Below are 144,179 nucleotides of genomic sequence, written 5' to 3'. Positions count from 1 at the left end.
TTCACCGGCAGCCTGAGTAGAATATTCCTATCTAAATCTTCGGGGAAAGGCCGATGACCATTATCGCTTGTGGCCATAATAGAGAACACAAAGAAGGGAATCAATGGAGATAAAGGTGTGTTGTTAACAAAGAAAAATTACTCTACCAGTAAGTACCCTGAAACTAGTACAAGGAAAAACAAAAACGTAAAGGAAAATATAATGCTGTACAAAAGAAGTGATGGAGAAAGGCTAGATCTCCATTAGAGATAGCTATGTCTTAGAAATTCAGAAGATTTTGGTGATGAGTGAATTATTGATCTTTCTCCGTATATTAATAGAAGAACTTGGTGTGATTCATTTACCATTTTGAGACTGGTCATTTTATTTAATTGCTACCCTTATTGGATTTACCATACTAATCTAACTGCCTTTTTTACGTGAATTTAATTTGGAAGACTAAAAAAAATATTGGCAATACCTAAATAAGAATATAAATAACTAATATATATATATATATAGAATGCTGCCAGTTTTAGGCCGTGGTCATTTTATTTAATTGGTACCTAGCTATGTTGAATTTACCATATTAATCTTACTACTTTTACGAGTATTAAATTATACATTTAGAGCCCGTTTGGATTAGCTGGAAAAAAAATGGCTTTTAAACATAAGTGATTAAAATACTTTTTAAGAGTCTGTTTGGATGGACTTATGCCTATAAGCTGCAAATAGCTTATAAACTAAAAAAAAAAAGTTGGGTAGTTAACTTATTTTTTTTGGCTTATAAGTTGTTTTCAGCTTATAAGCTGCTTTAGATAAGCTAAGTCAAATGGGCCCAATTATTTTTTTGAGCTTATTTTAAGCACAAAATGACTTTAAGCTGGCCAACCAAACACTCAAAAAAACTGAAAACAGCTTATAAGCAACTTATAAGTCAATCCAAACGGGCTCTACGTGCAGAAAGTTATTTTATAAATAACAGTTACATGTTTGGATAAAAGTGCTTAATGGATTTTTAGAGATAAGGGTAGTATTGGAATTAACAGAAAATATAAGGGATAAAAGGTTAAAGTTATTGGTCAAACCAAAATGACTTTTAAGCAAAAAAAAAAAAAAAAAAAAAAAAAAAATTAGGGTTGAGCAACTTCTTGGTTTTGGCTTATTTTAAGCACATTTTAACTTAATTTAAGCTGCTTTCTATTTTACCAAACACCCAAATAAGTTAAAAAAATGGCTTATAAGCTTGGTTTGACCAACATATAAGCCAATCCAAACGGGCTCTTACCACTGTTCAGGTAAGTAACTAATATAATGCTTGTACAAATACATATATATTTATATTAGTAATAGATGAATGTAGCCATTTTGAGCCTTCGCTATTTTATTTAATAGCTATCCATATTTGATTTACCATATTCATATAACTACTTTTATATTGCCTTTTTTATGTGACTTCAATTTGGAATAATAATAAATATTGGCAATGCCTAAAATAAGAATGTAACTAATTTTAATCAATATCTATATTAAAGATAAGAATAGACAAGGTGATGTGGCACGTTCCATCACCAGTATTCCTTGTATACTCCCCCCGTTTCAATTTATGTGAACACATTTGACTGGACACGACATTTAAGAAAGAGTGAAGACTTTTGAAATTTGTGGTTCAAAATAAGTCTTGAATATTTGTGTGGCTGTAAATCACTTCATAAAGTAAATTTGTTTCCAAATTAGAAAATAGGTCATTTATTTTAACACGGACTAAAAATGAAATAGGTTCACGTAAATTGAAACAGATGGATATGTTTTTCCCCAATATTTCACTTCTCATTTAATTACCCAGAAATAAGTAACTGCCAGGAGAAAATAACGTTGTTTAATTGCAGTAGCTCTTTAATAGTAATTAATAAAGAAAATGTTAGGATTTGAATCCCAAATCCGACCTTTGTAAGCAGGTTCCCAGGAAAGATTGGAGGGTCACAGCTGGACCACTTAAATACCAACCTCCTTAGACAGAACCTACTTACGCCGTGATGTAAGCGAAGAATAAATAGCACACACAGATTTATAGTGGTTCACCCTCAATGTGAGAGCTACGTCCACGTTGCTGCTGCAGATCTTATTAAAGAAGAAATATTACAAGTGTTTACAACACTCAACCTCACAACCCCAATCCCAATTACACTCAAGAATTTTACTACAGAAAATTCTCTCAAAGACCTTCTCTTACTTAGGCCTTTCACTAAGAGTATTTCTCTTAGATTTTTCTCTCTCTTTGGGATGTGTTGTCTTCTTCAATTTGGTGTGTTTTACAAATGAACCATAAGCTACCTATTTATAGGAATGAATTTCCTATGATGAGGTAAGCGCTTACATCACGACTATCATGAGGTAAGCGCTTACATCACGACTATGTGAACAAAAGAATTGACTTGTTTGGCCAATTCCACACCCAACAAATCTCCCACTTGAAGACTAATTTTAATTTGTCTTCACACTTTGATCGATGCAGCAGCTCTTTCCTAGTTTCATACTTCGTTCAGGCCAACTGAAGCTGAGCATAGCTTCAGTTTGTCTATCGTCACTGCCTTTGTCAGCATGTCTGCTGGATTCTGACTCCCTGCGATCTTCTCAAGCACTAGCGCTCCATCTTCCAAAGCTGATCTAATGAAATGGTACCGGAGTTGTATGTGCTTCGTTCGAGCATGGTAGACCGGGTTCTTTTCCAAATGAATGGCACTTTGGCTATCACAATATAGCACACTTCCCTCGTGGTCCTGATCCAATTCCCGCAGAAAAGATTGTAGCCACATCATTTCCTTTGTGGCCTCCGTCACAGCAACGTACTCAGCCTCACAACTAGAGAGAGCTACTATCTTTTGCAACTTGGAAACCCAAGAGATTGCAGTACCTCCGAAGGTGTAAACATACCCGAATATGCTCTTTCTGCTATCAATATCACCACCGTTGTCAGCATCAACATACCCTTGCAATCCTGTTTTTGATTTTCGGAAATACAGAGCTGAACTCGAGCTGCCTTTCAGATATCTGAATATCCACTTCACAGCCTCCCAGTGTTGCTTTCCCGGATTGCTCATAAATCGGCTGACAACTCCCACTGCATGTGCAATGTCTGTCCTTGTACATATCATTGCATACATAAGACTACCGATTGCAGATGCATAAGGTATCGTTTCCATCTGCTTCTTCTCATCCTCGGTTGTCGGCGACTGATCCTTTGACAACCGAAAGTGTCCAGCCAAGGGAGTGCTGACTGGCTTGGCATCATGCATGTTAAACCTTTTGATAACGTTCCTCACATATTCTTCTTGTGAGAGTTTGATGCCCTCCTTGCTTCGGTCGATTCTCATCCCAAGGATTTGCTTTGCAGCTCCCAAATCCTTCATTGCAAACTCTTCCGATAACCCTTTTTTCAACCGATTAATCTCTTGTAGGTTTGCTCCTACGATTAGCATGTCGTTGACATAGAGTAGCAGTATCATGTACGAGTCTTCAAATTTTTTGAAGTAACAGCAGTGATCTGCCTCGCACCTTGAAAAATCAGCTTTCTTCATAAAGCTGTCAAACTTTAAATACCACTGTCTTGGAGCCTGTTTTAGTCCGTACAGACTCTTTTGAAGTTTGCACACCAGATTCTCCTTTCCTTTGACTTTGAATCCCTCCGGCTGTCGCATGTAGATTTCCTCGTCTAGATCACCGTGAAGAAATGCAGTTTTCACGTCCATCTGTTTCAGATGTAGATTTTCCTTTGCTACCAGTCCAAGAACAGTTCTGATAGTCACCATCTTGACTACGGGAGAGAAGATCTCCGTATAGTCGATGCCTTCTTTCTGTTGAAATCCCTTTGCAACCAGCCTTGCTTTATAACGCTTGCTTCCATTGGGTTCTTCCTTTATTCGATAAACCCATTTGTTTTGCAATGCCTTCTTATCCTTTGGCAACTCGTCTAACTCCCATGTATGATTTGCTGATAGTGAATCCATCTCATCCTTCATTGCCAGCTCCCACTTAGTCGATTCATCGACTTGAATTGCTTCTTCATAACATTCCGGCTCCCCTCTGTCAGTGAGTAGAATGTAGTTGAGGGATGGAGAGTACCTGTGAAGCGGCTTCCTGATCCTGGATGATCTACGCAGTTCTGTGATTGGCGTCTGTTCATTTGTTTCAGAATCAGCATTTTCATCAGCACCTTCTCGGATTGTTTGTTCCTCTGCCTCGGTTGTACCTGGCTGCGGCTCAGGTGTCGGAAAGTCCCTCAAATCGACTATTTCCGATTCCTTGTCCTGACATTCTGAATTCTTTTGCAGCTTGTCTTGGTACAGTACCTCTTCGTTGAAGACAACATTCCTGCTTCGGATGATCTTCCGATTTTGTTCATCCCAAAATCGGTACCCAAGCTCGGTGTCACCATAGCCAATAAAGTAACACTTCTTTGATTTTGGATCAAGCTTGCTTCTAGCCGTATCATCATTATGAACATATGATAAGCAACCGAACACTTTCAGAAATGAAAGATTTACCTTCTTGCCACTCCAGACTTCTTCTGGAATTCTGAAATCCAAGGGAACTGACGGTCCTCGGTTAATTAAGAAGGCCGCGGTATTGACTGCATCTGCCCAGAATGTCTTGGGCAGTCCAGAGTGTATTCTCATACTCCGAGCATGCTCGTTCAACGTTCGGTTCATTCTTTCGGCTATTCCATTTTGTTGCGGCGTTCCAGGAATAGTCTTCATCATCTTGATCCCATTATCGGCACAGTACCGTTTGAAATCACCATCGGTGTATTCTCCGCCGTTGTCGGACCTCAAACACTTCAACTTGAGGTTTGTTTCATTCTCGACCATGGCTTTCCATCTTTTGAATACACTAAACACATCAGATTTATTTTTCATAAAATAAACCCATACCTTCCTGGTTGAATCATCAATGAAGGTCACGTAGTAGTGTGATCCTCCAAGGGAGGGTACAGTGGTAGGTCCCCACACGTCTGTGTGCACCAATTCCAGCTTCTCGACCTTCAACTCCCTGCCTGTATTTGAGAAGCTTACTCGCTTTTGTTTTCCGAGAATGCAGCTCTCACTCGTATGAAGGTCCACCGTCTTCAGCTCCGGAATTAAGCCATTTGTCACCAACAGCTTCATCCCCTTCTGGCTGATATGTCCCAGCCGACAATGCCACAAATCTGTCTTCTTTGTGTTGTCAACCACATCAACAGTATCACGACAGCTAGTCGTCATGTAGAGAGTGCCAATCTTCTTTCCTCGGCCAACTACCATAGCACCTTTCGCCACCTTCCAAGACCCATTACCAAAGTTGAGATCATATCCCTCATCATCAAGCTGACCTACTGAGATCAGGTTTCGCATCAGCTTTGGAACATGTCTAACTTTTGTAATCTTCCACGAGGATCCATTTGACATCTTCAAATTAATGTCTCCCGTGCCAACAACATCTAGCGGCTCTCCATCGGCTAAATAAACTTTGCCGAGATTCCCAGCCACGTAGTTTGTCATTATATCATGATGTGGGGTGGTATGAAAGGACGCTCCTGAGTCAAGCACCCAAGAGTCTATCGGGCTGTCAACCGATAGCAACAACGCATCGCCAATGTCTTCCGTAGCAGCGTTGATTCCAGCCCCCTTGTTGTCCTCCTTCTTTGGCCCCCTGCAGTTCTTCTTGAAGTGACCTGGTTTTCCATAGTTCCAACACTCAAATGTTCGTCCTGGTCTGGATTGACCCCTGCCATTCCTTGACTTCGATCTGCCCCTATTTCGGTTGTAGTTTCTGTCATTTCTGCTTCTGTTTTCAACATTAAAAGTAGTACTCGTCGATGCCTCTCCAGAATCTGTCCTGCGCACTTCCTCAGCAAGGATACGATCCCTAACATCGTTGAACTTTAGTTTGTCACTACCGACAGAATTACTAACCGCTGCTCTCATTGGCTCCCAGCTATTTGGTAGGGATGCCAACAAAATTAGAGCTTGCACTTCATCATCGAAGTCAATTTTTACCGATGAAAATTGATTTACAATGGTATTGAATTCATTTACGTGTGCAGCAACATGAGCATTTTCCATCATTTTTAGATGAAATAGTTTCTTCATGAGAAATACCTTATTATTTGCCGAAGGTTTCTCATACATGTCAGACAATACCTTCATCATATCTGCGGTGGTCTTCTCCTTTGCCACGTTGTGAGCAACGTTCTTCGACAGCGTCAGCCGAATGACTCCCAGAACTTGTCTGTCGAGGAGATCCCAATCTGCTTGCTTCATCTCCTCTGGTTTCGGACTCAGAGGTTCATGAAGCTTTCTGCCATATAAATAATCTTCAATTTGCATTCTCCAGAACGCAAAATCTGTACCATCGAATTTACAGATGTCGTGCGTCGTACCATCTTCGCCTCCCATCGTTTCTAAATCACAACACAACCTGTTGCTCTGATACCGGTTGTTAGGATTTGAATCCCAAATTCGACCTTTGTAAGCAGGTTCCCAGGAAAGATTGGAGGGTCACAGCTGGACCACTTAAATACCAACCTCCTTAGACAGAACCTACTTACGCCGTGATGTAAGCGAAGAATAAATAGCACACACAGATTTATAGTGGTTCACCCTCAATGTGAGAGCTACGTCCACGTTGCTGCTGCAGATCTTATTAAAGAAGAAATATTACAAGTGTTTACAACACTCAACCTCACAACCCCAATCCCAATTACACTCAAGAATTTTACTACAGAAAATTCTCTCAAAGACCTTCTCTTACTTAGGCCTTTCACTAAGAGTATTTCTCTTAGATTTTTCTCTCTTTGGGATGTGTTGTCTTCTTCAATTTGGTGTGTTTTACAAATGAACCACAAGCTACCTATTTATAGGAATGAATTTCCTATGATGAGGTAAGCGCTTACATCACGACTATCATGAGGTAAGCGCTTACATCACGACTATGTGAACAAAAGAATTGACTTGTTTGGCCAATTCCACACCCAACAGAAAGAACGAGATCCAGTAACGTCTCAAATTCCTTTGAATTAATCTGATAACGTTCTACCAAATAATCCTTTGAAAGACACAAAGTGCCGTTTCTCTTCCTCTTCCTTTTGTCTTTGTTGGGTAAATTTCTTACTTCTACTGCTACTACTGAGGAGATATCTCACGCAGTATCAAGTATCTATGTATGGATTGATTTGGTTTAACAACAAAATGGTTGGTGGGGCAATTTTTTTTTTTTAAAATACATATATATATATATATATATATATATATATATTAAACATTTAAGTACATACTACGGTATAATACTTCTACAACCTTAGTATGTTGCCATAAATCATAAATTTTTTATCTTTTTCATTTTAAAGTAGTAGTAGTTCATTTTGGAATAGTAATTTTGTAAAGATTTCGTTGTTATTATCTGAACTGCCAGAGCTTATATTTTCCGTATGTTGTATTAGGTGTGTCTCGCTTATTTTCTCTTTTACCAGAGATATCACAATGATGAGGTATAATACTATTTATCTCAATATTCTTTCAATAACTAATATGTAGACCTTATTAATTAAGTTGCATCTTTTGGCAGAGCTAGGTTTGGCCCAGGAGGTTCATCCGAACTCTCCTTCTATGAAAAAATTACACTGCATATACAAAGTTAAAATTATTTTAAATGTATATATATATAGATGTTGAACCCCCTTGATCTCCTCGTGTGTTTACATCTTTATATATTTGAACTCCCTTAGTAAAATGGCTGGCTCCGTCACCGTCTTTGATCATAAGAAAACAAGAACAAATGTGAACAATTTGTGCTTAGAAATTATGTACTAAGGAAAAGCTCTTAGAAGACAGAAGAAGAAGCAGCTGCTGCTAACACCGCATATTTACAATACAAGATTTTGAAGTTGCCATTTTTCCTCTTTCTCCTTATGTTTTAATTTTAATATCTTTTATTTCAAGTACATATACTAATCTAAGTGTGCTATTTCATATTTAGCTATGAAATATTCCCCTGTCAACTTATTTTAGTATATGTAATGTAAAAAAGGATCACGAAAAATATTTTTATAACTAGTAAAGATTGTTTTTTATATGAACTAGGACATTAAAATCCAATTATGTTTTGATTTTTTTAATTACGGCGCAAAGCACGGGTAAGTACACTAGTATATTAATAGAAGAATGCCGCCATTTTGAGGGCCTGGTCATTTTATTTAAGTAAATTTTACATGGCATAGCTAACTCTAAGAGGTACTTATGGTTAATATCGGAGTACTATTTAGTTTAATTACTTTTAGTAGTTACAGTGAATTTTCAATTTGGTGTTCATAGGTATATTGTATTCACCTGCTCAAATTCTCTTTCTCTCTCTTCTCCCTCTACTATTTCCATTCACGTCAAACAGGTTCCCTTCGAACAACAATCAATCGTTTGAGATCGAGTTCTTCTCCCACATGACACTCTGATGAGTTTCTCAACCACTTGTTTTCATCTAGAAGCTCTGGCGTCATCGTACACGTGGTGGTCCTTAGCACTGAGGCGGTAGTCGTAGCCACCGTTGATGAATTGGACGATAACACTTGCTCGTCACCGGATCTGTACGGAGATACCTTCCTCACCGTCGGGCTACCACTACAGCCACTATTTGTATTGCTCGTCACCGGATTTGGGCGGAGATGCAATCTGCATCGCCTGCGCTACCACTATCGTCACCGTTTGTATTCGTCCATTTAAGTGTATTTGCTCAATTTTAAGAGGAATTTTTACATCTTTGGCTAGAATCTATGGCTACTTGATCTTCTTCTTGTATCTCAGATATGAGTGTATTCGTCTGGCCGGAATCCATGGCTTCTTATCCTTCTTGTATCTCAGATCTGAGTGTATTCATCATTTTTTTAGTGTAAATATAATTATTTGTATTTGGCTAATTGTAGCTTTCGGAAAATTAGATGTATTTAACTGTATGTGTTGTTTGAATCAATTTTTTAAAGATGTTTTTGGGGCGAGGCATACCAAAAATGCACCGAGGCGTAGAGGCAGGACATAAGTAACGTGGAGTGTAAGCCCCAACATGATGGGCATTCATTTGGGGCATAAGCTTCGTGAACTTTTCAAAATTTGAGCCAAAACTGATTAATAAATCTTTTTTTAAAAGTGAAATATCCAAAAGTTATCTCATAGTAAATTCTCAAACTAAAATCTCAAAAATTCAAAAGTTTTTCCTAATTTTTTATCCTAATTTCATAATCTTTTCTCTTTGTTATTTACGGAGTAACAGATACACTTTACACCTTTGTATGCAAAGTACAAACTACAAACCTAAAAGTTTTGTCCTCCAACTCTTACTATGCTTGCATGCTTGCATTTTCCTTCTTTATGCTTTATTTTCTTCAAGATATTTTTAGCATTCATCAATTTATCTTTCCAAAATAGTTTTTTCTTTTGGTAACGCTCTAGTTTAGATAATATTTTGAAGACTCTATTTTGGCTATTTTTATTATAATGAGTATTAATTTGTTATCTATTTTTAGGTTTTAAACAATAACTTTATATTATTGTAATTTTTATCTTTGAATTATTAGGATAGAGTATCATTTTTACAACTCTAATTATGTTTCATCATAGTGAGGTTATAGGTGTAATGTATCTTTACATCATTCACTTTTTCAGTAAAACAAACTAGTGGTTCGTGCACATGTTAGCATGTTACTTAATGATATATACATTTTCCTACCAATTTTTTTTTTTTTTTTGTTTTCTCATAATTTTAATGAATTTTTTGTTTATATGTTTATTTATGATAAGATACTAAAAATAAATACTCACGGGGCTTACACCTCGTGCCTCGGGGTTTATGCCTAGCCTAGGCATATGTAAAATGCCTTGCCTTATGCCCGCGCCTTTTAAAGCACTTGTTTGAATGATCTATATACATATGTTTGTAACAATTTGGGATAAAGCAAATGATAGACTAGACACAGAAAAATGATGGACATAGCTATTAAACAAGTAGGGTGAACCAGGTCTGGGGACATGATCTACTCAAGAGAGTTACAGACAAAAAAAACACATAGACACATGAATCAGGTATGTAAACGTGTTCCAATACAGAGACAAGTGCAGTGAATAGATCAGAGATATATACAGATGTAACGACCCGTCTGGTCGTTATAGTCTTTCCGACACTTTTGACCCTTTCCCTAGCTTGGTTAACTCACTTTTGACCCAAGGGGACAATTGACACGCTTCTCGAGGTGTTTAGATTTGATTCGAGCGATTTTTTGTGAAATTTGAGCTTAAAGCGACAAAGAGTTGACTCAAAGTTGACTTTTGAGTAAACGGACCTTTTTCAAAAATTCATCGATTTCGAGAGGTCCGGATGGTCTTTTTGAACATGTGTGTATATCTAGTTCGGTTCCCAATGCACTCAAATGCATTTTGGGACTTGGGTTGACAAGCTGGAATTGAGGTATTGTGGGTTGACTCGGTCAGCGAGACCTCCGTTGGGAATTCTGAGGCCACGAGTGCGTTCATAGTGTGTGTTTTATGTGTGCCTGTGTATGTGGTTTGTGAGCAGATGGCCTCGGCAGTTAGCCGTGATTTCGGTTGAGACTTGGAAAATTTTTGGGGATTTCTGGTACTGGTGTCTGCCAGGGAGGCACCAGTACCGTCCCAGCAGCACCGCCATAGCAGTGAGATTGCCGCTGGTGCGGCCAAGCTATTTGGTGGACTGATCGTTCTGACGTTCTGAGTGGACGTTGGGGCGGTGCCGTCGTAGCGGTCCCGATGCCACTGTATCGGTATCGGGCCTGTTATATTCATTAAGCCTATATTAAAAGCCCTTAGTCTATAATTTATTATCATTTCGAAAATTGAGCTCTTGGGAACTATTTTAGAGGATTCTTGGAGAAGACTCTTGGTGGTAAGTCCTTCTAATCTCCTTGCTTATTCATTATTCATTATTCCTAATCATCTTAGAATCCCTCTTTCCGTATTAGTTTATTAGTAATGGAAGTGTAAAAGTTGGTTTGATGGATATTCTATCTAGGCTTCTAAATGATGAAATTGATTGGGTTTATGCTAGATTTTGATGTATCTAAGGTTGTTAATCATATATCTTCCATTATTAGTGTTGAATTCTTGAATCTAAGAGTTAGAGTTTATACCCAAAATTGGGGGTTTTGCTTGGAATTCGAAATTGGAGGAATCTTTGAGTTAATTTAGCAATCAGTTGATGGATTTTGATTACCTAGTGTTTAGTTGGATATTTTACCCCCGAATTTCCCAGTTTGACCTTGTGGGCCCCGTTTTCCCAAATTCTAAGAGTGGTTTTGACTTAATTCTAATGATAGCAATATGGGTATCGATCTTTATGATTTCTAATCTAGATTTCGAATATGCCTAGACTTTCTTGATCTTGAGGCTCAACGGAAGGGGAAGGCTAAAGAGTGACTGTTGGTGTTACTGTTGTGCGGTCATCCAGGCAGGTTATGGCTTACCCTTGGTGAGACTTCGTGTACCGAAGCATATATTTGGATGATATTATCGAAAGCATGTAAACCTTCGGGTATGAAGTTGGGTTGGATATTGTCTTAGGTTGGGCCCTGTTGTGTGACTGGGGCTAGCCACCCCTTGTGTTGTGACTTGATTTGTTCTATTGTTGTTGGCTTGATGTTACGTGGTAATAGTAGATATTGGAGACTATTGATATATCTTGTTCATGATATTATGGTTCCTCACTTGTTGATGTTTTATGAGTATAGTATTCTATATCACTTGTGTGGTCTTTCATCATATGGTTGGCGTACCTATGCTTGGTACTTGTGATATTGATCTGATTATTTATGTTGACTCATACATTACAAGTATTCTTATCCTTCATGATATACTATTGATACATTGATAATACTTGAGAAAACACTGTGATGAGCTGGCTCAGTCTGCATGAGAGTGATGTGAAAGTCTGATATCCGATGGTTGTCCCGGAATCGTTATGATACCTACCACTACTGTGGTTTTGTACTGACCTGCACTTGCTGCATTCTTTTATGAATGCAGAGTTCCAAGCACTACTAAAAAAACGGAAAAAACCGTTGACAAAAACCGACGTCCAGTGTCGGTTTTTTGAATGAAACCGATGGGAAACCGACCTTTTAAGGTCCGTCGGTTTTCATAGCCTCGCTTTTGGAAAACAGACGGACCACGTCGGTTACGTAGTCCGTCGGGTTTTATTCAAAAAAATTTAAAAATTAAAAAAACCGACGGACAGAGTCGGTTTTATTAATTTCTGATTTTTTATCTGATATATAAATAATATATATTTTATGAAAAAAACGATGCACTGCGTCGGTTTTTCATATGAATTTTTTATTTTAATTAAAAAACCGACACAGTGCGTCGGTGTTTTTATAAAATTTAAGAATTAATTTCCAGAAAACCGACGGACAGAGTCGGTTTTCCGTTGATTTTCTGGAAAATCTGCAAAATTAATTTCCAGAAAACCGACGGACTGAGTCGGTTTTCCGTCGGTTTTCTGAAAAATTTCCAGCATGCAAATCATGCATTTTCTGCAACCACACCTGCACAGAAACCAGTACCAAAAGCTGCTCAGAAACCAGTAACAAAAGCTGCTCAAAACTAGCATTAAAATACTCCAAATCAATTCTAAAAGAGCTACAACACATAAAATCATCCTAAGTAATAATAAAACACATCAAACACTATCTAAACACATCAAATACGATCTAAATAGACCTTCAAAGTTCAGAAATATTTAAATGTCCAACCAATTCTAACTTTGAATTCTCAATAACAATTCTAACTTTAATAACTTATGGATTCTAACTTTAATTCTAAAAATTGAAAAGTAAATCTAGTCAAATAAAGTCTACATTTTAGTTTTGAGGTTATAGAAATATTATAACTTAATAATTCTAACATAACTTAATAATTCTAAGTTTGGAAAGCACAATTCTAACCAATTCTAAAAATTGAAAAGTAAATCTAGAGAAATAAAATCTACATTTTAGTATTGAGGTTATAGAAATACTATAACTTAACAATTCTAACTTTGAAAAGCACAATCTCAACCAATTCTAACTTTGAATTCTCAATAGCAATTCTAACTTTAATAACTTATGGATTCTAACTTTAATTCTAAAAATTGAAAAGTAAATCTAGTCAAATAAAGTCTACATTTTAGTTTTGAGGTTATAGAAATATTATAACTTAATAATTCTGACATAACTTAATAATTCTAAGTTTGAAAAGCACAATTCCAACCAATTCTAAAAATTGAAAAGTAAATCTAGAGAAATAAAATCTACATTTTAGTATTGAGGTTATAGAAATACTATAACTTAACAATTCTAACTTTGAAAAACACAATCTCAACCAATTCTAACTTTGAATTCTCAATAAAAATTCTAACTTTAATAACTTATGGATTCTAACTTTAATTCTAAAAATTGAAAAGTAAATCTAGTCAAATAAAGTCTACATTTTAGTTTTGAGGTTATAGAAATATTATAACTTAATAATTCTAACTTTGAAAAGCACAATCCCAACCAATTCTAACTTTGAATTCTCAATAACAATTCTAACTTTAATAACTTATGGATTATAACTTTAATTCTAAAAATTGAAAAGTAAATCTAGTCAAATAAAATCTACATTTTAGTTTTGAGGTTATAGAAATATTATAACTTAATAATTCTAACATAACTTAATAATTCTAACTTTGAAAAGCACAATTCCAACCAATTCTAAAAATTGAAAAGTAAATCTAGAGAAATAAAATCTACATTTTAGTATTGAGGTTATAGAAATACTATAACTTAACAATTCTAACTTTGAAAAGCACAATCTCAACCAATTTTAATTTGGAATGATCAATAACAATTCTAATAACTTATGCAATTCTAACAAAAAACACAATCCAACAAAAAAAAAATTAAAGTATACATTTTTGCACATATTCAACATCAATAATATTACAGAGAATGATAACTAAGCTAACACAAATACATTGACAAAGAACATGAAATATAGCACAATCTCAAGCCAAAAAAAAAAAAAATGACAACTAAACTAGTCAAATAAAGTTTACATTTTTTTCACAAATTCATCATTAATAACATTGCAAATGATGTTTAACAAAGCTAAATAGATTAGCATTAGGCCTAAAATCCACAAATAAAACTAAAATTGAAAGAATTTTAAAAGCCCTAATTTAAGAGAAACTAACCTCAATTAATTAACTTCAAAACGGGTCTGGGGTTGGTGGGGACGGGCTGCGCAAGCAGCGGCGCTGGGTGGCGGGGCTGGGCGGAGGGGAGGGGGGCGGCGGGTAGCTAGGGTTTGAGGGGAATGGGAGTTTAATTGGGAAGAGGAGAAGAAATGGGTATGAAAACCCGTCTGGAATGTTTTTAAAGAAAAACCGACGGACAAAACCGACCCTGTCCGTCGGTTTTTCCCGCACGTTTGACCAGATTTGACCCAAAAATAAAAAAAAAATAGGAAACCGACCCTGTCCATCGGTTTCCTAAAAAAAAATTGTTTATTATTTTTTTAAAAAACAAATTGAATTGCATATTATTTAAAATATTTTTAAAAATAAAACCGACGTCGTCCGTCAGTTTTATATTAATTGTTTTTTTAATAAAACTGACGTGGGACGTCGGTTTTTTTTTGGCGGATATATAATTTCAAAATTTTGCGGAAAAAACCGACGTTGTCCGTCGGTTTTTTAATTAAAAAAATAAAATAAAAAATTAGAAATACACAAAACCGACGCACTGAGTCGGTTTTCCGTCGGTTTTTCAAAGAGACGCAGTCCGTCGGTTTTTTGTCCGTCGAATTTTGCCAATTTTTTAGTAGTGAAGTTGGATCTGCTTCCGTTTCCCGTGGCTGATAGTTGCTATCGGTACAACTTAGAGTTTACAGGGTGAGCACGAGACGTTCGCCGCCTTGAAGACTCTTCTTATCTATATCTTATTTTCCATTCCGAGACATATTCAGACTTGATGTATATTTATATTTCTAAACTTTTAATTTCGATCTAGATGCTCTTGTATGGATTAGATCAGACTCTGGGGTATATTTTCTTATTTCCGCACTTGATTTATATTATTATCATCATACTTACGTGAATTATTCTCTTCCGCTTATTTTGTTAATTATTTACGTTTTTATTATCGTTGGGTTGAGGGTTCGCTTACCGAAGTGGAAAAAGTAAGTTCCCAAACGACTTAGCTAAATTGGGTTGTCACAAGTTGGTATCATAGCCCTAGGTTACCGGGTCTATAATACAAGAGTGTGTCTAGTAAAGTCTCATGGATCGGTACTGTTACACCTCGAAAAATTTTCCGTTGATGCACAGTGAATGGACTAATGAAGAGCACGAGTATACGGTATTTCAATAAGTAAGAAATGATATTTGATGACCCTAATTAAGATTTCAAAGACATTCGTAGTAAGAGGATGAAGTTTTCCAAGAGAAGGCAAGGCATACGAAAGGTATCGAAAAGGAATTACGAGTAATAAGTTAACGATGATTTAATGATGCTTTGGAGAAGAATTATAACGTCCCTTAGATTGTTAATGAGCTGATAAACAAGTGCCAAGAAGGTTCCATAAGGATTGGAGATCACACCAAGTGACGAGAACAAGATCAGTGAAAAGATGAGTTATACGGTCGATTATACGGTCCGTATAATGTTATACAGTCCGTATAATGTTATACGGTCCGTATAATGGTCCGCAGAATTGTCACAGTGAAGTTCCTCATTGGTGAGATTATACGGTCACTTATACGGACCGTATAAAGTTATACGGCCAGTATAATGTGTCGTATAATGGTCACAGAGGCAAGGTGTTGAAGAGGAGATTTTACGGTCGCTTATACAGACCGTATAAAATTATACAGGCCCGCATAATGTGCCGTATAATGAGCACAGAATCGAGTGGAAAAAGGGGCGATTTCACGGTCACTTATACGGACCGTATAAGTTTATACGGACCGTATAAGTGTCCGTATAATTTCCCGACAGATCAGATTTTCACGCTATTAAAAAGGGACCAAGTCATTATTTCATTTCATTTTTCATCCAACACTTTGAGAACTCTGTAGAAACCCTCTCCACTCTTCATCAACAAGAACACAAGAGAAATTTATGATCAACTTCATCAAACTAAGCAAACCAAGTGTAAGAAACTCATTAAATATCATCCAAGCCAAGAAATTTCATGGGAGATGAACTAGGGTTTTGGCTCAAGTGAAGTATTTCCACCCAAAGCTTATTCCTACAACATCAAAGGTAAGTTTTATGGTATTTCCATGTTGTTTAAGGTATTGAGAAGTTGAAACACTTGGATTGTAAAAGGATATAGAAAATGGGTCTTGAATGTGAGAATAGTGATGTTTGTGAGTTGTAGCTTGGGTTGAGTAATGATTCTTGATATGCTATGATTATAATCATATTATAAATGATATTGGGAATATGGGATAAACATTGTATATGAGTAAATGTAATAGTGTGCTATGACCATGGATATGGGTGACTTGAAGTGAATTGAAGAATATGGATAATGTAGGAGAATAAAGACTATTATTATGATGTTGTGAATGATATTATTGATGTTTTGGGAGTTGATATACGAGATAGACGAAGTCGTATAAATAAGGGAGATGCTGTCCAATTTTCTCTAAGTTTTAGTCTTGTATGCTAAGCTATCGATTTTCTAATGGTAGTATAACTCTAATGAAGGTAGAAACGTGAGCATTGAAGGAGAACGTGCAAGTGATAGAATAGTTGAACGGAAAGGTATGTAAGGCTAACCTTCTTTCATAAGGTATGGTTCTTTGGCCAAATATCTATTCTTATATGAGCCTATGATGTCCTTCAAATAATTCTATCTTCAAAGCTACTAAGCTCATGATTCCCGATATGTTACGACTGTACTAGATTCCTCATATGACGAGTAAGCCTATAAAGATAGATGTAATGAACGACGATAATTGTGATAATAATGATGACGATGATAATAGTAATGATGCTAAAGATGCTTATGGGCTATTATGTATATGTATCTATGTATGACTATTATGGAATCCCGAGGTTATAAGGCCGCGTAGAATATATATTTATGTAATGCGCACGCACCTCTGCAGTTGGGCACGGATAACACTGAAGCCTTGGTAGGGCCAGACATGTGTAACCCTGAAGCTTTGGTTGGCCAGGTATGTATGATAACCGAGCCTAGCCATGGTCAGGTACGTGAAACACCGCACCTTCGTGGTCAGGTATGCTATGTAAATGATATGTCTATGATAGGGATATGTATATGATATAGATATGAGTATGAATACGAATATGATACGAATACGAGTAGGAATATGTATATGAATACGACTATGGATATGAAATGTAAATGAGTACGGATATGAGTACAGATACGGACATGGATGTATGTACGCAATTACGCGTTAGAAATGGAAAGTCCCTATAAGATGAAAGTAAGTGCTTATGACGATGATACTACTATCTCTCATCCCGTGCTATTTCTATGTTGTCTATTATGCTTTCATAATGATGTTGATCCTGCTTTGCATACTCAATACATTCTTCATACTGACGTCCTTTTGTTTGTGGACGCTGCGTCATGCCCGCATGTGGCCAGGGAGACAGACTTGATCCATAGCTACATTACTCAGGGACTACATAGCGGAGCTCCATTTCATTCGGAGCTATAGCCTTTGGTATTGATTCTTTTGTGTACATAATTATAGGCATAGCGGGGTCCTGTCCCGCCTATATGATATGGCATAATCTCCTTAGAGGCTCGTAGACATGTGTATATAGTTAGATGTGTTTGGCCCTGTCGGCCTATATTTTGGATAACATTTTGCTAGCCTCATCGGCTTATGTATATTGCTATGGGCATTGCTATTAATGGTGATATGTATATATGTATTGTTTCCCAATGGAAATTGTATGATTTAATATGTGGCTCACCTAGATGTAAACGTAAAAGTATGTTAAGAGGTGCCTGGGTGGGTTAGCACCGGGTGCCCGTCGCGGCCCTCCGGTTAGGTCGTGACAAAAGTGGTATCAGAGCAGTTCTGTCCTAGGGTGTGTCTACGAGCCGTGTCCAGTAGAGTCTTGGTTATGGGTGTGTTGTGCGCCACACTTATAAACAAGAGGTTACGGGCATTTTAGGAATGATTGACCTTCTTTCTTCATAAGATCGTGCGATAGAGCTATGACATAAGAAATACTTTTTCCTTAACCAAGTGTTATGTATTTCAGAGATGCCTGTAAAGAGAAAGGCTACGGCAGCCCAAAAGGGCAAGACAGTGGCAAAAAAAACAGGCTGAAAGAGCACCGCCAACAGTTGTAGAGGAAAGTGAGTCCCAGAATGCAGCTCAATCTCAGTCCTTCCAGTCAGTGCCTGTTTCTGAAAAGCGTGAGGGAGCCTCAGCCCAAGCTCCAGCACCTTCGGCTCCTCCACCGGATGCTTCTGGCCAAGATATAAAATAGGCCATTCATTTGCTTACTCAATTGGTTACTGCCCAGACTCAACGACAAAGTACAGGGCAAGGTGATAGGGTTTTTAGTGCAAGGGCTCGGGATTTCATTAGCTTGATCCCTCCGAAATTCTTTGGATCAAAGCCGGATGAGGACCCTCAGAATTTTATTGATGGAATGTTGAGGATGCTTCGGTTGATACATGCTTCGGACACCGAATCGGTGGAGTTAGCGTCCTATAGATTGAGGGATGTTGCGGATCATTGGTACATGGTTTGGATGGTTTCACGGGGAGCCAATGCGCCTCCCTCGGTATGGCAAGAATTTGTAAATTCTTTTCTCCGACATTATTTGCCTCTAGAGGTTCGGCGAGCTAGAGCCGATAAGTTCTTAAATTTGAGGCAAGGTAGCATGAGTGCTTTAGAGTATAGTCTCCGCTTCAATTCTTTGGCTAGGTATGCTTCGGCCATGGTAGCGGATATGGGTGACCGAGTGCACCGATTTGTGAAAGGCCTAGGGCCACATTTGATGGATAGGTGCTTGACTGCGTCCCTTCAGGACAATATGGATATTTCACGCATTCAGGCCCATGCTCAAAATTTAGAAAAAAATCCTACAACAACAAAAGAGTGAGTGTGAGCATGATAGGGGACATAGCAAGAGGGCTAGATCTTCGGGTCCGATGAGTGAGTTGAGAGGCGGGCACAGACAACAGTTTTCGAGGCATTCAGGCCCTTCTATGACTAGTGCGCCTCCATGGTTTACAGGCCAGAAATTGATAGATCTATTCGTTCCGGGCCGAGTCAGAGCTTTTCGGGATCTCAGTTCAGAGGTGATTCGGGTCAGGCAAGGCCACCCGTGCCACGATGTTCCCAGTGTGGGAAGTTACATTGGGGTCCATGCCGATTAGGTTAAGAGGTTTGTTATTCATGTGGTCGGCCAGGCCATATTATGCATGATTGCCCCTCAGTTGGTGGTAGAGGTAGGACCCAGCCTTCAGGGTCGGTAGCCGGATCTTCATCATCTATACGCCCTAGGGGGCCAGGTTCACATGCGCCAGTCGGCCATGGTAGAGGCAGAGGGAGATTCCTCAGTTCTAGCGGTCCTTAGCACAGTATTTATGCTTTGGCTGGACGCCAAGATCTTGAGTCTTCCCCTGATGTGGTCACAGGTATATTATCGGTATTTTCTTATAATGTATATGCTTTGTTAGATCCGGGCTCCACACTGTCATATGTTACTCCGTATATTGCGGGTCGGTTTAGAGTCAAACCGGAGTCGATCAAACCTTTTGTCACGACCCAGCCCCGTGGGCCGCGATTGGTGCCCTACTTGGGCACCCAAACGGACATACAAACTAAATCATCATTTTTAAACAGAGTTGAGAATGAATATTATCTTGCGCGATTGCGCGTACAAAACATTATATTAGAATCAGAAGAGGCGGCGGAATATACATCGCCAAACATATGCACATATATCAAAAAGCCGGCAAGGCTATCAAATATGTCAAAAGCCGACAAGGCTGTCAAATGGCACAATGGCCCAAAACGCATATACAAATGCACGCCGACAAGGCTGCCACAAACATATACAAAATGCACGCCGACGAGGATGTCATAACGAATAGAGTCATGCAAACACATCCGTACAGAAGTAGGCACACACACCCACAAATACGTCTACAGACCTCTAAACAGACAAACTGAATCATATGGCGGGACAGGGCCCCGCCGTGCCCCTGAACAAATACATATATACATAGCGAACGAATATATACCAAAATGTGTGCTCTGAAATGAGAGGAGCACTCCAAACAGCAGAAGAGGGTGTCCTAAATGGGTAGATCACCAAACTGTGCGTCTGTACCTGCGGGCATGAAACGCAGCCCCCCGAAGAAAGGGGGTCAGTACGAAATATGTACTGAGTATGCAAAGCAGAATATACAGAAAGCAAATCTGAGACATAAACGAAATGGAAGTACCAAACATAAGTGCAAATCCAACATATCAAAATTTGCTTACTTTCAAAAATATGTAAGTAATGCATAGGGTACAGAAGAATATGGTCGCCCACCCGTCGATGGCGCCATAACACAGCATAACACCAGAAAGTTTCAAATCTCCGTATCCCCGTCACATATCACATCACAACATAACGCCATACACAGCATAACACCAAATATAGGTGGAACCCGACCCTCTTTTGCGAGTAGCTCGGTGAACCATAAACACAGCATAACTCCGGAGTATATCAAAGTGCGCACGATAACATAACCGGCCCGGGAACCGGCGAAAGATATAACAGAACGCACGAGCAGAGTCATGAGTAACCATATGCATAAAATCATTATCATAGACTCAAATATAAGTAAATGACCATACTTGAAATTCGAAATGATAATCATACCAAATTCTTTCAAAAGTCGTCCGAATTACATAAAGGAAAGTCGCGGGACCCACGGACGGGTATTGACCCGAGTCGGGCCCGCCTATGGAAAATATACTCATTATATGCCATATAAACTTCTACAAAAATATTGAAGCAATCCGAGCCTTTCGGTGAAAGATATGACGTTCACAAATTACGAAATTCTTTAAAGTGAAACTTTTTTATGCAAAGTTCGGAAAGCGATTATTTCAAAGACATAATGGTTCATATTTCATCAAATCATACATAAGAGTGCCAAGGAATATTTATAAGGCTCATAACATGCTCGGATTTCGAATCTTAGAATTTTCCTCAAGGCTTATAATCTAGTCTATTGAAAATTAAGGCATGCCAAAAGAAAGAAGGGTTGCGCTTTACATACCTTTTGCGTTTAGTCGTATTATACTTGTACTTGCTGCCCAATGGTACTTATCCTATATCAAGATATCAAGAGTTACAATTAGTCTACAACGGAATTTCATACGTATTTTGACGCTCACAATCCCTTTCTAACATTTAAACGACGTTTCGTTCGCATTCAAACCAACTAGTGCTACAAGCTAACATTGCTAATCATTCTTTCATATATCAATCCAAACTTGTTTAACATGACTTAGGGGACATAACAAAATCAGCCCCATATGCACTACCTACACCATTGTTATCATTCTTTCTCTTTACATCCATGGAGTACAACAACCACAACAACAAAGTGATTAATACACTAATTCCTTATGTTTATCCAGCCCCTTTTTCAATGTTAGACCAGCCATCATGAACAGCCCATACTCCAGCAAATACACTACATATATTGTACATAATCATAACTACAATCCCTGCATTTCGACTCAATAAGAGCAGCCACGAAAATTACAACAAACAGCCCCCCAAATGTCACCACAAAACAGCCACGAAATTTATAACAAGCAGCCCCAAAACAGCCACAAAATTCATCACAAAACAGCCATGAAATTCATCACAAAACAGCCACGAAATTCATTACAAAACAGCCCCAAAACAGCCCTTATTTACCACATAACAATGACCGATAATCTCACGAACATCTAAGAATATACCAAGCAGATCGACACACTTCGCATACGATATTTTCTACGCTTCTTTCCTCCAAGTTTGATGATTCACATCAACAACAACATCAACCTCTATATGCAAGAAAACTATCGAACATTACAACAAGTTCTAAAACAGCCCATCCATTATAACACCACAATACAAGTCTTAACTATCCTTAGTTCTCCAATTCCTCAAGAACAGCCCCTAACTACAATTTAACCATAACAATGACAACCTCAAATAGCCATATAATCACATGAGATTTTCCACCAAAAACCTTATCAAAACAGCCCACAACAACAACAACATCAACTATTATATGCAAGGAAACTGCTCTAATTTCACAACAAGTTCTAACATGATTTAAACTTTCCTTTCACCTTTTACACATAATCCATAACATTAATAACAACAACCATCCATGTACAAGAAATTACTTCAATTTCATTTCAATAGCAAACCCAAAACAGTCCATCAACACTACAACATCGAAATACAATTTTCGACCTTTATTCCACAAAATTACAAACACATGGAATCAAGTGTAATTTTTACCATTGACAACAGCCCCTATACATGTCAATAACCATATTTCCAGCCCTTCAACATAAAAAAATTATCTACAAATATCATACCATAATTATGACAACACTAATCAAACTCAACCCAATTAAAACAACTCCAAATCTGCCCACTTTTAATGCCAACTTTAATCAAACAATTTTTCTTACTTCCAACTTCACATAATACAACTTAATAGATCCATTACAACATCATTAACTCCAATCTTATAACAAAAGAAAAAGAAATCTTACCTTAACAAGTTGGCTTCTTAATTTGGCTAGAAGTTGTGAAATGAACTAATACTTGTTCTTGTTGCTCCAAATGACTAATCCACGTTATTATAGCCTTCCTAACTGGTTGGAATACTTTGAAAAATCTGATTTTGGATCAACAAATTTGAGCTCCAATTTGCTAGCCATGGCCTAATGCCATGGCTTTTGTTTTCTCTCTCTCTCTCTCTAGCTTATAGTGGAAGATGAAAATGAGGGTTTGGGCACAGACTTTTCACTATATTTTCAGCCCCTAGGATTGACAAGTGTCCCACTCAAGGCTTGAGCCAATTAAATTTGGCCACATGTCTTGGTGGGGCCCACTTAGTGCACTAGTGACTTGTTTAATGAATAATTAAATGTTTAATCCCCACTTAATAATCTAATCATGGTAAATTAATCCCAACTTTCCATTAATATTTTTACACTAAGTAAAATTCATAAACAATTCATTTTCTAATAGAGACCGAAAATTAAAGATTTTCTGTTTCGTGCCCGAAAATGATCCCGTCTTTAACTTGAGTCTATTCTCTTGCGAATAACTCGACGTATAAAAATACGGGATATAACACCTTTTGAGGTGTCTACACCCGTTAGCGAATCGGTAATAGCTAGTCGAGTATATAGAAACTGTTAGTTATGATTTGTGACCGTCATACTATGATTGACTTGCATGAGTTAAAAATGGTGGATTTTGATGTTATTATGGGCATAGATTGGTTGGCTTCTTGCTATGCCAATGTTGATTGTAGAATGAAAATGGTTTGCTTCCAATTTCCGAGAGAACCAGTTTTAGAATGGAAAGGGAATACTGCGTCACCAAAAGGTAGGTTTATTTCCTATCTAAAGGCAAGGAAAATGATCACAAAAGGATGCATTTATCATCTAGTTCGGGTTCAAGATGTAGAAGCTGAACTGACGACTCTTCAGTCAGTCCCCGTGGTGAATGAATTTCCGGATATGTTTCCGGAAGAGCTTCCAGGCCTCCCTCCTGAGCGGGAGGTTGATTTTGCTATTGATGTGTTGCCAGACACTAAGCCTATATCTATTCCTCCTTATAGAATGGCTCCCGCAGAATTGAAAGAGTTGAAGGAGCAATTGAAGACTTGCTTGAGAAAGGCTTTATTAGGCCTAGTTCATCCCCGTGGGGAGCACCCGTATTGTTTGTCCGAAAGAAAGATGGCTCCTTGAGAATGTTCATTGACTATCGGCAATTGAATAAGGTGACGATTAAGAATAAATATCCTCTTCCGAGGATTGATGACTTATTTGATCAATTACAAGGTGCCAAATGGTTTTCCAAGATAGATTTGAGGTCCGGGTATCATCAAGTGAGAGTTAGGGAGAAAGATATCCCTAAGACAGCCTTCAGAACAAGATATGACCATTTTGAGTTCCGGGTGATGTCATTTGGACTAACTAATGCACCAGCAGTATTTATGGATTTGATGAACAATGTGTTCAAGCCCTTCCTAGATCTATTTGTGATTGTATTCATCGACGACATCTTGGTGTATTCTAGATCTGAGGCAGAACATGCGGATCATTTGCGTACGGTGCTTAGAATTCTTCAAACTCGAGAGTTGTTTGCAAAATTTTCTAAGTGTGAGTTTTGGTTGAACTCGGTGACATTTTTGGGGCACATTGTTACAGCCGATGGTATTCGGGTAGATAGCCAAAAGGTTGAGGCCGTGAAGACTTGGCCAAGGCCCACAACTCCTATGAAGGTTCGTAGCTTTCTAGGCTTAGCAAGTTACTACAGGAGATTTTTTGAAGGTTTTTCTTCTATTTCTGCACCACTTACAAAGCTGACCCAGAAATCAGCTAAGTTTCAATGGACAGATGCTTGTGAACGTAGTTTCCAAGAGCTGAAAGATAGGTTGATTTCTACCCCAGTCCTGACACTTCCAGAGGGATTGGAAGGATATGTTGTTTATTGCGATGCTTCAGGAATTGGGCTAGGTTGTGTGTTGATGCAACATGGTAAGGTGATTGCGTATGCTTCAAGGCAATTACGGAAACATGAGAAAAATTATCCAACCCATGATCTAGAATTGTCTGCAGTGATTCATGCATTAAAGATGTGGAGACATTATTTATATGGTGTCCATGTGGATATTTACACAGATCATAAGAGCCTTCAGTATATCTTCAAGCAGAAAGAGTTGAATTTTCGGCAACGACGATGGTTGGAATTGCTAAAAGATTATGATGTTGATATCCTATATCACCCTGGAAAGGCAAATGTTGTGGTTGATGCTCTTAGCCATAGATCCATGGGAAGTTTGTGTGATGTACGACTAGAGAAAAAAGAAATGGCTCGCGAGCTCCAGCAGTTAGCTAGTTTGGGAGTTCGAGTATTGGACTCAGGTAGCTGGGGAACTACCATTCAGAATTCAACAGTCTCTTCACTAATAGTGGAAGTGAAGGAGCGACAATACGAGGATCCCATGCTAATGCATTACAGAGATACACTCCCTCAGAAAGAGAAGTCATCATTTGAGATTGCAAGAGACGGAGTTCTCCAACGCCGAGGGCAGGTTTATGCCACCAAATACTGAGAGAAGCCCATTGCTCCCGTTATTCTGTCCACCCCGGAGCAACGAAAATGTACCATGATCTTAAATCTATATATTGGTGGAATGGGATGAAGAAAGATGTAGCGGAATTCGTAGCTCAATGTCCCAACTGTCAACAAGTGAAAATCGAGCACCAAAAGCCGGGCGGATTGTTGCAAGCTATAGAAATTCCAACTTGGAAGTGGGAAGTAATTAACATGGACTTCATTACAGGCTTACCCCGTTCTCGACGTAAGTATGATTCTATATGGGTGATTGTGGATAGACTCACGAAGTCAGCTCATTTCTTACCAGTCAGAACGACATATGTTGTGGAAGATTATGCAAAGCTTTATGTTAAAGAAATAGTGCGACTCCATGGTGTCCCAACATCTATTATCTCAGATAGAGGAACTCGGTTTACAGCTAATTTTTGGAAGTCCTTCCAAGAGGGTTTAGGGACTCAAGTGAACCTTAGCACGACATTTCATCCGCAGACTGATGGACAAGCTGAACGTACCTTTCAGACTCTTGAGGATATGTTACGGTCATGTATGATAGATTTTGGAGGTAATTAGGATCATCACTTACCACTCATTGAATTTGCTTATAATAATAGTTATCATTCTAGCATTCAAATGGCACTGTATGAGGCCTTATATGGGCGAAAGTGTAGATCCCCAATTGGGTGGTTTGAGGTAGGAGAGACTAAATTGATAGGGCCAGACTTGGTCCAGCAAGCCATAGAGAAAGTTAAGCTCATACAAGATCGGTTATTAGCAGCCCAAAGTTGTCAAAAGTCCTATGCAGATAATCGTCGAAGGGACTTAGAGTTCCAAGTGAAATATTGGGTATTCTTAAAAGTATCACCAATGAAGGGTGTAATGAGATTTGGCAAAAAGGGAAAGTTAAGTCCCCGATACATTGGGCCTTATGAGATTATGCGCAAGGTAGGAAAGGTGGCCTACGAGTTAGATCTACCTCCTGATTTGGAGTCAGTTCACCCAGTTTTCCATGTCTCGGTGCTTCGTAAATGTGTTGGAGATCCTACTAGGATTGTGCCAGTAAATGATGTACAAGTGACAGAAAAGTTAACTTATGAAGAGGTACTCATTGCCATATTAGATGGGCAAGTATGGAGGCTTAGAAACAAAGAAGTGGCCTCAGTTAAGGTTTTGTGGAGAAACAATAACCGAGAAGAGATGACATGGGAACCGGAAGAAAATATGAAATCCAAGTACCCACACTTATTTCAGCCCCTAGAAGAAATCCAAGATGAGACATCAAGATCATAAGGTATGTATGTTTTCTTTTTATGCATTTGGGTCGTGTGTGGCCAAACTCTATTGCTATTATGTTGTGGCCCTGTGAGGCGTTGTTATTATAGGCTGTTGTGACAGGATGGTAGTGCCATATTACAGGGGAAACTCTGGCGAAATTTTTATAAAATCCCCGAGAACCTAACATTCGCGGACGAATGTTCTTAAAGGGGGAAGAATGTTACACCTCAAAAAAGTTTTCGTTGATGCACAGTGAATGGACTAATGAAGAGCATGAGTATACGGTATTTTAATAAGTAAGAAATGACATTTGATGACCCTAATTAAGATTTCAAAGACATTCGTAGTAAGAGGAGGAAGTTTGCTAAGAGAAGGCAAGGCATACGATAGGTATCGAAATGGAATTACGAGTAACAAGTTAACGATGATTTAATGATACTTTGGAGAATAATTATAACGTTCTTTAGATTGTTAGTGAGGTCATAAACAAGTGCCAAGAAGGTTCCATAAGGATTGGAGATCACACCAAGTGACGAGAACAAGATCAGTGAAAAGATGAGTTATACGGTCCGTATAATGGTCCGCAGAATTGTCACAGTGAATTTCCTCATTAGTGAGATTATACGGACCGTATAAAGTTATACGACCCGTATAATGTGCCGTATAATGGTCACAGAGGCAAGGTGTTGAAAAGGAGATTTTACGGTCACTTATACGGACCGTATAAAATTATCCCATATAATGTGCCGTTTAATGAGCACATAATCGAGTGGAAAAGGGGTGATTTCACGGTCACTTATACGGACCGTATAAGTGTCCGTATAATTTCCCGACAGATCAGATTTTCACGCTATTAAAAAGGAACCAAGTCATTATTTCATTTCATTTTTCATCCAACACTTTGAGAACTCTCTAGAAACCCTCTCCACTCTTCATCTACAATAACACAAGAGAAATTTATGATCAACTTCATCAAACTAAGCAAAACAAGTGTAAGAAACTCATTAAAGATCATCCAAGCCAAGAAATTTCATGGGAGATGAACTAGGGTTTTGGATCAAGTGAATTATTTCCACCCAAAGCTTATTCCTACAACATCTAAGGTAAGTTTTATGGTATTTCCATGTTGTTTAAGGTATTGAGAAGTTGAAACACTTGGATTGTAAAAGGATATAGAAAATGGGTCTTGAATGTGAGAATGTTGATGTTTGTGAGTAGTAGCTTAGGTTGAGTAATGATTCTTGATATGCTATAATTATAATCATGTTATAAATGATATTGGGAATATGGGATAAACATTGTATACGAGTAAATGTAATAGTGTGCTATGACCATGGATATGGGTGACTTGAAGAATATGGATAATGTAAGAGAATAAAGACTATTATTATGATGTTGTGAATGATATTATTGATGTTTGGGAGTTGATATACGAGATGGAGGAAGTCGTATAAATAAGGGAGATGCTGTCCAATTTTCTCTAAGTTTTAGTCTTATATGCTAAGCTATCGATTTTCTAATGGTAGTATAACTCTAATGAAGGTAGAAACGTGAGCATTGAAGAATAACGTGCAAGTGATAGAATAGTTGAACGGAAAGGTATGTAAGGCTAACCCTTCTTTCATAAGGCATGGTTCTTTGGCCAAATATCTATTCTTCTATGAGCCTATGATGTCCTTCAAATGATTTTATCTTCAAAAGCTACTAAGCTCATGATTCCCGATATGTTACGATTGTATTAGATTCCTCATATGACGAGTAAGCCTATAAAGATAGATGTAATGAACGACGATAATAGTGATAATAATGATGACGATGATAATAGTAATGATGCTAAAGATGCTTATGGGCTATTATGTATATGTGTCTATGTATGACTATTATGGAACCCCGAGCTTATAAGGCCGGGTAGAATATATATTTATGTAACGCGCCCGCACCTCTGCAGTTGGGTACGGATAAACCTGAAGCCTTGGTAGGGCCAGGTATGTGTAACCCTGAAGCCTTTGTTGGCCAGGTATGTATGATCACCGAGCCTAGCCATGGTCCGGTACGTGAACTACCGCACCTTCATGGTCGGGTATGCTATGTAAATGATATGTATATGATAGGGATATGTATATGATTTAGATATGAATATGAATACGAATATGATACGAATACGAGTAAGAATATGTATATGAATACGACTATGGATACGAAATGTAAATGAGTACGGATATGAGTACGGATACGGACATGGATGTATGTACGCAATTACGCGTTAGAAATGGAAAGTCCCTATGAGAAGCAAGTAAGTGCTTATGACGATGATACTACTATCTCTCATCCCATGCTATTTCTATGTTGTCTATTATGCTTTCATAATGATGTTGATCCTGCTTTGCATACTCAGTACATTCTTCGTATTGACGTCCTTTTGTTTATGGACGCTGCTTCATGCCCGCAGGTGGCCAAGGAGATAGACTTGATCCATAGCTACATTACTCAGGGACTACATAGCGGAGCTCCATTTCATTCAGAGCTATAGCCTTTGGTATTGATTCTTTTGTGTACATAATTATGGGCATAGCGGGGTCCTGTCCCGCCTTTATGATATGACATACTCTCCTTAGAGGCTTGTAGACATGTTTATATAGTTAGATGTGTTTGGCCCGGTCGGCCTAGATTTTGGATAACATTTTGCTAGCCTCGTCGGCTTATGCACATTGCTATGGGTATTGCTATTAATGGTGATATGTATATATGTATTGTTGCCCAATGGAAATAGTATGATTTAATATATAGCTCACCTAGATGTAAACGAAAAAGTATGTTAAGAGGTGCCTGGGTGGGTTAGCACGGGGTGCCCGTCGCGGCCCTCCGGTTGGGTCGTGACAGGTACGATGAGCTTTGTACTTATCTGCGAGAGGCTATAGGACATTTAGGAAATCTCACTTTCTTTCATTCTTTCGTGCTACTTTATTATAATTGGTATCGGTAACAATCAAATTGTTATCTGACTCTTATCTCTTCTCTCACAGATGGTGAGGACTCGAACTATTATATCCCGAGGTCAGGTGCAGAGCCCTCAGATGCGGCTGGCACCAGAGGGAGAGCGACAGCCAGAGGGCGTGGCAGAACTAGAAGTCGCGGGGATACCCCAGCTAGGGTCAGGGCCTACGGTAGGAGAGCAGCGTGAGAGATCTCCGTCTCCAGAGCCTGAGGATCAGCGGGACTGAGACCAGGTGTTACATCTTGGAGATTTCGAATTGTTGCATTATGAGTAGACTAATGCGAGCTTAAGGTGAATAAGAAGTCCTTACGATATAAAGGAAAGTATTATATAGCTTAAAGGTTGTACCATAGGATTTTGAAGTCATATGAATATGTGGAACTAAGTTCGTTGAAGGAAGTGAGATGTAAGTTATGTTTGGAAAGGTTTTGGCTATAATTAAGCTCATATTTATTTAGTAATGTCTTGAGAAGGGGATATAGGGCCTCTAGTATGGTTAATGAAGTTTTATGCAAGTGTCAAGAAGGTTCCATAAGGATTGGGAGTCAAACGAATTGAAAGGAGCAACTTATCGGAAGATGGCACTTTGACGGATCATTTGACGGACTGTATAACATTTGACGGTCCGTCAAAAGGTGGAGCACCACCGTATAATGGTCACAGTAAGCCATGTTGGGCTGGACACTTTGACGGACCGTAGGAATTTCGATGGTCCATCAAAGTGGGCGCAGGATTGCCCGACGGGATTTTAAGTCACGCTTTATATATTTTGTTTTATATCATTCGGGCTCATTATTTCCCCAAATCATATCCTTGAGCTCTCCAAAACCCTCTCTCTAAGTCTATAAACTAATCCAAGAAAATCTAAGAGAATTTAGAGATTCAAGTTCTAAGAAGCTTGCTAAGGTTTGTGGAGCTCAAATTTTCCTTTGGTGTTGATGTTAGAGACTTCATTTTAGTGGAGTAAGTTGATCCAAGACTTGTTCTTATATGATTAAGGAAAGATTTTACATCTTTTACTATGACTAAGGTTGTTTGATTGTTATACCATGTGGGCGAGGGAAGAAAATTGAAAAGAGAGTCCAAGTATGAACTTGAGAATATTATAAGATATAAGTTAACTTGAATTATGATTCTTGGCATGTTATGAGTATAATCTTGATATGGGTGACACTAATGATGTTGGGGGAGTGTTGTATGTAAGTATATATGGTGTTGTGTTGTGGCTATTGTTACGCATGATCATGAAACGGAGTTTTGGGGATTCAATGATGCTTAACTTGAATGAAGCCCCTTAATTATGGTATTTTTGATAATGTCGTTGTTGTTTGGGAGTAGCTTTGGAAATTAGTAAAAGTAGATGAAATAAGGAAAATGCTGCCCAATTTTCACTAGCTTACGAATTATATTAGTTTGCACATAAGAGTGTCGTTAAGACTTAACCTTGGAATGAATCCTTTTAAATGTAGATTTCTCAAGCTTTGGAGGTGAACGTTAAGTAGTTAAGAAGACGTAAAGGTATGTAAGGCTAACCCTTCTTTCTTAAGGCATGATTCCATTGTTAAATACCTTCACGCGAAATCTATAATGTCCTTTATGATGACTCTATTTCTAGAAGTGCTAAAGCTCACAAGTCTTGATACTCTTATAATATTGTTGATCTCATCCTACGATAGTTGGTCCTTTAAGGAAAGATATAGTGATGATGATGTTGATGATGATGTTGATGATACTTATGCACCCCTATGTATGGCTATTTGGTAATACCGAGCTTATGCGGTCGGGTATGATATCTACTGCGCGCACACCACTACAGTTGGGTACGTATAAGACTGAGCCTTTTTATGGCCAGGTATGTATAACACCGAACCTACATGTTCGGGTATAGTACTACTATATACATATGTATGGAAGTTTTCATTTGAAAAAGGGTAAGTAAATATGATGAACGTCTCCAGAGGTATAACTGGCTCTACTATCCCATGACTCTTTTATCTTATGTTATCCTTTATGCTTCTACTATGTTATTGATTATGCCTTACATACTTAGAGCCTATTTGGATGGGCTTATGCTTATAAGCTGCAAACAGCTTATAAGCTAAAAAAAATAAGTTGGGGTAGTCTAACTTTTTTTTTTTTGGCTTATAAGGTGGTTTAGATAAGCTAAGTTAAATGGGCCCAATTATTTTTTTGAGCTTATTTTAAGCACAAAATGACTTTAAGCTAGCCAGCAAAACACTCAAAAAAGCTGAAAACAGCTTATAAGCAACTTATAAGTCAATCCAAACGGGCTCTTAGTACATTGTTTGTACTGACGTCCTTTTATTTGTGGACGTTATGCCCACAGGTGGACAGAGAGATAGACTTGATCCTTACGCTGCCTATCCAGAGACTGCTTTGAGGAGCTCCATTCGATCCGGAGCTGCAGCTGTTGGTACTATTCTTTTGTGTATGTACATATGGGCATAGCGGGGCCCTGTACCGTCTTTATGATGTTACATACTCTTTCTAGAGGCTCGTAGACAGTTGTGTATAGCTAGATGTCTTTAAGCTTTATCGGCTCATATTTTGTATATCATTTGACAGCCTTGTTAACATGCGTATACATATGGGCATAGTTGTTAATGATTTTATAAAAGTGCCATAGCCCGATGGAAAGTGTATTATTGATGCATAGAAATTATGAGTAGGCCATGTGGCTCACCTAGATATGATTTTGGAAGTATGACGAGAGGTGCCCGGTGGGTTAGCTCCGGGTGCCCGTCGCGGTCCTCCGATTGGGTCGTGACACCAGGCAGCCGAGGCAGATGTGGCTCCAGCACGGACACAGCCCGAGGTTACTTCTGACCAGGCTCTGCAGGATACTATGACTAGAGTCTTACTCCATCTAGATGCCCAACAGGCTGCCCCTAGTGTTACTACTTCTGGTGGATGTTCACAAACCAGAGTTGGGTCAGACACCCCTAAGCAGAGACCTACTCGGGTAGCACACCCCACTGCAGCTATGGATCCCCATATTGATGCAGTACCAGCCCCAACTGATGATGTTAGGCTCATAGAGGGCGCTATTATGACCGTGTCTGATCAGGATCTTATTGGGAGGTTTAGAAAGTCAGAGCAGTCGAGGTTTTTGGGTACTTCTGCAGAGGACGCTTATGAGTTCATCCTGGAAATGCATGAGTTGCTACATAGGATGGGGAACCTGAAGAGCCATGGATTTGACTATGTGTCCTACCAGTTTCGCGGCAACGTGAAGATTTGGTAAAGGTATTTTGTTGCTTGCAGACCTGAGGGTTCTCCTCCCCTGACTTTTACTCAGTTCGACCGGGCCTTCTTTGAGAAGTGTGTGCCCCGATCTTTGAGAGAGGCGTGTAGGGAGGAGTTTCTATATCTTCAGTAGAGGGGTATGTCTATGGAGGCCTATGTGATTCGCTATCTGTATCTGGCCCGTTATTCCACTCGTTTGATCCCTACTGAGCCTGACAGGATTAGGCGTTTTGTTGGTGGGTAAATCGGTTCTCTTCAGATTCCTTGCCTTCAGATGGAGGCTATGGGGGCTTCGTTCTAGTCTATCGTCGAGCATGCTTCTTTGACTGAGGCCGCTAAGGCCCGTGCATTATGGGGGGAGGGGTGGTGAGAAGAGGCAGTGTCAGATTGGGAGTTATGACTGTTCTAGTTTGAGGGGATCCGATCAGTCTTCTAGGCCGTATCAGCCATATTTTGGCCGCCCTGTGCATTCAGCTTTGCAGGCTTTCTCCAGTGAGCCGCCCAGGCAGAGAGCTCCCGAGAGTTCGTTTTCTCGATCGGTAGACAGGGTTGTTTCATCAGGGTCCTCATCTTCAGTATCAGCCCCCGACTGCTCTGATCTGTTTTTCATGTAGAGAGATTGGACATGTTTCTAGGAGATGTCCCCGACCTAGGCAGGATTATTAGCCGCCGAGGACTCCGACATCATCTGGTGGTCGAGGTGGTGCTTCTCAGAGGGGCGGTGCTTAGTCAGGCCGCGGTAGTTCTCAGGGTTCTAGAGGTGGATCTCAGGCAGTTAGAGGTGGGTCCCAGAGTGCAAGAGGGGGATCTCAGACTGGGCGTGGTGATGCCCATTATTACTCATTTTCGAGTAGGCCCAAGGCAGAGGCCTCAGATGCTCTGATTTCAGGTACAATTTCTATCTGTCATGGAGTAGCATCTGTGTTATTTGATCATGGATCCACTTATTCGTATGTGTCTGCATATCATGCCATTGATTGGGATTTTCCTTGTGATAGCATAGATATATCTGTTTATGTCTCTACTCCGGTGGGAGATTCTGTTGTCGTGGATCGAGTTTATCGATCATGTTTGTTCACTTTTATGGGGCATGACACTTGGGTAGATTTGATGATTCTTGATATGGTGGATTTTGCTATTATCTTGGGTATATCCTAGCTTTCTCCTTATCACGCGATTTTGGACTGTCACGCCAAGACAGTTACCTTGTCATGCCGGGTATTCCTAGGCTTGAGTGGAGGGGTACTCCTAGCCTCGCTCCGAAGAAGATCATTTCCCTCCTTCAGGTGAAGAAGTTACTCAATAAAGGTGTTTAGCTTATCTGGCTCATGTGTGTGACACGACTGTTGCATCTTTATCCCTTGAGTCTATTCCTATTGTGAGTGAGTTCACGAAGGTATTCTCGTCGGATCTGCTGGGTATGCCACACGATCGCGACATTGACTTCTGCATTGACTTGGATTCGGGCACTCGCCCTATTTCTATTCCGCCATAGCGGATTGAACCTATCGAGTTGAGAGAGCTTAAGGAGCAGTTACAGGATTTATTAAGCAAAGGTTTCATTAGATCGAGTGTCTCCATTTAGGGTGCTCCTGTGTTATTTGTGATGAAGAAAGATGGAACAATGAGGATGTGCATTGATTATCACCAGCTGAACAAGGTTACTATTCGAAACAAGTGCCCTATGCCTCATATTGATAACTTATTTGACCAGCTTCAAGGTGCTTCAGTGTTTTTGAAGATTGACTTGTGTTCAGGATACCACCAGTTGAGAATCAGGGCTGAGGATATTCCTAAGAAAACCTTTCGGATGAGATATGGGCACTATGAGTTTCTGGTGATGTCTTTTGGGCTTACCAATGCCCCAGCTGCATTTACGACTTTGATGAATGGTATCTTTAGGCCATTCCTTGACTCATTTGTGATTGTGTTTATTGATGGTATCTTGATATATTCCAAAAGTAGAGAGGAGCATGAGAGCCATCTTCGTACTGTTCCTGGGCTATTGAAGAGGCATAGCTTGTTTGCTAAGTTTTCGAAGTGTGAGTTTTGGTTAGAGTCTGTGGCATTTTGGGCCATGTTGTGTCTAAAGATGGGATTATGGTTGACCAACAGAAGATTCAGGCTGTGAGGGGTTGGGCGAGGCCCACTACTATTACCAAGGTTTATAGTTTCGTGGGTTTAGCCAGCTACTATCGTCGCCTTGTGAAAGATTTTGCTGCTATTACTTCGTCCTTGACCAAATTAACTCAGAAAGATATTCCCTTCCATTGGTCCGATGATTGTGCGGAGAGCTTTCAAAAGCTCAAGCTTCTTTTGACTTCAGCCCCGGTCTTAGCATTACCTGTGGAGGGTGAGGATTTCGCGATCTATTGTGATGCATCTCGTATGGCTTTGGGTGTTGTGTTGATGCAGGAGGGTAGAGTGATATCTTATGCTTCCCGTCAGTTGAAGATTAATGAGAAGAATTACCTTAGCCATGTTTTGGAGTTGTTGGCCGTGGTCTTTGCTTTGAAGCTTTAGAGGCATTATTTGTACGGTGTCCATTGTGAGGTTTTCATCGATCACCGTAGCTTTTAGCATGTGTTTACCCAGAGAGATCTTAATTCCGAGCTGCGCCAATGGATGGAGCTCCTGAAGGACTATAACATCTCTATTCTTTATCATCCCGGGAAAGCCAATGCTGTGGCTGATGACTTGTGTCGCAAGGTAGTGAGTATGGGCAGTTTAGCTCGTTTGATTGTTTCCGAGCGTCCGTTGGCCAAGGAGGTTCAGACTCTGGCCAACAGTGATTGTTTCCGAGCGTCCATTGGCCAAGGATGTTCAGACTCTGGCCAACAGTTTTGTTCGCCTTGATATTTCAACCCAGGCAGGGTTTTGGCTTGTCTAGAGGCGAGGTCATCTTTATTGGACCAGATCAGGACTCATCAGTTTAAGGATGCTCAGTTTAGCAAGATTCGAGCCAGAGGCTTGAGGGGCGAGGCCTAGGAGGTCGTGATTGATTCTGAGGGCATTTTGAGGATTTAAGGGACGCGTGTGTGTTTCTCGTGTTGGTGATTTGATTCAGTTGATATGTCCGAGGCTCATAGCTCTCGATATTCCATTCATTCGGGGCTGACCAAGATGTATCGTGATTTGAGGCAGCACTATTGGCGGCGGCAGATGAAGAGAGATATAGCAGTTTTCGAGGCTAAGTGTGGAAATTGTCAGCAAGTTAAGTATGAGCACCAGCGACCCGGCGGTGTACTTTAGAGGATGCCCAATTCCAAGTGGAAGCGGGAGAGGATTGCCATGGATTTTGTTGTGGGTCTTCCGAAGACCCTGGGCAATTTTGATTCTATTTGAATGATAATTGATCGATTGACTAAGTCCACTTATTTTGTTCTGGTTCAGATTTTTTATACCGCAGAGAAGCTAGCCAAGTTGTACATTCGGGATATTATGAGGTTGCATGGGGTTCCTATTTCTATTGTATCTGATCGGGGTATTATCTTCACTTCTCGATTTGGGGGGTTTTTTCATGAGGAGTTGGGTACCCGATTGGATCTCAGTACAACTTTTCATGCCTAAACGGATGGCTAGTCCGAGCGGACCATTCAGGTGCTCGAGGACATGTTGAGAGCTTGTGTTATTGATTTTGGCGGTCATTGGGATCAACACTTACCATTGGCAGAGTTTGCGTACAACAACAGTTATCATTCGAGTATTGGCATGGCGCCTTTTGAGGCTTGATATGGTAGGAGATATAGATCTCCAGTTGGCTAGTTTGATGGGTTCGAGGATCGACCTTGGGTTATGGATCTGTTGAGAGAGTCCCTTGATAGAGTGAGAGTTATTAAGGCCAAGCTTTTGGCAGCTCAGAGTCAGCAGAAGACGCATGCAGACTGGAAGGTCTGAGATCTAGAGTTTGTTGTCGGTGACCAAGTTCTACTAAAGATTTCACCCATGAAGGGTATTATGAGGTTTGGGAAGAGAGGCAAATTGAGCCCCAGGTATATTGGCTCATTTGAGATTATTGACCGTGTGGACGATGTTGCTTATGAGTTAGCCTTGCCGCCAGGTTTTTTGGGAGTTCATCTAGTCTTTCATGTTTCTATGCTTAAGAAATACCATGCCGACGGTATATACATTGTTTTTTGGGATTCGATATTACTTGATGATAATTTGACCTCTGAGGAGGAGCCCATTGCGATCTTGGATAGACAGGTTCGAAAGTTGAGGTCGAAGGAGTTGCTTCTGTGAAGGTGCAATGGAAGCATCGTCCTATTGAGGAAGCTACTTGGGAGACTGACTCCGACATGCGCAGCTGATATCCCTAGTTGTTTGCTGATTCAGGTAGTTTCCCGCACTTTTCCCTTCTTCGCTCGACGACGAGCGATGGTTTAATTGGTATTTGATGTAACAACCCGTTTGGTCCTTCCCGAGACTTTTGACCCTTTCCCGACCTTTGTTAGCTCACTTTTGACCCGAGGGGACCGTTGACACGCTTCTCGAGGTGTTTAGATTAGATTCGAGTGACTTTTTGTGAAATTTGAGCTTAACTCAAAGTTACCTTTTGGGTAACCGGACCTTTTTCGATAATTTATCCATTCCGAGAGGTCTGGATGGTCTTTTAGAAATTTTGTGTATATATGGTTCAGTTCCCAATACACTCGGATACAGTTTGGGACTTGGGTTGACAAGTTAGAATTGAGGTATCGGGAGTTGACTCGGTCAGCGAGACCTCCGTTAGGAATTCTGAGCCCACGAGTGCATTCGTGAGTGTTTTTATGTGTGCCTGTGTATGTAGTTTGTGAGCAGATGGCCTCGAGAGTTAGTCGGGATTTCGGTTAAGACTTGGAAAATTTTTGGGGATTTCGAGTACCGGTGTCCGCCAGGGCGGCACCAGTACCATCCCAACGGCACCGCCATAGCAGTGAGATGGCCGCTGGGGCAGCCAAGCTATTTGGTGGACTGACCGTCCTGACGGTCTGAGTGGACGTTGGGGCGGTGCCGTCGTAGCGGTCCCGATGCCACTGTATCGGTATCGGGCCTGTTATATTCATTAAGCCTATATTAAAAGCCCTTAGTCTATAATTTATTACCATTCCGAAAATTGAGCTCTTGGGACCTATTCTAGAGGATTCTTGGAGAAGACTCTTGGCGGTAAGTCCTTCTAATCTCCTTGCTTATTCATTATTCCTAATCATCTTAGAATCCCTTTTTCTTTGTTAGTTCATTAGTAATGGAAGTTTAAATGATGAAATTGATTGGGTTTATGCTAGATTTTGATGTATCTAAGGTTGTTAATCATATATCTTTCATTATTAGTGTTGAATTCTTGAATATAAGAGTTAGGGTTTATACCTAAAATTGGGGGTTTTGCTTGGAATTTGAAATTGGAGGAATCTTTGAGTTAATTTAGCAATTAGTTGATGGATTTTGATCACCTAGTGTTTAATTGGATATTTTACCCCCGAATTTCCCATTTTGACCTTGTGGGCCCCGTTTCCCCAAATTCTAGGATTGGTTTTGATCTAATTCAAATGATAACAATATAGGTATCGATCTTCATGATTTCTAATCTAGATTTTGAATATGGCTAGACTTTCTTGATCTTGAGGATCAGCGAATGGGGAAGGCTAAGAAGTGATTGTTGGCGTTATTGTTGTTCGACAATCCAGGTAGGTTATGGCTTACCCTTGGTGAGACTTCGTGTAGCGAAGCATATAATTAGATGATATTGTCGGAGAAAGCATGTAAACATTCGGGTATGAAGTTGGGTTGGATATTGTCTTAGGTTGGGCCCTATTATGTGATTGGGGCAAGCCACCCTGTTGTGTTGTGTCTTGATTTGTTCTATTGTTGTTGGCTTGATGCCACGTGGTAATAGTAGATATTGGAGACTATTAATATATCTTGTTCATAATATTGTGGTGCCTCACTTGTTGATGTTGATACGAGGATAGTATTCTATATGACTTGTGTGGTCTTTCATCATATGGTTGGTGTACCTATGCTTGGTACTTGTGATATTGATCTGATTATCAATGTTGACTCATACATTGCATGCCTTTTTATCCTTCATGATATGCTGTTTATACATTGATAATACTTGAGAAAACACTGTGATGAGCTGGGCTCAGTCTGCATGAGAGTAATGTGAGAGTCTGATATCCGATGGTCATCCCGGAATCGTGGATTGAGTGTAGTGACGTGAGAGTCTAATATCCAATAGTTTTCTCGGAATCGTGGATTGAGTGAGGTACATGGACTCAGCGGGTCCCCCATGGGTTGTGCTATCGAGACGTCAACACTTCCGTCCGGAGTACAGGTGTACACAGCGCTGCATTGCATTGCATTCATACATTTTTGCATTGCTTTGCATTATGACTTATATTGTGATGATCTGGTGATTTAATTGTGTTGTTGGTTTCGGATTTGGTATATTGAGACTTAGCACACTTGGGTTTAGATGCTTCCACCTTGGTGATGACATGTACTTGGTTGTAATTGTGTTTGACTTGTTGATTTATCTACCTATCTTGCTTTATTGTCTGATTTATGTTAGCTATACTTAGTCAGCCTATGATACCTACCAGTACTGTAGTTTTGTACTGACTGCACTTTTTGCATTCTTTGATGAATGTAGAGTTTCAGGTTGGATCTGCTTCCGTCTCCCGTGGCTGATAGTCGTTATCAGTATAGCTTAGAGTTTATAGGGTGAACACGAGACGTTGGCTGCCTTGAAGACTCTTCTTATCTATGTCTTATTTTCCGTTCTGAGACATATTCAGACTTGATGTATATTTATATTTCCAGACTTGTATATTTCGATCTAGATGCTCTTGTATGGATTAGATCAGACTTTGGGGTGTATTTTTTTATTTCCGCACTTGATTTATATTATTATCGTCAGACTTATGTGAATTATTCTCTTCCGCTTATTTAGTTAATTATTTATATTTTTATTATCGTTGGGTTGAGGGTTCGCTTACAGAGGTGGAAAAGGTAAGTACCTGCATGACTTAGCTAAATTGGGTCATGACAACAGAACAAGAGTGAATGAATCGTGTGAATGAACCAGGTCTGCGGATATGTTCTATGTGTGAGTAAGTTAGAGACTCTTGTAGGACAAGAATAAATGAAACAGGTTTATGGACATGTTCCATCTCAGACAGTGAGAGGTGAAAGAAGTAGGTGCTTGAACTAGGTCCAAGAATATGTTCTAGCTCAGAATCCTACTACGAGTAGGATACGTGTTTTATGGTAAAGACCTACCAGACAAGTTTACAGGATTTCTTGCCATAACTATCAAGATACTTTAGACTCCTACAAGGACACTGAAGCTGCGTTGAAATCAAGAATCCCTAGTCAACTCAACCCCTAACTCTCATAATGGGCCTTACTGCGTAGGGATTGAGTTTAGCCGACTTTTGGCAAACCTAAAGCTATATATATTCAACTCATGCCTTGAAGAATATTTGTGCACTTACAAAGAGAGAAAATTAGAAGCTGAGCAAACGTTGCCAAAGCTATAATTGAGAGAGTTCTGATTACAGTAGTGCGACCATAATACTACAAAAAAGATTAAAGAAGTTGTCCAACAGAACTTATATTTTACAGTTCTTGAGTCTAGATTTGTTTATTAGGTGGTTTATCGACTTATATCTTTAACCTCTTTCATAGAAGCATAAATTGTAGGTACAAACAATTAGTCAAATTCAACTTCAAGTTGGATAACTTGAAGTGGATTTACTAGTCTAGGGAGATTAGTAAGATAGAAATTAGAGTTCAGTTCCTAGGTTACAGAGGTTGTAACTTGCATTTTCACAGGCTCCCAGTTGTAATGGAGTTTGGGAAAAATCCTACAAAGGTATAGGTCGTGGTTTTTTCACCCTTGTGAGCTGGGTGGTTTACGTAAAGATTGTTGTGTCCTTACTTTTCTGTTCTTTACTATTCCGCAAACGCTAAGCTTAGAATAAGTAGAGCAACGTGTTCTATCCTATAGGCGAAAATCTACTACTACATGGGATAGAAATAGGTCGTGCAACTTAACATGTACTTTTCTCGGTCACCATTGACCCCTAATTTTTATGATCTTACGTATTTATCCTTGAGACCTTGACAATAATGAACTCCAACCTAAATGGTGATTTAAGGCACCTTAACTAGTAATGAAGCTGAGAATAGGGCAGACCTATTCTGTAGTTATGTAAAGTCATACATGCCAATAATAGAAGCCCTCACACAATTGGTATGTGAGCTGATTTTTCCTAAAACAGTCGATAGTATTCCTATTAGGAACAATGAATAGAAGTTCTAGTCAAATGCCTCTCTGAAAATACCTTAATGACTGTCAGTAAAATGCCCCAATAAATATTGTATTCCATGTCTAGTTAGCTTGCAATTTAAATTGGGGGTTTTGAACCCTAAGCTTGAATAACGAAATTCTTCAATTAAGCATGAATTTATGGATGGATTTTATTCATTTTTGGGATATAAACTCTATAAGTCATGGGTTAACCAATTTTGGACTGAATTTCCTATTTTGTACTTCAAGGCTCGGAATCCTATTTTGGATGGTTTTTGGGTTTGGAATTGAAGTATGGAAATATGGATATCGCTAGTCTCATATTCTTACCTGGATACTGTACTTGAAGAGCTTGGGATCATTTGGAGGCTCTACGGAAGGGCAAGCCTCTGTTGTGACTATTAGACTCTAAATTCCGGAAAGTTGAGATCTTGACGTTATTTTGATGAGTTGTGTTGGTCTAATTGGTCTAGTTAAGAGGGGGTAATATGGTAATTAAGGGGGTCCCAATATTTGTGAGGTGACGAGCACTTGTATCGGGTACCGGTGTCATGATAAGGGTTTTTACGTACTTTAAATTGTATTATCTGGTACGACTGCCACGATTTGAACATTAGGTGATAGCATAGATTGTTCAATGACTTGTGGTGGGCATGAGACCGCTTTTATTTGTTTCATCTATGCTTTCTACCTGGCCTATATGTGCTTAAATGTTGTCATCACTCTGAACACGTTATAAAAGTGGAAAAGAGGCTAAAGATTGAGTCTTTATTAGTTGACATTGATTGTTGTTGTTTACATGTCATATTCATGCTTTCATATGGTATCGCATGCATATTACACTTGAGGATACATATGTTGGGTACAAGGGTAATGATTCCGGACAGTTGGTACGAGTATATGGGTTGATTGGTCGAGTGATGCAGTTGATATGAGCCGGTTGGCTAGTGACAGGTAATGTGAGCCTAATAATGGCTAGATAATGTGATTGAGAGCCAAATATGGCTAGGAAACCCGAAGGGAAACGGTTTCGGATGGTATATGGACCTCGCGATTTCCCTATGGATCGCGCTCCCTATTGGAGTAGAGTGTCTGTAGCGGAGATATAAAGGCCTATCACTTGCATTTCTCATCATTTCTTCTATTTTGTGTTGTTTGATATGTTTCACTGATATTGAGTTATTAGACATCTTGGATTAGACTTGTTGGATTGTATTTAAGGGTTTAATGATATAACCTAGGCTTGAAACTTAAGACTTGAATGATTATCGAATAATTATAATTATTATGGAGTACTAACTGCAGTTAGGTGTAGAAGTAGTATTCAGAAAACCTGCCCTCATCTCCGATTTAGGATAGCGTCGGTCGACGATCCTGCTGAGTACATGTTGTTTCCTATACTTACGCTACATGTCACGACCCAATCCGTCGTGATGGCACCCACACTAACCCCCTGGTGGGCGAACCATCCCCTTAACTAATTAATTAACCAATTATCTAATTACACTTAAAGAAAATAATCAATAATAATAAGTCTAAGTCATGCCATAGATAATAAATAAGTGAGGAATACTAATTATTACAACCCCAAAATCCGAAAGTCATCGTACAAAGACTACTCATAATACTGTCCAAAAAGTACATAAATGTCTGAAAATAACAGAAGTGTCTAGAAATTAAATAGACATCAATAAGGAGAGATCTTCAGGCGGCAAGGCATGGATAGGAGCTCACCCTCGGATCTAGCAGGAAGTAGCCTCAGGCTAGATGTGAGGTCTAGAAGACGTCCCTGGCACATAATCTACACTCATAAAAAGTGCAGCAAGGTAGTATCAGTATAAACACTATGTACCGGTAGATATCATAGGCCGACGAAGATTAGTATCATGCATACAATCGTAACACCAGCAAGATAAACAAATAGGCACAACAATACAACCCACACAATAGAAATATCAACAATACCGATCCACAATGAATCACAGGAATAAGATGATGTCTAATGCAATGCAATCAATGATAAATGTCTCAACCGTACACACATGTTAAAGGCCTTGATCGCCCAATAGTCATGACCCGCGGAGGACCCATGGTGTCCATGTACCATCTGTCCGAAAAGAGTCTCGGACCCGAATCCACACACCCTCTGTTCTGGCAAGAGCCTCAGACACAGAGCCAGATACCATAATTACCTCAGAGGTGTCACAGTTCCATCATAAGTCTTTCATTAACCATATCCGAACCACGAATGAGTGAATAAATGCAAACATGATCAATCAATACGGAAAGTATATATATCAACCCCTTCGTTCTAGTAACACAACAACTACACCTCATGATTCAAGCGTAAAGTAATGGCGACAAGCCCATGTAATCAGAAGTCATACCAACCTAGGTAAGATCCAACCAGACTTTATGCCCGAAAGCCTAATCATGCTTTCTTTCGTCAATTCTACTATGTATACAATCAACTAATCAAAGTCTAACTCAAATAAACCGTAACCTACCTGGTAGCCGAGCAGGAGCCACAAATAATCAAACTTTTGCCTTGCCCTTTCGCTGTGCCTCCAAATACTCAAAGTCTAATCATATTCGAATTCTATATTATAAATCATGAAGAACAACACCCATATTGTTATAACACCCATATTACTATACCTATCGTTTGGGTCAAATTCAACCATGGAGAAAATGGATAAATGAGCCCACAAAGGTAAAACGGCCATTTCAAAAGTGAAATATGCAATTCCATCTTCTAGAAGTTCAATTCTACAAAACAATTACTAAAATAACTCAAAAATAGGCTAATTTCAAGATTCAAGTGAAAACGCCCAATTTGGGTATGAACCCTAATTTTTCATCCTTCAAATTAATCAACACAAATAGAAGATTCATGCCTATTAGTTATGAAATCATCAAATTCCATGAATAGATTCATCAAATCCACCAACAATTTCCCTTTTAGAAAGATTAGAACACATTATAAGAAGTTATCATCAAAACCCATTTTCTCTCTTTGATTCTAATGGATTTCTAGCATGGATTCAAGCTTAGGAAGATTAAATCAATGAATACTAGGTAAGGAGACTTACCACAATGAAGATTTAGTCAAGAGCTCCTCAATTCGCCTCAAATATTCTTAGAAAAGTGATGAATGAAATACTATGGGTTTAAGGGTTTTATCCTACCTTTAGCGATTCTGGAAACCCCGTAATACCGCTGTTGCGGTCATGATTGGTGTCGCTACAGCGGACAGTAGACATCAGATCTAGTTTTTCATAAGTCCAATCCCAAAATCTGACAATCACCCGAGACCTCTCAGATTCAAACCAAACATGCATACACACACAAAAACACGCTACAGACTCACTTGTGGTCTCGAAATTCCTAACAGAGGTCTATTTGACCGGGTCAACACCCAATGGCCACAGACCAAGTTTCCCACCAAGTACCCAAAACGCAACCAAATATCTCGGGAACCGAACCATCACCCCACCAAGTCATGATCGACCCTCCGGACCTCACGGAATCAACGAAAATCTAAAAAAGGTCTGTTTACCCAAAAGTCAACTATTGGTCGAAAACTATCACTTAAGGATTCTAAATCCTTCAGATTTCACTAGAACTCTTAATAGTCTCAAAAATTGGTCAACATGGGTAAAATGGTCAAAAGACACATAACGACCCGATGGGTCGTTACACTACATTTGTTGCACCTTTTTGTGTGCAGATTATGTCCCTGATATGAGTGTTGTAAGCGAGGCTATCGGTCTTTGAGAAGACCTTCTCGAGAGTTTGGGGCGATCTTCACATAGATCCGTAGCACCGGATTCTCTTCTATCATTATTTTTCTGTCCCTTTCATTCAGACAGTGTACTAAGTATTTCTTAGACTTACATTAGTATTTTAGCAAGTTCTTGTACTAGTGACAACAAATTTTTGGGGTTGTAACACTTTATTATGTCTTATATGACTATCAACTTATTAAGACTTAAAAATGACTTGTATGTTTAACTTCTACATTTATTTCCTATAAAATATCTTAATGGGTTGTAGATGGCTTACTAACTTGGTGGGAGTTAGTGCCTTCATGGCCTTTCAAATTGGGTCATGACACTTCCATAAATCCTTCGGACGCCTTTAATTTAGTCACGAACCGCTCCACAACTTGTATGAAAGTCATTCTCACCATTACAGTAATGGGTAGGCCCCTGCAGATTTCAACTAGCCATTAAATTACTCAGAGCTGTTTGTTGTTAGCATCCCTCATCTTCTACCTTCATATTTATGCAATGTCCATTTTTCTTTATCCAGTTTATTCAATCAGTGGTAAGCTTCCTCATCCGCCCACCTAGTCAACTCCATACGCATTCAGAACTTCTTCTCTTGTGCTATGTTGCAGCTACCCACATCCTATAGTGTTACTGCAGTATCTACAGATGGTAAATGAAAAGCATTGTATATCTATGGATGGAAATAAAAATAAAGTGTAGTTATTATACATAAATACCTCTTAATGTTAGTTATGCCATGTAAAAATTCCTATATTCAAAATAGAGGTTAAACACTAAGAGCAGGCCAAAAAAATGGCTAGCCCGCCTAATTTTTAAGGTCTTTCATATATACTTGAGACCTTGACATATTTTGTTGGTTAAATTGATACTACTGATATATTAATAGCTACAGAAAAAACTACACAATCGTTATGGCATTTTTGCCAACTGTTGTTCCGGGAAAATATCCCGCCCAGGACCATTAGTTACAAAAATTTGTCTTTGATGCAAAATGTCGTACATATCGACCAAAACAGAACTATTAACAAAAAAAATAGGTGTAGATAAAATTAAAGGTCAATCAAAAAGTTACTGCTTTCCACCCTCCTCTGCTAGCAGGTCCGCTGCTTAGTTCTGTTCACGATAGCAATGTTTCAGTTCAGGATGTCCCAGCGCCATGAGTAAGGACCTGCATTCAGAGATAACAGGATTATAAGGAATGTGACCATTTTTTATCATAGTAATTACCTCTGTGGATTCAGTGTTGATCTCAATTGGTGCTAAATTATGATCCATTATAATCCTTAGTCCCTACATAAGGCTGGTTAGTTCTACATTATTGTTTGTAGTATGAGGCAAGCCTTTCATAAATCTAATTACCCAGTTTCCTTGGTTGTCTCTAATGACCCCTCTAATTCTTCCCACCCCAGGATTGCTCTTGCAGGGGCCGTTAGTATTCAATTTAAATTTCTGAGGTTCAGGAGGTTCCCATGTGACAGAGATAATGGTTTTTATCCTAGCCTCTTTACATAGAATGCCTATTTGGGAGAATTCGATTGCTTGGCTGTATAGGCTGGTAAAAGAAGGTTGGTCATGCCTGTCATTAAACAGGTTGGAATTTCTATTTAACCAAATTCCCCAGAAGCAGAAGGAGAGGAGATGCTCCCAAGTGATTAAGTGGTCAAAGTATTTTTTCCTAATCATTTTCCAGTTATTAATGAAGTTGTCCATATTACTAAAGGCAATGTTTATGGTGGGAGCATTGTTTTTATAGTATCCAGCTGAGTGCCAGAATTGTTTGCTAATATTACATTCAGGAAGATATAGTTAAGATCTTCATTTGGATATCCACACCCTTTGCATTGAGGGTTGATGTTGAGAACAATAGAGTGTAGGAAGTGTGCAGTAGGGAGCCAATTTTGGCTTAGAAGCCAAAAGAAAAATTTAATTTTATTAGGGGCTCGAATTTTCCATACCCAATTGAAGTTCATAAAGTGGGGTTGGTTAGGTCTGTTATGACTGTTGTTAAGAAGTGTGTAGGCACTCTTGGTTGTAAAGCTACCATTCTTGGTTAGTCTTCAATGTTTAAAATCTTCATCCCTATTGGATGTGGTATGGACGGTATTTTAGATGAGTTCTTTAATGTTATCAGGGATTTCAAAGGAAAGGTTATCCATATGCCAGTCTCCTCCTAATTTAATGTCTAGAATAGTGTAGGCTTCCTTATTTCTATTGGGGGTCCATGGATGAGTTCTCTTAGGCTGGGGCTGTTGGGAATCCAATGGTCAGTCCAGAATTTAACATGATTCTCTTTGTTGGATACCCATTGAGTAGCCTGTATGCAGTACTTATAGCCTTCAAGTATATGCTTCCAAGTACTAGAGGTTTGGATTCTAGAGTTGGTTCTCATATTTTTGGTAATTAAGGTGGAGGCCCAAAGAGAGTTAGGATTCTTGAGGAGTCTCCGAGTGAGGCCTGTTAGAATAGCCTTGTTTTTTATACCAACTTTTTGCATACGTAGTCCTCTTTTATGCTTAGGTCTGGTAATGGTTTGCCAATCTACTAGATGCATTTTCTTTTTCTCAGCTGTGGTTTCCCACACAAAATTCCTCTGAATTCTATCAATATTCTTAGTGACTTTGCTAGGTAGTTTGATGTATTGCATAACATGGTTGAGGATGCTACTAAGTGAAGCTTTAGCAAGAGTAGTCCTACCAGCTATGTTAAGTACCAGCTATGTTAAGGAATTTAGTTTTCCACCCAGCTAGTTTGTTATTAAGGTTATCAATAATAAACTTGAAGTCAGCATCTCTGGCTCTTTGGTGGAGAATAGGGAAACCTAGATATTTACCAAAATTTGTGCTAGTTCTTATATAGAAGCAGTTTGAGTATGTGGTCATGTCATCAGTGCTGCAATTTTTGGAAAAGATGACTTTTGATTTGGTGAAGTTAATTTTCTGGCCAGAGTAAAAGTTGAAGTTATTAAGAGTATTTATTATGGTGTTGTAGTTTTCTATATTGGCTTTGGCAAAGAGAGTAAGGTCATCAGCAAAGAAGAGGTGTGAAACCTTTGGTCCAGTCCTACATGTGGCTATTAGGGTCCAGTTGAGAATATCCCCCTCATGGTTAATCTTTCTGCTAAGTCGTTCCATACAAAGGATGAATAGGTAAGGTGATAGACGGTCCCCCTCTTTAATTCCCCTAGAAGGTTTGAATGGGCCAGTCTTTCCTCCATTGACAAGTACAGAGATGGTGGAAGTGGAGATGCAAGACATTATGTGTTACGTCATGTCTTGAGGGAAGTTGAAATAAAGTAGAGTCTCTCTAATGAAGGACCACTCAAGTGTGTCAAAGGCTTTTTCAATGTCAATTATTAAAATCATGTTAGCATTCTTTCCCTGTATGTCATTAAAGTGATTAATATATTCCTGGACTATGATAGCATTATCAACAGCTTTTCTTCCTATTAGGAAACTGGCTTGGCTAGGTCCAATAATTTGTTGTAGCAAGGGTTTAATTCTGTGAACAATAATCTTAGTGATTTTTTTGTATTGGGTGTTGCGAAGGCCAATGAGTCTGAAGTTTTTGAGAATGGTAGCATTGGAACATTTGGGAATAAGGCAAAGATAGGTCTGATTAATAGTTTCATCCATGGTTTGAGTTGTGAAGACTCTTTTGTAGAATTGGATGATAGACTTTTAAAGAACATGCTGGAATTTTTGGTTGAAAAAAGGGTGCATTTCATCAGGACCAAGGGCTTTTGTGGGTTTGAAGGAGGAGATAACACTCTTTATCTCGTTGATAGTTAAGGGGAAACTAAGCATTTATTTATTCTCTTCATAGAGGATAGCTCTGCTATAGGGATTAATGTTATAATTGGGGGGAGGGGGGGTGTAGTGGTCAGATGTAAAAATATTGTAGTAGAAGTTGGATATGGTTTGTTTGATAGCATTTGCATCCTGAATCCTATTACCTACGCCATCTTTTTAGGGCTAAAATCCTATTTCTTCTTCTTCATCATCATCATCATCATCATCATCTTCTTCTTCTTCTTCTTCTTCTTCTTCTTCTTCTTCTTCTTCTTCTTCTTCTTCTTTTTCTTCTTCTTCTTCTATTTAGGGCAGAAGTGTGGAATAAATTGGTATTAGAATGCCCCTCAGTACGCCAAGTAATTCTAGATTTTAGTGTCCAGAATTCATGCTCCTGAAACCCTCAGTACGCCAAGTAATTCTAGATTTTAGTGTCCAGAATTCATGCTCCTATTTCAGGATGTCATCGTATTATTTTATGAGATATTGTTCAAGGGTTTGCAAAAAGGTGCTGAAGGGATAATTGGGGGATTTCTGCAAACCCTTTATCCTTGCTAATATTTTCCTTTTCTTGCTAAAGATGTTGCCAAAAACCTCTTTGTTCATGTTGGTGATGAGGTGATGAAAGGTGGAAGTGAAGGTGGTGAGGTTTGGAGAGTTCTCAAAGCAATGCTTCACAATATTGCTAAAGTTAGAATGATCGAACCACATAGTTTCTAGTCTGAAAGGTTTGTTTCTAGGGTCAAGGTTTGTCATAGTGGGCCTGACTAGAAGACAATGGTCAGAGTGGGTCCTAGGGAGATGAGTTACGGTAGCATCAGGGAAAAGGTGGCATCATTAGCAAAACATCTATCACGTCTTTTTGGAATGAGTTTTTGCCTATTTCTATATCTGTTATTTGTCCAAGTATATCTACTTCCTTTAAAGCCTAGATCTACTAGTTTACAATGGTTAATGCAATTCCAAAAGGACCTAGATTTGTTCTAGTTAATAGGGTTACCACCATATTGATCAGTAGTCCTAAGAATCTCATTGAAGTTCCCTCCTACGATCCAACTATCAGTATCACTAATAGTGTTAGAAATAGCACATAGATGGTTCCACAAAATTTTTCTAGCATCAAGGTGATTACTAGCATAAATTGCATAGAAAAACCAATGCTGCTTAGAGTTAATAACCTTAACCATGGAGTGGATGCCCTGACTGGTAACAGAGATGTCATCAATCTTGACCACATCATCCTTCCACATAACTACCAACCCCCCAAAATTTCCCACAGCTGGACTCTGAATAAGGCAGTTGAAACCAAGGTGATCACCAATGTGGTTACACTCATTCATCTTGGTTTCAAGTAGCACTTGGGATTATGAAGCCCATCATTGCAGTGTAGTGTCTTCTAAACTTTACACTATTGGATCCCCTCGCGTTCCATATGAAAAAGTTCATCAATAATGATTTGTGGGGGTTTTGGTAGGTTTATCCTTATCCCTTTCCCCTTCGCCTTCAGGTGGGACACATTCCATTGCGCATCCATTGTAGGCTTGGCTATTGTTTGGTTCAGAACTGTAGCAAAATTCCCTGTTGATGGTTCTAGAGGGTATTTTATCCCCATCCCAAATTTGAGGAGAAGTTTGGGACATAGTACTATTAGCATTTCCCCTCATGGCCCATTGAACTCGACCAGCTGAAGCCTCTCCAATGTCATTGCATTGTATGTGGGTACATGCATTGATGTTAGCATGACTTCTAGCTCTTTGTTTTGGCTCCTAGTAAAGGGAGTCAATGGTTTTGTAAAAACCGATCGAACCGAACCATACCAAACCGACTATCAGGTTTTTTCAGTGAAACCGACGGTTTTTATGTAAAATTCTAATTGTACCGAATAATTGCATAGATTTTTAATTTTATAAAAATAAACCAAAAAATATCGAACCGTACCGAATATATTTATATCTGTAAAATATATTTTATAAATTAAGTTTAAAATAATGAAACATTAAAATTTTTGCCTTGGATCCGGGATTGATGGAAATGACTTCAAGTTGGTATTAGGTAATTTGTCACGACCCAAGCTAGATGGGCCATGACCGGCACTCGGGCCCTACCTGTCGAGCACCACTAAACATACATACATCTCATAGTCATATCTGAGTGGGTCATAATACTAACTCATAGATTTCATAAGCTGTATGGGACACAAGCTCAAAGATAATATACATCGTCAAGCTGAAACCAAGTATACAAGGTGGACCCAACTGTCACATACACCAAACTCTACATATTATCTAAGAGCCTATACTGGAGTACATGGCACAATAGGGACGGAACATGGCCCCACCATACCCATGCAAATGCATATGCAACCATGCTGACTCACAGAGCAACTCCGAAGCAAGTGGAGTGCCACAACACTGCCTGCAGAGCCGGTGTCCTACTGAGAGATCCGTCAACCTATATCTCAAGACCTGCGGGAATGAAACGCAGTGCCCCCAGCAAAGGGATGTCAGTACGGACAATGTACTGAGTATGTAAAACATAAAACATAACATACTAGAGACATGAGAGTAACAAGAAACATGAGAGAGAAAATAAACCAGTACATCTCAGCTGTTTCTACGGACCAATGACATGCATAAATACTGTGCATCTGAACTGCCTCTAACGGCTAATGATATGCATAAATACTGTGCATGCATGCATGAGGTCATACATATAAATATATGCGTATATAACGCCTGTCTAGCCAATGTGGGCATCCCATCGTATCGTATCGGCCGGCATCATCATCATCATCGTCGTCGTATCATCATTATTGTATCATTATATGACCAGCTAATCAGGTGGTAGTGCGTATACAACGACGTCACCTTCCCTATAGCCCATACATACATACATACACACACACGCACGCGCGCGCGCGCGCACACACACTCACACACAATTTTATATATATATAATTTTATGTGTGTGTGTGTATATATATGAAATGCAATGCATGAACCTGATAGGAGTGCACGTGACTTTAGAGACCATACTAGATATAAAGAGAGACTTTTTAAGGATATCATTATGGACCATGAAACAAATGGATCATTGTTAATTCTAAGAGTAGAATCATTATGGATTAGCATTACGTATACGTTCAGTCCACAAGGATCATGCCAAAAAGAAAGAAAGGAATAGCCTTACATACCTCCAATCGTCAAAGCAATCCAACAATCGAGCTACTTACAACTAGCAAGCCAATTCTATAACAAAAAATACATATATAAACTTAGATGGCACTAGTATATCACGTATATCACCGACAACTTGATTCTAAAGTAAAACGGGCAGCATTTCCCTTTACTCTCCAATCACCGCAACATATACAACAACCCACAATAACAACAACAAGCTAACAAAAGTCCTTAAATACTCCTTACACTGCCCTTTCAAAGAATATACACCAAACAGGCCAAAGTATATCAATATACACTTTCTTTCTTCCCAATCAAGGAGCATAATCTCATCAACACATCAACAACATTAGATACTACTCATATTCATGGAAATTAACTTAACAATACAGCCACAAGATGTTCAAAACAGTCCATGAACTCAACATAGTTCCTAACTTATGTTTGGACCTCTCTTCACATTTTCTTCCTTCAATAAAGTTGCATAATTATCAAATAACATCAATAATATCATATCCAAGAAATTACATTCAAACTAGTCTCAAATCCATCCAAAACTTCTTTTCAAATTCAATTCATATCCAACAAATACAACACAAAACTTTATGACTTTTCTCCATAACTCTTTTCACTTTTTGGACTTGCTAAATCTTCAAGTCAACTCAATATAAGAAATAAGATAAAGAACATACCTTATATTTGAAGAATTTCAACCCACGTAACTTGTTCCAAGACTTAATCACAACAACTCCAAGTGAAAGTAAGAACACCTACCTTCCCTAAATTAGCTTAGGTTTTCAAGGTTTGATCTTCTCGTGAAAAGGTTTAGTATGATTAGAATGGATTAGAAATAGTTAGGAGGGCTTAAGGGGACTAGAAGGATCTGTTTTGATGTAATAAAATGACCCCAAGTCATGGGAAATAAGTATATAGGCCAAGTCTATCTACTTAAAAGTGTCTGGAATTTTCGGGCAAAGTACGGGAAAAAAGTGCAGGCTATACTTCAAAGTACGGTCCGTACCTTCATCCCGTACTTGGAATGATCAAAATCCAACTTTCTAGAAATTTCAGGTAAAGTATGGGCATAAGGTGCGAGCCGTACTTCAAAGGACGTCCCGTACTTGCATCTCGTACTTTAGAATTGCAATTTTTCAATTGCATTGGAAAGAAGACTCGCTGAACTTGAATTTGCATACCATAACTTCCCATATTCTAGGATATATGCCTCGCTCAATTTGGACCAAATATCCAAAATTCTGCCAAGTTTTCCCAAAGTTTTGACAAACTTAATTCCTTCAACTCGCTTTATCCTGGAACCTTTTGACACTTGTTTAGCACTTGTTAGAAGTCCTCCTTAACCTTATAAGGGTTCCATGACCTCTCTTTCTTACGATAGTTTACTTACGACGCAAAAATTTTCGGGGTGTAATATCCTTCACCCCATAGAAACATTCGTCCTCGAATGTTAAACTCTCAGAGATCTCATAGAAATTTTGGCATAGCCTGCTCTGTAATTGTATCACTACCAACCTGTGACACAACAACCCAAAATATATAATGCCACACAGGGCCACAATAAGCAATCAGTAACAACAATAGCCCCACACGAATAATGACAGTAACTAGTAGCATCTATATACTTGAAGGCTATGATGTCTCAGTCTAATCCCCTTTGGAAATGGAATCAAATGCGGATATCTGGATATCCTCTGGGAAAAACAAGCACAACTATCTAAATCTCCTATCTTCCTCAGCTTCTCAGGTCATTTCCTTTACATGCACATTCCTTCATAGTATTTTACCAAGATTACATCTCTGATTCTCAGTCCACAACCTTAGAACTTGGTGATCTAAGAAGGTAGTAGGAACTTTCTCGTAAGATAACTATTCTGTAATCCAAATACCATCAATTGGTAAAACTGTTTGGGGAAGGGGGGGGGGGGGGGGGAGGGGTTCTCAATACACTTGCGGGGCATAGGCGTGTAAAAGACTAGATATGCTGATTCTCGGATCTGAGGGTACATCTCATAGGCCCTTTGACCCATCCCGCGCATATTCTTATGAAGCCTAAAATATCCAAAGGTAAACTTGTCTTGCTTAATAATTCTTATAAATCTCTTCAGAATGAAATTCCAAATCTCAAACAATATAATACTCCCTCATTCCTATAGAGCTTCATACGGACCATCTGGATATGCAAATTCAAGCCACACTAACTGGTCATCCCAATTTCCTTAAAGTTCTAGCATACATATTCATAATATATCCTGAGACATATAAAAAGTGTGCTCTACCTTCCCACTTATCTCAAGGTGGAAGTCAACACTGGGATAACCTATATTCTTCAGGTTTCTCTGAATGTACTGATCCTAGGTACTAGTAGAGAACTGGGCATCTTAACTAGATAATACCCTATATAGCTTACATGATCCCTACAATTGTAAAATTCATATTGATCATTCCTTTATTCCTCAACGACATATCCATTTGTTTCCTTGGTCTTTCAGGCTTCTGTTTGTTTATTAACGAACTACGAACTCTCTGTGATATTTCCTATTTATCGATCCACTAAGGTCATGATACATCCTTGTTACTTCTGAATAGATCATATAACTTTGCTACATTCAGCATATAGTCGGTTTAATAACTAGGAATCCATCTTGTTGAGATACTCCCTTCCTGAATAAACGTATCCATTTCGATGCGAGGTCCACCCTTATTCATCTTAATTCCATGAAGTTGTCTTACACGAACTTACTCCTCATTATCCTCTTCATTACCGCCTCTAGACTTTAGTTCCTTAGTTAGGTCCATCTTATTCCATTTACTTACTACACGACTTTAATTATTTTACATCCTGAATATTCTATGCCTAGAATACTCGTATCATCATAAGATTTCGCTTCCATATAATCATGCAAATTTATTCTTTTTTCATCATAGGTTGTTACCGTCAAGTACTCACGTGACTTCAAATAGTCTATTTCCATTTCGCCGCTCTTCCATTGTTAACTCCGCCTCCTTCTCTTAATAAAGACATTACTAGATTCTAACTCAAATGCTTTTTTCCTTTAAAGCTTTCCCTGTACAATTCTTTCCCAACTGATATGCTATGTTGGAACTTTGTATCCACATTACTGACCCTCCTATTACACCCTTATCTTAAAACTTCGAGTAATTCCCTCCTTGGAGTACTATCTCCCAATCTTTATTTAGTCACGCATATGTCTGACTCTTTATGTTTATCATCAAATAGTCCTTACACCTTATTAGCTTGCTAGCATAATGTTCCTTTGAGGTAGTTTCTAATTCCTTTGTTATTATCTTTCCATCTTCTAACGAGGCAAACTCCTGATCATATACTTGTCGTCTCGTCTTCCCCACTTAAGGTGTTATCCCACTACTCTATATACATCCCATGTAGCTCTCTTTTCCCTACAGGTACATACTCCCAAAAAATTTCGCGACTAATCTTAACCATAACTGTTCATCAAACTGAGTCTATCAGTTTCATACACCTGTAAGGGTCACACATTCTCATAGACGTACTGGCCTTGGATGAGCCTAATCTTCCATCAAGGAGATCTCCAAACTTTTCATTATCGGCTTTGCAGAAATCATCTTTCTTCTATTACTCGCTTTCCCATTTCATCACTATAATGGTATCTAGCACAAGATTCTTTACTAAAAAATCCTCCCTGATTGTTAATATTCCCCCTTTTCTTCGTTACATAAATTCTCGTAATTTTGAAAGGTCTCTTTTAGACTACAAGTTTGTCCCGTCAATGAAGGGCATATCTTATATCAAATTGGCAAACTCATACTCATTCATTTCCCATCATACAGTTAATTCTTCCAGAATATCTCTCACTTCCTTTATTAACTATTCAGCTTTGTATTACTAGCTCAATAATCCTGTGATGGTAAAACTTCTGGAGGGAAATATTTTCCGTACCTAGGTCCTACCTTCGTCTTATACGTACCTGCGAAACAACTCATGCTTCATATATCCTTATACTCGTACCTTTGTATAACATCTTGCCAATATACTTTATATGATGAGAAAGCCCTCGTCACGTTAATATCTAGCTCATTTACTAATGTACATCATTTTTTTACCTCTTCTAACCAATCATATCTTTTCTTTAACATTCTGAACAATAACTACCCTTGGCAAATCTTGCATTCCGTATCCTACCTCTTTAGACCTTTAGCATCATCATCCTTATAAGTGATACTCTTTTCTGTTTTCGTAATTCATGCTTTACCTCTTTCTACTCGTAAATGATTCACATATCTACCCTAAAGTGTCATATCTAAACATATACCTATTCTTTCCACTTCTAACCTCAAGGAGAAAATGCAATTCCAATCTAATCATACCGATATCTCATTAATAAAATACTTCTAAGGTTGCTAACCCCTCATAGTATAAGCACAATTATTTGTTGTCACCTAACTGAAAATCCCATCAATTTTTTTTTTTAGATCTTATCGGGAATATTTCAGAAGTTATCTTAACAAAATTACATGTAATCTATTGATACCTCCCTCAAGGGTGGTTAAACATTAATACAACACTAATTGTACCTGATGTCGTCACTCATCCCCTCATATTATACTATCTCCTCTTACTTACAAATCATTCATATCTTACGGATTCCTCTTGATACCCATCATTTGTAATTTTTTAGATATAATCTCTCTTTATCGAACTATGTTCCCTACACATACCTTTCCTGTTTTATTATACCATTACCTTATTACCACAACATATCTTTTCTCACCGTCCTATAAACATATTCACCGTCCTAACCTAGACCACAAATTCCACTTAGGACTTCTCTTTTTCCTTTCCTTAATATAATCATTGGGGTTTTACGACTTGCCGTCATTGCATAACATAAAATGTTTCAAAATCATACTTGCTTAATTTTAACACCTTATCAAAGCAACAAATATACCTTCCATCATTGGTTGCTCCGGTCCTGAAACTTCAACGGACGTGGGACTTCCCATGGCCCTACTCAAGAACCCTGATTTGGCACGAATTGCTCTAACATGGGCTAAAAAGAATTCTTCTTCCTGTTGTCTCTCTATCGGTTGTTCACCGCCACCCGAAACTTCTACAAATGTACCAACTATACTAACATGTCCGGTCTGTCCACCACCTTCATTTGAACCTTGTTTCATGGAATCATCAAGTCTTGGTTAATAGGGTCCTCAGACTGCAAACTCCTCGATTTCTCAGAAAGCCCTGCACTCTACACCGATCTACCATAATTCGAAGCTTGGGGATCAACTCCCAGCATTGACCTCTCCCTTCCTTTCCCATCTATAGTTAATGGAAGAACTGGAAACACTGGGATTTTTGTGGCTCCTCTACTCTTATCAAAGTCGATGATATATGTAGCACTGATTTATCCTGAACCTCTGACGGGTCTGTTTCCATAGAGGACATGATCTAGGATGGGCAGTCTCAATGGAGGGTACATCCTCACTTGGGTCCTCCTCCAAAGTGTAACTTATTCCTCCCCCTGTCATAATTACAATCCTCGAATCACCCGTAATCCTTTCTGAAGGAGTCGTCGTCAACTGTAAAACAACGAAGGTCAGGGTTGAAGATTTATACCTTATGACTCAACTCTATAGCACGATCTAGGATACAAAGAAGGGAAACCATCCTAAATTCCATGTAGCCTCCTATTTATAAGTGTAGCGCGATTCACACCCATAAACAAGACTCTACTAGACACGGCTCGTAGATAAACCCTAGGACGAACTGCTCTGATACCACTTTTGTCAAGACCCAAGCTAGATGGGCCATGACCGGCACCCGGGCCCTACTTTCCGAGCACCACAAAACATACATACATCTCATATTCATATATAAGTGGGTCATAATGCTAACTCATAGATTCATAAGCTGTATGGGACACAAGCTCAAAAATAATATACATCGTCAAGCTAAAACTAAGTATACAAGCTAGACCCGACTGTCACATATACCTAACTCTACACATTGTCTACGAGCCTCTACTGGAGTATATGACACAATAAGGACGGGACAGGGAATACCCATGCAAATGCATATGCAGCCATGCTGACTCACAGAGCAACTCCGGAGCAAGTGGAGTGCCACGACACTGCCTATAGAGCTGGTGTCCTACTGAGAGATCCGTCAACCTGTATCTCAAGACCTGAGGGCATGAAACACAGCTCCCCCAGCAAAGGGATGCCAGTACGGACAATGTATTGAGTATGTAAAGCATAAAAAATAGCATATTAGAGACATGAGAGTAACAGGAAACATGAGAGAGAAAATAAATCTGTACATCTGAGTTGTTTCTATGGACCAATGATATGCATAAATACTGTGCATCTGAACTGCCTCTGAGGGCTAATGATATGCATAAATATTGTGCATGCATGCATGAGGTCATACATACATATATGATGTTCTCCTTCTAATTAGGGATCTGAAGGTTTTTTTTTTTATCTTCTCTTCTTCCAACATTGACTACTGTAATAATGGTCGTAAGAATTTAGCCATGGTTTATCTCATTGTCCCAATTTGTTCTTTCCTCTTCTCCAACTCTCAATTTCATTATCCCGCAAAAACTTTTCGTCAATCTCCTTCAAAACTTTCTTCTCTATCTGATTTCTGACACCTCCACTTTGTTCCTCTTTTTCCTATGTGATTCTTTTTTTTTCTTCTGGGTATAAATTCACTTCAGATTTGTAGTGCCAGACAGTAGCAGTAACACCGTTGCTCGGCGAAACTCCATTAGAACCATCATTATCCGCTTCAATTTCTAAGTAGTACTGAAACTCCACGCCCAAACATTTTTGCTCTGTACATTTTCCAGCAGCATTACTTATGAAATCTATGAAATAATTACAAACACTTGCTATTGGAAATGATCCAAGACTTAAAGAATGATTTATGTGGTTGCTCTTCTTAGAATTGATTTAAAAGTTGTGTTTACTAAACCTTGATTCTGAAAATTATCATGGGAGAGAAAATCTAATGGGGGTTGTAGTTTTGGACAAGAGAGAGAAAATTAATATTTAATGAAATGACAAAAGGGTCCCTGTATTTAAAGCTTGGCAAATAATAATAAGGGTATTTAATTGAACTAAAAAGTGGGTAGGGTGCTAACCTACAACCTTCATGTTGTAGGTTAACAAACCCCCCCCCCCCCCCCCCACACACACACACAGACACATACACACATATATATATATCACACACACACATACACACACACACACACACACACACACACATATATATATATATATATATATATATATATATATATATATATATATATATATATTCAATGCAATGCATGAACCTGATAGGAGTGCACGTAACTTTAGAGACCATACTAGATATAAAGAGAGACTTTTTAAGGATATCATTATGGACCATGAAACAAATGGATCATTGTTAATTCTAAGAGTAGAATCATTATGGATTAGCATTACGTATACGTTCAGTCCACAAGGATCATGCCAAAAAGAAAGAAAGGAATAGCCTTACATACCTCCCATCGTCAAAGCAATCCAACAATCGAGCTACTTACAACTAGCAAGCCAATTATATAACCAAAAATACATATATAAACTTAGATGGTGCTAGTATATCACGTATATCAACGACAACTTGATTCTAAAGTAAAACGGGCAGCATTTCCCTTTACTCTCTAATCACCTCAACATATACAACAACCCACAATAACAACAACAAGCTTACAAAAGTCCTTAAATAGTCCTTTCACTGCCCTCAAAGAATATACACCAAATAGCCCAAAGTATACCAATATACAATAACAATATACACTTCCTTTCTTCCCAATCAAGGAGCATAATCTCGTCAACACATAAACAACATTAGATACTACTCATATTCATGGAAATTAACTTAACAATACAGCCACAAGATGTTCAAAACAGTCCATTAACTCAACATAGTTCCTAACTCATGTTTGGACTTCTCTTCTCATTTTCTTCCTTCAATCAAGTTGTATAATTATCAAACAACATCAATAATATCATTCCCAAGAAATGACATTCAAACTAGACTCAAATCCATCCAAAACTTCTTTTCAAATTCAATTCATATCCAACAAATACAACACAGAACTTTATGACTTTACTCCATAACTCTTTTCACTTTTTGGACTTGCTAAATCTTCAAATCAACTCAATATAAGAAATAAGATAAAGAACATACCTTATATTGAAGAATTTCAACCCACGTAACTTGCTCCAAGACTTAATCACAACAACTCCAAGTGAAAGTAAGAACACTTACCTTCCATAAATTAGCTTAGGTTTTCAAGGTTTGATCTTCTCGTGAAAAGGTTTAGTATGATTAGAATGGATTAGAAATAGTTAGGAGGGCTTAAGGGGTCTAGAAGGATCTGTTTTGATGTAATAAAATGACCCCAAGTCATGGGAAATCAGTATATAGGCCAAGTCCACCGACTTAAAAATGTCTGGAATTTTCGGGCAAAGTACGGGCAAAAAGTGTGGGCCGTACTTCAAAGTACAGGCCGTACCTTCATCCCGTACTTGGAATGATCAAAATCTAACTTTTTGGAAATTTTAGGTAAAGTAGGGACACAAGGTGTCGGCCGTACTTCAAAGTAGAGGTGACCATTTGAGCCCATATTTAAAAAATTAGCCCATTGAACCCACATTTGAGTGAGTTAGGTCACTCATATTTCAGGTGGGTAAGTATGGGCTTCAAGTCTCTTTTTGACTTATAAAAATATGGGCAAACATGGGTAAAATATGGGTATCCATATACGAACACACTAGACCCAATAACAACTCATTTCGAAAATGAGAAAATTCTTTGTTACCTCCCACCCCACCACCCACACCACTATCCCCCCTCCCCCCAAACATTTTCTATTAATTTATTTTACTTCTTTAAAAAAATATAAAAAGTGAGAAAAAAATTTCTTACCTTCCACTCCGACCCTTCCCCACCCCCCCATACAAATTTCAATTTAATATATTCTACTTTTATAAAAATGAAAAAAAAAAAACTTCTTACCCCCACCCCACCCTACCCCCTCCACAACCCACCCCTCCCAAATTTCAATTTCATATATTTTACTTTTATAAAAAATGGAAAAAAAAATTCTTACCCCTCACCCCATCCCACCCCACCCCTTCCATGACACCCCCTCCCCCCGAAATTTCAATTCCATATATTTTACTTTTATAAAAAATGAAAAAAAAAATCTTATCCCCACCCTCCCCCCTCCCAAATTTCAATTGCATGTATTTTACTTTTATAAAAAATTTACCCTCCCCCCCCCCCCCCAAAAAAAAAAATTCAATTTCATATATTCTACTTTTATAAAAATGAAAAGAAATTTCTTACCCCCACCCCTCCCTTGAAATTTCTATTTCATAATATCAATTATGAATATATGAAAAAATTAATTTAACTTGACAAAAGAAAAAAAAAAAAAAACTAGAAACGTTACACTTGAAATAATATTACACTTGTATAATATGAGCTAACCCATAACCAACCCACCCATTTATCACCCAACCCATATTTACCCACATGATTTATGGGCGGTTTGAAACGCAACCCGTTTTTGTTAAAACTATTTTCAACCAAATCAAATCCAACCAAACCCATCCATTTTCCACCCCTACTTCAAAGTACGTCCCGTACTTGCATTCGGTACTTCCGAATTGCGATTTTTTAGTTGCATTAGAAAGAAGACTCACTAAAATTGAATTTACATAGGTTATGGATTCCATAATTTCTCATATTCTAGAAGATATGCCTCGCTCAAGTTGGACCAAAATTTTTGTCCAAATTTCTGCCAAGTTTTCCCAAAAATTTGACAAACTTAATTCCTTCAATTCGCTTGATCCCAGAACCTTTTGACACTTGTTTAGCACTTGTTAGAAGTCTTCTTAACCTTATAAGGGTTCCATGACCTCTCCGGCTTACGTTAGTTTACTTACGATGCGAAATTGTTTGAGGTGTAACATAATTAACACCCAAAGTCCGAACTCTGAAACCTATTATGCTACTCCTATTAAAACAAAATTAGTTCTAGCACCTCGTGAGTAGTAAGTAACCACGAAGCTACATGGTATTCCAACGATCTTGAGTAGCAAGCTACAAAGTATTAAATATCTTTCTCCTCGAATGGTTCAAATTTCTTTTATTGAATACCTAATATTACTAGACTGAGTTCTTACGCCCTATATTGATTAATTACTTCCAGCTCGTGCGATTATATGTTTCCTTTATAATATTGTTTAACACTACTGTAAAATAGTGGGATGAATCTCTATTTTTGTCGTGTTTTATGTTTTCTTGATTCATTATCTTTAAACAATAAATGTCTAGAGAATTTTTATCAAATTCCTATAGAATTATGCATGATATCGTGTTCTAACTTGTACTTGTGACTTTTACATGACTTTTTAAAAAAAAATACCAAAAATTAACCGAACCGTACTGATACCGAAGAGAAACCGAGATGATGGGACGGTTTCGAAAAGTCTAATTTTGGTTATACAAAATAAAATAACCAAAAAATTGATATGGTATAAATTGTATAAAATAACCGCCCGAACTGTACCATTGACACCCCTAGCTCTTAGAGCCTCCAAGGATTGTTGGTGGTGAGGGATCAACTCCTGTGTCTGGGAGCTTATTGCCATGATGGTTGAGTCTGCTTGCATAGGGTTGGGGTTCGGTGCTGGGGATAGAGGTATGAAGGTGGGATTTAGGGGTGGCATAGATGGATTTATCAGTAGGAAGAATGGGGTGTTCTGGGTCACCTCTTGCATGAGAGTAGAGATCATCTCAATGGTTATTTGTTTCTAGGTTACCTGGAAGAAGGTTAGCAACGGGGTTTGCATCCACACATTGTGTCCATAATTGGCGATTCCTTGGTTTAGACCCGTGGTTATTCTGTGCGCTAGGAATCTCAGGTCCCTGACTATCAGAAGAGCCTCCTTGTCCTGGATACTGAGGTTGAAGGTCATGGAGTGACCCTATAACCCCATCTCTAGCCAAGACGCTGGGATATGATCGGGGTTTTGAGGGGTGGTGGCGAAGATGAGTTGGTTCTGGTTTGCATTTGAGCTTTCTGCCATTGTTGTTTTTTGTATTTGAAGAAGAGATATTTTTAGCAGACTTTAGCTCAGTAATGTGAGTTTGAGAAGAAGAGTGAGTAGAATGAGGGTTATACGCATCATTTATAGAGTGGTTTGAGGATACCACAGGCGGTTTTGCAATAAATGGGGTCTCTTCGGTTCTTGTGATTACCATCACGCTCCCCCCAGTGTAATTGTTTTTCTGGGGAGTATGTGTGATAAACTGAGCGGGAAGTGGCAAATCTAAACGTAGAGAAGGGTGATTAGATAGGTGAGGGAAACGATGAGTTTTTTTTGTTTGAACGGGTATATCGGTTACCTCGTTATTACTAATAAAAGGATCTGATTGGTATCGGGAACTAGTTGACTTAAGAGAAGAGTCATGATTTCTTTTCTTTTTTAGTTGCTTTTCGGATTCAATTTCTATGGCGGTTTCGAAAAAATCAGGCTTGTTAATGATTGGGCTTTGGGTATTGTGGGGTTTTTTTTTATTAGTATTTGTCTTTTGTGGACTATTAAAAACAAATGGGTTGCAAAGGTATTGGGCCCAATTGGATGTTTCTAAGTTACCTGAAGTGGAGGTCTTATCATTTGGGCCTAAGTCTAAATCAGTTTGTTTTAGGCCCAAGTTTGTAGGTCCAAAATGAGCAGGCCCAAATTGGTTGTCCTTAGGTTTTTTCGCCACCGCTTTTCCTTTTATGGTGAGATTCCGGCCTTTGTAATGAAAAGTTTGGGATGATAGGAACTTACATGTGACCGCATCATAAGATTTTACGTATTGCGTATGGCCCTTGGTTTGCTCCCTTTTGGTTTCTCCGGTCGATCTATCCTTCTTGTGAGGGCTTTTCTTTCTTTTTGGAAAATTCACCGTCTGCCACTCTTGTTGCGGTGGTGTCGTGGTAGCTGCTAGTCACTCCTTGGTGATGGTGATAGGAATAGGTGGTTCTTTATGTTCACAATCGAAGATTGTGTGCCCAATTCTTTCACAACCCACACACAAAATCCCTTCACATTCGTAGACTAGGGTTTGTTTGTGAGATCTTATTCGAATTGATTTCTTGACTGGGGTGTTTAGGCTAACTTCGACGCAGATCCCAGCATATTGTCCCATTAGGGCATAAGAAGTACATGCATCCACTTTCATTAGTTTTTCGATCATTCTACCGACCTTTTCTATAATTCTAAAATCATAGAATTCTATTGGTAATTGCGGTAGTCGGACCCAGACGGCCGCTGCATCAATTTTTGTATTTTCTGGAACGAAGTTGGGTTCCCATCTCCTCACAGAAAGGAATTGTCCTGCTACAGACCATGGTCTATCGTACAACACTGTTGCTAGGCTTTGTTCAGCGGTGAACTTAGAAACATAGAAATCTGATCTCAGATCTGTTAGGGTCAGTGGCTCATCTAATTTTCAGAGATTAATTAACTTGCCTTTGAGATATTGGTGGTTGAGTCTCTTGCCAAAGATTTAATTTATGGCTGAGAATCTCCAAGGATACTAGAGTCGATTTTGCTCGTCTTCCGTCAAATTAATGGCGTATAGATCTGTTGGGGGTTCAAAGTTTGATTCACTTTCATTGTGATATTCGTAATTTGGGAAATGGGTAATTCCATGGTGGTGTCATCAGTATTGAGAGAGTTTGGTGGTAATTGGAGGAGGTGACTTGTGTCCGGTGTGTCGAAGGTTCGTCGTGTTATCTCCATTGTGTGGTTGTTAGGTAGTTTCTAAAGAGAAGTTAGAGTGTCTCTCTTTAAACATATTTGTTTTCCTCTTTAGTTCCATTTGAGACCTTGACACTAACGAACTCCAACCTTAATATAAGAGAGTAATTTTAGAGGTCCTGATAAAAAAGAAGAAGAAGTAATTTTAGAGGAATAAATTTGAATGTTTTTTTCGAAGTATTTTAAGGAGTAAGATTCATCCAGACCCGTAGTTTAAATAACTTCAAAATACAAGGAGAGTCCAGGTGTGTTTGGGTACGAAGGAAATAAGTGATTTTTTAAATTTATTTATGGTGTTTAACAAATAATTAGAAAATGTTATTTCAAAAGTATCTGTACATAATCTATTCAAGCAACATAGGCGTGGGGGCAAGGTGAGGGGGGGGGGGATAGGGTTATGGAAAGTGGAAGTGGGGTGTGTTAGTCTTTTAGAGGAGTCAATTGAACTTGTTTCCCTACTTCTCAATATAAATAACAACAACATAAACAGTATAATTCATTAGGTGGGGTCTGGATATAGCAGAATGTACGCACCTATCTTGTTTCCCTATTCCTCATGAAAATATTTTCCAAAAATCTTTACAAACCAAACACGAGAAATATTTTTCTCCTTACCAAACACACCCTTAATTTAAAATTTCTTTTCTCCTTAAGAGCCCGTTTGGATTGGCTTATAAGTTGCTGAAAACAGCTTATAAATTGTTTTCAGCTTTTTTGAGTGTTTGGCTAGCCAGCTTAAAGTCAGTTTGTGCTTAACATAAGCCTAAAAAAATAATTGGATTAGTTTGACTTAGCTTATCTAAAGTAGCTTATAAGCTAAAAACAGCTTATAAGCCAAAAAAAATAAGTTAACCTACCTCAACTTATTTTTATTTTGACTTATACCCCCAACTTATTTTTATTTTGATTTATAAGCTATTTTCAGCTTATAGGTGCCATCCAAACAGGCTCTTAAAATACCCAACTTCTCTCGTCTCAGAAAAACAAGGATAAACCTCACTAATTTTCTCTCTCTCTCTCCCAACTAGAAAAACAGTATCAACAATGGAACTCAGTCCAGCAATCTCTCTATCAAGAACTCTCTCTTATCTCTCTCCATCAATTTCACCCTCTCTCCCTCCACCATTCTCTCTCTCCCACCGCCGCCAACGTCGCTGCAATCTTAGCCGGACTTCTTGCCTTCCACCAGCCGTACAATTGTCCACTAGTAAAGAAGATGAATATGAAGATAAAGAAGAGGAAATAATTGGAGGGTCTGAATTTGAGGAATATGAAGAAGATGAAGACAGCAGTCTTGATGTTGAAGTACTTGAACGTGAAGCCCAACTTGTGGTTAGAGAATTTTCTGAGTCTTTGTCCAGACAACTGGTTATAGGTGACCTATATCTCTATTTTCCCTACACTCACTTTATCTTTTTACGCCCCTTTTCCACTTCTTTTTACCTAAATGTACATTTCGGCTATCTAGTTTACCAAACATGGTTGTGTATACACTTCGGCTGTATAGGTAGAATGGCTATGAAAACCAACTATTTTTCACCTTATTTGGAATTTTGAAGTTGGAGTTGTGTTTGGTTATATTTTTTGCAAAGAATATTTGATTGTTTGATGGTGAAAAAAGTGAAAACAGGGTTTTAGGTGTTTTTTTTTTTTTGACTTTTGAGTGGGATGAAACTGACCCCGTTTTGGTATGATGTAAAGTGTACTTCCCTCAGCTATCATTCTTTAGCATTTGGTTCTTGAAACTGTTGAAAATGTTTGAGATAATGGTCAAAAACACACCTGAACTATTACTTTTTCGCGAGTTTCACACCCCAACTATTAGTGGTTCGCCTGTTCCCTTTTCCTACCTAAATTATCACCAACTGTTCCGTTTTCCTACCTGTACTATCACCATCTATGTACTAAAACACACCTAGTTGAGTAGATGGTGATAATTCAGGTAGGAAAAAGGAAAGGAACAACTGATAGTTTTCCTAATTAATTTTCAGGTGTGTTTTAATATATAGATGGTGATAGTTCAGGTAGGAAAAGGGAATAACTGATAGTTGGGGTGTGAAACTTACAAAAAAGTCATAGTTCAAGTGTGTTTGTGACCATGAACCCAAAATGTTTTAATTAAGTACAAATGGTTGATATATTTGTGTGCGCGGGGAAAAATCCAAACTGTTGTCACAAGCACGGGTGCAATGTATTTCAACTCCACTGATCCTCCCTCCACTACTATTACACACCCTTCAAAGTTATTCATGGAAAAAAGATATATTACGTCGTACCATAGAAACCAGAGTTAGGAATTCATGGAAACTCTTCTTGCTTGTGCGGTTTTCTTTTTCAGTTCTGGTAAGTACAGTTCTTTTTTTTGTGTATTTCTCCTTTTTTGGATATAATGATATATTTGTATAACTTGGAGAACTCAATCAAGTAATTAAATGTTGGTGCTGCTTCCTCATTGGGATGGTGGGGTTTGTTTAGGTGATTCAATAGTTGGATTGGCAAGAAGGATAGTAGAAAAAGACTTATTATAACAATGTTTTTAATACTTGGGTGTGAATGGGTGCAATAATGATCACCAAGCTAGCGTCTGAAATTTATGGATCAAATATATTGGCATTCCTTGAGGAGGATCCTGTTCAAGGCTGGTTATACACTTAGAGGATTGATTAGGATGGCTAGAGAACTCTCTGAGGCGGCATCAAGAGTTGTATAGTTTTGTGTTTTGTAACTATTTTATTGAGACATTTGATCTATTCAAACATGCAATGCACTCTCTTCAAAATATAATGATTTGATGAAGGTAGCTATCGGAGTGGTAAAAAGGAGCATGATATATGATAAATATTAGTAGTGTTTCTTTGCTACATTTATTATTCAGTATAGCAAGAACAGTCAGTTATGGTGTATAGTTCTGAATTTGTTAGGAATGCATGGCGAATTCCCGTAACAGTAAAGGATGTGTTGTATAGTTGGGCATTCAGGAGGAGAAGAAGGAGATGTAGAGTTCGGAAAGTTTCCCCTTTGGGGAACACGGAATAGGAGAGCATTTTCAAGGAATGGGAAAATAGGACTTCATATAAATTAGCACATGCCTTTTTGTTTTTTTATTAACTTTTGATGTAATCATGACGTTCTTATTTATTAGATGATTGTGTGTCTTTCATAGAGAACTATATTTTTGTTTAGGCTCGATACTTTTTTGTATACGCCATGTATATGAGGGTTTTGTATTGTTGTATTTTTAAAAACTATTTAGCAAAGCAAGGTTGGGGAGAGATAAAAACATGACCTATAGAGCTTTTTCTTCCGTTATTGTTTGGTCTATTGAATTTAGTCTGTACAAGCTGCAGTATGTGAGAGAGATTGTTGCTACAATGTCTAGAGGGAGAAACTCCTCTCTAGAAGCAAGGATGATCAACGTGCATTCTTACAAAGAAGCTCTGGTGTTGCCTACTTCGAATTTGGTTGGTAAGTGCAGGAGAAAAGATACATGGAAGGAACGCATTTTCAGTCTATCTGGAGGTCAGGTCGTGGCTAGGGAAGAGTTCTTAAAGACTTGTCTGATGGGAAGGTTCAAAAGAGTGGGTTCGCCGGAGTTGGTCACCAAATGGGCAACAAAGACATGGTCAATGACGACAAGTTTGAAAGTTTCGAAGATGGGCAGTCCCTCCTATTTCTTTTTGCTAGAGAGGCAGAAGTGAAGTGAGTTCAGGGAGGAGCTAGATGTATGGGAGAGAACTATCTATATATTAGAGAGGTGGTTTGATTAATTTTATTGTGAGGTACATAGAAGAAAGGAGGGTGTTGGATTGCCGGTGCATCTTTGGGTTATGATTTATCTAGTGAATTGGGGGAAGTTTGTGGGGACCTCCCAAGGTAGGGGTAAGGTCTACGTAGACTCTACCCTCCCCAGATCCCATTTTGTGGGATTTCACTGGGTATGTTGTTGTTGGTTGTTTGTTAGAAAAAAGGGGAAGGTTCTCGGTATCCATGGTTGGGGGTTGGGGGGTGGGGTTATCTAGGTTCAGTCTAATTATCACCATAATTGTCTTGAAATTCTGAAAAAGGGAGATGGAAATAGGGATAGGGATGGAGGGGAATGAAATAGGGGGAGGAGTCGGAAAAAGTGTATGGGAAGGAGAGAAGCTAGGGGGTCGGAAAGTATAGGGGATTAGTTGGAAACGACTAAGAAAGAGGGCTAGTCGAAGGGACTTTCAGAAATTGGGGGAGAAGGGATTAGAAGAAAGGGGAAAAGACCTATTTTCCCTTGGATTAGTGAACTTGTAAGAGCAAATTTACATTGGTTCACTTATCTAATTGGTTCAGACTGGATTAGTTGAGGTGAACCGATAGGACTTCTTCATATGACAGAGACATGCAAAGAGGGCTCCCATGTTGGAAAAAGTTTGAAATACTGCGGAACCACCCCAACGAACCTTGAAATCAACCGCAAAACCTATCTTAAGAGTCATTGAGGGGCACCAAGCCCTCGTTCTTCATCCTAATGTTTCAGAAGTGAGGGATGGCCGCAGAAATGGCTCCGATGAGCTCCGAATTGAAAGTAAAGGTAAGAGGGGTATCGAAATGTCCAGATCGAGCAATGTAACTCATATTCGCCTCACTAAAGAAAGCTTCAACTGTCAGGAGTACTCTAGGAAGGTCGCTGAGGCCCAACAATCCAAAATTTCCTCCTAGGAGTTCTGGATTGTGCTCAGAAAGGTTGGAAAATAGAGCTACAGAATTGGAAATATGTTAGAGGGTGTAAAAAACCTGCCTGTGGGTTTTGACAAGGCCAGATTGTCCCTTCCCGTGGACAGAATTGCTCCGATGAGCTCGTCAGCGATAGAAAAGGAACTACTTCCCTCTGAAATTGATAATTTGGGTTTGGTTGATCCAGAAACCATGGGGAATGATCTGGGAGTTGGTTTAGGGAAGGATAACGACTCTAGGAAAAAACTTCTTTGTGAGAAGTGACTGTTTTGCCCTCAAATCTTGATTTGGGCATATGATTGACGAATAATAGCAGTGTAAGCAAGGAATACTGGAGGAGAATGTTTGTCCATTAGCCATTGTTGAAGGGGGGAAGAAGTTTGACTCTTTTTTTTTTTTTTTTTTTTGTGTGTTGTTGTGTGGGGGGGGGGGGGGGGGGGGAAGGATGATAGAGTCTTTAATTCTTCTTGCAGACATTGAACATGAGGCAAGAGAAGTAAGTGGATTGGAGATAAGGATTGTTGGGTGGGAAGAGACAGGAGAAGGAGAGGGGAAAATTTACTAGTGTATAAGATGAGATTTCAAAGTAGGGAGATGGATGATTTGTTGGGGAGAAGGGGGAAGGGTAATGATTTGTTGGCTCCCAGAAAGTTGTGTTTCTTTGTGTGGTTGACAGCAAGGGGACTTATTCTGATAGCGGGGAACTTGAGGAAGAGGAAGATCACATGTCTTAATTGATGCTTCATGTGCAAATGCTCAGGTAAAGATGTAGACCACCTCTTGTTGCGTTGTCAGGTGGCTACGCGGTTGTGGTGGGTGGTTCTAAATTAGTTTTGAATACAATGGGTGTTGCCGGGAACAGTGAGGTGTTGCATAGTTGGGCCTTCAGAAAAAGTTCGAGAAGACTTAGGCATGGAATATTGTTCCATTAGCCATTATGTGGGTTCTACGGAAAGGAACATGAGGGCATTTAAAGGGGTTGAGAATGTTGTAAAATCACACAATAGTCACTTGTTTCTGGTTTTTTTGGGTGTACCCATGAAGTTCCTACGTGAATAGATTGTTGGCTTTCTTTTGTAGAGAACTATATTGCGGTGTAGGTTCTCTAATTTTTTGGTATACGGCTTATATACGGGGTTTCCCCCATCAGTAATAAAAATATTTACTTTAAAAAAAAATCATTTTTAACTGTCTTGGTCTTCGTATAGAAAATTAACCAAATATAGTCTTCGGCCGCCGTTTAGCTTCAAAACTAGATCACATTTTCTAGTTGAATATGTAAGGCAACAAAAGGGAATATCACTCGAGTTAAAGAAAATCTTGGTTGAAGTTTAAACTGTCCTGAGTAAAAGATTTATTTTTTCCATTGATGATTGAAGTTTTAACCTTTTAAGCAGGGAATTGCAAAATCTATCTTCTCTTTTCCTCTATCTGCACAAACATAGGGCCTTTGCATTTCCCAATTCCTATCCTGCAAATGTTAATTCAACTGAAGGTTTTCCTCGTAAATAGCACGCTACCAGCATAGTGCCGACATGTAACTCTATCACACAGGTTCACTGATACTGCAATGGATGTAGTTCTGTGGATAATCTTGTTACAGGTCCTAAACCGCTGAAGCTTTGGAAATTGATTTGGCTGTTAATCATTTTATTGCAGGGTACATGAGACCAAAATGCAATATACTGTATAAGCCTTGCTAAACTGTTACAATTGTCGCATCCTATATCGTTTCTAGCCATTTGATGCTCAATATGATCTTCCTTTGTTGATTACAGAAGAAGAGAGATCTAGTCCAAAAGACAAGGACAAGAGACGTAAAAATACCTCAAAAAATGTTAGTATCTCATCTACTACTCTGTTGGAGCTTCTACTCCCATACTTAAGGGTCTCACTCAGAATTTTTTTAAAAACTGCAGTAGAGATTTGTTCATAAATGACAATATGATATACTTGTCTCAAAGTTTCTTCCCTTTATTTGTTAAGTCTGATTTGTGTAAATTGATTGCTCATCACGGAAATGAAGAAAGAGCCTGAAGTGAGCCTTGACCATTACTCTTTTTGAAGTAATTACTTGTCCTCATTTTCTACATTATGATTAAGCCACAAGTAACTACATCTTTCTTTAGTTGACTCAACTCCTATTATATGATGATTCAACTTATATTTAGTAATCATGAGTAGCTACGTGTTCTGAATCTAAGATACTCCTCTATTGAGCTGCCAAAGCGACTGGACAGTAGCAAGTTCAAGCAGCCACTATCTCTCTGTAACAAATATTGAAACAAAGTGCAACTAGTCTGAGGAACTATGCAGACAGCTTTTAAAAAAAAAAAGGCTATCACCTTTCAGTGGATTTTTTTTTTTGGTTCGGGTTAAGTCCTTTCAGGGACAGTTTTGTAATGCCAATAGAAGTTCTGATAAATAGTGCTATCCCTATTTAGAGATAGTAAAAATACAAGGCTTAATTCTTAAGGGATGAACTATTTAGTGTAATGATATCTTGGTAATAAACCTATTTGATGTTAGACTTCATACAGTCACTTCTATATTAATGTCTCACTTGAATAAATACTGAAATTCTCGGATGTGATGTTAATATACTTAATCATCTACCAGGTTCTTTGGATGCAGGATGCTCATTAGGGGTCTAAAATATTGAAAAGAATGTTATCACGGTGTCTCTTCCATGGATGCCACCTTTTTTTTTTTTCCAAATAACCGAGAAATCCCCGAGGACTAGTGGCACACTACTTAAACTTGGTGGATAATTGGCCCGCCCCTCTCCATGGATGTCACCTTTATTATTATGTCCTTGCTTTTCCAGAAATTTTATCTTTCCGCTTCCTTGGAAAAAATCAGTTGCATAGAGTAAACTGCATGCTGATTTTTCCAACATCACTCGTGCTAAATTTCTGACCTCTTCCTTGCTTCATCATACGGATGATATCGTTGCTCATCAATTCGTGTTATGGTCTCATGGCATGAAAGTTGCACAGCTGTGAAGTTAACTTCTAATGCTCATAACCCACCGGCTAATCAAATTATATTCATATCTCCGGAGGAATCTTGATGAAGAGAATGACAGTAACTTGTTCTAAAGGAATCAGTGACACGGTGAATCATATAATAGAACGTTACAGTTTTCATGCCTATTTTTCTTTGAAACCTTATCTAGGAGTATGTGACTTTTTTAATCATGCAAGAGTTCTTTTTCGTTCAATAAAAAGTCCTAGACTTTAAGAAGAGAGTTTCATAACTTTGCAAGAAGGTTTCTGAGTTTCACCTTTCTGCTGACAAACTTGCTGAAGTGCACTGAAATATTGAGATATGTTCTCAAATTTAGGGGGCGTGTTATAGTCTTCAACTGCATGTGTGAATGTGATTAATTACTGGATCCATAACCTAGTAGTCATCTACTTGAAGCTCCATAAGATGATCAGAGCAACCAAAGTGAACAATGTCCACAATTTTTCTGTTGCTCCTCGAGATTTGTGAATATGGAAGTTGGGCATTTATCCACTGTTGATATGATTTTTGGTTTTACTAATGTTTCTAGATTCTATGTGAAGATCTACGCTCGATGTGTATCCATTGTCTATATGATTTGGCTCTACTAATATTCTGAGATCTATAGGAAGATCTAGATTTCTATGGTTGACTTGACCAATAAAAGTTTACTTGCAGACCCCTGATCATCTTCTTCCTAAGGTGGCAATTGTTGGAAGACCGAACGTTGGTAAATCAGCACTGTTTAATCGTCTTGTTGGGGTATTATATCTAAACTTGTCTTGGTTTTTGATTGCCAGGAAATAAAACCTTGACAATCTTTACTAAATGGTCCAGTTCCGTTATATGAGATTTTTCTTGCTCTGGCTTTCTCTTCATGATGCTTGGTTTATCTTCAACAGGGGAAGAGGGCCATTGTGGTAGATGAACCTGGGGTAACAAGGGATCGCTTGTATGGTAGATCATTTTGGGGAAACCATGAATTTATGGTGGTGGATACAGGAGGTGTGCTTACTATTTCGAAATCACAGACTGATCTAATGGAAGAACTAGCTGTCTCAACAACAATTGGAATGGAGGGCATTCCACTTGCTACCAGAGAGGCTGCTGTTGCTAGAATGCCTACTATGATTGAGAAACAAGCTACTGTGGCTGTTGAAGAGTCATCGGTCATTATATTCCTTGTCGATGGCCAGGTATATCCTTTAGTAGAGTTACTTGGATACTATATTCTGAAAGATTAGTTAGCAAGATAAATTGTGTGTTTAGTATGAAGGAAAACATTTCCTGGAAATTGTTTTCCTCTTTTTCTTTGTTTGGTTGCACTAAATACCTGGGAATGTATTTTTCTAAGGAAAATGTTTCACTGAAATTAAGGGAAAACGATTTCCCTAAGGCCCGAGAGGAAAACATTCTCCTTGACCCATGATAATGAGTTTTGTCTCCTTTTTTTCAACCCATCCTCTACTTGCCCTCCGTCACTTTCTATACCCCTAATCCTGATAAACCTCTCTATCAGGAGAATCGAATTTCTCTATTTGCTCTGTATCACTTGACACAGCAGTTTGTTCATGAGAAGTTTCGATGGAAGGAAAACTTATCTGAAAAAAATATATTGATGGAAGAATATTACTGATTCCATGCACATCTTTTTATTCCTTGGTTTGTGAACTAGATATAATTGGGAAGTCATTTGATTAACAGTTGTCGAAAGTTCTCAAGAAATATTTCTAGGTCTGAAGCACCTCATGTATCTTTCAGCTAATAGAACTAAGTGCTTAACAGTTGAATGTTGTACCTATATTTGTTGTCATATTCTGATTATGAGACATTGCCTTATCCTTATTAGTGGTGAAAGTGTTGCTTAATATGGTCAGACGGAGTAACAAATTTTTAAACAGGCAGGTCTAAATGCTGCTGATGTGGAGATAGCTGATTGGTTACGCAAGCACTACTCAGACAAATGTATTATTCTTGCTGTAAACAAGTGTGAATCTCCACGCAAAGGAATCTCACAAGCATCAGAGTTTTGGTCTTTGGGGTGAGCTGATTATTCTGGCATATTTCATTATTTTCATACCATAAGTGCAGATTAATATGTGTAGATTGATACAAACTGAAGTGTTGCGGTTAGAAAATTCATCATAGCTGCAGTTCTGTTTCTTTTTTTTTTTTTTTTTTTTGAGTCGTTTTTTAGTATGTCTGGTAAGAAGAGGATGGGTTACAAGAGAAAATATAACTGGTTGAACAGTGAAAAAATATCCTCATAAAAGCGAATATAAAGCCTCCTTAAAGAGATCCAGAGATCTGTCGTTATACTTCAAGAGTTGGTGGTGTAGTATTTAGATCCCTTCTTTGGATCTGAATGACTGGAGAATTTGCAAAGTTCATGGTATATCTAAAGAGAGAACAGTCTAAACCCTACTATATGTGTCAAGTGTGACAACCAACTTTGTGTCCAACGTACTTCCATTAGGTTAAGGACTTGGTTGTGGTTTATAGAATCATATTATTGAGTTATTGACATACCAATGTCACTTAATAGAGGTAAGAGAATATGTATCTTGTGGACGTTTTCCATTTTGAATGAATGAATATACAACCTACATAGTTATTGGTGACATTTATACCGGCTTCCTGTGGTTGAGATAGGTCAATGCAAATGGAAAGAGTTGGCGCTCCTCTTTTAAGCTGTATGAATTTCTCCTTTAGATGTTTCTGTGTTTTTCTTTATTGGAAAGTCTGTTGCATTCTTTCCTTTGAGCTTTTCAAAAACTAGTTATTCTTTTCCCTAACCTTTTTAGACTATGTTTGCTCGGATCCTCCATAATGCCGCCGCACCCGTGTTGGATCCTAAATAGTTTTTTGGAGGATTCGACAGACCGACACACATCTGTGGCACTTTTGAAGGATCCGAGCAACATAATTTTTAGATCCAAGGGCTTTGAGTCGTCCTGTATTAATAGATGTTGTGACTTCATGACTGCTGTTTAAAATGTTACTTTTGTTTAATCTTATAAAATATGTTCCTTTGTTTAATTTATTAGGTTTGACCCCCTTCCAATATCTGCTGTATCTGGAACTGGAACTGGAGAGCTTCTAGATCTTGTTTGCTCAGGGATAACAAAAGTTGAGGTACTCTTATCGGCACTGAGATTAGGTTTCCTCTTGCTTCGATCAGTAAACTTTCTCAGTGGCTAGGCCTCTCAGGAATATTTCTATGCTTTATTTCCAGAATGTATACGCAAATAGGTTAAGTTGCATATTCCAAAAATATGTAAACTATAAAAGCAAAAAACCAAAAGTTGGCTAGAGTCAAAGTCTTATGTAAAGAATCTGAAAACATTATGCATAGTATTTATCTGTATAGCAATCGGAGGAATGAAGCAGATTAAAGTCTTCCTCTATATATCTAACTATTAAAATGAAGTTAAGAAAAGGAATGTATAGTTTATATTGGATCAATCACACGGGGTTTGAGATGAAGAAGTAATTGCTTAAAGGGGCGATGAGATACTGCTGTAGAAGATGGAAACCTCATGACAGCCAAAAAGATCTTCTCTTCAGCTCCTCCAGGTCAAGGCTTCAGAAGAGAGTTATTTTTTTCCCAATGAAGTGAAATATTCAAGGAAGAAACTGGGGAGTACATGTCCTGGACTTCGTCTTAGTAACATAACGCATAGGATTTTTTTCTTTCCGGAAAGGTAACAATGAACTGCATTGGAAATTAGTTCTGGATTTTGTTATAGTTGTTTTCTTTTGTTTGCCTCAACCCGTTAACTTTTTATTCCTCCTTCATCGTCTTGATCCCTTTTCATTTGAAACAATTGTTGTACCTATCAAAAAGAAGAAGGAAACTTTCAAGGAGAGTTGTATTCCTCGTCAAATGTATATAGTAAGGGGAGAGAACATTTATTTAGTTGTATAAGAAAAGCAGAGAGGCAAAATTGCTCGTATGCCCTTCTAGTGCAATGTGTGAACTTCTTTCTCCTCTATGTGTAAAGCAATAGGCCTTTCTCACGATATCACTCGACCTTCGCTGAGATTGGAGGGCTTATTAATTTGATGTAACCTTTTTTTGGCCGGAGATCTAGTTATTTTCAATATATCCTTCTCTATCCATAAATTTTACTATTCTTTTCTAACATGTGCATACTATATATACACACGCGCGCACATGTTTGTCTATATATAAAGGTAAGACGATGACGACGACAACAACAACAACAACAACATACCCAGTGAAATCCCACAATGTGGGCCTTTACCAATTAAAAAAAGAAAAAGAAAAAGAAAAAGAAAAACCACAATGTGGGGGTCTGGGGAGGGTAAAGTGTACGCAGACCTTACCTCTACCTTGGAAGGTAGAGAGGCTGTTTCCGAAAGACCCTCGGCTCAAGAGAAAGCTTGACAAAAAAGGTTAGATAAGGACAAGCAAATCAAAGCAGTATGAAAGCGAAAAAGCCATGATAAAGCATTCTGAAAAAAGGCAGTAGCTACTATAAGTGGACTGTAGTGCGCTTCAATGTTCAACTCCGAATCAGCTTCTACTTGAGTCCCACTAGGGTACTATGTTTTACTCTTTCTGTGCTTACTCTATGTCTGTCTGTTGCTTATCTATACAATCATATTTCGCGTGTGAAGCAGAGGGGAACGAACTTTAGTATTTCCTACTGCTTTCGTGATGACATTTTATAGTCTATGATACAAAATGCATGCAAACCTGTTGACCGTGAACTTCTTGTTAATTGATTCTGATTTCTGACTATCATCTTTGGAGTCTCTTTAAAATTTCCTAGCATATTTTAGTTTAGTATTGCAATGCTGGAATATTAAACGCATATTTTTAATATTTACTTTTTAAATATTTTGTAGGGGCCAAAATATCTTGAAGAAGAAAATTACGTTCCTGCAATCGCAATTGTTGGTCGTCCAAATGTTGGTAAAAGTAGTATTTTGAATGCTTTAGTCGGAGAGGACAGAACAATAGTTAGTCCGGTTAGTGGAACTACTCGTGATGCTATAGATACAGAATTCGCTGGACCAGATGGCCAGGTGAGTCTGTGTTCAGCAATCTCAGCTTGATATGAATGAATCTGGTGTGCGGAAAGTTCATAATATGTCTCAAGATATTGTGGTACTCTTTTCTGTGGTTAGGTTAAGAAATGATGGATTTTTTTAATTTTTTAATAATGATGGTGTTCGGGCCAATTTGTGCGCACCTCAACTATTCCACCGGGTACCTAATACCTCTCATCAGCAGTTACCCTGTAACTTTTCCCACCAAGACTTAGGCTGATGGAAAGAAAGCACCTAGTGTCTTGTTTCTACTGAGATTTGAACAACGGTTTGGTTTGCACCCACTTCATTAATCACTAGGCCGCACCCTGCGGTGCAAGGAATGTTGAATTATTTTAAGGACTTTGACTGAAATCCATCCACCCCGCATGATACTGGCTATTGACATTAAAAGTTTGAAGGCTCTGCATTTTCTTCCGTTTGGTTTAGAATTTTGACCTCGGGGTTACTAGTTAGTAGACTATGAGGTTTTTTGTTTTTAGTTTATAAATAAATTATCAGCTTTCAATACATTCATATCTATTTGCTGGTAATTGATTAATACTATATCTCATAATCAATAGTCTCAAACAGAGAGAGAGAGAGAGAAGTGAGAACGCTGGTTATAATAGTTCTTTCAAGACGCACTGAAGCCAACTACCCTTTCGCTAAGGCAGTACAAGAAAGCAAATGGCAATCCAAGAGTCTCAGAGAAGCAGAAGTGAGAACGAAGAAGGGAAACATTGATATCAGTGATTCCACTGGCTCCAAGGATGATGGGTTGTTAAAGAGATGCTTAGTAGGGTGTTGTGGAGAAGAAGCAGATGAGAAACCCACCTTGGCCGATGTGAGAAGGTGGACATCAATCAACTGGAATTCGGCAATTGGGGTCAATATTTATGAGATGAATGTTGGTCTATTTCTATTCGAGTTCCCTAATAGGTTCATGGCTGAGAAGATTCTTCAAGGCCAATGGAACTGGAAAAAATCCAGGTTCCTACTGGAATGGTGGAGCCCCATGGTGGGGTGTTTGTCAGACTCTGTTTCAGTCAAGAACACTTGGATCAAAGCAGTTGGTGTTCCTCTGAATCTCTGGTCCAAGAGAGTATTCCAAGAAATAGGAGATCTATGTGGAGGATGGGTTGCTACGGAAGAGGAGACAGAGTTGAAAAACCATCTCAAATGGGCAAGAATCTTGGTATCCAATGATGGCAGAGATCTTCCAAGAGAAGTGGCAATAGTTCGAGAGGGATTGTCTTATCATATCCCGATATGGGCAGAAGTCAAACTAGGGTTGAAACTTCATCGGAAGCCACCACCGGAGCTGTCAGAGAAGAGATTGCAGAAGAGACAGTCAAGGTTGCAAGTCGCAGTAGTGACCGCTGGACAAAAGAGAATCTGACTTGTAACATAAGAGAATCCCCGAATTTTACGGATTTGAATTGGGGAAAGCACGTGGTGTGTAGTTGTCAAATAGCTGGAGGTTCTGATGCAGCAGTAGCACGTGACCATGACCAGCTTGTGAGAATTTTAAATGAAATTGTAAAATTGGGCCTCCCCACACAGCCCAAGTCTATGAATATTACAAAAGGGGAAGATGGGCCTGATTTAGCTGGGCTTTTAATTTTCAATGGCATTCAACATTCTCAATTGGAAGAAAAGGCAGATGACAGAAGACCGTAGCACTGGATATCTCTCTTCTAGAACAGTCTTCCACGCATGCAAACACACAGGGTGAAAGAGTCGCTATTTCTTCTATAGAGATGGTAACGAACACAAAAGGGATGGAAATTGGGGAACTCAGACAACAAGAAGGGTTTGGAGAAGCAACAATCCACGAAAAGGATGTTGAAGACAAAATTGGCGAAGATAGCGAGACGTTTCAGGCAGGGGAGAATTCACTTATTCTGAGAGATAACTGGGAAATTGAAGAGGCTGAACCTTTGCTCATTCAACAACAACAATCCTTTCTTGAAAAAGAGATGGAGGCAACAGTATGGGTACATCAAAACATGATCAAGATAAGCAAAATTCTTGGGGGGGATTTGCAGGGGCACGAAGAGGAGGCTCTGGAACTATTAAAGCAAATCGGTAGTAGTCGACAAGCTAGAAGGATGGTGTCAGATTTCGAATGCAAGAAGACAAGATTCAAAGGTGCCCAGGAATTGAAAGGCCTAATCACTTTTGATCAAATACAAAAGCAATGGTAAAAGGAATAAGGGGAGGAGTTCGACTAACATTGATCCATGAATTTCAAACTGGTATCATGGAATGTTAGGGGATTGAACAAAAAGGTTAAAAGAACAATGGTGAAAAGATTAGTACTAGACTGGAATGCAGATATCATTTGTATCCAGGAAACTAAACTAGAGGGGAATTTTATTGAGGTGGTTAAGGAGATATGGGGTGGCAGGTGGATGAGGTTTGCTTGGTTGGAGGCTAGTGGTACAAGAGAGGGTATTTTGTTGGTGTGGGACAGTAGGGTTTGGAAGGGGGAAGTGCTTGAAATTGGTGCCTATACTTTGACTTGTAAATTTGAGGCACAATTGCAGGATTTCGCTTGTCATATTACTGGGGTATATGCACCTAACTCCTACTTAGAAAGGAGGATAGTGTGGGATGAGATTGGGTCTGTAAGGGGACTGATGGAAGGACCATGGGCTGTTTGCGGTGACTTTAATGTCACTAGATTTAGCTCAGAAAAGAGGAATTGTAATACAAGAACAAGGGGTATGGTGGAATTCTCTGATTTTATAGAAGATATGAACCTAATTGATACCCAACTTGAGGGTGGAAATTTCACTTGGTTCAAAGGGGATAAGCACGATATAGCTTCAAGAATTGACAGGATCCTTATTTCTAAAGAATGGGATGACAGCTTCAATAATATCAAACAATCCCTTCTCCAGAGGCTAATTTCTGATCACTTTCCAGTAGCATTACAATGTGGTACTTGGGTTCAAAACAAAAATTATTTCAAGTTTGAAAATTGGTGGATGGGATTGGAAGGTTTTACTGATAGAGTTAATGTTTGGTGGAGTTCTTTTAATTTTATTGGGAGACCTGACTACATTCTTGCTTGCAAACTGAAAGCTCTTAAAACAAAGCTAAAGGAATGGAGCAAGAGTGAGCAAGGAAACTTGAACTCTCAAAGAAAGAAATTGTTGGGGCAGATGGCAGACCTGGATTCAGTACTTGGTGACAGACCTTTAACTGAGGAGGAAATAACAAAGAAGACTGCAATTTATATGGAGTATGAGGAACTTGTCAAGAATGAAGAGATTTCATGGAGACAGAAGTATAGGACCTTATGGCTAAAAGAAGGTGATAAGAATACTAAGTTCTTTCACAAAATGGCTAATGCTCACAAGAGGTAAACAACATTGACCAATTGCTAGTTCAAGGAGAGTTAATTGAGGATCCTATCAGAATCAAAGGGGAAATCATTGACTTTTATCAGCAGCTTTATACAGAAACTGAAGAATGGAGGCCTTCTTGTCATTTTGAAAGATGCCCTGTCATCTCTGAGGAAGAGAGGGATCTTTTACAAGGCATGTTTGAGGAACAAGAAGTACTGAAATGTTTGAAGTTGTGCGCAGCCGATAAAGCCCCAGGACCAGATGGTTTCACCATGGGCTTTTTCATCAAATGCTGGGAAGTGGTGAAACATGATATAATGAATGCTATGCAGAATTTCCATGATGAAGAATTCTTTGAAAGAAGCTTCAATGCTACATTCATTGCATTGATTCCTAAGAAGAAAGGGGCAAAGGAACTGAGGGATTTCAGGCCTATCAGTTTGATAGGCAGTTTCTACAAGCTAATTTCAAAAGTGTTGACAGAAAGATTGAAAGGGGTAATGACAAAGCTGGTAGATTCTCAACAAATGGCATTTATCAAAGGAAGACAAATCATGGATGCTGTGCTAGTGGCAAATGAAGCTGTGGATTCTAGACTTAAGCAACAAAAACCTGGAATTCTATGCAAGTTAGACATTGAGAAAGCATATGATCATGTTAATTGGGTTTTTCTGCTAAAACTATTGGAAAGGATGGGCTTCGGACATAAATGGATTCAGTGGATCAAGCATTGCATCACAACTGTCAATTTCTCAATTCTTATTAATGGTTCTCCTGCTGGTTTTTTCGGATCACAAAGAGGTCTCAGACAAGGAGATCCTTTGTCTCCTTTTTTATTCCTTCTGGTTATGGAAGGCCTCAATAATATGATAAAAACAGCTAGTTTAAATGGGTGGATTCAAGGTTTTGAAGTGGCTACAGCTGATAGGGGCAGCATGGAAGTGACACATCTCCAGTATGCTGATGACACACTCATTTTTTGTGACGCACAAGAAGATCAGTTGAGATACTTGAGGGTGATCTTAGTCTTATTTGAAGGTGTTTCTGGTTTACACATTAACTGGAGGAAAAGCCTGTTATTCCCCATCAATGAGGTCACAGAGATGGCACAACTAAATGCAATTCTAGGTGGAGAAGTTGGTGCTTTACCAACTACTTATCTAGGAATGCCACTGGGAGCAAAATCTAAATCCATAGGACTTTCGGACGGTGTTATTGAAAAATGTGAGAAGAAATTGGCTAGATGGAAGACTCAATACTTATCTTTGGGGGGTAGGTTGACGCTCATTCACTCAGTCATAGATGCTCTTCCTACATATATGATGTCTTTGTTTCCAATCCCAGCAGGGGTCATTAAAAGGCTGGACAGAATCAAGAGACCATTCCTATGGCAAGGTAACAAAGAAAAGAAAGGGTATCATCTAGTCAAATGGGAAGCTCTTACTTTTGGAAAGAAATATGGAGGTCTGGGAATCAGGAATTTGAAGATTCACAATAAAGCACTGAAGATGAAATGGTTGTGGAGACTTACCAATGAGAATCAGACTCTATGGGGTAAAGTTATAAATGCAAAATATGAGAAGGAAGACAAATGGATGACCAAGGAGGTTGATACACCATATGGGGTTAGTTTATGGAGGTCCATCAGGGCCTTTTGGAGTGAATCGAAAAGCAAAACAAAGATCAAAGTCCTGGATGGTAACAAAACTAGCTTCTGGGAGGACAACTGGCATGAAATAGGGATTCTTAAAGTACACTTCCCCGACATATTCAATCTTGTGCTTCACCAACAGAAGACTATAGCAGAAATGTGGACACGTCAAGGTTGGGATATAACTTTCAGAAGATTACTCAATGATTGGGAGATGGACAGGGTAACTGAATTTTACAGCATACTTGCACTATTTAGTGGTGTACAAGCAGGTGAAGATGTATTGAGATGGCAAGGCAACAGCAGTGGTGATTTCAAGGTGTATGCAGCATATAGGTTAATGAATCGGTCTAATCAGCAGATTGATAATTGGCCTTGGAAACATATTTGGAGAACTAATATCCCACACAAAGTGGCTTGTTTTGTGTGGCTCTTGGCAAAGGAAACTGTCCTCACCAAGGAAAATTTAATGAAAAGACAGATAGCATTGTGTCCCAAATGTTTTTTGTGTGGAGATAAAGCAGAGACAGTTAACCATCTATTCCTACATTGCGAAGTGACCGAACAGCTGTGGAGAATTTTCTTTAACCTTAAAGGCATATCCTGGATCATGCCTGGAAAGATTACAGAAGCTTTACAGAGTTGGGAGGAAGCAGGGTCTATGGCAAAGAACAGAAGCAGATGGAGAATTGTCCCTGCTTGCATCTGGTGGACAATCTGGAAGGAGAGGAACTCAAGATGTTTTGAAAATATAGAGAATAGTATGCAGAAAATCAAATTGAATTGTCTTTTGCTATTATGTTTTTGGTGTAAACAGATATTTTCAGATGATACTGCTACCATAATTGATGTACTAGATTCAATATGAGGTAGATCAGTTTAGCTTTTGAAGTACAATTGTAAATATGGTTTCAGTACAACCCATGTACTGTGTTGGCCACTTATATATATATATATATATATATATATATATATATATATATACATACAATAGTTACCAGTTTCAAAAAACACACAGAGAGAGAGAGAGAGAGAGAGAGAGAGAGAGAGAATATAGAGATTATATCTGACAAACAAGTGAGTTTGTTATACAGTATTTTGGGAATAGCCTTAAATCGTGTTACGAAATGCGTCCTTCCCCACCTCCGAGGTTATTTATTGTACATGATTTCATTGATGGAATAACTTGTGTTGTCTCTCACCGCGTAGAATCGTATAGAACTCAAGGATATTGAATTTGGCCGGGTAATTTATCTGAGGGTGCCGTAAGTTCTTGAGCAGCTTGAGCCTGTTTTTGGAGTTGCTTCAACTTACTTTATCAGTTTATATGGTGTTTTTTAATCTTCAACTCTTTTTAAGTGAGATGGTGATGCCAGTTCCATACCAGTTCAAACGTCAGAATTCCATATGGGCTTTTCATCCACCCCTTTTATAAAGAAAGGGGAATCTTTCTCAAATTACGTAGGAGCTTGCATTGAGATCTACATTCCTCTCGCAGAGACTTTTAGAAAAGATAGGTATCCAGGTTACCAATTACTTGACATAGGTCTTTGAGGTATTAAAAGACAAATAATGGAATGAAATTGGCTCAAATCGAGTGGAGTGGGTATAAAAGTTTCATATAGCTGAGCCCCACTTGTTTGGGCTTGAGTTGTAGTTATTTTGCTGCATTTGGGAATAGGAATGGCCGGATCATATTGGGCTGTCTCTGCCTCTTTACATTACTCAGACAAATTGTAACTGGGCTGCACTTGTTCTTTTCCTTCTTGCATTTTGTGTTTAGCATGATGACTTTTTATTAATCATGGTGCTTTCCTATTGCAAGGGAACATGAGTCCTCCTTTCTTAACTCTTATAATTGTCATTTGACAGAACAAAAAGTTATGCCTGCATCACACTTATACAGTGATTTTCTGCCCCAAGTGTTGCATTTGCGAGGATAAATGCACTATTTCTCAGATAGTAAATTAATGAGGAAATATTTTAGTATGAGGCCTTGCAACGGAAGAAAAAGCATATTGAGACTAGGTTGACTTCCAGTCAAGGCAGTTACTACCTGATCACATTCTGATATGCTGACCCGCTTATTTTTGTTAGTGAGACAATTTATTGCAAGTATATACAACAACTGTTGCTCGTGTTTATTTCTCACTTTGCAGTGTTGATTTGTTGTTCGACGACTATTCTGCACTTCAACCTGTACTCGCTTTATTTGAACCTAATATACAGCAGAGTAGATGTATTCATTGATATCACACAACGAGTGGGTCAACTTTACCGAAGTACATAATGCGGTCAAGAAATTGTTAAGCCTCCTGAAAATCTAGTTAAATATTTATATAATATGTTATATTTCTCTTTACACTGAAAACACAATTGAAATAAACGAGAAAGCAATTGTGTGGGATACGGAACAGAATCAACATTGCTTCCCGTCCTTGTATAAGTTCTATAAAATGGTTTGGGATAAAATGGGAGTTCCTTGGTTTATCACCTGAAGTTGGCTGAGGAAACTTACATTTTAATATTCCTTTTCTGCAGAAGTTTCGGCTGATAGATACTGCTGGAATAAGAAAAAAGGCTGCAGTGGCTTCATCAGGTAGCAAACCAGAGGCTTTATCTGTAAATCAAGCATTTCGTGCAATTCGTCGGTCAGATGTTGTGGCTCTTGTTATTGAGGCTATGGCTTGCATCACTGAACAGGTACATTTGAGTTTCAGGAAAGAGGTCATAAGTAAAGTTTAAGCTGAACTTTGTTGTGAGATGTCATTTCTGTAATAGTCCTTTGTCAAGGACTGTGAAACACACTATCTAGTAATGGTTTTTGTTTGTGCCTTCAAAATTACTATTTGTACCTGAAGTATGAACTTTATTGGAAACTATTCTTTTGTCACATAAGGCTTAGCATTCTTAAAGTGGTCGAGGAAGTATATATCATAACAATCACGCTTAAAGTATAAATGAAAGGAGTGGAACAAAGTGTCGCTTCGGGTGGTTTATTTACCCATGTTATGATTTGTATTCCAGGAGAAAGAATGACAGATATTATTTTCTTCAATATGAAAAGAGAAGATATTTTAATCAAATTCAATTCAGGCTTATCTTTTGGGTTCAAGTGCAAAAAGTATTCAATGGTCAGTATGACCATCTTCTCAAATCTCACCTCATTGGCCAGCCCTGCCAGCCCATGGAGAATGCGGTTGTGCTGGTTCTGGAGCTTATCTTACTATCAAGGGGAAAGGTCTCTAAAGATGCTTTTTTTCACCTGAAGCCCACTCAATAGCCAATAGGATTCCAAAGGGGTTGTGATCAACTGTCTTTCCCCATCTCCTTGAACAAACTGAGGGAGGGACTTCCATTCAGGGTTTTCTATCTCTTTTACATCATCAGGAAATAAGTGTCTATGTTGCTGCTGTTGGTCTCCTATTTCCCATAGAGTCCGATAACTTACAGATTTTAAGTTGCTGGAAGCACTATATAGACAGGTTGTGGTGGTAGGGTAACTTAAAAGTAGAAAATTTCCGAAGAGTGTTGTTCTCAGTTACAGGCTTCACAAAGCAGTATCTTTAGTGTTCTTGCAAGTACTAACAAGAATCCTTTAAACTATAATAACTTCTATTTCTGTTCACATTTGAAGATCAAATCAAGTGATTGTGGAAGGAATAAAGTAACTTCCTTGAAATATCCACAATGTTGTAAACTTTTCCCTTATTTTTGCTCTTTCTTCTTTTCTGGACCAAATATACATACTGAATAATTTAGATAATCCAAATATTGGTAATATGTTTAACATTTTTTCTTTTCTTTTGGGGTTCTCATAAAAGAAAACTCCTCCAAGAAAAGGCACATGCTACAGCAATGAGCATATGTCATTCTTTATTATTAGGCAAAGAGTAGGTCCCTCTGTGCTCATAGTGTGGCTACAGAAATGTTGACATGTAAACTCATATTTGTTTCCTTGCAATTTCTTAGGATTGCAAAATTGCAGAAAGGATAGAGAGTGAAGGGAAGGGTTGCCTCATTGTTGTGAACAAGTGGGATACGATCCCCAACAAGAACCAAGAAACTACTGTATTTTATGAGGAAGATGTTAGACGGAAGGTTCGTGCTCTGAGTTGGGCACCTATTGTGTATTCAACAGCAATAGCTGGGAACAGTGTTGAAAAGTATGTTCCTTTTTCCATCCAGTTTCTTAGTTTATACTTGCTCCTCTCTCGCATTACAAAATATATTGCCATATTTCAGACGAAAATCAGTTGCAATTGACTTGGCATCTATACTGAAGATCAGATGTGTTGTTTCATTTGCTTACTAGACCAGGGAATAAAATACCCTCATATCATGTTTTTGTCGCGGCTGTTATACAACTCAAACTTTGTAGTTCCGAGCTTAATGCTCAAAAACAATAAGGGATAACTCTCCTGATAAATTAAAAAAAAAAACATTAAAGGGATAACTCAAGGAGTATTATGAGAGATACTAATGGTAGTTGGACCTCCTATAGCTAATAAGAAGCTTCAGAAATTAGGGCCTTTTTTTGTAATCCCTCCTGAGGCCGTCATGCAATAGATTGATGTCATGCTTAGGGTAAATGGATTTCTAGATGCAATGCATTTAATGGTTGATGAGATGCGACTTGTTATGCAAAGTTAAGGTGGAGAGTCATGAGATGTTTGTCTACGTACTCTGTTTTGTTGGATTAAGACAGGTTAGAAACATATAAAGGAAAACTGGTTAAAATGGGCAGACAGGAAGAGTAATAGGACATTTCTGTTGCATCTATGTGGTGCATTTGGCTTTAGTCACCATGCAAAAATCATTAGGCTTGTTTTTGCATGGTTTGTCTGAGTACGAAGGTTAGATATTTCCATGAATCATCTCCTGCAGATTTCCAGTACATCTTTATTTTTCTTGTTTACTTTTTGGGGGCTTGGATGGGACAGGGAGGGAAGTAAAATGGAGAGCATTTTCTTGACTGCAGCATTTGTTTGGTCTCACTGGTGATCTCTGTATTAGACTGTTTCTGTTTAAAATAAAATTTTATATGTTATTGTTATATTCTAGAATCATTGTCGCTGCTGCTGCGGTGGAAAAAGAGAGATCAAGAAGATTGACTACTGCGATATTGAATCAAGTTGTGCGGGAAGCTGTCGCATTTAAAGCACCTCCTAGGACTAGAGGTGGGAAGAGAGGACGTGTTTATTATAGCACTCAGGTAAATTTCATTTGGAAAGATGCATTTACATTTACTATTTTCTACACAAAAAAAAAAACTAGTACTTGTTTGGACCTTGGAGGATGTATAACTGGCAAACATGTAGTAAAGGCAACCTGTTGGCGCAAAGAAAATATAATCCCTTTTATTGTTAATTAGGAGGCAGGAAGATTATATATTATAGCTAATGTGTTGTTTTAACTGCTGTAAGAGGTTTACTTCCAAGCTGGCTGCCCCTTTGCATTGATACTCATACATGATTAAAATGGAAAAGATTTAACAGAAGTTATATTGACATACATGGCATGGGGTGCAAGTGTGTTGTAAAATGATTCCCAGTGTTTTTGTTTATTTTTTTTTTTTTTTATTTTATTTGTTTGCATATTTCGTGTCAAATCTAACACACGGTGTTCGTTAAATATTTGATGGAGACCAAAAGTGTTAACTTTTAACAAACTTAAAGACCAACACTGTTCAGAGCATACTTTCGGGACTATTTTTGACCTATTCCCAAACAAAAGGGATAATATTTATCATTTTCTCTAAAATTACAGTTCAGTTACTTGAATTGACATTCATTAAAACCTAATAAACTCATGACCTGCCTTTATTTTACAGGCTGCTATTCGACCACCTACGTTTGTCTTCTTCGTTAACGATGCAAAGCTCTTTTCAGAGACATACCGTCGTTACATGGAAAAGCAACTGAGGACAAGTGCAGGATTTGCAGGCACTCCAATTCGGCTTTTGTGGCGCAGCAGGAGAAAAATGGAAAAGAATGATGGTTCGTTTTAATAATAATTTTTTTGTCATATTTTGCCGCATATCTGCATTTATTTTATGTCTTCCTTTTTCCCTTTTGATGGTCAATGCAAAACATGAGTGTGCTATTTACACATTATTTAAGTTGTGCATCAGATCGCCATGTACTATTAGCCATGAATGTGAAAACAGTAATGTCTGAGAGGTATTTGAGCCAATGATTGTCTAGTTCCACGTCCTCAATCTTGTTACCACAGCTAGATCTTATTGGTTGAGGCACTTCTTTACACGAGTTAAAATTCTACTGTATTTAGAACCTACAGTAAATTTTTCTGAATCTTTTCATAAATAGAGAAAAGATACGTTTCTCTAAATGGCTCATTAAACTCCAAATACGTTTTTACAAGCCACATGAACATTCTTCTGCAAGTCACATAAATATCAGCAAGTACTGTGAAGTTTTCTATAGTCACAAACATGGAAAAAGTGTAATTTTTTCTGCATATGATTTAGACTAGTAATTCAGTTTCAATCTGTTGGATTTCAGGCAAGGGTCCTTCCACAAAGATGCAAGAGAACTTCAAAGATATAGAGGAGAGTTTGGCAGTTCCAGCATGAGGTCGCAATGGAGTTAATTTCATGATGCCTTCGAGAAATTAAGCGCCTGTATGAAAAGATCATCAAGCTGTTACTTTCATGACCATTCTGGAAGAGCTATCAGAGCTGCCTAGTGAGTATCACTATAATCCACTCTTGATGGGTAAAACAAATCTTAAATGAAAGGAAGTGGCACTTAAACTGAGTGGTTGCTTTATGAGTTGACAATCATTGGTGATAGTAGCAGATAATATGTGCTAGAAGAGCCAAGGGGAAGTGAATTGAAGCAGTTGCATGTGATTCTCCTAAACTTTTGTTTGTTTGTCAACCCATTACTGATAGAAAAGAGAGTTGATGAGAAACATGAGAAGCTCTGTAGTGCTCGTTGGTCATATTGTATAAAATCAAATAATTTTAGATGTGATTAACATTTATATGATGTATATTGTAGTGCTATTCTTTTCTGTTTGTCAACTCAATACTAACAGCTCTTTTCACTCTCTATGGAAACAAGTCTTGAATACACTTGGATAAGCTCAAAGGAACACAACAAGCATCATGCAGCTCCAAGAACATAAGTAAAAAAAGGAGTCCCACATGGGCAAACCTGTCGTTTACTTTGAAGTGGAGGATTATTTTGTTAACTTAGCAGAGACATGCAAATTGACTTTGGTAGGCAAAGTTTTAAAAGGGGAAAAAAAGAGGTTGTAAGGGAAAACATCAGTGCTTCCTAAAAGGTAGTGTCAAAATCACATACTTCGATCCTAAACATGTCTATTTGGACTTCAGTGTTCCACCTTATAACAAGATTTCTCAATATTGATGGTTGTATGGTAGTGTCAAAATCACATACTTTGATCCTAAACATGTCTATACTTTGATCCTAAACATGTCTATATGGTCTCCTGAATTGTTCTCTAAGATAGAGACTCCTCTGGCTTGGGTTCTACTCCACCAACTTCCATGGCACCTATATCAGTGGGATACCTAAGTCCTAACAAAGATTGTAAGATCAAAGGGACAGGCATTAGGCCTGGATCAGGTCATTTGTGTTGAAAAATATGGACCAGGAATCATAAGTAAATCGATAGACATCGAAGAACAATTGTAGGAACATTAACCTTGATCCACTGGAGATGACTTTGTTGTAAATCAAGTTTTCATATGTCAGTTGATGATCTTCTGAGCCTTCAAAGGTTAATGTTTCTAGTTATTTTCTTTGATCAGGGAGAGAAGAAAAGTAACGTGCATGGCACAGGGACCATGACCAAATTAAATAGAACGTACACAACTCTTCAGAGACAACTCTTATTAGGAGGTGTCTTAGTTAGAAAGGCCCATCAATAATAATAACCGGAAGAGTTAAAGAATAGGTTTCTACACATATAGTTCCATACTATATACCCGCAAGGGTGGCTCAGTTGGTTGAGCATGGGACTTTCATAATGGAGGTCTCAGGTTCGAAACCCCCTGCCTAAGACAGCAGGAAATTTCCCTTCTGGATCGAGCTCGTCGCACGGGGCTTGTCTTCTGACTTGTGTTCTACTCCACCAACTGCCATGGCACCTATACAAGTGATATCCTAAGTTCTAACAAAGATTGTAAGACAGGCATTAGCCGCAGAACAGGTCACTCTCACTCACTCTAAATCAAGGGGGAATGTAGCAACTAAGAGCGGAAATAGGTTTGTTCAAGCCTAGAAGATGAGATTGTCAGAATACAATAGGTTGGATAACAATAAGGAAGATAAATTTTGGTTGAGAGGTGTGAATATGAGCAGGAACCTGATTATTGTCGATATTGTTGCTTGCAAGGACATTTTAAACAAGTTTGTTTGCCAAAACATTAGGACATTGAGACAAAAAACAAAAGGGAAAAGAGAAATGATTTGAACCATAAATTAAGGGAGACAATGGTGAAGAGGAGGCTCCCTGATTATCTAGAAATCTCAATCCCTGATTATCTAGAAATCTCAATGAAAGAATGAGGAGAAAGGGAAAATGAGAAATTACCGAGAGATCAAATCCCAAACCCATGTACAGAATAACAAGTAGCGAGGTCATAAATGATTCAGGAAGTTCAAAGGTCCACCAAAATTATGAGATAGAGTTGATTGAACTGTAATGATCAAATTGAAATCAACTATGTTTTAAATCGGGATTATGAATCAGTACTGATTTGAAGAATGTGCAATGTCAAGTCAAGGCTAAGGTAAGTTCAAGCTTATTCTTCTACTATGAAATTCCATTGTCACTCACATGCTTCATTTATTCGATGAAATTCCTAAATTATGTCTTTTTGTTTTCCGTACTCAGTTCATTACATTCTTAACCAGTACGACTTTATATGTACGTTTGTTGTGATACTTACATTCAATTAGGCATTTATTCATGCATTAATGTGATCACATTCAGACGGGAGACCTAGCCGACCTTCCCTTGCGTGAGTGCCACGAGGGCCAGGGTAAGCTGCGTGCCCATAGGGGCTATTGTTTGCTGGGGAGATAGGCTGACACTCCCCCGTGCGTGTTACTATATCTAACGCATGTAGGGCCACTGGGTAACTCAGCTTTTGTTACAATTTAGCTATCACCTTAAAGTTTCAAGTTTCAGTCATCTGCTTACATGTTCAGTTTACGGTTTCAGACTTTAGTCTATTATTAGTTTTCATACCTTAAATTGCTTACATATTTTCCTGTGGATGTACTTTCTTCTTGTTATGTTTATCCCAGAAGGATCTGCTCCACCTTCTTAGGCGATAGCTCAGAGACTTTCTAGGAATCCTATCGGTGGTACTTAGTCTGTGAGGGCCTGCCTCCTTTTTTTCTTGGATGCATATATTGTTGATCATGTTCCAGACATTACAAGATAGGACTAGCTTTTGCATTTTTCCGCTTTTCTTCTCAGTGGGAATCAGACTCATAATCTACTTACATTGATTTAGTATTCCGAGATATGCCCCGAGGGCATATGTTCTTGTTAGTATTCTTTTAAAAGGTCATGACTCAGCTTAGTGAGTGATTATGGATTTTAAATTTTTGTATTCAGTACCACTTTTAGACGTGAATTATTTAGTTTTATTAATACGTGGGCTATTTAGTTAAATCTACTTACCTTGATTTAGTATTCCGAGATATGCCCCGAGGGCATATGTTCTTGTTAGTATTCTTTTAAAAGGTCGTGACACAATTAGTGAGTGATTATAGATTTAAATTTTTTGTTTTCTGTTCTTAGTTTTAGACTTGAATTATTTAGTTTTATTAATATGTGGGATATTTAGTTAAATCAAATAATTAAATCAAGTTTTACAATTAGTTAGATACAAGGGTTCGCTCGATGGTTTGTTAGAGTTGGGTACCAATTACATCCCAACCCCTGTTACGGGGCGTGACAATTGAGGAGTCTATTAGTTGTGTAAAGTAAGATCGTGGTTAAATTAGTTAGACTTGTTAGTTTATTGTTTATGATTAACCATGGTCAATAATCTTAGTTACACTGTATAATAAATACTGCCGCGGTTAGGACTTTTTGTACCATTTTGATCATTATTGGAAAATACCAAAAAATTAGCTCTCAATATTCAATATGCTCTCTCTATATTAAATTTTTTCTTGTTTCATGTAGCTAGGTTGTTGCTATCACAAAATTTAATAAATCTTTATGTAATTTACTAAATATAAAATGTGTCGTTCTTATTAGACTGACTAAAAAGGAAAAAGCGTCACATAAATTGAGTTGAAGGGAATAATAGGTTAGAATACATGACTCATGCAGAAAAGCTAGTATAAATAAAAGGACAATAAATAAATCATTGTTGAAGACATGTTTTTAGCTACTAACTTACACACCAAGAACTTTCTTTCCTCTTTTTTGTCAAAAAAGTGAAAGTGAAGGTCTTGGATACTTTGCCTTCGCGGGGTCTCTTCCGCAGAAAAGTAACTTATACAAAGACAATCAAGTACAAGGGAGTTATAAGGAGGCATTGAAGAACCAAAAGTCCAAATAGATCTCCAAAAAGATTCAGTGAAACAGTCACAACAGAAGAGGAACTGCTCAAAGGACTTGGTCCTTATTGAGGAACACTGGAGATTGTCGAAGAGGTATTTCATGTCAACTGTGAGAATTGGATTATTAACTCATTCCTATTGTTGGATACTCATTCAGATAATAAGAATTTGCAAAGGAAATTCTACATGAAATTGTCTAAAGTACTGATATGAATATAAACAAAATATATAATTAAATTAACACATTGCTAGATTTGGAGTATCCTCAGTTGACTTCCTCTGAAAACGTCCTTCATCGAAACAAAACTGGGATCATAGGCAAATGGAGAGAAATATCCATATAGAACTGTACTATGCACCTCAAGTTTACTCCAACTATTATTCTTCAAGTTATAAGATATCAAACAGTGGTTGTTTAGATCTGATATCAAAAAGGTGTCTTGATCATCTTCTGATATTCCGATCATAGGTGGAGCAGATGAAAAACTATACCCTTTTAACCAAGTAGACGAAATAATGCAGGTTTTGGTCCATGATTCATGAACTCCATAGTCTTTCATTCTCCATACCATCAATCTGAAATATATTCTCATTATAATCAACTATACAAAGACAATTTCCAACACTTGTTAGCCTCGTTTCTTTCTTTTGATTTTCCAGGGCAGAGGGCAAAAGGATTGTCCTGAACCTCTCTTCGTCGATGTCAAATCCAACTACAATATCAGTACTAGTCTGTGATTATTGTTTTAAGGATTGTGCATACATATTTGCCAACTATCCAGTGAAGAGTTCCACCAAGTGTAATTGCACAAGACCGAAAATAGTACTGGATGGAAGAAACATCCAAATTCCTCCACGTTTCATCATGTCCGAGAGTAAGGATCTCAGCTTTTGCTAAGAGCTTCACAACCCACTCGTAGCTGAGTGACAATTCTATGACTTTAAAGTGTCTAGTTGATGGACTATATCCAAAACCGTAGCCCAAGGTGCAAGTTCTTCATATGACCATCTATTAGCTTTTGGGAGAACAACATACTGTTCTAGTATTGGATTATTAATGTAGAACAAATCATGATGAAGGGAAACTTCAGCTAAACAAAATAATCCTTTGGAAGAGCCTACTGGCAATAGCTCTTCTTTGGGAGATTTGAGTTTCATTGACACCAGAGTGCTTGGGTTATTGCACTGATCATGCTTTCCTTCGAATTCTAACAAATAAGGTGAACCAACACGACTAACAAGATAACTTACATCCATAAGGGCTGTGTGAGTTAAGGATGTTCCCTCAGGATACATATTACTACTAAAATGATCATCAGAAATAAGCTTGTACCAAGTTTTACAAACACACTTACATTGGACGATGGTCTTGATTGGTATTCTTGCGAAGATATCCACCAGAATTCCAGAAGGAAGCTGAGAAGTGGAGTCCTGTACTACACAAGTTGGAATTTGGTTTATTGATTGATTGTTTCTATGGGATGATTCCATGATAAATCTTTCTTTTGTGAACTACAGATGTACTTTTGTGTGCATAGAAATGGAAAATAAGTGTTCACGTCTCTTGTAAAATTATGAGTGATCAGTTAGAATACCCGCTAGACGTGATTGGCACCCAGCAAACACCACCCGCCAGGCGAACCATATATCATACTCTTAATCATTTACAAAAGCACTAAAAGAAAATAAGTGCATGTCCAACAACGTTATTAATGATAAAAATGCGAAATAGTCACCAACCAAATCCATAATCGATTTATGAAAACCAACCAACACTAAGATAAAAAGAATCTCTAGCCCACATCCCACGCTAAGATCATGGAGCATCTAACAGAGTTACATGAGTTTGAGTGTCGGGCATGTAAACACAAAATAAAAGAAATAACTAGAAATAAACTAGATAAAGCTGAAATGGCTGCCTCCACGAACAATGCGGTGGCTCACCTCAGCAACAAAATCCGCTCACGAAGTCTTCAATTACCAGCCTCGTTCTCAACGACAGTATCTGCATGGACATGCAGGTAAGGAGTGAGTTATACATAAATATAACCCAGTAAGATCCTCGACCCGCCACTTCAACTACCCCTGGAACAAGTGTTAGAAAATACAAACACACAACAAGCACCAAAATATTATGCAGATGAATATATCATTATATAATAGCAACCAAGGTCCAAACCACTATTTATCAAATATATTATATCTCAACACAATTTACACTACGAACCATCATAAGTGGTAGTTAAAGAATTAGAGCCCGTTTGGATTGGCTTATAAGTTGCTTATAAGCTGTTTTCAGCTTTTTTGAGCGTTTGGCTGGCCAGCTTAAAGTCATTTTATGCTTAAAATAAGCTCAAATTGGGCCCATTTGACTTAGCTTATCTAAAGCAGCTTATAAGCCAAAAAATATAAGTTAGACTACCCCAACTTATTTTTTTTAGCTTATAAGCTGTTTGCAGCTTATAGCCATAAGCTCATCCAAACAGGCTCTTAGTCAACACTATGAATCCACGGCAACATACACAATGTGCCAAGTATGTCAGGAAGCATACACAATGCTAAGGGAAGCATACACAATGCTCCAATATCATCAAGAAGAATACACAATGCTAAGGGAAGCATACACAATGCCTCAATATAATCACGAAACATACACAATGCTAAGGGAAGCATACACAATGCCCCAAAATCATAGCTCACAGCCATATCACATCACAAAATAATTTATAAAGAGAGTTTTAGATTATTTGAAAATAAAGTATATGCGGTTGGCCTTAAGGACCACTGATTCTGCCAAGCACACACTCGCCCCAACATATGGACCAGGCAGACAAAACATATTTTTAAAACGGGTTTTGAAAAGCAAGTACCCAAAGCTTAAAGTCTCACTTACCTCAAATTCACAATTCAAGCACACTTCCCAATAAATAAAAACTGCATTCTCGAGTCTCCGGATTGCCTCAAACTACACAAAAACGGATTTAGAATGGTCAAAACCCTTAGGGTAAACCACTTCTATATTTTTAGAGGCTTAAACCGTTAAAGTCAAATTTTAAAGGACAAAAACGCCCTCTGGTCAATGTGTTCAAAACCCTACAAGACTTATGTTTTCGGAAAAGCCTTAACGAGAGGATTCTAACGATATATAGAAGTCTAAAATCTGACGCTATTTGCCCTTTCAAATCAATGATTTTGGTTGAAGAACCCTAGAGCTAAACTTTCTAAATTCCTCAAAATATTCCCATGTTTTCACCATAAATATTCACCCATAATTATGTAATAAACTTAAATAAAAGATTAGAGTCATTACCTTGATGATTTGGGATGAAAGTTCTTGTTTTTATCCTCTCTTTTCCTTTCTTTTTCTCCCTTTCTTTTCCTTTGTCCCACTGGTTTTTTTCTCCTTCTTTTGGCACGTCCCCCCCCCCCCCCCCCCCCCCTTTTTTTTTTCTTTTTTCCTTTTCCTTTTCCTTTTTGGACCTGGCCCACTAAATTGCTTTTTTTTCTATTTTCTCTTTAATTCTAATTACGAATTTCTTTTCTTTTAAATTCCTTTTAGCTAAAATTACCAAGTAAATCCTTATTTAAAAATTGGGTTATTACATTCTCCACCACTTCAAATAACGTTCGTCCTCGAACGGATCTAGATCATACCTGTCTCGTCAAATAATTGAGGATATTTATCTCGCATATCCGTATCAGACTCCCAAGTAGCCTCCTCGGTTGGATGATTACGCCACAACACTTTGATTGAAGCTACCTTCTTCGACCTCAATTGTCCCACTTTCCTATCAAGAATAGATATCAGACCCTCCTCATAAGTCAAATTTTCATCGAGCTCCACATCCTCTGGTTGAATCTTATGGCTATCATCACCAACATATCGTCTTAGCATAGACACGTGAAATACAGGATGAACAGCAGACAATATCGGAGGTAAAGCAAGTCTATATGCCACCAACCCAATTCGATCCAAAATCTCATAAGGACCAATGTACCTAGGACTTAACTTACCTTTCCGACCGAATCTCATAACTCCTTTCATAGGGGATACTTTTAGAAAGACTTTTTCCCCCTTCATGAACTCCATATCACGTACTTTCTTATCTGCATAGGACCTTTGTCTGCTTTGTGCTGTCCGAAGCCGTTCTCGTATCAATGCAACTTTTTCCAAGGCTTGCTGAACCAGATTTGGACCTAATAGTTGTGCTTCGCCCGGTTTGAACCATCCAACTGGTGAACGACACCTGCGACCATATAGAGCCTCAAACGGCGCCATCTATATACTCGATTGGTAGCTGTTATTATAAGCAAACTCTGCCAAAGGCAACTGATCGTCCCAATGACCACCAAAATCTTTCGCGCAAGCTCTAAGAATGTCCTCTAAAATCTGAATAACTCGCTCAGACTGTCCATCAGTTTGTGGATGAAAAGCTGTACTCAACTCGACCTGTGAACCCAACGACTTCTGAAAAGACTTCCAAAACTCAGCAGTAAATTGTGCACCTCGATCAGATATTATAGAAATAGGCACACCATGAAGTCGTACTATCTCACGGAGGTAAATATTTGCTAACTGCTCTGCGGTATGAGTAACTCGAACTGGTATAAATGAGTGGATTTGGTGAGTCTATCCACAATCACCCAGACTGAGTCATGTTTCTTGAAAGTATTCAGCAAACCAACTACGAAATACATCGTAATCCTTTCCCCCTTCCACTCTGGGATAATCAAGTTTTGCATTACTCCTCCGGGTTTTTGATGTTCATATTTGACCTGCTGACAATTTAAGCAGCTTGTCACATGTTTCAAAATATCAGCCTTCATACCTTTCCACCAATATAATCCACGCAAGTCTTGGTACATCTTCGTAGCACCTGGGTGGATGGAGTATCGCGAGCTATGAGCCTCTTCAAGAATTAGTTGCTTCACATTACCCACCATAGGAATACACAGTCTACCATGACAACGTAACACGCCTTCACCATCAATAGAGAATGACTTAACGCCTCCATTTTGAGAATGACTTAACGCCCCCATTTTGCACTCGACCTCACAGTCTAGCAAGACGGGGATCTTTATATTGGCAAGCCTTGACCTGCCCCACTAAGGACGATTGTGCCACCATAACTGCAAGTAACCTGCCCTGTAATGTATTATCAGTCCGAACCCCGCGGTTGGCTAATGCCTGAATATCCTTAGCCATAGGTCGTTTTTCAGCAGTAAATCAGGCCAAGCTGCCCATAGACTTTCTACTCAAGGCGTCTGCCACCACATTCACCTTACCAGGATGATACAAAATAGTAAGATCATAATCTTTAAGTAACTCTAACCACCGTCGTTGTCTCAAATTAAGATCTCTTTGCTTGAATATGTATTGCAAACTCTTGTGATCAGTATAGATTTCACACGACTCACCATAAAGATAGTGACGCCAAATCTTGAGTGCAAATACAATTGTGGCCAATTCTAAGTCATGAGTTGGATAATTCTTCTCATGTTTCTTTAGCTGTCGAAACGCATAAGCTACCACTTTACCATTCTACATCAAGACACAACCCAACCCGACTCGAGATGCATCACAATAAATGGTGAAACCACCCTCATCAGTAGGTAAGGTCAAAATAGGAGTCGTAGTCAATGCAGTCTTTAATTTCTGAAAGCTTTTTGAACATTCATCTGACCATTGGAATACCACACCTTTCTGAGTTAAACGTGTCAATGGAGCAGCTATCTTTGAGAAACCCTCCACAAACCTTCTGTAATATCCAGCTAGTCCCATGAAGCTGCGTATCTCTGTGGGAGTAGTGGGTTGAGGCCAATCTCGAACTGCTTCAATTTTCTTTGGATCAACTTGAATCCCATCTCGGGACACCACGTGTCCTAAAAAGAAAACTGTGCTCAACCAGAACTCACATTTTGAGAACTTGGCATATAGCTTTCGTTCCTTAAGTGTCTGTAGCACAATTCTCAAGTGTTGTCCATGCTCAGCCTCACTCCGAGAGTAGACCAAAATATCATCAATGAACAAAATCACAAAATGGTCTAAGTATGGCTTGAATACCCTGTTCATGAGGTCCATAAATGTTGCGGGGGAATTAGTCAGCCCGAATGACATCACCAAAAATTCGAAGTGCCCATATCTTGTCCGAAAAGCTATCTTGGAGATGTCCTCAGTCTTGATTCTCAACTGATGATAACCTGATCTCAAGTCGATTTTGGAAAAATGAGTAGCACTCTGCAGTTGATCAACCAAATCATCAATACGAGACAATGGATACTTATTCTTGATAGTCGCCTTGTTCAGTTGCCTGTAGTCAATGCACATTCTCATCGTGTCATCTTTCTTCTTCACAAATAACACAGGTGCACCCCAAGGCGATACACTAGGCCTAATAAACCAATTAGCTCTTGGAGTTGAGCCTTCAGTTCTCTCAATTAAGCTGGAGCCATACGATATGGAGGAATAGAGATAGGTTGAGTCACTGGAACTAAATCAATGCTGAACTTGATTTCTCTCATCGGGGGTAGGCCGGGTAAATCTTCAAGAAAAACATCCGCAAATTCGCGAACAACAGGAACACTATCAATAGTAACATTCTCCGCTCGAGTATCATGAACGGTGGCAATAAAACCCAACCAACTATGATTAATCATTCGGCGTGCCTTTACATAAGATATTATTTTTCCTTGAGTCACAGGAGTCATGCCTTTCCACACTAAAGTTTCTCCAGGAAAATTAAAACGTATAAGCTTAGCATAGCAATCAACCGATGCATAACATGATGGCAACCAATCCATGCCCATAATCACATCGAAAGCGGACATCGGTAACACACATAGATCAACTACGGTATCCCTGCCCTGAACAGATATCACACAATCTCTATAAACTCTATCCACTAATATACTCCCCCCCCCCCCCCCCCCCCCCACTGGGGTTTCTACCACATACGACACATTAATAGACTCAACTCCCCATTCTAAGAATATAGCAAAAAAAGGAGATACTTACGAATATGTAGAACTGGGATCAATAAGAGCATATGCACCATGAGAACCAATAGTAATAATACATGTGACTACTGCATTAGATGCCTCGACATCCTGTCTGGTCATCGCAAAGAATCTCGGTGGTCCACCCCCTCCCTGAGCAACCTGTGCACCATGTCGACCCTGTCCACGAGCACCATGTGGAGCGGTCCTAGCTGGCTGAATCTGACCCTGTGTAGCTGTAGTAGTTCCCTGCGGCTGTGTAGTAGCTCGACTAGCACCAGTATTTAGCAATATGCCCCTTTTCACCACAAGTAAAACAAGCCCCATCTGCCCCAAAGCAACGACCACTGTGATTTCTACCACAGTAAGAACACCTCGGATGATAACCTGACTGATATGAGCTATTACCCTTCATCTGCATCTGCTGCTGGCCCTGTCTAGCGAAATAACCACTAGAAGACTGCACCACTGATTCTGACTGAGTAGATCTGGACGGCCCACGATAAAAACCACTCTTGCCCCCAGATGGAGCACCACTAAACCCACCTGTGTTACGTGGCTTTTTGCTTTCACGCTCAACTTTTTCCATCTCTAGATAGGATTCGTAACTGAGAGCAGTGTCAACTACATCTGAATAGGTACCATATCGTACATCTCGTACCATAGGACCACGATAGCGATGCTCAATTCCATCCACAAATCGTCTCACCTTCTCTCTCGGATCCTCTACCAAATAAGGTACATACCTGGATAAATCTGTAAACTTGGCCTCATATTCTGTAACGGTCATAGTTCCCTGCCGCAGATTATTGAACTGACGTCTCATGTCATCTTGCTTGCTTAATGGAATAAACCTGTCCTTAAACAGTGCTAAAAATTCTGACCAAGTAATAGGTGATAACCCTGCTTGTCTACCTCTCTGAATCGAAATCCACCAAGACTCTGCAGACCCTGAGAATAAGAAAGTGGAAAATTCCACACCATGAGTCTCCTTCAGCCCCAACGTAGTCAATATCTTTTCACAACGATCAATGAAATTCTGAGGTTAAATAGAAGTTGGTGAAGCATCAAACTCTGGTGGCTTAAGATCCATGAAATTCTTAAACTCCTTAGATTGCCCTGTAGACTGGACAACCTGTTGAGGGGCCAACTGAGGTGTCTGATTAGCTGCAACATTCAACTGAACTTGAGCTTGTGCTTGTGAAGTAGCCCGAGGACCTGGAATTCCACCATGATTAGGCGCCAATGCCTCCAACACATTCAATAATATGGTCACCACATCTGCGGGCATATCAATAGTAGGGCAAGCAGCTGGTGTCGGTAAAGTGTTCTGAACCACTTGTTCCTGCACTTGCTCTGACGCAACTCGGGGCTGACCCCCATTCACAACTTCAGGCTGAGGAGTGGCTTGAGTCCTAGTCTGAGCTCTAGTCTGATGAGCATTAGCTTGTCTACCACCGCGGGTAGCACTCTGTCCAGCACCACGTTTAGCAGATGAAGATGCGCGTTTCTTAGCCATCTGCGAAATAAATATTACAAGGTTAAACTTGATTCAACTCACGCACGAACAAGGAATGAAAGAAGGGAAAACTTCCTAGATGTCCAGTAGCCTCAAGGTCATAAGTATGGGTGCCTACATACCCATGAACAAGATTCTACTAAACACTGCTCCATGACCCGGGACTTAAAGCCTAGGCTCTAATACCAACTTGTCACATCCCAAAATACCCGCTAGACGTGATTGGCACCCAGCAAACACCACCCGCCAGGCGAACCATATATCATACTCTTAATCATTTAAAAAAGCACTAAAAAAAATAAGTGCAGGTTCAACAACATCATTAATGATAAAAATGCAAAATAGTCGCCAACCAAATCCATAATCGATTTATGAAAACCAACCAACACTAAGATAAAAAGAATCTCTAGCCCACATCCCACGCTAAGACCATAGAGCATCTAACAGAGTTACATGAGTTTGAGTGTCGGGCATGTAAACCCAAAATAAAAGAAATAACTAGAAATAAACTAGATAAAACTGAAATGGCTACCTCCACGAACAATGCGGTGCCTCACCTCAGCAACAGAATCCGCTCACGAAGTCTTCAATTACCAGCCTCGTTCTCAACGACAGTATCTTCATGGACATGCAGGTAAGGAGTGGGTTATAGATAAATATAACCCAGTAAGATCCTCGACCGGCCACTTCTACCCCTGGAACAAGTGTTAGAAAATACAAACACACAACAAGCACAAAAATATTATGCACATGAATATGTCATTATATAATAGCGACCAAGGTCCAAACCACTGTTTATCAAATATTATATCTCAACACAATTTACACTACGAACCGTCATAAGTGGCAGTTAAAGAATTAGTCAACACTATGAATCCACGGCAACATACACAATATGCCAAATATGTCAGGAAGCATACACAATGCTAAGGGAAGCATACACAATGCCCCAATATCATCAAGAAGCATACACAATGCTAAGGGAAGTATACACAATGCCCCAATATAATCAAGAAGCATACACAATGCTAATGGAAGCATACACAATGCCTCAATATCATGGCTCATAGCCATATCACATCGCAAAATAATTTATAAAGAGAGTTTTGGATTATTTGAAAATAAAGTATATGCGGTTGGCCTTAAAGACCACCGATTCTGCCAAGAACACGCTCGCCTCAAAACATGGATCAGGCAGACAAAACATATTTTTAAAACTGGTTTTGAAAAGCAAGTACCCAAAGCTTAAAGTCTCACTTACCTCAAATTCACAATTCAAGCACACTTCCCAATAAATCAAAAATGCATTCTCGAGTCTCCGGATTGCCTCAAACTACACAAAAACGGATTTAGAATGGTCAAAACCCTTAGGGTAAACTACTTCTATATTTTTAGAGGCTTAAACGGTTAAAGTCAAATTTTAAAGGACAAAAACGCCCTCTGGTCAATGTGTTCAAAACCCGACAAGACTTATGTTTTCGGAAAGGCCTTAACGAGAGGATTCCAATGATATATAGAAGTCTAAAATTCGACGCTATTTGCCCTTTCAAATCAATGATTTTGGTTGAAGAACCCTAGAGCTAAACTTTCTCAATTCCTCAAAATATCCCCATGTTTTCACCATAAAAATTCACCCATAATTATGCAATAAACTTAAATAAAATATTAGAGTCATTACCTTGATGATTTGGGATGAAAGTTCTTGTTTTTATCCTCTCTTTTCCTTTCTTTTTCTCCCTTTCTTTTCCTTTGTCCCACTGGTTTTTTTCTCCTTCTGTTGGCACGTCCCCCCCCCCCCCCTCCCTTTTTTTTTCTTTCAGCAATTTAGTGATTCACGTCTGATGGCTTAGCCATCAAAATTTTAAAGCCCCTTTTTTTTTTCCTTTTCCTTTTCCTTTTTTGGCTTGGCCCACTAAATTGCTTCTTTTTCTATTTTCTCTTTAATTCTAATTACGAATTTCTTTTCTTTTAAATTCTTTTTAGCTAAAATTACCAACTAAACCCTTATTTTAAAATTGGGTTATTACAGGGTCCGCTCCACCTTCTTAGGAGATAGCTTAGGAGACTTTCTAGGTATCCTATCGGTGGTACTTAGCCCGGAGATAGCTTAAAAGAATTTTGCATTTTTCCGCTTTTCTTCTCGGTGGGAATTCAGACACATAATCTATTTACATTGATTTAGCATTCCAACATATGGCCCGAGGACATATGTTCTTGTAGTATTCTTTTAAAAGGTCATGACTCAGCTCAGTGAGTGATTATGAATTTTAAATTTTTGTTTTCTGTACTCAGTTTTAGACAAGAATTATTTAGTTTTATTAATACGTGGGCTATTCAGTTAAATCAAATAACTCATTCAAGTTTTACCGTTAGTTAGATACAAGGGTTCGTTCGACGATTGGTTAGAATTGGGTGCCAATTACGATCCAACCCCTGTTCCGGGGCGTGACAACTGAGGAGTCTATTAGCTGTGTAATGTAGATTCATGGTTAAATTAGTTAGAATTGTTAGTTCATTATTTATGATTAACCATGGTCAATTAGCAGCTACAAATTTCTTAGTTACGATGTATAATAAATACTGCCGTGGTTAGGACTTTTTGTACCATTTTGATCGTTATAGAAATATACCAAAATTAGCTCTCAGTATTCAATAGGCTCTGCCTGCTTCCTGATCTCTCGCTATTTAATTTTTTCTTGTTTCATGTAGCTGGGTTGCTGCTATCACAAAATTTACAAAATCTTTATGCCATTTACTTAATATAAAAGGCGTCGTTCTTATTAGACTGACTAAAAAGGACAAAGTATCACATAAATTGAGTTGAAGGGAATAATTATGTAGAATACATGACCTTGCAGAAAAGCTAGTTTAAATAAAAGATGGAAAATAAATACATCATTGTTGAAGACATTTTCTTAGCTACAAACTTACACACCAAGAACTTTATTTCCTCTTTTTTTGTCAAAAAAAGTGAAAGTGAAGGTCTTGGATACTTTGCCTTCGCGGGGGTCTCTTCTGCAGAAAAGTAACGTATACAAAGACAATCAAGTAATAGGGAGTTATAAGGAAGGCATTGAAGGACCAGAAGTCCAACTAGATCTCCGAAATATTCAGTGAAACAGTCACAACAGAAAAGGAACTGCTCAAAGGAACTGGTCCTTATCGAGGAACACTGGAGACTGTCGAAGTGCTATTTCATGCCAACCGGGAGAATTGGATTATTAACTCATTCCTATTATTGGATACTCATTCAAATAATAAGAATTTGCAAAGGAAATTCTACATGAAATTATCAAAAGTACTGATATGAATATAAATAATATAGATAACTAAATTAACACATATTGCTAGATTTGGAGTATCCTCAGTTGACTTCCTCTGAAAACGTCTTTCATCGAAACAAAACTGGGATCTTAGGCAAATGGCAAGAAATATCCATATAAAACTGTACCTTGCACCTCAAGTTTACTCCAACGATTATTCTTCAAGTTATAAGAAATCAAACAGGGATTGTCTAGATCTGATATCAAAATGGTGTCTTCATTTTCTGATATTCCAATCATAAGTGGAGCAAATGAAAAACTATACTCATTTAACCAAGTAGTCGAAATAATGCAGGTTTTTGGCCATGACTCAGAAACTCCATAGTCTTTCATTCTCCATACATCAATCTGAAATATATTCTCATTATAATTAGCTATACAGAGACAATTTCCAACACTTGTTAGCCTCATTTCTTTCTTTTGATTTTCCAGGGCAGAGGGCAAAAGAATTGTCCTGAACCTCTCTTCATCAATGTCAAATCCAACTATAAGATCAGTACTAATATCTGTTATTGTTTTAAGGATTGTGCATTCATATTTTCCAACTATCCTGTGAAGAGTTCCACCAAGTGTAATTGCACTAGACTGAAAATAGTACTGGATGGAAGAAACATCCAAATTCCTCCATGTTTCATCGTGTCCGAGAGCAAAGATCTCAGCTTTTGCTAGAGCTTCACAACCTACTCGTAGCTGAGTCACAATTCTGATGACTTTAAAGTGCCTATTTGATGGACTATATCCAAAACTGTAGCCCATCGTGCAAGTTTCTTCATATGAACATCTATTAGCTTTTGGGAGAACAGCATACTGTGTGAAAAATTAAAGTTAATTTTTTGGAAGAATAAATATCATAGATATTTAGAAGAGTTTCTAGAAGGCTATAATGTAATATCTTTGATATATATTGTATTTAGGAAATGTCAAGAAATTCTAGACACTTTGATATTTATAGTTGAGGATAGAATTATCTAGATCCTTTTGTATCTAGAATAATATTAAGATATTCTAGAGTAGTGGTAGGAGATAAAGATAACTAGATTTTTCTAATCGATGTATCTAGAAGTATTTCTAGAACCATCCCTACACAAGTATAAATAGGGGTGGTCTTAGTCATTTGTAACCAACCCCAATTGTAAGCTAATACTACCAATACAAGCCAATTCAAGTAAACTTTTCCTTTCCATAGCTTCCTCTTCTTTAGTTGAATCTTCTGATCTTAGTTAACGATCTTGGGCTAGCAGAAGGTCTTCCCAATTTACCTTTCTTCTGCTATATTTCTCTACATGGTATCAGAGCCATAGCCATATACGTTGTCTTCTGAATATATTTTCAAGATCGGGTTAGTGGTCGATTCAACTGGTTTCTCTAAATGGATTTAAGCAGTTGTGTTAATAGACTGGCGATGGAGTTGTTGAATCAGTCCAATTACAAGGTATGGAAGACATGTATGGAGTCATACCTTGTGGGAGAGGATTTGTGAGATGTTGTTAATGGTAGTTACACAAGTCCTCCTATTGACGGATCGGAAAATAGCAGCACATACAAGAAGTGGAAGCAAATTAATGTGAAGGCGGAGTTCATCCTGAAGAGGTCCATCTCTCACAACTTTTTTGATCATATTATAAGGTGCAAATTAGCTCATGAAATTTGGAGGACCCTTGATCATTTGTTCAATAAGAAGGATGAAGCGCGACTACAGATCTTGGAGAATGAATTGGCTAACACCATTCAAGGTAATCTTTCTATTGTCGAATATTTTTTGAAGATTAAGAACTTATGTTCAGAGATCTCATTATTAAATCCGGATGAGGCTATCTTTGAAGCACAAATGAGAAGAATTATCATTTCGTGGTTTGAAGAAAGAATATATTCCTTTTGTTACATCAATTCAAGGATGGGCTCAACAACCATCCTTGGAGGAGTTTGAGAATTTGTTGTCATCACAGAAGCTACTAGCCAAACAGATGGCTAGTGTGTCTATCAAAGAAGGGGCAGGACATGCTCTTGTTTCTAACAAGAGGAATTTTAAGAAATACAAGAGCGAAGTTGCTCAAGAGAGATGATACATTCTCAATTCCATGAGGAGTCAAGCTCGCCAAGATAGAAGGAAGAGTATTCTAATAAAGGTAAGAAGACTATTAAATGTTATCGATGTGGTGAAGTAGGACACATAAAAAGATTTTGCCGAGCCAAGGAAAGCTACATGGCTCAAACTGAGAGAGCTCCTGAAGAAGAAGTGGGGAAGGTGCTTTGTAGCTGAGACTCGAGTAGTAGATTCCTTGGCTTCCCTTAACTTCGAAAGAGACTGGATTGTGGATTTAGGATGTGGACACCGTCTCACTGAAGATGAATCTAAATTTTCCAACTTCCGAGAACATAATGATTGTGATATAATGGTGACAGAAAATAATACGGTCCATCACGTGGAGAAGGAAGGAATTGGTGACATCAACAAGAAGCAAGAAGATTTCAAAGACATTCAAACTAGTGATGTGGTAGCTGCTGTTGAGGTAATCAACGAACCAGATGCTGAAACTGGTAATCAAGGTCTGGACGTGAAGGATGTTGAAGTAGAACCTGAGCAGGCAGTGTCTGAAATTATATATGGCAATAGTAACCATTCTGAAGAAAGCATTGAGGGAATTGTAGTGGAAGTTGAAGTCTCTAGTCAGTCATCTGCTGTATCAGAGTCAATTACTACCCCAGATCAAATACTGGAAGCCGATGGAGAAGCCGACGGTCAAATAAAGGAAGAGGTTGACATTGAAGGCTCAATTTCATATAGAGACACAAACGGTATGATTTTTGGAAGCTCCGAAGTTGCCAAACAATTTATTGAGGAGCTGGAAAGGGAATCTAGCGGTGGATCCTATGCTGGTATTGAGGCTTTGAAGGAAATTCATGGTCAGATCGTCACCGACTCTGGTGCTTCTCCATATAACACAATTGTTAAGGAACTAAGACAAAGAGGGAGTCTGGAAACTCAAGAATGTGAAATTCAGCATGAAGATGATTCACGTGGTTTGCAAAGTCAAAAAGAAATAGTGGCATGTCTGCCCGCTACAGAGATGAAAATTTTATCAAGACGTATTCATGTTTCTTTGGAGGCCCAATTATCAGCGGAAAACCATCATCATTTGAAGAAGGAAGAAGTGTCGGGAAAACATTGTTGAGATCTTCACCAAGGCACGTCCAAAAACTTCATCTGAGTTCTTCCGTGACAAGGTCAGGATAGCTTCCAAAAAATTACTTTAAGAGGGAGTGTGAAAAATTAAAGTTAATTTTTTGGAAGAATAAATATCATAGATATTTAGAAGAGTTTCTAGAAAGTTATAATGTAATATCTTTGATATATATTGTATTTAGGAAATGTCTAGAAATTCTAGACACTTAGATATTTATAGTTGAGGATAGAATTATCTAGATCCTTTTGTATCTAGAATAATATCAAGATATTCTAGAGTAGTGGTAGGAGATAAAGATAACTAGATTTTTCTAATAGATGTATCTAGAAGTATTTCTAGAACCATCTTTACACAAGTATAAATAGGGGTGGTCTTAGTCATTTGTAACCAACCCCAATTGTAAGCTAATACTACCAATACAAGCCAATTCAAGTGAACTTTTCCTTTCCATAGCTTCCTCTTCTTTAGTTGAATCTTCTGATCTTAGTTAACAATCTTGGCTAGCAGAAGGTCTTCCCGATTTACCTTTCTTCTGCTATATTTCTCTACATACTGTTCTAGTATTGGATTATTAATGTAGAACAAACATGATGAAGGGAAAACTTCCACTAAACAAAATCATCCTTTGGAAGAGCCTACTGCTAACAGCTCTTGTATGGGAGATTTGATTTTCATTGACAACAGAGTGCTTGGGTTATTGCACTCATGTACTTTTCCTTCGAATTCCAACAAATAAGGTGAACCAACACGACTAAGAAGATAACTTACATCCATAAGGGCTACATGAGTAAAGGGTGTCTCCTCGGGATACATATTACTACTAAAATGATTATCAGAAATAAGCTTGTACCAAGTTTTACAAACACACTTACATTGGACGATCGCCTTGATTGGTAATCTTGCGAAGATGTCCGTCAGAATTCCAGAAGGAAGCTGAGAAGTGGAGTCCTGTACTACACAAGTTGGAATTTGGTTTATTGATTGATTGTTTCTATGGGATGATTCCATGATAAATCTTTCTTTTGTGAACTACAGATGTACTTTTGTGTGCATAGAAATGGAAATATTTAAACAGATAATGAGTCCTTAAAGCCAAAGCCTAAAGGGAACCTGTTTCTGTTTGTCATTGTCAACTAACAAAGTTTTTGGTTATTTTCTTGGGGATGCCAGGAAACTTAGTTTGGATGTTTATGTTTGGCAGACATACTTGTCCCTTCCCATCTTAAATGTATTGATCAAGCTGTCAATTAACCGATGTAGCATCCTAAGAATGTCCCTTGTAAAATTAATGAGTGATGAGTTCGAATGGACTCATTCAAATGGAAAATACTAGCACTAGGAAATTTAGAAGCTAGTAAAATGTCAGAGAATTTCATAAAGAAAGCAGGTAAAAGCTGAATAATAAGGAATATTGAAAGATAATTGAATTGAAGTTTGACTGATTAGTTGTGTGATTCATTAGATTATTTTAATTAATATATAAGATATCAATATCACATAGTATAAGAAGTTGTGCATTAATATGCTCAATTAACTATCTAATTGTGCTATAAATTTGATCTCTAAAGATAGGGTAAGATTTATCAAAGTGGTGTGTTTTGTGGTGTATTCGGCTGACTTCCATTATATTTCGATTGACCATACTGCAGATAATGTTAGCCCATTTATTCGATGAAATTTCTATATTATGTCTTCTTTTATTCTAGTACTCAAGTTCACTCCATTCTTATTCAATACGGCTTTATATGAACATGTGGTAGTATTACATGCTTACGTGCGTCACCACTTGATATGTCCATTTGTTGTGATACTTACGTTCAATTCAGCATTTATTCATGCATAATGTGATCACATTCAGATGGGAATGCTAGCCGACTTCCTCTTGTGTGAGTGTGCGGGTAAGCTGCGTGTTCATAGGGGCTATTGTTTGCTGGGGAGATAGACCGACACTCCTTCGTGCATGTTACTATATCTAATGTATGTAGGGCCAGTATGAGTAACTCAACTTTTGTTACAATTTAGTTATCACCTTAAAGTTTCAAGTTTCAGCTTACATGTCCAGCTTATGGTTTCAGACTTTAATCTATTATTAGTTTTTAGACCTTAAATTGCTTACATATTTTCTGTGGATGTACTTTCTTCTTGTTATGTTTATCCCAGAAGGATCCGTTCCACCTTCTTAGGAGATAGCTTAAGAGACTTTGTAGGTGCCCTATTGGTGGTACTTGCCTACTTCCTTTTTTTCTTGGATGCAGATATTGTTGATCACGTTCCAGACACTACAAGATAGGACTAGCTTTTGCATTTTTCCGCTTTTCTTCTCGGTGGGAATTCAACCTCATAATCTATTACATTGATTTAGTATTCCGAGATATGCCCCGAGGACATATGTTCTTGTTAGTGTTCATTTGAAAGGTCATGACTCAGCTTAATGAGTGATTATGGATTTTAAATTTTTGTTTTCAGTACTCAGTTTTAGACATGATTAACCGTGGTCAATTAGCAGCTATTGATTTCTTAGTTACACTGTATAATAAATACTGCCGCGGTTAGGACTTTTTGTACCATTTTGATCATTATAGAAATACAGTCAAACCTCATTATAACAGTATCGTTGAGTCCAAAAAAATTTGGTTGTTATAGAGAATAGTTTTTATACACTTATAATAGCATTGCCATTTAAATACTATTTCGCTAAAAGATGCATAAAATCTAATTTTTAATTGTCAAAATCTAAGCTTAATCACACGTTGTATAACAAAGGAAAGTCTTTTAATGATGAAATATATATACTCATAGGATATTCTTTATCATAAATAGTGTATTAAAGGATCAAATATTTGGTCAAAATCTCTACACATATTATTGGTAATCATAGATATTCTATTTTTATAAAGATGATTAATTATTATATTACCAAAAAAAGAAGATAGTTGTTATATGGGTGATAACTTTACAAAGTGCTACTACTATAAAGTTGGTTGTTGTTATTATACTCCCTCCGTCTCAATTTGTTTGACACTTTTCGCTCTTCGAGAGTTAAACTAGTTGAATCTTTGACCGTAATTTTTTCATGTCTTTTAAATAATTTAAATTATTAATTATGGTGACTTATAGTACTTTTTACGTAATTTTCAAATATGTAAATTTTATTTCAAAAAATTTAAAGATTCTATGTTCAAACGCACGGTCAAAATTAAGAAGTTTGGCTCTCGAAAAGCAAAAAGTGTCAACCAAATTGAGACAGAGGGAGTGGTAAAATGTTGTTATATAGAAATAAAACATAAAACAAAAAATCAGTTCCGAAAAAACTTGGCTGTTATAGAGAGGTGATGTTATAGAGAGGTCCGAATGTATACCAAAATTAGGTCAGAATATTCACTATGCTCTCTCTCCTTCTTAATCTCTCGCTATTCAATTTTTTCTTGTTCATGTAGCTGGTTTGTCACGACCCAACCCGCCATGACTGGCACCCACACTAACTCCTAGTGGGCGAACCAACACATAAGTCATCTATCCATTCAAATCCATTTTTATATTAGCAAATTCAATCAGTTATTACTCATTCAAGCACAAGATAATCAGAATAAATCATGCCATAAAAATAATGAAGTAAATGGGGAAGTTCTAACTACTACAAATCCCCAAAATCCGAAAGTCACCGTACAAGGACTCTAATCTAAAACAGGTCTAAGGAATGAAATATGTCTAACAATTAACCACAATGTCTGGAGTAGAAATAGACATCATAAAGGAAGATCTTCGGGCGGCCTGGCATGGAAAGAAGCTCACCCTAAATCTGTCAGCAACGGCCTCAACGCTAGATATGAGGACGGGTAGCAGTCTCTGGATCACAATCTGCACTCAAAAGAATGCAGCAAGGTAGTATTAGTACAAACACCATGTACTGGTAGATATCATAGGCCGACTAAGATTAGTATCATGCAAACATCATAAAATCAATAAAATAGACAAGCCAGCCAACAACATGAAATCAATAATCCAACAACAAGTCAACCAAGGATAAACACAAATCAAATCACCCAAATATCACGAATCACATCAACGGAAACTACAAATGAGAACAAGTCCATCAACAATAACCTTATACTCACTGTACACACATGCTAACTGATGTCATTGCTCAGTAGTCATGACCTGCAGGGGACCCATGGTGTCCATGTACCACTCGTTCCGGATACTCATCGGACCTGAGCCATAAATCCTCCGCTCAGGAAAGAACCTCAGACGCGGTCCACATCAATGTATCACTCGTTTCTGGAACGAACCTTGGACCACGAGCCCATAGTCTAGGTCATATCCTCATTTCGGTCAAGTGTGCCTTTTCATAATCTGTACATAATAATATTTCTTGCCCTCTCATTATCAATGCTCAAGTCATCATTTTGTATCACAATTTTACCGAGAAGATCATATTAACTTCTCATACAACAACATCAACTATAGGTTCAACACGATGAATTGTGGCACGAAGCCCACACACAGTCAACAGTCACTCAATCAATTACACATAGGGGTTCAACCACACACATATCATGCATGAAGACTAGACATGCTTTCTTCTATTGAATTCACAACACATACAATCAACCAATCAAAGTCTAACTCAAGTAGACCGTAACCTACCTCAAACGTAGAGCTGGAACAATGCAAATCACTCCGCTACAGCTTTTCCCTTCTGTAAAGCCTAGGAACGCTCAAAGTCTAGAAATTAGAATGCTCAATGAGTCACAAATACCCTAGTCACAAAATCAATGCAAGACACCCTTCCCTTTAGCCCCATTCCAATGGGTGAATAATTCCTAGGTGTAAATAACCTAACAATGTCCTTAGTAACCACTAATCATCAATTTACTAAGGATACTTAATCAAAACATCCATTACAAGCAGTTTCCATGGTCAAGCTACCATTTTTATAAAACACAAGTCTCAATTCACGTAGTTCATGGCTCTAAAGGTTCAATTCATGATTAAGAGGAGTTAACCTAAGCCATTAGATGATAAATAAGTTATAACAATCATAACCCATCAAGTATAGAAGGTTTATTAGGTTCTAGGGTTACTATTACTAATTCACCATTGAAGACCCATAAAAGGGATGATGATCATGAAGATGATACGTAATGATTAAAAGGGATGGATGAGACTTACCTCTCAAGAATATTCTTGCTATAGCTTGGAAATTCGCCCTAGGTGCTTATGGGGAACTGTGTTGGAATTTTATGAATAAAGCATTCAGAACTAAGTGTTTAAAACCCGGAATTTTGTCCTCGTTGACCGCTGTGGCTGTCAAACCACCGCTGCAGTGGTCTTGTTATAGCGGCCAAGTGTCCGCTACAGCGGACAAAAAGAAATCCGACCACCGCTATGGCGGGACATTGCCTGCCTCAGCGGACATACGAACAACGGCTGACCGCTTACGGCAAGCGATACACTGCTATAGCGGTGCCGCCGCAGCGGTACCTACCCTGCCGTAGCGGTACCATTTGGGCAGTAAGCTCACCATTTTTCCCAGTTTTCCATTCTATCACCCAACATTTCATCCAAGGCCTCACAAACTCAAACAAAACATGCACGTATACATCAAAACATCATACGAACCCACCTGGGGCCTCGGAATTCCCAACGGAGTTCTAATTTCCAACGTCATCCCCCGATGGCTCAACACAATCAAACAAAATTCGCAACCAAGTCAAGTTTTCAGTTCTTAGACTTATACAACCGAACTTCTATTAGCTCGTTCTACCCTTGGGAAGGTTTTATTTGGTGGGGTGATCCTACATTTTCCATAACGACCGGAAGGGTCGTTACATGGTTGCTGCTATCACAAAATTTACAAAATCTTTATGCAATTTACTAAATATAAAATGTGTCGTTCTTTTTAGACTGACTAAAAAAGAAAAAATGTCACATAAATTGAGTTGAAGGAAATAATTAGGTAGAATATATGACTCAGCATGTAGAAAAGCTACTTAGTATAAGTAAAAGAAGGAAAATATATACATCATTGTTGAAGACAATTTCTTAGCTACTAAGTTACACACCAAGAACTTTCTTCCTCTTTTGTCAAAAAAGTGGAAGTGAAGGTCTTGGATACTTTGCCTTCGCCGGGGTCTCTTCCGCACAAAAATAACGTGTGCAAAGACAATTAAGTACGAGAAAGTTATAAGGAAGTCATTGAAGAACCATAAGTCTAAATAGATCTCCAAAAGATTCAGTGAAACAATCACAACAGAAGGGGAACTGGTCCTTATCAAGAAATACTAAAGACTGTCGAAATAATGCAGGTTTTTGTCCATGACTCAGAAACTCCATAGTTTTTCATTCTCCAGACATCAATCTGAAATATATACTCATTATAATCAGCTATACAAAGACAATTTCCAACACTTGTTAGCCTCATTTCTTTCTTTTGACTTTCCAGGGCAGAGGGCAAAAGAATTGTCCTGAACCTCTCTTTGTCGATGTCAAATCCAACTATAAGATCAATACTAATCTGTGTTATTGTTTTAAGGATTGTGCATTCATACTTGCCAACTATCCAGTTAAGAGTTCCACCAAGTGTAATTGCACTAGATCGAAAATAGTATTGGATGGAAGAAACATCCAAATTCCTCCATGTTTCATCGTGTCCGAGAGTAAAGATCTCAGCTTTTGCTGGAGCTTCACAACCTACTCGTAGCTGAGTGACAATTCTGATGACTTTAAAGTGCCTATTTGATGGACTATATCCAAAACTGTAGCCCATCGTGCAAGTTTCTTCATATGAACATCTATTAGCTTTTGGGAGAACAACATACTGTTCTAGTATTGGATTATTTATGTAGAACAAATCATGATGAAGGGAAAACTTCCACTAAACAAAATAATCCTTTGGAAGAGCCTACTGCTAACATCTCTTCTATGGGAGACTAGATGGCCACGGGCCCAACACTTTAGATTATAGTGCATCTATGTGTATGTAGTTGTCTTTGAATAGTGATTATATATATATATATATACACTATATATTATGTTCAAAACACGATTAATATAACATTGTAGTTTGTGCTTTGTATCTAAAACTTTATTATATTAGTGTTTGATTATAGTGCATCTATGGGTATGTAGTTGTCTTTGAATAGTGATTATATATATATATATATATATATATACACTATATATTATGTTCAAAACACGATTAATATAACATTATAGTTTGTGCTTCGTATCTAAAACTTTATTATATTAGTGTTTGTTACGAATACAAAGTCTGCACGTTTTTTTTTTTTTTTTTTTGACATTGTTTGTTTTTTTAATATGGGATTCACTTTTTTTTTATATTGCTTGATTTTGTTAATATGGGGTCCACTTTTTTTTTCCCCGTGAGTTTGGAGATAGTGGGTTCCACTTTTTTTACTTTTTTTTTTAATGTTCAAAACACAATTAATATAACATTGTAGTTTGTGCTCCGTATCTAAAATTTTATTATATTAGTGTTTGCTACGAATACAAAGTCTACACGTTTTTTTTTTACATTGTTTATTTTTTTAATATGGGATTCACTTTTTTTTATATTGCTTGATTTTGTTAATATGGGGTCCACTTTTTTTTCCCCGTGAGTTTGGAGATGGTGGGTTCCACTTTTTTTTTTTTTAATATTGGTTGGTTTGTGTTTAATATGTGGGCCCACAATTAACATTATAGTTTGTGTTTCGTATCTAAAACTTTATTATTAGTGTTTGCTACGAATACAAAGTCTGCAGTATTTTTTTTTTTGACATTGTTTGTTTTTTTAATATGGGATTCACTTTTTTTTTATATTGCTTGATTTTGTTAATATGGGGCCCAGTTTTTTTTCCCCGTGAGTTTGGAGATGGTGGGTTCCACTTTTTTTACTTTTTTTTTTAATATTCAAAACACGATTAATATAACATTGTAGTTTGTGCTCCGTATCTAAAACTTTATTATATTAGTGTTTGCTACGAATACAAAGTTTGCACATTTTTTTTTACATTGTTTATTTTTTTTAATATGGGATTTACTTTTTTTTTATATTGCTTGATTTTGTTAATATGGGGTCTACTTTTTTTTTCTCTGTGAGTTTGAAGATGGCGGGTTCTACTTTTTTTACCTCTTTTTTTTTTTTTAATATTGGTTGGTTTGTGTTTAATATGTGGGCCCACAAACGGACGACGAAAAAGTGCCCTACTATGTTCAAAACACGATTAATATAACATTGTAGTTTGTGCTCCGTATCTAAAACTTTATTATATTAGTGTTTGTTACGAATACAAAGTCTGCACGTTTTTTTTTACATTGTTTTTTAATATGGGATTCACTTTTTTTTTATATTGCCTGATTTTGTTAATATGGGGTTCACTTGTTTTTCCCCGTGAGTTTGGAGATAGTGGGTTCCACTTTTTTTTTTTAATGTGCAAAACAGATTAATATAACATTATAGTTTGTGCTCCGTATATAACTTTATTATATTAGTGTTTGCTACGAATACAAAGTCTGCACGGTTTTTTTTTTTTTTTGACATTGTTTGTTTTTTTAATATGGGATTCACTTTTTTTTATATTGCTTGATTTTGTTAATATGAGGTCCACTTTTTTTTTCCCCATGAGTTTGGAGATGGTGGGTTCCACTTATTTTACTTTTTTTTTTTTTTTTAATATTGGTTGGTTTGTGTTTAATATGTGGGCCCACAATTAACATTGTAGTTTGTGCTCCGTATCTAAAACTTTATTATATTAGTGTTTGCTACGAATACAAAGTCTGCACGTTTTTTTTTACATTGTTTGTTTTTTTTAATATGAGATTCACTTTTTTTTATATTGCTTGATTTTGTTAATATGGGGCCCACTTTTTTTTTCCTCGTGAGTTTGGAGATGGCGGGTGGATTCCACCTTTTTTTACTTTTTTTTTTAATGTTCAAAACACGATTAATATAACATTATAGTTTGTGCTCTGTATCTAAAACTTTATTATATTAGTGTTTGCTACGAATACAAAGTCTGCACGTTTTTTTTACATTGTTTGTTTTTTAATATGGGATTCACTTTTTTTTTTATATTGCTTGATTTTGTTAATATGGGGTCCACTTTTTTTTTCTCCGTGAATTTGGAGATGGTGGGTTTCACTTTTTTTACTTTTTTTTTTTTTTTAATATTGGTTGGTTTGTGTTTAACATAGGGACCACACTTTTTTTTTTTTAAATATTGGATGGTTTGTGATGTTTGTTTTTTTAATATGGGATTCATTTTTTTTTAATATTGCTTGATTTTGTTAATATGGGGCCCACTTTTTTTTCCCCGTGAGTTTGGAGATGGCGGGTTCCACCTTTTTTAAATTTTTTTTTAATGTTCAAAACACGATTAATATAACATTATAGTTTGTGCTCCGTATCTAAAACTTTATTATATTAGTGTTTGCTACGAATACAAAGTCTGCACGTTTTTTTTTTTGACATTGTTTGTTTTTTTAATATGGGATTCACTTTTTTTTATATTGCTTGATTTTGTTAATATGGGGTCCACTTTTTTTTTCTCCGTGAATTTGGAGATGGTGGGTTCCACTTTTTTTACTTTTTTTTTTTTTTAATATTGGATGGTTTGTGTTTAATATGTGGGCCCATAATTTTTTTGGGCTCACAAACGGACGACGAAAAAGGGCACCATCCGGTGCTTCTAATATAGTAGAAATTTGATTTTCATTGACAACAGAGTGCTTGGATTATTGCACTCATGTACTTTTCCTTCAAATTCCAACAAATAAGGTGAACCAACACGACTAAGAAGATAGCTTACATCCATAAGGGCTACGTGAGTAAAGGGTGTCTCCTCAGGATACATATTACTACTAAAATGATCATCAGAAATAAGCTTGTACCAAGTTTTACAAACACACTTACAGTGGACGATCGCCTTGATTGGTAATCTTGCGAAGATGTCCGCCAGAATTTCAGAAGGAAGCTGAGAAGTGGAGTCCTGTACTACACAATTTGGAATTTGGTTTGTCTCATGGTTTATTGATTGGTTGTTTCTATGGGATGATTCCATGATAAATATTCTTTCTTTTATGGACTATACTTTTTATGTGCATAGAAATGGAAATATTTAAAGAGATGATGAGTCCTCAAAGCCAAAGCCTAAAAGAAACCGGTTTCTATTTGTCATTGTCAACTAAAAAAGTTTTTGGTTTTTGTCTGAGGGAGGCCAGGAAGCTTAGTTTGGAATGTTTGACAAACATACTTGTCCCTTCTCATTTGGCCAAACTCATCCATAGACATCAGTGGTCATCCGATTCTTTCACTTGAATACCTTAACTAAACTTTGTTTCATTTAGACACCTAAGGTAGGATCTGACTGTGCCGTTTAGACACACTTTTTGCTGACTTGAAAACTTGCGTGATTTGCACACCAAACTGGCGAGTGAAGAGCCCAAAAAACAGATTTTTTTTTTTTAATTCTTTTTATTTCCTTCTTGTTCTTTACTTTTTTTTTTCTCTTTCTTCTCCATTTAATAAATCTTCCACCATTAACAAACCTTCCATCATTGCTATTTTGTTTACAGGAACAAATCAAGTCCGCCACCACCCTCTCTCTCCCTAAGCGTTTATACGACAAGAAAGATGATTTTTCTTTGGATAAATATATTTCATAAACAAAAGAAAAATAAAATCCCCAAAATGATTTTTTTTTAAAAAAAAAAACTTGCCATTAATGGATTCTTTAGAAACCTTGAAGGTTTAAAAAGGGTTAATTGATTTGAGAAAATTTTGAAAAATTAATGTTGGATTGTCTTTGGTCCTCATGGGGAATCTTTCGCTGAAGTTATAACAAATTTGAAGGAGTTTCTCTTGAAAATTTGGATTAAGATCGTGGTTGTAACCAGAATAACATAAAGATGGTGAATAACACCAAGAACAACTATTCATTTCAGAATTTTCAATGTGTCATTTTTTTTCTTTTTTCTTTTTGTTAATAAATCAAGTTTTTCTTTTTCTTTTTTAGAGTATTGCTTTTAATTTGTTATTAAATATTTTAAAATATATTTTTTAATTAAAAAAGACACATGTCCTCATTTTATCGTCATTTGCCACGTCAGCAGCGAGTGTATTGCACACACTTTGTAAATTTGGCTGATTCTGCGAAAAATGTCTAAATGGCACAGTCTGACCCTACCTCAAATGTCTAAATGAAACAAAGTTTAATTGAGGTGTTCAAGTGAAAGAACCGGACGACCACAAGTATCTATCGATGGGTTTGATCATTCTCATTTTAAATGTATCAAGTTGTCATTAATCAAAGCAGCATCCTAAGAATATCATTTGTAAAATTATGAGTGAGTTAGAATGGACTCATTCAAATTGGAAATAAATTATATATACTACTATGTTTTCTGCACGTCGACATTTGAAACTTTTTATTTGAGTTTCAAACAAGTTGTCACTAAGTGGTTCATCATTGACAATTTACAAAGATTAAAATATAAGAAAATGCCTGTAGCTAAGTTGTAATTGTTTAAGATAATCAATATCATTTCATTATATCATATATATATATATATATATACATGTCACTATCCAAAATTGATAGCCGTGATGGCGCCTGATTCCCAATCAATAGGCAAGTCAACACCCCAAACCATTACAATTCAATTAAATGAATTTAGCAGAAATTAATGATATTATCGAAATATCCAATACAAAGTCTATATATGCGGAGACAACAAGACCTCCCATGATTTGTGTCATAAGTACAAGAGCCACTACAATACGATACAAGTCTGAATACTGAAATGCACTGTCGGAAATTCGGAAATACACATTCTGAATACTACTAGAAGACAAAATAATAAAAGGAATAAAGGGAGAAAGTTGTTGCAGAACAGCCATGCAGCTCACCACGACCTCTAATCAACAATACTCTGACTCAATACGTTCTACGGGATCCGCTCGTACTCGGAACCGAATATGCACCACAAAAGAGTGCAGCAAGTGTGGTATGAGCACGAAGCCACATTTTCCCAGCAAATCTCATAGACTGACAACGAAGAAGTAGTGACAGGATTTTGTAAGAAAACCATCTTTTAATCTTACAAGTCTGCATTACACCCAACAGTCAAGTTTCACCGAAATAAGGATAATCAAATGCCAAATAATGTCCAACAATCAATTAAGCACATAATCAGGTAAGAATAGAGGATGTAATACAATGCAATGCTCTGCAATGATAAGCCTCAAGTACCAAATCCTCTCTTAAACAGTATATACACGAAACTCCTCAGTAATCTTTGGGAGTTCGTGACTCATGATGGACTTGCGAGGTCCATATACCGGCATGGACAATTCCACGTGCCCGTGTGGACGATCTCAATGCACTATCAAACAATCCTTGGCACAGACGATCTCCACGTGCTTGACCTTTACTCATATCCCATCTCATACCAATTTATATGCATGATAATATCAGCAGAATAAGGGAATGGCAATGCATCTCAAATTAACCAAATACAAAGCATAATATGCAATCACCTTGGCTATCACAAGTATACGGGTTAAATGATGAGACAACACACTATAAGCAAATAAGTTTATGTAATATCACTTAATGCCCATATGCTTGGCATTCTCGGATTACTATTCATAACTACACAAGATCATAATTTCCCATTCATAACACCGGTACTCATAGCAATGTCCGTCACACCACGGGGACGACCCCCAGCCCCCTCTTTCCACCTTACCCATGAATTCCGTTTATCTTTAATTAGCAAAAATGTCCCTCGACGAAGTCTAGAAATCTTAACATACCTCGTAAGTCGAGCAAACATGCCATGAAGCTCAAAAATCACCTTTCCTTTCCTCAAAGCCTCGGATCTTTCCTAGTCTATCAAATACATAATTTACATAAGTATACGAGTATGTAGACACCCATATTGCTATACTTTGATTGGAAACCCACAAAGGTAACCTCGAGCCCCCAAGGGCAAAACTGGAATTTACAATAATATCGGTTTACCCATAGCCTAAATAGTCTAAATCCAAAAAAAATGAACTAAAACCATCCATAAGTCGACCTCAAAATCAAAGAAATTCATAATTTCTACTCTTGTGCTAAAATCCCTAATTTCCCACCCAAAATCATGGATTAGGATGCTAATTAATGGAAGAATTTAAGAGGAAACATCAAAATAAAAGTTAAAATCTTACCTCCCCCCCCCCCCCCCCCCCCGAGCTAAAACGAGTCCATTGCCCTTGAAATCTCCCAATTTAGAGCTCTAGAACTTGAAATATGAAATGGGAAAATATTTTTGAAGTTGGGGTACTAATTTAGTGGGCTACAGTGAAAACATCATGAGCGCGAAGCCCACAATCGCGGTCGCGATAGACCACCCCGCCGTGCGATTGCAACACCCTTCTCGCGATTGCAAAGAAGGGTGCCTGGCACCAGAAACCAGCAGTCCAAAATTCAGTCCAAACTTCATTTCAACACCCGACACTCATTCGACACCTCGCGGACACAAACCAAATATGCATTTCGCACCCTCAAAACATCGAAACAATGTCATTTTGACCCGATGTTGACCGTGGTCAACTCTAAACTTCAAACTTAATTAGTTTCCAACCCAAAGTCCAAAACACCCAAACCCCTTAGGACCAGAACATACTAGTCAACTTAGTCCATTCCGGACCTCATGGATTCGACGAAACTCTCATTAAAAGGGAATGCCATTAAAAGGGATGTCAATGAGGTGATTGTAGAATCATACTTACAAGTGGTTTTGAATGCTATTAATAATACCAACTCTCCACCTTGGGATATGCGCTAAGTCCTAAATCAGATTTGGAAGATTAAGAATGAAGGAAACTACCCCTTCGTCCATAGTTTAAGAAGAGTCTTATGGAGTCGCTACTCTTCACGGGGACTAATTACTTTCCGTGAGGAAGCAAAAACCTCCATGAAGTTGAACGGAGACCAACTTATCAATTTTAAAATCAGACCAAGGATGAATATTTTTACGTATAATTCTTTTGGTTTGGGGTACTCACTATCCATTGTAATTGATCAACTACCCTCATACATGTATCATAGGACAAAACGACATATGTTCATCTCTTTTTTTGCTTCAGATGATGTGGGAAGAAATATAACCCCGATCTCGCATATATTTGCCTTTTGGATTTTAATATACAAGTTAAGGTTACCGAAGGTCTTTCAGAAACAACCTTCCTAACTCCTGGTCTGCGTACACTACCCTCCCAAACCCCGCTTGTGGGATTACACTGGAAATGTTGTTGTTGTTGTAATATACAAGTTAAGGTTATTGTCTGACCTCGCACCATAACGCTGACCTTTGAACTAAAAAAATCCAACATGAAAATACATTCTTCCACCATGTCTCCAACATGAAAATACACACACAAATATAGATAGTTATCTCTTGGTTCTTGAGAAAAGTAGTACTGAAAACATACAAAGTGTCGCTAATAAGTAACTGAAAGACACCTAACTCCCTGAGAAAACTAAGGCTATACTTACACTGGAAATAAGATGAAACCAATAAAGGAAAATTTCGACCGAGAACCCAGAAAGTAGCATTAAGCATGTTAGACTGAGATGCAGCGTGCAGTTTGAAGGCTGGGCAAGTCTTTGTTACCAATAAACATACACTGGAGAACTCAATCCAAACAGGTACAGTATCTCTGTAATGGTGAAGTCTATACTTGTGAAAACGATGAAGTCCTCTGCCACAATGGCCGGCCCAAGATTGTGCTTGCATGGACAGCAAGGTAAGCATTATTTAGCCTGTGGTAAGAAACAATTATCATTAGGTCGGAAACCTTTTGAGTGTAAAAAGCAGGTGGGAGGGCAGCGAGTAAGCTTTTCTTCACGAGCAACTGCTGCTTTAAGTCTAACAAAGCACCTAAAGAGATTAAAGTACACAAGAAGAAGCTGCAAATGCAATGTTTACCGGTCAACGTCTGGCATAGCCAAAGGATCACGCTGCTCTTCTCTTTGTTCAATAACTGGAGGAGCGCCAGTCATTGTAGACAAATCCTGAGCACCTTCAGCCTACACCAAAAGGATTGACTTCGTACTGTCAGAAGATAAATAATACATACTACAAAACGTTCTTCGTTTAAATATGACCCAGTTAAAATAGGAGACAGATATTATTTCCAGAAACAGGTTATTAAGAAAGGAAAAACAAAGTTCACAGTGTAGTCATCACATGGACAGCCTGCTCATACACCAATGAGTTATCGTCAACTACATAATGTTTGGTAATGAAAAGACATCAAACTTCAGGGAACTAGTGTAAGATAGACCAGCCATAACATTCAGAACTAAAAAAAACTTAAAAAAGAAGTCAAAACCGGAAAAAAAATCAAGAACCAGACCAGAGTAGAAGTTATGAAGACGATGAGATATTAGAAAAAGTTGCAAAGCTTCCCTAAATACTTAGACAAAGCATTTGAAGTAATGGCGTAAGGCATGGATTTCTAAATAAAATCACATTTTCCTGATTCTACGCTGAACAGATCCATGAAAATTGTAAACAAAGCATTATAAGCATTGGCGTAAGACATGGGTTCCTCAATAAAATTAAATTTTTCTGATTCTATGCTGAACAACCTTGAAAAATTTGTCTTGTCTATAACAAGGAGCCCTATCAACTGAGCTACCTTCCTTCTGGCTAATTATTAGCAGTCTGTTCAGCAAAATGAGGAAACCTATACAAAAGGGAAGCAATATTCTGGAATTGCCTGACACAGCTAGGAAGAGTGAGAGACTATGAAAGATATTAATATGATGCTTAAAAGTTATGACCAAGAGAATTACGACGATTTTACCGAGTGCAATCGTCTTATTAGCTATTCCAGAATGCAAAAAAAGTTGGCAGATAAGTTCATGAAGTAGCTTAATCATTCAGCTTCTCATCATAATCAACAAAAAAGAAATGGCCTGAACGAGAAAAATAAGTAAAATCTTGCCTGCTGAGGGTATTGCGCATAACCAGCATATGCACCATATGCATATTGTGAAGGATCCTGGGTGGCTCCATAAGCATAGGCATCATAACCTTGTCCATAGCCATAATAAGCACTCCATTGACTCGGATCAGCAGGCTGACCCCATAGACCAGAGTCCTACAAGATAGCACCATATTTATCAGATGTTAGACAGTCAATAACTTGTGGAATATAAGCAATTCAGATCTACAGTTAATACCAGCATGCTGAAAAACAGTTTGCTTCTTGATGTACATACATAGCACTAATGTCTATAAAGAATAGATCCATATAGAACACGAGATTTTATAATGTTTGTGGTAATTTTTTACCGCTCATCTTAAATGGATTGCTTTTTCAAAGCCTAACAACAAATTTTGTTGCAACAACCTTCTATATTTAACTAGATGTCCATTACCTAAAAGACTTCTCAATTTTGTTTTAAATGGCATCTAAAGGACTCTTTTGTATTGCACCGGTGCTGGAAAAGATTGGACTAGTCCCTAATGAGATTTGTGAATGAAGATTCTTACCAACATTAAAACAATTTCTTTTTTTTGTTGAAGTAAGTTGTTGCATTAAAAAAGCATCAAGAAGATACGTGAATGATTACAAATCATATGGTTATAACTCCAAATACTGCAAAAAAACTAGTATGAGCTGGGAGTTAAGAACCAGAAGCAAAAACTCAAGGCTGCTAAGCCACTGAGAGTGAGCTGATAAAATCTAAAAGGGGAATGACATCATTTACAGGGGAAAGGCTCCAACTAAAAAGATTCATCAAACACTTGGGCCTAAGAGAGCAGTTAAGAGCTGAGATCCCATCAAAACATCTTTTGTTCCTTTCTGTCCATATACACCAAAAAATACATGCTGGATGATTCTGCCAGATATTCTTGATGGACTTGTCCACCAACATTAAAACAATTTCATGACATGGATAACCTTTTTTTGTTTGTTTTGAGAAAGGTAACAATATTATAAATCTTCAGCACAAAGGCTATGCTGGAAATCATATTTACAAGTTCAAAATAAGCAAGAATATACATCCTTGTTCTTCTTATAGGGACCCAATCGTGTCTAACAGGGAAACTACATCTTTTAAGAGCTCCTCCTTCACACCAAAAATGAAAAGTACAAAGGCGGTTCATCTTAATTTTCTGGATAGAACTACTTCTTCCTTCAAAACATCTTTGTGACACCTTTCTAAAATCCTAAAGACTAAACTTTGTTGCTAACAATAAAAATCTACAGGAATATTTTCACCTGTTTAGCTATCAGACTCCTGCAACAAATTCCATGATACGAGTAAAATCTTCTTAAGATCCCAAAGAATAAAGCTAACAATGAAAATCTACAGGATAATTTTCACCTGCTTAGCTGTCGGACTCCTACCCCAAGAAACACGAACAACTTGTTGACCAACCACAGCACCCTGCATTCTCTGGATTGCTTCTTCAGCAGATGACCTGTATAATGAATATGAGGGACAAAACATGAACACTCATAAATAAATGCTATGAATAAGTAAAAGATCAACATTCCATGATTTTGTCATATTTGTAATCTCTCACACATTTGCTCATTGATTTTTAACTCCTTCAAGTGACTGGAAAGGTTATCTTAACGCAGAAGTACAATCAACTGTTACAGGTAACTATTACATCAACTTTGGCAGACCAATACACTTATTTGGTATAATAGAAGTAAAAGTTCCATGAAGACAGATACCTGGCAGCAAACTGCACAAAACCACAGCCCTTGGAAGCAGGGATCTTAACATAAACAATTTCTCCAAACTGCAAAAATACTTGTCTCAGTTCCTCCTCAGTTAAGTTAGGGTCCAGATTACCAACATAAACCTGCAGTTCAGCAAAAACTGTCAGAAGAGAAGTTGAAATACGAGGGACACACTCCAAGTTACTAACTTACTGTTGTATTAGTCAAGTCATTATCTACAGGAATAGTCTGCACTATCGGAGGATAAACGACGGCAGGGGGATATACTGCTGCATCAAAACAAAATTTCAGTGTTTAGTGTGCTGAGGAACATAAAAGAAATTCAAAAGATCAATGCATTTATAAGCTACGCAAATCTTCCAAGCAATGACTTGAGTGTCCACCAATACATCTGATATCCTTTCTAGAAAACTATTGTTCTATCAAGTTATCGAAGGTGCATCAGCAAAAAAAGTGAAAGAGATATGGGTAACTGTTCCAGCAAGTATTTTATGTGTTAGGAGAAAGGAACCAAAGATGTTTGAGGCGATGCTGAAGTGTTACACTACAAAAATACAAATGCATGTATTTACTTACTATGTTGTTTGATCTGAAAACTTAGTAGTTCTTAGAATTTTACGGGTTTACGTTTTTTTTTTTTTTTTGATGAAATAATTGTTATCATTAGAAGCATCAGGCATCAAGTTACGGGTTTAAGTTATGGAATGTAATCTTATAAAGGGGCGGGTCTATTATCCACCGAGTTTCAAACCGTGCACCATTGGCCCTCAGTGCTTTCTCAATTATAAAAAAAAGAACTATATTCTCATATTACAAAGTCACTGGGACTCGAGGTTGGTGTGACTTGCGAGACCTCATACTTAGCCAGTTGGTGAGGGATAATTCCACTATGCACTATCCCCTTCCCTAAGCAATAATAACATTTGATGCTTGTATTTGTGTGTGTGTGTGTGTATACATATGTAAGGTCATTTCCGTAATCATACAGCACTACCTTATTGCTGGATTTAAATATTAATACAACTTATCACTCACTAGAAAATACAGTTATGAATTACCTTTTGCTACTGCATATTGTGGTTGGATAGTGTTTGACTTTTTTGGTGTTGCTGCACTAATGCGCATCGGCCTAGTTGAGCAATACATCCCATTCATTTCAGTCATGGCACGGTTCCGTTCTGTCTCATCAGCAAATTTAACAAAACCATATCCCTTTGAGCGGCCAGTATTCGGATCAGTAACAACCTTCGCTCCTCTAACGGATGGGTAGTGAGTACGAAAAGTCTCTTGCAGTAGATAATCTGTTACATCAGGTGCTAGATCTCCAACAAATATAGAATGCTCTGGCCCAGCATCACGACGCTCACCAATCCCAAATGATGCCCAATTTAACCTAAAAGTTAGCTCTGTCCCCGGTATTTGAGTTCCATTATACGACTGCAAAATCCGCTCAGCAACTGCATGGGAAGAAAACTCCACAAACCCATAGCCCTCTGGTTGGCCAGTGGTTTTGTTGCGGATAACTTTTATTGAAAGCACCTGAATAGACCAAATTGGTCATTAACATAACATTAGATTGAATAAGCATAAGATTATAATTGAACCTTTTCATTATAGTAGTATGATGAACTCTATATTTGAATCAAAGTAACAGTACACATGTTTGCCAAAGAAAGGAGAAGCTTGTGACAGTAATGTGGAGTCATCACTACACATTACCTAAAACAAGCTTAAGCATTTGATGTTAAGGAGAGCAAACGATGGACTAGTCAAAGTTTTAACTACAATAATTAGTTGTAACTTTTCCTTTTAAGAAAGTGAACCAGCATTTTCCAATGTCGGACTCCAAAGTCACAAAGGAAAAAATCCGCCCTAAATTATGTGAAATGGTCTACATACGCCCTCCGTCAACAGTGGGGTCAAAACTACCCATGCCGTCATAGAGTGGCTTAATTTTGCCCTTACTGACTAACGGAAAACTAATTGAACTAATTAGTCTCTAATTGGACTGATTCACACCAAAATTTGCCACGTGTCCAACTCATCTCTCCAACCTTCTTCATCTCTTTCCTCCATTGAAACACCATGCCACTATAAGCACCACCTTAGCTCCGCCAGCCAGCCTTCCTCCAAATTCAGCCATGAAAACCCCTTAAAATTCTTTCACAACTTTTGACAAACGCCTTATATCTACCATTGTAACACACAAGACCACCGCTGCAACACACCATTTTCCACCTACTTCATCCTTCACAGTTAGACTTTAAGAAGATCTCGTTAAAAAGAAAAAAGAGAGTAGAAAAGAAAAAGATTGAACAAACACAATGAGATTCAGTTTTTCCTAGATGCCCAACACCATCCAATTCTCCTTCTTTTTTTATTTCCAAAACAAAATTCTCGGAAAAAGATTCAAACCCATCTCGGGAATTCTTAAATCTTCAATACCCAGATCACAGATTTTCATCTCCAGTCCCCCTGACCACCATCTCCCTTTCAACATAATGCACAGCAGAAGCTTAAATCTGATGGAGATTTTTCAAATGTATCAATGCCATCAATTCAAGCAAAACAACAGAACACAAAAGGGAAAATTTCTAGAATGTAAAAACCCACCATCTACATCCTACAAGCTTCAGTCTATTCCAGTTCTTGGACAGCCAAAGTCAATTCTTTTGGTGACTCAGAACATTTGTCACCTCTTACTCTGCTGGAAACTAAAGATGACCCCATTATTTGCAACTGCGAGTTGATTTATGTTCTAAGACCAGAAACAAATGAGAAACTGTTATGGAGATTTCAGATTAAGATGACAGAGGGGGAATTTTCTGGCTATTGATTTATGGATTGGAGACTGGTGCTTCAGGCTGGGAAAATGGAGAATCCAGGTTGTGATGGTGTTTCTGTGGTGGTTGTTTAGGCAGCAGGATGGTGGAGATGGCATGGTTGGAGGTGGTTATTTTTTAGGAGGTCCCTTGCGGGTGAGTGGGTGGAAGTGGAGGATGGGGTGTTCTCTGTAGTTGAGAAGGTGGAGATGCATTGGTGGTCTTTGGTCGTGTCTGTGGTGAAGAAGATGGCTTTGGAAATATTGGAGAGGTGATGCGGGTTGGGTTTAATTTAAGCCATGTCTGACACGTGGAAAATTCTAATTAGTTCAATTAGTTTTCCATTAGTCATATGTAGACCATTTTCGCATAGTTCACTGGCAAATTCAGACCTTTTCCCAAGTCAGAAATACTTGTGACGCACTCAATGGTATGGCCTAGTGGTCAATGAAGTGGGAAGCAAATCATAGGAGATCAAGGTTCAATTTCCAGCAGAAACAACATATTAGTCTTCCTAAACCTTGATAGGTAGAGTTACCAGATACATGTAGGGGCAGGGGATAACAAGTACTTGATGGAAGCAAAATTATCGGCCTGGCCCATTTATCCTACCATACACGAGGCTAAATTTAACCTAACCTACATCTACAACAATAAATAGGAAAACCCCAGTGTAAAAATGGTCTAGCTATAAAAATGTGTTCTTCTCAGCGAAGGTCATCCAACCATTTATACTTGAGAAATATACAAAGCAGCAGTACATATTTCCATTTGTGAAAATGCATTCTCAACTCCTTATGAAGCCCTTATGTTCCTTGCCTTAAAAATGATCCATGAGACAGTGAGGGAGAAAGATTTTATGTGTCCTTCTTTCTCATGCTTCTTCCCTACCAACGTGTCAAAAGCTCCTTGATACACCTCAACATAACCAAGCGGAGCTATTCACTGCTTTTTAACAACTGAAAAACTGATAGCTTAGTTGTCGGAAGTCGGAACTCTTGGATAGGTCAGATTAGAGACATCTTTCAGCATTTCTAATAAGAAGATTCTAATAATGCAAGAATTGTTCTTTCGGCTATACACAATATCTTCTCTTAGAACCACTTATACCATTACACCAGAAAATTTCCTTACATCAAGGTGATGTTTTCTTTCTATTTTACCCCTCTTTCTTTGTTGCTAGGCTACATACCATGAAGAAGCAAGCACTTCAGCCTCGCCTTAATTTCCACCTTATCTGAAATAGCACATACTTCTTTGAAGTTCAATCACACAAACCCTATAAAGCACACCAATCGCGCCCTTAGTTACTCAGAAGGGAGCAGTTCTCAATCATGGGATAGTTCTCATGTTAACAATCGTATTCCAAAGTTTTAATCCCGCCACATAGTGTTCTACATTTCACCAGCTTCTCAAGAAAAGCACCAACTTGTACGAAAAGAGTTCATCCTACTCAAAATTTCCACTTATGTTCTTTCCAAGTGCACAAAACAAAGACCACCTTTTTACACCAACCAACCTTTTAATCTCTAAACATTGCAATACCGAGCATAGCATGGAAGGAGGACTCAATGCCTTACTACACTCGTTGTAACAAAAGCAAACAATACTTCCCTCATTTCATTTTCTATAATAGTCTAGCCACAATTTTTTTCCCTTTTCTAATATCCTAGGCTCCACTAACACTTGCTAGAACGACATAAATAAAAATAGAGCAGAATCGCCACAAATTTCACCATTATTACAGTTTTAAGTTTCTTCAAGAATTCAAAGAAACACATAACTATTCATTAACCAGCCACAAGACTTAGCTATTTGAACTTACCAAATAAAAATCTTGACTACTTTAGAAAAACTCAAGATACCCAAATATACATATTCAACCAAAAAATCAGAATAAGGGTGTGTTCGGTATGGAGGAAATTTCCTATTTTCCTAGGTACGGTTGGTCAAAATTTTCTGAAAACATTTTCTCTAGGAAAACAAGTCTAGAAATGACTTCCCTAGTGGAAGTAGGGAAAACAAGTACCACAAGTGGCATTTCGTATGGATTCCTCAAACACACCTCATCTTCACCCCCACCCCGTAGCCCCCATTCCCACCACCCCACACCTAGGGAAGGAGCTAGGTAGGGTTGAGGGGTCCACCCTTTGGCGGAAAACTGCACTGCATATACAAAGTTAAAAAAAAAAATTATATATAGTAGATGTTAAAACCCTTTGGCTTCTTCGTCTATTCACTTCTTCATATTTTTGAACCTCTTAATGAGAATCTTGGCTCCACCACCGGCCACACCCCTACGCCCACTCCCACTCCCACTCCCACTCCCACTCCCACCCTCACCCCCACCTCACATAGTATTATTTATATAAATTATATACAAATGCTTTGTACTGAACAAGAAAATAAGTAAGAAACCCACTTATTTTCCTGGAGAAGAATTCAAAGGAACACATTAACTACTGATTAACCAGTCCCAAGAAATGGCTATTTGACTACTTAAGCAAAAAGCAAGATACCCAAATAAACATATTCAGCCTAAAATCATAATAAATGAAAACAAGAAGCGTATAGTTAAATTTTTAGGGGAAAAAGAAAAAAGAAAAGAGAGACCTCAGCAGTGGTAGCAAACCAGCTATGGAGATAAGATTCATCAGCCCAATATGGCAAATCACCAATCCAAAGAGTACGCACTTCTTCAAGAGTAGCAGGCTGGTGGTATGGCTGCTGTTGGGGGTTCATTTTTTGGGTTTCTGTGTTGTGTTTCGAAGGGGTTTATAACAAATTTATCAATTCAATATATACATTACCTTAGCCCTTAGGAGAGAAGAGCTTGGTAAATGTTTAATTTTGGTGCACCTATAATTAATGACCAAATAGCCTTCCCAAAATAAATATTTTTGTAAGTTGCTAATTAATTTGTCCCTTGGAAACTATCCAAACGAAACTTACTATGTCTGTTTGGCCAAGTTTCTAAATTTAGTTTATTTTAACAAGTATTTTTTATAACAGGAAAAGTCCAGATCTGTCCTTCTACTATACGAAATTGCACGGATATGCCCGTCGTTAAAAAGTGGTCTCACATATGCCTTTAACGTTACTTTTTGGGTTACTCATGTCCACGATTTAACGGAAACCCGACTAAAATATTGGAGGGCATATTTGTACAGTTTCGCATAGTATAGGTGCATATTCGATCCACTGAAATTCCTAAATATTATGGCAAAAAACAAAAATATGGCATAAAATATCATTGCATTCCAAAACATAAAAAATATTTGCAATTACAATCCATGCATCCACCATTACATTACATCTAAATTATACAACTAAAAGATTAAATGCAGACAGAATAGCTTAGGACCCCCCTGAACTTGTCGATTTTTATTCGGTGTACACCTAAACTATGTGTTGGCTTAATTACCCCCCTGAACTTGGTAATATGATAGTCTCGACCCCCATAGACGCTGGCAACCCATGGTCGTGTGACACACGCGCTGCCACATGGATTTTTTTGTCCATGTGGCATTTTTTAAGGATAAAATATACATTTTTTACCTTTTTAAGTTCACCAATTATTTAGATCATCTTTTTTGGGCCAAATCTGTAAAAAAAGAACTTGAAACAACAATATTTTGACCATACTTTTTTTTATTCGTCTAAAGATAATGATATTCTAATCAAGTTATTTTTATATATTTGGTCAGAAAAAGAAGAAATACACAGTTAAAGCAAATAATCATTGTATCTAAAAAGAAATAAATAAAATATCGACCAAATATTTTAAGAATTTGACTCGAAAAAAATAATGTAGAGTTGAATTAAATAGTAATTGCATGAAAAGAAAAATACACAATTTTTTTTTGTAGAAAATACACCTTCTAAACTTCATTACTTTTGCTAAACCTTCTTTTTATTTGGCTAAAATAAATAGAGTTTCAACTAAGTTATTTAGATTTGGATCCCAAAAAAGGAAAAAAAACACATAGTTGAAATAAATAATCATTATATCTAAAAAGAAAAAAATACAATTGGGATAAAATATGCAATGAATATTAAGAAAAACCAAAAAGAAACACAATTGGAAAAAATAAATCATTATATTGATTATATGGCGATTAATAGTTGAAAAATACTCCACTTGGAAGCTGATTTTTCGATTTTTGACCCTTCCACGTGCCTAAAAGAGAGTGTGTTCACGCTCTTTGCCACATCAGCGACTAGGGGGGTCGAGACTATCACATTACCAAGTTCAGGGGGGTAATTAAGCCAACGCATAGTTTAGGTGTACACTAAATAAAAATCGACATGTTCAGCGGGGTCCCAAGCTATTCTTGCCATTAAATGCAACTACAACCATCTTTTAAAGATTGTTTTCACAAACAAGAGCACCATTTTCCCTTTTCAAAAGATTTGTTTTACTAATGATGATATCATTTTTATTTTTCAATTTTAATGTAAGTCATTACAGATCACAAAAAAAAAAAATCACCAGTCATTATAGATCTACTAAATTTCTATTATGCGTGGAATTCACGAAAGGGCCAGACCACATTGAATTTTATGTAAGACCATATAAATGCTTAAAATGTAATATTCTTTCTATTATTGTAATATTCTTTCTATTATTGTAAGACCGTATAAAAAAAAAATCACAAGTCTAATGTAAGTCATTATAAATCACAAAAAAAAAAAAAAAAATCACAAGTCATTACAGATCTACTAAATTTCTGTTATGCGTGGAATTTGCGAAAGGTCCATACCACATTGAATTTTATGTAAGACCGTATAAATGCTTAAAATGTAATATTCTCTCTATTATTGTAAGACCGTATAATCTGTAATGAATTTTTTTTATGTTTATATTTTGTGCGGTAGTTGTTGCATGCATTATCATGTAGATACTGGGACTGGGAATACAAAAAATATCCAGGTCATCAACAAATTGAAAAATAAAAATGATATCATCATTATTAAAACAAATATTTTAAACAAGTTTAGATATGACTGATAATTTCAGAAAAACCTCCTCAAGTTTAGCTCTACAATATTAACCTCTGAAATAAGAACTAGGGAGCTCTCTTCTCTCTCTCCTAAACCCTGCATGCAAACCCTAGCATAACCCCACGTAGCCGCCGTACAATGGCTAGCATGGCCGCTAGTCAGCCACCTCAGGTGGTTGGCCAGACCTCCGCTGCCATTACTTGTTACACCTCTGAGATTTTGGACTTATTGCATTGAGAGTAGACTAATGCGAGCTTAAGGTGAATAAGAAGTCCTTACGAGATTAAGGAAAGTATTAGATAGCTTAAAGTGTGTACCATAGGATTTTGAAGTCAAATGAGTATGTGGAACTATGTTCGTTGAAGGAAGTGAGATGTAAGTCATGTTTGGAAAGATTTTCGCTATAATTGAGCTGATATTTATTTAGTAATGTCTAGAGGAGGGGCTATGGGGCCTCTTGTATGATTAATGAAGTGTTATGCAAGTGCCAAGAAGGTTCCATAAGGATTGGGAGTCAAATGAATCGAAAGGAGCAACTTATCGGAAGATGGCACTTTACGGACCATTTGACAGACCGTAGGATATTTGACGTCCCGTCAAATGGTAGAGCACCACCGTATAACGGTCACAGTGAGCTGTGCAAAGCTGGGAACTTTGACGGACCGTAGGAATTTTGACGGTCCGTCAAAGTGGGCGCTGAATTGCCCGTCGGGTTTTAAGTCACGCTTTAAATATTTCATTTCACTTCATTTGGGCATTTTATTTTCTCAAATCAGATCCAAGAGCTCTCCAAAAACCCTCTTTTCAGCTCCATAAACTAATCTAAGTCAAGTCCAAGAAAAATTAAGAGATTCAAGTGCTAAGAAACTTGCTAGGGCTTGTGGAATTCAAGTTTTCCTTGGGTGTTGATGCTAGGGTTTTTCACCTTGGTGGAGTAAGTTGATTCAAGACTTGTTCTTAAGTGATTGAGGTAAGATTTCACATCTTTTACATACGGTTGAGGTTGTTTGATTGTTATACCATGTGAGTGAAGGAAGAAAAATGAAAATGGAGTTCAAGTAGGAATTTAAGGATATTATGAGCTATAGGTTATCTTGAATTGAAATTCTTGACATGTTAGGAGTATAATCTTGTTGTGGATGTTATAGATGATGTTGAGGAAATATTGTATGTAAGCATATATGGTGTTGTGTTGTAGCCATTGTTATGAATAAGCATGAAAAGGAGTTTTGGGATTGGATGATGCTTAACTTGAATGAAAACTCTTAATTATGGTATTGTTGATAATGTCATTGTTGATTGGGAGTTGTTTTGGAATTTGGTAGAAGTAGATGAAATAGGGGAAATGCTACCCAATTTTCCCTAGCTTACGAATTATACTCGTTTGAACTTAAGGGTGCCATTGAAGCCTAACCTTGGTATGAACCCTCTTAAATGTAGATTTCTCGGGCTTTGGAGGTGAATGTTAAGTAGTTAAGAAGACATAAAGATATGTAAGGCTAACCCTTCTTTCTTAAGGCATGATTCTATTAGTGTATACCTTCATGTGAAATCCATAGTATCATCCATGACGATTTTATTCCTAGAATCACTAAAGCTCATGAATCTTGATATTCTCACGATACCATTAGTCTCATTCTATGATAGTTGATCCTCCAAAGAAGGATATAATGAAAATGATGATGATGATGATGAAGATGGTGAGGATACTTATGTACTCCTATATATATATAAGTATGACTAGTAAGAACACCGAGCTTAGATGGACGGGTATGATACCTATCGCGCGCGCACCACTGTAGTTGGGTACAGATGACACTGAGCCATGGTAGGGCCAGGTATGTATAACACCGAACTTTATTATAGTCGGGTATGTAAGGCACCGAACCTCTATGGTCAGGTATGATACTATTATATGTATAAACGTATGAAATGGAAGTTTCCCATTAGGAAGAGGGTAAGTAAATATGATGAACATCACTAGAGGTCTAACTAGCTCTTTCATTCCATGACTTTTCTATCTTATGTTATTTCCTCATGCTTCCATTATGTTGTTGGTTATGCTTTACATACTCAGTACATTATTCGTACTGACGTCCTTTTATTTGTGGACGCTGCGTCATGCCCGCAGATGGATAGGGAGATAGACTTGACCCATAGACTGCTTGTTCAGAGACTGCATAGCGGAGCTCCATTTGATTCGAAGCTGCAGCTGTTGGTACTATTCTTTTGTTTATATATATATGGGCATGGCGGGGCCCTGTCCCGTCCTTATGATAATACCCATACTCTTCTTAGAGGCTCGTAGACAGTCATGTAGAGTAGATGTCTTTTGCCTTGTCGGCTCATGTTTTGGTATATTATTTTGTTAGCCTTGTCGGCTTGTGGGGATGTGTATGGGCATAGGTGTTGACGTTGATATATAAAAGTGTTTTAGCCGTTGGAAATGGTATTATTGAGGCATAGAATTGTTAATAGGCCATGCAGCCCACCTAGATATGAATGTGAATGTACGATGAGAGGTGCCCGGTGGGTTAGCTCCGGGTGCCCGTCATGGCCCTCCGGTTGGGTCGTGACATTACTACACCCATAGATCCTCACAACCTCATTCCAGATTCATCCAAACCTAAATACAATGATTTTTTTAAACCTTCAATAATGAATCCCATGCAAAACCCTACTTTTACGTCCAAAATCCCTATGAAGCAAGCGTCTCTTCTCAATGGTATTCCTCTTTTACGTTGGACACAAAAGGAAGTCATGGAAAACCATAAGCATGTTGTTATTGGAAATTTTTCACACGGTTGGCCTGCTATGAAGGATTGAGAAATATTATTCCCACATAATGTGGGATTAAAGGAATGTGTGAAATTGGCTTATTTATATCTAGGCATGTTTTGATTAGGCTTTCTCTTATGGAGGACTTTATCAATCTATGTTCGAAGGGTTCTTATTATTTGCAATCAAAGGATGGTCAGTCCTATCAGATGAGGCCATTAATTTATGATACAAAGTTTAAAGTTAATGAAGAAACATGGAAGGTAATCTCTTGGATATCGTTTCCTAACCTCCGGCCAACATTTTTTGTGAAGGAATCACTGTTCTCACTTGCTACTGCTATGGAAGTTCCATTACAACTAGATCTAGCTACTATCAATCGTACTAGACCTAGTTGTGTACGTGTTAAGGTTGTGGTTGATCTTCTTTCTGATTTACCAAAACATGTGAATATGGAGATTGTTAATGAGGATACAAAAGAGATTGATACTGTTAAAGTGAAAATCCATTATGATTATCTCCCAAAATACTGTGGTGAATGTAGATTACAAGGCCATAGTGATGAAGAATGTTGGCATCTTCACCCTGAATTAACTTATCATGAAGAAGAAATGTGTACTAGGAGAAGGGGATAGTGGTTGAGGAAGATATACCTGTTAAGGATGACAAGCTTGATTTTCAGGATCAGATGAGGAAGAAGCTTAACAATTATAATAAAAGGAAGTTCAATCCTAGAATTTTATCTAGTGGCAGAATTCTTGGTGATCCTGGCAATTGGAATGTTATCGAGGATAATAGAGTGCTGGAGGGTTCAAATATAGCAGGAATAGTGAGAACGGGCTAGTCCAACAAACAACAATAGATGGGGTGAAGGAGCAACTCTAACAAAAGGCATTAGATGTTCAATTGGTGGAGATACACAACAAATTTGATGTTTTGCAAGAAGTCGATCAGCCATTAGAGGTTCAAAAGGATGATTATAGGAATCAAGTGGAGGAAGTTATTAACAGCTCTGATGAGAAGTCTCAGATCAACTATAGTATGGAATGCAGTAATGAGAGGAATGGAGATTTTGCAAAGCAGATGGTTATATTTTCAATCAAAGAGGCTAGTAAAGAGTTGTGGTGTGATAGGGTGGAGATTGAAGATGGAGAAATATTAGATAATTATTCTAAAAGTCATATAGATCACTTGCATGATCTGTCTGAGGACAAGGAGAATGCTGATGTGCAAGAAAGGCTTGATGATCCAGTCTTTAATGATCAGGAAGCAGGAAATCTTGGTCCCGATCTTGTATCCATGATGGAGCAGAAGTGGAGAAGAAGACGGCTATAGAGTTAATTGAAAAGGATGGGGATAAGGTCATTATTGGTACATATCCAGCTACAAGGGTGGAGAATTTTGTTTCCAACCCTCTTCAAGCTATTGTGCAGGTCCCTAATCCTTTAGCTATAATTAATAAGAATTCTCCTTTAAAGGAGCATGCCAGTGATGAGAAAGATATGGAGAAGAGGTCAGATGATTCTCATGCTAAGACACTTGAAGTGAATATTGATGTTGTAAGGGTAGAAGATGATCAACTGGATGAAAGAGGTGATTTGGAGAATTGTTCTCCTCATAAGCAAGTTGGTCTGGAGGTTTCAAACAACAATAAGAATAATCTCCTAAGGCGGTTTCACCTGCAAAAAGGCAGAAGAAGAATGCCAAATCTGTGCCAGTGGAAAAACTACTACCTACAAGGGTTGTACCAGAGAGGACAATTGCTAAATCCAATTTTAAATGATGTTGAAGTCATTTATATGGAACATCAGATCAGTCAGGACTTAAAAAGCCTTTCACAGGCTCCAAATGTTAAATAGACATCACATATTTTTTCTCATTGCTCCGTTGGAACCTTTTCCGCAAGCCAGGAATATTCAGACATAGAAGAGAAGATTGGGGATGCATGTTGCAGATTCAAATTGTAATGTAAAGATTTGGTACTTTGTCTCAGAGAATATTGATATGGTTCTAATTCTTCTCGGCAGGTTACACTTAGGCTATTTTTTCAAGAGCTGGATAAGACTTTGTTTACAACCTTAGTATATGCTTAATGTAATGAGGTTGAGAGGCTGGAGTTGTGGGATGGTATCGATCAGCTCTCTAGCAGTTTAAATGATCCACAGATGATTGGTGGTGACTTCCACTGGCCACATCCCTACGCCCACTCCTACCCCCACCTCACATGGTATTATTTATCTAGATTATATACAAATGCTTTGTACTGAAGAAGAAAATAAGTAAGAAACCCACTTATTTTCCTAGAGAAGAATTTAAAGGAACACATTAACTATTGATTAACCAGTCCCAAGAATTGGCTATTTGACTACTTAAGCAAAAATCAAGATACCCAAATAAACATATTCAGCCTAAAATCATAATAAATGAAAACAAGAAGCGTAAAGTTAAATTTTTATGGGAAAAAGAAAAAAAAAAGAGACCTCAGCAGTGGTAGCAAAGCAACTATGGAGATAAGATTCATCAGCCCAATATGGTAAATCACCAATCCAAAGAGTACGCACTTCTTCAAGAGTAGCAGGCTGGTGGTATGGCTGTTGTTGGGGGTTCATTTTTTGGGTTTCTGTGTTGTGTTTCAAAAGGGTTTAACAAATTTATCAATTCAATATATACATTAGGAGAGAAGAGCTTGGTAAATGTTGAAGTTGCAATATTTACATAGAAAATTTAACTAAAGGTGACAATCAAGTGTTCTAATTACGAAAAATGACAAAGGGTACTTACTCAAGACTCTTTAGTACAAAATATATAAATAGCTTTTCTTATTTACAAAATATAGCGGATTTTCATATATTTTTTGTTTTTTTGTTTTTTTTTTCAGAATTTTTTTAAATTAAAATTATTTTAAAAATATATATTTTTAAAACTTTTTTTAAAAAAATATTTTTTTTTAAATTTATTTAAAAAAAAAAACTTAATTTGTTTTTGCTCAAAGGCTTAAAAAATTACCTCAAATTTTTGTGTATGAAAGCTGTATGAAAAATATATGAAATGTGTATGTGTGAGCGAAATTTTTAATATAGTTTTCATAGACAAAATTGTGAGCGAAAACTTTAAGCCTTCAATATTGTATGAAAGTTGTTACAATGTTGTTGTAGTTGTATTAATTTTTCAGAAACCTAATATGAACTTTATCTACGAAAAATGTGAATGAAATTCTAAGTCTTGAGCGAGATATACACATTTCATACCATTCTCATACATAAAAATTTGAGCGTAATGTTTAAGCCTTGATCGAGATGTACATATTTCATACGTTTTTCATACACAAAATTGAGTGAACTTTTTAAGCCTTGAGCAAGATATACACATTTCATACACAAAATTTTGAGCGATTATTTTAAGTCTTGAATGTTGTATCAAAGTTGTATACAATGTTGTTGTAGTTGTATTAATTTTATAGTAATCTAACATGTACTTTATACCTTGAAATGTGAATGAAATTCTAAGCCTTGAGCGAGATACAAATTTCATACCCTTTTTCATACACACAATTTTGAGCGGATTTTTAAGCCTTGAACGAGATATACACATTTCATACATTTTTCATACCGTTTTCATACACTAAATTTTGAGGAACTTTACGAGATATACACATTTTGATACAACTTTCATGCATAAATTTTTGAAAAATATTGTTTTTAAAAAATAAAAAGATTTTTTTTAAAAGAATTAAAAAAAAGATTTTTTAGAAAAATGATTTTTTTTAATAGTATGTTTTGTATAGGATTTGTAATGTTATGTTTTGTAAATAGAAAACTATCGTCAAGTTTTGTAAATATTTCTCCTTATTATGTATATATACGTACTTTACCCTTTGTTAATTTGGGACAAAAACAGAATTTCAAAAAAAAAAAAAAACATAAGTATAAGTGGACTTTCAAAAATTTGATAAAAGCTTAAAGCGTTTTCAAGTCTTTTGGGCCAAAAGCCCAAACCTATAAAAGGAAATACACTTAAACTTTAGTTTGGGAATAAGATGGCTTTGATGTGGAATATGGTTGATCAATTGAGCTTCAAATAGACTAAGATGAATAAATAAACTCTATTTTCCATTTTATACTTGCCTATACTATTCTTATAAAGGAGATATACTCCATTTATTTTCCCATATACAGATAAGGACTAAAATCATAACATTTGGACAAAATCAGTAGTAACTCTACTTGAGAGAAATCTTAAGTGCGTGTTGGTCCGGAAATGAAGTGAGTTGAACCCCTTATACTATTTTAAAACCAAATCTTTTTCTTTAAAGGATATTTTTGCCAAAAAGTGGAGTTTATGATTAGCATGTCAATTTTGCAATAAAAAAAACAATTTTAGCAAATAATCACATTAATCACACATTTGTTACACCTCACATTTTTGTACATTGAGTTTCGCCGAGTACTAGTTGTCCTAGTCTTGGGAAGCAGGACTAATTTTTTGAGGTCATGAGGATAGATAAGACATGTCCATTTTGGGTATATAAGAGTGTAAAATCATGTTTAGTAAGCTTCAGGAAGGTCTAAGACTTGTCGAATCATCGGAGTTAAGTTTCAGCCAAAGTTCGACAAAGTGTCACATTATGGCGCAATATGTGGCTCTCAGAGCACACTCTGCGAGACGCAGACCATGTTTTGAGAAATTCAGAGTGTGCAACATCGTGTGACAGAAAATTTTGATGATTTTGCAAGGTCTGCGACATGACATGCGGCTCTCAGAGCACGCTATGCGACGCCGCAAACCTCGCTGCAGGTTGTGTCGGTCCAGAATTTTCTAGACTTAATATAAATAGACCCAATTCGGCCCTCACTCATTATTTCACCATTTTTGGACCTAGAAACTTCCAAAACTTTCTCTACAAGTCCTCATATGATCGAAGACCAAAATCAAGGGCAAACTAAGTGATTTTAACATAAATAATTCCATAATCATCATTAGATTGTTTCCCCCCTTGTGGTGCTAAATTTGGAGACTTCTCGGAGGTGAAGAAATTTCGAATTTAGAGTGATCCTTGTGATTGAAGGTAAGATTATCACTCCATCTTCATGTTTATAGTATTATTTGGCCTATATACAACTGATGGGAAGGAGAGCATGTGAAAGTAAAGTTTAATTGTGCTAGAACTTGTTCTTTGCTATGTCTGAGTCATGAATTGTTCTAGACTTGATGTGGTTGTGATATTGTTGGGTTGGTTATGCAAATAGAGTTGTAGTATGAAGATGTCGGAGTGCTAAGTCAGTTGTGAAGATGGAAAAGAGCTAGTGGGGAGTTTGTGATGCCAAAATATGTATAGGATCAAGTAAAACAAGTTACATGAATCTTATGCACATAAGATGTTCAACAAAATGTCTAAATGAGTTCCTTTATAAGTTATGAACCCATCGTTGATACAGATACTTCGTTTACTATAGATAATCATTCATAGAGCGTACAAGGGCTCGTGGGATCCGTATACCAAGGAGACAAGGAATGTTAAGGCTAGCCTTTTGTTTTCTTAAGGCATGATTCCTTGTTGTGAACCTACACACAATATCCATAATATCCTTATTCTTAAAGAATACTAGAAGCTTATGATTCTCAAGGTTTTTATGATATCATTGTTAAATGTCCTTCATAATGATGATGAGTTCATTTCTAGAGATACCAAAGCTTATGGCTTTTGATGTTCCCATGATATTATGAGCTTGTTCCATGATTATTGGTTTTATTCATTATTGTTGATATCACCTTATGATAATTGTTCTTTCAAGGTGAGATATAGCGATGATGATGATTTCATAAAAGAAATTGAAGGTTTATAAACCTTACGTCACTCCGATAGAGTTATAGCTTTCATTTGGGCTCTCATGTATATATATATGTACGTATGTATGTATGTATGTATGTATGTATTTTCTCACACCGCGCCGCGCTATAGTCGGCTGGGCAGGCACATAGATGTGCACACCATTACAGTGGGCAGATTATGATGTTACCCCGAACGCGGGATGATATGATACATGTATCGGGATGCACGTTTCGCAGCACTAACATTTATAATATATATGTATGAACATGTTTTTTTTTAAAAAAAAAAAAACTAAGCATGCATGAAATCCGCCTTAAGAGGTAAACAAATGTACAGGTTATTTCTCCTATCTCATACTTCTTTCATACTTTTATTATATTGTTATTCGTGCCTTACATACACAGTACATTATTCGTACTGACTTCCTTTTGTTATGGACTCTGCGTTCATGCCCGCAGATAGACAGGGAGACGGACCAGATCCCTAGGTTGCTTCATCAGCGACATTACAGGAGCGCTCCATTTGTTCTGGAGCTACAGTTTAGTCGGTACTATTCTTTTGTGTATGTATGGGCATGGCGGGGTCCTGTCCCATCCTTATGATTTTATGCACTCCATGTAGAGGCTCGTAGACAGATGTATATAGTTAGATGTTCTGTAACCTTATTGGTTCATATTTTTGTATATCATTTTGGTAGCCTTGTCGGCTTGCGCATATGGGCATAGTTGATAATGATCATATAGATGTGCATTTAACTTGTGGACTCATGCCCTTATAGATTATGATATTTATAAGTTATATTTGTGGTCCACCCAAATATGGTTATGAGTTGTATGTCAAGAGGTGCTCGGTAGTTTAGGTTCGGGTACCCGTCATGGCCCTCTGGTTGGGTCGTGACAAAAACGGTGTCAGAGCAGTTCTTCTTAGGGTGTGTCTACGAGCCGTATCCGGTAGAGTCTTGTTTATGGGTGTGAAGCACGTCACGCTTATAAACAGGAGGCTGCAGGGCATTTAGGAATGATTGACCCTTTTTTTTTTATCTTAGATCGTGCGATAGAGCCACGTTAAGAATGCAACTATCTATTTTTTCCCTGTTCAACTTTCAGCGATGCCTCTGAGAAAGAAGAAAGTCAGCGCAATACTGGGCTTTATCGGAGAAGGTACTTGCCGAGAACCCCCGGCTGAGTTAGGACATAGCGAGGCTCAGAGTGCCACTCCCTCGCATGCTACCTCTATTCCTCTAGTGGCAGAAGAGCATGGAAGGGCTCCAGTCCCTCCGGCCCCTCCCCCTTTTGCTCCAGATTAGGACTTTCGAGATGCTGTCCAATTGTTGACTCAGTTAGTAGCTGCTCAGGCCCAGCGGCATGTTACACCTCTCATTTTCATACGTTGAGTTTCGCCGAATGCTAATTGTCCTAGCCTTGGGAAGTAGGATAAATTTTTCGAGGTCATGGGGATAGATATGTCCATCTTGGGTATATAATGGAGAAAAACCATGTTTAGTAAGCCTCGGGAAGGTTTAAGACTCGTCGGATCATCGGAGTTAAGTTTCGGTGGAAGTTTAAAATAATGTCACATTATGGCGCACTTTGTGGCGCAACATGCGAGGAGAAAATCGCGCTTTGCGGCCAAGCAGTTGCGCAGCAAAGTGTGACAGTGAAATTTGGTGATGTTCGAGGTCTGCGACACAACATGTTGCTC

At 37.9% G+C, this 144,179-nt stretch overlaps 5 protein-coding genes and 1 long non-coding RNA gene across 7 annotated transcripts in view; 1 reads left to right on the top strand and 5 right to left on the bottom strand.

The window, feature by feature from the left end:
• LOC132643906 (F-box/kelch-repeat protein At3g23880-like) overlaps positions 1-77 on the bottom strand; it is a 1,131-nt gene extending 1,054 nt beyond the window's left edge. The window contains exon 1 of the mRNA XM_060360442.1: positions 1-77. This exon is cut by the window's left edge and continues 1,054 nt beyond it. Coding sequence (XP_060216425.1) covers positions 1-77 — 77 coding nt within the window.
• A 20,075-nt stretch (positions 78-20,152) lies between these two features.
• LOC132599625 (uncharacterized) lies at positions 20,153-23,052 on the bottom strand. The gene is made up of 3 exons (XR_009566902.1): positions 22,843-23,052; positions 21,336-21,387; positions 20,153-21,014 (listed from the first exon to the last, which is right to left on the bottom strand). It is a non-coding gene; the product is annotated as an uncharacterized LOC132599625 (long non-coding RNA).
• A 42,806-nt stretch (positions 23,053-65,858) lies between these two features.
• LOC132643570 (uncharacterized) lies at positions 65,859-89,776 on the top strand. Its single transcript, XM_060360026.1, has 12 exons — positions 65,859-66,268; positions 71,379-71,437; positions 73,288-73,371; positions 73,512-73,805; positions 74,511-74,650; positions 75,657-75,744; positions 77,485-77,664; positions 85,219-85,380; positions 86,650-86,843; positions 87,742-87,892; positions 88,511-88,676; positions 89,202-89,776. Exons 1-12 carry the CDS (start codon positions 65,938-65,940, stop codon positions 89,270-89,272), a joined length of 1,920 nt encoding a protein of 639 aa, XP_060216009.1. The 5' UTR covers positions 65,859-65,937; the 3' UTR covers positions 89,273-89,776.
• A 15,409-nt stretch (positions 89,777-105,185) lies between these two features.
• Positions 105,186-106,713, bottom strand: LOC132643905 (F-box protein At3g07870-like). Its single transcript, XM_060360441.1, has 2 exons — positions 106,555-106,713; positions 105,186-105,902 (listed from the first exon to the last, which is right to left on the bottom strand). Exons 1-2 carry the CDS (start codon positions 106,711-106,713, stop codon positions 105,186-105,188), a joined length of 876 nt encoding a protein of 291 aa, XP_060216424.1.
• Positions 106,714-114,554: 7,841 nt separating this feature from the next.
• Positions 114,555-115,049, bottom strand: LOC132643904 (F-box protein CPR1-like). Its single transcript, XM_060360440.1, has one exon. It carries the CDS (start codon positions 115,047-115,049, stop codon positions 114,555-114,557), a length of 495 nt encoding a protein of 164 aa, XP_060216423.1.
• A 7,578-nt stretch (positions 115,050-122,627) lies between these two features.
• LOC132643569 (polyadenylate-binding protein RBP47B') lies at positions 122,628-131,695 on the bottom strand. 2 transcript variants are annotated; one of them, XM_060360025.1, is made up of 8 exons: positions 131,480-131,695; positions 127,103-127,583; positions 126,237-126,310; positions 126,036-126,166; positions 125,677-125,773; positions 124,287-124,442; positions 123,263-123,363; positions 122,628-123,096 (listed from the first exon to the last, which is right to left on the bottom strand). In XM_060360025.1, the coding sequence occupies exons 1-8, from the start codon at positions 131,606-131,608 to the stop codon at positions 123,009-123,011; spliced, it is 1,257 nt and encodes a 418-aa protein (XP_060216008.1). In that variant the 5' UTR covers positions 131,609-131,695; the 3' UTR covers positions 122,628-123,008. The 2 variants fall into 2 exon arrangements, with proteins under 2 accessions (XP_060216008.1, XP_060216007.1); XM_060360024.1 differs by having other exon boundaries at positions 126,237-126,313; positions 131,480-131,694.
• Positions 131,696-144,179: the final 12,484 nt, after the last annotated feature.

Source organism: Lycium barbarum, chromosome 6 (assembly GCF_019175385.1).
Source record: "Lycium barbarum isolate Lr01 chromosome 6, ASM1917538v2, whole genome shotgun sequence".
NCBI classification, from domain to species: Eukaryota; Viridiplantae; Streptophyta; class Magnoliopsida; order Solanales; family Solanaceae; genus Lycium; species Lycium barbarum.
This window is presented reverse-complemented; position numbering and strand designations above follow the sequence as displayed.

Bases quoted from the DNA above. Each gene is read 5' to 3' on its own strand.
- LOC132643570 (XM_060360026.1), top strand. From the start codon at position 65,938: ATGGAACTCAGTCCAGCAATCTCTCTATCAAGAACTCTCTCTTATCTC. The intron at 75,745-77,484 runs GTACTCTTATCG...AATATTTTGTAG, and splicing joins CAGGGATAACAAAAGTTGAG to GGGCCAAAATATCTTGAAGA. The intron at 77,665-85,218 runs GTGAGTCTGTGT...CCTTTTCTGCAG, and splicing joins TCGCTGGACCAGATGGCCAG to AAGTTTCGGCTGATAGATAC.
- LOC132643905 (XM_060360441.1), bottom strand. From the start codon at position 106,713: ATGATCAAAAAAGTTGTGAGAGATGGACCTCTTCAGGATGAACTCCGC. The intron at 105,903-106,554 runs GTATGACTCCAT...TTTTTCACACAG, and splicing joins CACAAATCCTCTCCCACAAG to TATGCTGTTCTCCCAAAAGC.
- LOC132643904 (XM_060360440.1), bottom strand. From the start codon at position 115,049: ATGGGCTACAGTTTTGGATATAGTCCATCAAATAGGCACTTTAAAGTC.
- LOC132643569 (XM_060360024.1), bottom strand. From the start codon at position 131,608: ATGAACCCCCAACAGCAGCCATACCACCAGCCTGCTACTCTTGAAGAA. The intron at 127,584-131,479 runs GTCTCTCTTTTC...TGGTCTATTCAG, and splicing joins GGTTTGCTACCACTGCTGAG to GTGCTTTCAATAAAAGTTAT. The intron at 126,167-126,236 runs GTAAGTTAGTAA...GCTGAACTGCAG, and splicing joins ATGACTTGACTAATACAACA to GTTTATGTTGGTAATCTGGA.